General features: G+C 33.0%; 1 protein-coding gene and 1 long non-coding RNA gene across 4 annotated transcripts; both read left to right on the plus strand.

Annotated features, from left to right (window-relative positions):
* Positions 1-4,193: 4,193 nt before the first annotated feature.
* On the plus strand, positions 4,194-118,250 carry LOC123531959 (calcitonin gene-related peptide type 1 receptor-like). Of its 3 annotated transcripts, none has more exons than XM_045313279.2 (12): positions 4,194-4,364; positions 93,033-93,471; positions 93,667-93,758; positions 97,398-97,489; positions 99,074-99,227; positions 104,344-104,494; positions 105,556-105,616; positions 114,005-114,071; positions 114,565-114,647; positions 115,881-116,016; positions 116,455-116,496; positions 117,460-118,250. In XM_045313279.2, the coding sequence occupies exons 1-12, from the start codon at positions 4,317-4,319 to the stop codon at positions 117,652-117,654; spliced, it is 1,560 nt and encodes a 519-aa protein (XP_045169214.2). In that variant the 5' UTR covers positions 4,194-4,316; the 3' UTR covers positions 117,655-118,250. The 3 variants fall into 3 exon arrangements, with proteins under 3 accessions (XP_045169214.2, XP_045169213.2, XP_045169211.2); XM_045313278.2 differs by lacking the exon at positions 4,194-4,364 and adding an exon at positions 38,099-38,296; XM_045313276.2 differs by lacking the exon at positions 4,194-4,364 and adding an exon at positions 44,338-44,689.
* LOC123538905 (uncharacterized) lies at positions 77,411-82,607 on the plus strand. Its single transcript, XR_006683861.2, has 3 exons — positions 77,411-77,596; positions 80,757-80,825; positions 82,532-82,607. It is a non-coding gene; the product is annotated as an uncharacterized LOC123538905 (long non-coding RNA).
* Positions 118,251-144,179: the final 25,929 nt, after the last annotated feature.

Genomic DNA, 144,179 nt, shown 5'->3' on the forward strand with positions numbered 1-144,179 from the left:
ATAATTTTGGTTGGCACAACTGCATGTTTATCAAGCTATTTAAATATCCTACGCTGTCCTTTGACGATAATGGAAAGAATGACCATCATTTTGTGTGACATTTGTAGAAATATCGGATAAATACTGTAATGACAAAATTACATGAAAATTATTAAATATTAACTTCACCCTCTACAGTTTGGTTGATATGAGCAATTTTCAAAAAATATGTAATACGTAAATAGTTCTTATGCAAATTTGATGTGCTCCACATATAGCGGAGGTAAGTGTAACAAAGATATTGTATTAAATATTTCAAAGTTAGAAAAAACAAGACAAAAGGCACAGAAAATAATTTCTAAACTTTTTTCCTGAAAGTTGTCTTTATAACAATAAATGAAGTTAATAGATAATTGTTATACAAATTGACTTGTATTCGTAAGGACTGACCACTCTTGCTGACCTCAGGTAGGTATTTAACAGATCTTTGTCAGGTTTCTATAAAGTATCATTCCATTGGTTACGATCGGGTCAAACCATCACTGACAGGAAGTGCATATTTCTTAAAAATTGTATTAGTTTAAACTCAATATCAAGACAAAAAAGGATTTATATGCTGCTGAGTATAAATCACTTTTGCATCACTTATGCAAATGTGTATGTGAACTCAAACACTGTAAAGTTTGAAAACTACAGCAATAAGGTCAGTTATCATTATCATGTTTATGAACAATTTCACTCGCAGCTGACTTTGAAAATGAAATTTTATCTGTTATTTATATCTAAATTGCAAGTTTAAATTAAATGTTAAGTTAATGATTAATACTTTCAAATGACTTTTTAGAATTGTTTTGAATTAAATCTATAAGATCTAGTTTTCAATGTAAAGCTCGACTGAAAATGGACCTATAGAAAAACGAATTTACAAAGGTGTTAATACGTCAGTGTCTAGTACTATGACAAAATACACATTAACAACTTTTGTATAGAATGTCTTATATCCAAGTTATTTTGATCATTCACATCATACATGTTATTAAAACATTTAGCCAGACTGTACTTGAATAAATACCGGAATCGTCTTTTACATTGATTGAACATATACAGTGGTGATATAACATTCAAAAGCGCAACTTATTTTCATATGTTTTTACATTTATACAGTATTTACACCAAGCAACTTTCCTTTTATTGGCTGCGTACTGTAAGATAGGTAAATCGTGGATCTAATCTTGAAAAAATACCTTAGTATACCTCTTTAATCTGGCCCTAAGAACGCAATCCACACAGTCAAATTATAAATACAATCTAATTATTTACAGTTTAGTTTTCCCAAACTATCTGATTCCTTACAATCATTTACACTTGATATCTATAATATGCTGATGTGTCGATTCAAGTCGTATCAACATTATTTTTAAGCAATGCTTTTTGCGAGGCAGAGACTTTATCTAGAAAATTTGTGTAATTGCGTTTTTTGATAGATGCTATTAATTCTTTCAAAAAGTAATAAATGAGCTAGATGAAACATGTTGAAAACTCTGGGAACGAATTCTTCTTTGTTCGTAATAAGAGTTAATAAAAACCAATGAAAGACTAAAAACGTTTTAAATTTTATATAGAAACCCTGTCTTGCGTTATCAGGAAACTAGAGAAGGGGCAGATACTTTCCAAAATTTTGCATGATGGATAGTCAGAGAAGTAGTATACATGTAAAAGTTGAAATTCTTAATGAGGAAATTACAGTAATTATAAAAAATAAAGAAAGAAATCTACTTTAATATATGATATTTTCGATGATGCTTATGACAAAATATGCTTTAAAATTTACAGAATGCTAACCACTAAATTTTCTTATTTGGCTTGATAGCTAAATTTTGTATCTTACAATGTGTTAAATTATTATTATTATACCAGATTTATATAGCGCCCTTTTCATGATCAATTTCACGTTCAAAGGCGCGTTACATAGTTCAAATGCAGCCACTCAGGGCGCATAATTCATCCTCTACTAGTAAGGACACAGAGCGATCTGACTAGAGGGACAGAGTGAGACAAAGCCCCCAGGACAGAGAGATCAGAAATCAGATACAGGCTTGTCCACCTAACTTAGCCTAGCTCGTTGCGAATAGACAGCCTGGTTCTTTAACGTGCCCAGTGTATAGCACTGATACACGCAAGGATTGCCTGGGTTCCTGACCAGTACACCTCTAGTTAGGTGGGAAACACTGAAAAGCGTTTCTGAAAATTCCCGAGTAGCTGCCGGGGATCGAGCCCCCGACCTTAGGATTGGAAGGCCAGTGTGCAAACCACTGAGCTATCCGTCCACCTGAAGTATGTACATTTTGTGTATGTCATTCTATTTTTGATGTTGGCGTTATTGCTAACTTAGGCAGAAATATGCGTTTGAGTATGAATTTATTTTGCTTTGTTGATATGTCTGCTTTGGTTTGTTTGTTTTGGGTTTGTCGCCGTTTTTTTCAATAGTATTTCAATTACATAACGACGGACCTACTGCCAACTTCTCAACATGGATCAGAGGTGGAGGACGAAATTACTTCAGACTCAATGGCTTTTATCAAATCGTCACGGGAATCTCAAGACGCTGCACTACAGAGCTAAGCGGGCGGTCTCTTGGTACAACACGCATATTTTCTAAACAACAACTGTTACAACAAAACACAATTCCACCAAACTACACTTGAATGTACAGTAATTCTTTATATTTGGCCACCATTAACAATGATGACCGTGCATTAAACACCGCAATTAACTACCATAATTTGGTTAGTCATTTGCTTTAATATATTAACACTGCTATTGCTTCAGGCAATTAACAAACGCCTGAGTAACTAATATTGACCGACAGTTCTGCTGCTAAGTTTGCAAGCAAAACCTTTTCTGCCATAATTTTAGTATCACGGTCCCGTAATAATTAACTTAATAAATAAAATTTTCATATATCTGATGCGAAAGACAAACTCCACACAGTCGGAATACAAGCGCATTAAGTACAAATTAGTACGATACGGTTTGATTCTCCAGTAAATTAAACAATTGAAATTTCATGTATCTTTTACATTTGATATGTTCAATTATTTACCTAAGTAATTAATCAATTTTATCATTATCAACATTATAAGTTATACAGTGACATTGACATGTTTGTGAGTAGAAGAATTTATCTGTGAAGTAAGTTGAATGGCTTCTTGATCGTCAATAGATTTCAAGAAATCGTGTTTGCAATTTTTAAGTCATTGATTCGTTAGTTAAACAATTTCACTAATATTATTTATATCATTTAAAAGAACTCTGATGGTGATAACAGAAGACGCAGGAACTTTTAAAATGATTTTTCAAAATATATTGATTAATTTTGAATATATTACCAAAACACGATTTTGATTGAATATATTCCATTGTAAATTTCGGCCAGCTGGACACCAATAAATAAAAAAGCGTAATTTTGACTTTATTTCTTGATGACTTAAGGACGTATACGTAAGCACTAAGACAAACTCATGTATATTAAAAATATATAAGCCGTGCCATGGGAAAACCAACATAGTGGGTGTACGACCAGCATGGATCCAGACCAGCCTGCGCATCCGCGCAGTCTGGTCAGGCTCCATGCTGTTCGCTTTTAAAGCCTATTGGAATTGGAGAAACTGTTAGCGAACAGCATGGATCCTGACCAGACTGCGCGGATGCGCAGGCTGGTCTGGATCCATGCTGGTCGAACACCCACTATGTTGGTTTTCCCATGGCACGGCTCAAATATTGTTTGATATCGTAATTTGCCCGAATTTTACTATTGGCAGATACATTTTAGCAATGATTTTGACATTCTTAAAAATATTTTTAAAATGCGAAAGGATCCTACTTCCGCCATTGGAGATGTTTAGAATGCTGAATGGTTTAATATATCTTGAACTTGAAAACTAAAGCCGCAATTCGCAAAAGACCCAGTTACGGATAAAGTGGATTACACAGTAGAAAAATGTTGAAAATACTTGGAAATAATTCTTCAGGTAACTTATTGTTTTTATAGTACGTGTTTATTAAAGAAGGTGAATGCATAAAATACTACATATTATAAACATTAATGCGCTGTACATAATTAATCTTTTTCGACATGAGTATGATATAGACCAATAAGAAACATTTCTGTACTGTTATTGGAAACTGGTGAGCGCCGTTGGTATAACAAGGAAGCTAACGGAAGGAGTAAAATATTCTTCAACTGTTGCGGGAAAAGTAGCATGTAGAGATAAATGATAACAAAGTTTTAAATTCTGTAAATGAGGAAATAACATATTTTTGACTGGATATTTGAAATGAAGTACATTCTGTATGAATGTGTGTGGATTATTGTTATCTCAAAGGTGAATAGCTTAGTTTACTGTTAACTTAGTTTCTAAAATACGCATGAGTCCCTTCTTTAATACAACGCGATAAGGTAAATGTATTTTCTTTTTGACCAGACATTTTATTCATTTTCGCACAATGAGATAGTAATGAAAGAAATTATTTGTTTTTAACCAGATTAAAAGAATTTTAGTTGTTTTACTATGATTTTAATAGCATAGATGATTGTTTATACTGATGCAGAAAATGTAACGCAAACCATTACTGTAAAAAATAACTTTTAAAAGAAATCAGCAACCAAGATCAGACATAAGGAATATACATGTCAGGAGATAAAAAAATCATTTGGAAAGCAATATGTTTAATTGTTTTAGGAAGCACGTAAAGCCAAAATTGAAAGACTTTTCAGGTTTTCTTGCTGTTTATGAACATTGACTTTTGATTTGATATAGTCATAGGAAACAATTCACCCCTTTGTGTAAGAAATCATTTCCAAATAGCTTTTGCATTAATTCATGACATGTTTACTTTCAGTTATATTGTTTTGCTATTACAAATGAAATACTGTATAATTATTATTCTAATTGGTGTATTATTTTATACAGTAGTCTCAGAATGGATTTCATGACTGTTATAAGAGTCTGTGCTATGTAAATAATTTGTGTCATGAAAAGTGAGACTTAAATAAAAGATAAAATGTAAGGGTAGATTTCCCGGAAGCACAGAGCACCCCAAACACAGCCATAGAGCTATGCATCGCAAAGTAGGCCCACAACAAAAAGAACTTGTAACGAAAAATATTGTAGACGGGTTGCTTCAAAAATCCAACAATAAGTACATTGTAAATATATGTAAAATGCAGAGAAATGGGTGGGGGGGGTGGTAAGGGGTAGATAAAAGGGTCGGATGTAGGGAAAGATGGAGCAAGGATGAATATTCAACAGGGAAAGCCACGTTCAAAACATTGTATTGTCTAGTTTTGTAAAGTTAACGAAAACTTCGCCGACAAAGCAGTCGGAGCTTTGTTGCATAAATTATGCAGATTGTAAACATGCACACTGGTAAGGTTCGGACTGCTAAAGGAAGGAGTAAAATATGTTCAACAGTTTACAGAAAGATAAAATCGTGCTTCAAAGACTGATTTCAGATCACGAAATCGCGCTTTACGGGAGAGAGACGTTTGATCACAATATGTAGCGAAACATTTGGTCTTTTTACTTTATTATTTTTGAATGCAGCAAAACAGTTACGTGTAACGATATGACTGGCAAAGTGAATACTCAAAGAATTGTTAGAGAACAAGAATTTAATTTAAAACGATAAGGAAGTGAATTCTTGCATAAATAGAAACACGATATTTTTCATTAGACGTTAGGTGATTCCCCGGACAATAGTAGTTTTCATAACGTGCATATCGCTAGACTTTCTAATTTGTTTTAATGGTGTATGTTTTGTTGTTATTATGCGATCAATAGCTTCATCTTACATATAAAATTCTGTCTTTGGTGCTTGCGTTATTGCTGTTAATAATTTATGAAAAGATTTATGTAAGAAGAAAAGTATAATATTTCACATAGATACGAGAAAATGAGTAGAGCAAATACGGACGTATTTCTCATTTTTCATGATATTAGGAAATTTTAACAGGTTTAAATAGTATGAAAATTATATCTTATATGTAGGGCGAACGAAGAAGAAGAAGAAGATATCTGATATATTGCGGAAACAATTTCCCGTCAATTCCAAATATTTCATTTCTCTCTCAGAATAATGCATAATTACACTGGATGATTTTCTCCCGTTTTTATCTAGAGAAGTTATAATCCAATGAACATGCAAAATGTTTTGAAACAGATATTGAAAGTCGGCGATGTACCATTTGTATGCTGCCCCGTCTTATTGTCCGGGATATTCAGCGAACCTTTACAGGAAGTTTCCCTCCCAAGATGAAATGCGCATATAATCTACATGTTCCGATCCGTTGATTATTCACTGAGTAACTGCCCACAGGTTATTCAATATAGGTATACCATAACACCAGTTCTTGTCAGGAGTAATTTTTGCAAACACATCTAGTATTTGGAGTTCAGTGAAACTTCCTCGATAGGACATGTGCCTATTATCTTTTCTGTCCGATGACTTTCGCTGAGGTATTGCCGTTTGGTTGTTTAACATAAGTAAACTATAGCTCATTCTCCGGTGTTTTTGGCTTGTAATTCAACGAAAAGTCATAGGAAGCTTCTCTCTCAAGAGGAGATGCACACATCGTTCAGTCCGATGATTTTTCTGAGTTATTGCCCTTTGATGAACTCAGCTAGTGTGCTTTAAAGTAACAGTAATACTAATGCAAGGAACATGTATCTAATTTAGCGGTATTTTCTTGTTAAAACTAGAAAAGTAGCTTGAAATTATCAATGAAGACAAGATTATGTATTCTTTACTAGAAAATACCTTGACTTTTGTTAGATTTTTGAAACGAAGAGTATTCTGTATAAATGTGCTTTGATGATTCTGATGTCTAATGTAAAAATGCTCATTAGTCTAAATTTCTAACAATCTATTTCTGAACATTCGGTAAGATAATTGCATTTCAAAAGACATTTTCTCAGCTAGACGTTTTCCCATTGTAATGTGGCTAAATAAAAGCTTTAAAATAATAGGTGATTTACGTGAATTATTGAGGGAAATAGGGGAACTATTATCGTTAAATGACGAAGCATGCTAAGCTTAAAATGCCTGAAAACTGTTAACGTATACACCTAGCATTGCTTAATTGGTCAAAATAAAGAAAGCACAGACAACCGTATGTTTGAAACTAAAACCATTTCTGCCTCAGCGTTCATTGTTTAGAACAGACAAATCATTATGATGATATCGGAGCATTTACCGACAGCTTTTTTGTATACACATATAAAAGCAATATTCGTACTACTCTTATGTACACCATAACATAATACTGATTACAAAACTGTGTTTCAGCAAGATTCAAAGATGAAAACACACAATTCTAATACATTTTTGCTGTATTATTGTTCTCTTACAGTACCGTTAACTCATTGGTTTTATATTCCTAAAACATACTATATTCTTTCGTAACTATTAATAAAATGTGCGATTGCTTGTTACTTTTGCTATTCTTGCTATTCTTATATACGAGGTAATAAATATGCTTAGCTGTCAATGTTATTTCAGTACAGTCCAGTCGAAGACCACAAATTGAAGACAGCAATGATGTTTTTGAAACTTATTTAGAAAAAAAAGAAAATGGATGGTTCTACAAATTAATAACCTGTAATTCAAAAATAGTTTTTTTTTTCAGAAGATACAAAATTAAACTGGTAGTTCTAGTACTGTGATAACACGGTTACTGTTATTCATGTATGACAAACAAAGTTTAAATTCATAGCGAAATTGAAAGAAGCGGCGAATCGATCCGATCTTAAAATTTAAAGTAAATATTAAATTAAGTGTTCGATGGCAGAGCCTTTTAAGAATTTATTTCTGAGATATGTCGGGAAATATCTTTAATGGCTTTGCATAATTCTTTTATAGGAAAGACTTAAAACATTTCTAATCATAGTGATATGACAATACTGCCAATGAGACTAAAACTCTCAAGGTGATAAACATAAACATCATTATTCTATTTCAGACGATTAACAAAGGGAAGTGGAAATGCATGCTAAAAGTTTTTTTTCCTGAATAAATCTAAATGGCATTAAAGCAGATTGCAGCTTCAAGGTGCTACATTCCTTTCGGCCTTGATTAGTGTTAACATCATATATTTGGGACTTACGCTTTCAGAAAATTTATAATGAAATGAAATAGATGTTCAAATTCAAGTTTGACAAGATTGGTTATCAAATCATGTATTAATAAACACTTTTACTTATTTTGCGTTATGATAATATTTGTTAGATGCAACATAGTTTATGTATTGCTGAAGGAAAAGCTTTTGAGAATGGCCAGTACAAGTATAACTATGTCATATCAATCTATTTCACCTAACTGGTGACTGTCTGCTGATACATTAGTCCATTAAATATGTATTTTAAGCATTTACTTTGAGGTGACAGGTATTCCCCACTTCATGAACAGACTTATTTAGGATATTGTTATAGATTGCGCCAAATTTAAAAGCAACAGTCTGTAAAAGCCATACGGCGGTTTCATACTTAACACTCAGAGTTATTTTATATTTATATTTCGGGATCATGAAGTCCCACATAAGACATCGCTTTGTGCATGAAGTGTTCTACCCAAATTTTTTTACCTTTCATTTTGTTCATGAAAACACTAAATTAAACTAGTCTGCTAATAATTTGCGTGGTAACATTCTGTGAATCCAGATCTTCTTACAGCTTTTGTTTCGCGGAACACCGTTATGAAAAAGACATAAAATGTTGCAGCTAATATCCGTTACATTCGTAGTTGCACTTATAATCTAAACATATTGCCGAACCAAAATGTATAAGACCACGATTATTTGTATCAAATTTAGTAAAGAAACATTCATCACAACTAAATGTTCATCTTGTATGTACAGGTGTAAAATTTAAAAATCCTTTAGCTTACTCCGATGGTAATTGGGTTTGTAAGAAATTAAAGAATACAAAAGTCGATAAGAAATACAAATCCAGTTTTATTTATAATTTGATGTCGTCCTCATTAAACCCAAACATTGATTTAATATAACTCATTAAGAAATAGGAGATAAAATAATAAGAAAAGGAGCACATGTTTTGTACATCTTCAAATTTTGTAATAGTCTAGTATTAGGAAAGCAGTACTATTTCTTATCGGGAGATCAACTGACAACTCTTACTAGGTTTGTTCGACATAGTTGTCACAATGGTTTGGTGTATATGCGTGCATGCGTCCGTCCGTTCGAGTTTGTCCGGGCTGTAACTTATCAATGGATCAAGATATACATTTAGGCCAAATGTCAAAACTCGGAGCTGTTTTCCTTGACCGGACTGCAACTCAGCCACGGATTGAGAGATTCTTAAATACTATTGCACCAATGTTTGCCTCGATTAGATGATTTGTCATTTGCACCAAACATTTTTGTAGCTTAAAGGTCAAGGTAATACTTAGAGGTCAAAGGTCAAACCTTGGTGCGGTTTTCCTTGTCCGGGCTGTAACTCGGCCATGGATTGAGGGGTTCTTAAATAGCTTGGCACAATTGTTTGCCTCAATGAGACAGTCCGTCAGGCGTAAGTAGTTGAAAGGGCAAGGTCAAACATAGGGATCAAAGGTCAAAAGTTTATGCAGTTTCTCTTTTCTGGGCTGTAACTTAGCCATGGATTGGGTTGTTCTTAAATACCTTGGCAGAAATGTTTGCCGCAATCTGTTCTGTCGCCGCCAAATAGTATCATAAATGTTGGTCCTTATGACAACTGGCGGGCTCTACATGTTGCCCTTGGGCATCTAGTTATCTCAGAGGTACAAACGTATACAGCTAAAATTAGTGTTTACTTAGTTTCCAAAATATGCATTAATCATTCCATTAGTGCAATGCAAAAAGGTAATTGTATTTTTCTTGGCTAGATATTTTATTAATTATGAAATGTGTTTGTCTAGATTGAAACATTTTTCGTTGTTTTACTATTTTCGAATATTATAAATGATTGTTAACATGGATGCAGAAAACAAAAGCAGATATATTTTTTCAAATATGTAAAACAAGCACTCATTGTGAAAAAACACACAGGGTAGGAGATAATTACAAGAAATATCTTTAAAAATGATGGTCGGCGAATTGTAATAAGGAAAGAAGATTATGAATTTTTCATCTGACATTCATCTTTCATCTAACATTTTTCAAATCGCAAAACTAAACACCGCACTTTAACAATTTAAATGGTTCTCTTTTAATTTTTCGCAACGGTTTCGTAGGATTGCAATTTTGTTTCGTTTATCCTTAGACAAATAATTACAGCAGTAGTTTCATGAAGCGGTTCATGAGAAGAGGTCATTAAACGTGTTTATATTTTTAGCTAAATTGGTCCCTATCCCCATTTGTAACAAAATAGCAGGAGACGATATTGTTACACATCGAGTTTGATAAAAATCCATTACATTTTAGTGGATAATGCGAAGGAAGGCATATCTACTTTTAGCTATAGTGGTCCCTAATAGGGCCCAAGTTCCTATATAAAATTTGGAAGAGGACCTTATAATGATGCTCCAGAACAAGTATGACAAAGATCCACCAAGCTGTTCATGAGACGCTGTATAAAGGCATTTCTAGTTTTAGCTCTAGCAGCCCCTAAAAGGGGTCAAATGTCCCAGCTGAACAAAGTTGGTTGCGGGCCTAACAAAGATGCTACAAATCAAGTTTGATTAGAATACATGAGAAAAAAATCAATTAAAGGATTTTTTTTATTTATTATAATTATTTATTTCTAAAATAGGCCAACTGATCCCGCTTTAACAAATGCATATTCGCTATTCATGAATCTTTGGACAATGACGTCACACCTTTAAAAAAGTGAAGGTCAAGCAAAACATACAATTGTTATTATTTCAATATTTCTGTTTCATAAACAAAGTTTGACTGTAGTCATATCACATAGATAAACTGTATGCAGCGTACCTTCATTTCAGTGTAATGAGATTCCGTCATTATATAGCATATATATAATGAAACAGATTTCAACTGAGTTCAATATTTGCATACAGTACTAATGAAAAATATTCATATATAATAAATCAGTTAAATAATTTATAACAAATATATTGGCAAAGCAAACAAGTACTCATTTTAATATGCAATCTGAATAAGTCACAAAAGCAAGAAACCTTTTCATATACAGACGACAATTGTAACAAGGAAAATCTTTTAAAAAGCACTTCTCTACATAAAAGACTCTTATCACACCCTTATTCATGTGATACGCAGACCGTATTCAGCTCTTTCTTTAATTTGATATATGTTGGTATTTGAACAGGTTTTTATCATATTTATTAAACTTACTTATCATTTTGAGATATATCAATATTCTTGCTAAATATACTGAGCCAAAGTTAGCTTTAAAACTGTGAACAGCGTCGTTTAGGATAAACGCTTTGTCTACATTTCACTCAGCGTAGCACAATCAACAGAGTGAAAGAAATTGACACTCTCGTCCAATCAGGAAGAGTGTTGCATAAATCTTCCATTTTGATAAATTATCTATAATGCGTTATCAAGTAGTTTGATTTGCAAACTGAAGTCACGTGGCATAGGTAACGAAAACGAATTTAGACGGCGTCGCCGAAAAAACCATACTCAAACAATATGTTTAGTTGTATTAGTAGGTACGTTAAACCAAAATTGAAAGATTAGACAATTTTACAACTGCTTTTCGCACTATATCTTCAGTTAGGTATAACTTGTGATAAAGATAGCTAGAATTGATACATACTTAGTTGACTTAGTATATTTGCACTTAAAGCTGCTGAGGTCAAGGTCCAATTTACTTAAGGTATTAGGCCCATAACAGAGTACCTCCTTTTTGAAGAGTATTCAATTCCTACCATAAACCTACTTTGACTGCAATTTTCAGGGTGGGGGGGATGTAGGTTCAAGTCCCACTGGGACCAATTATTTTCCCCTTATTTTCCTTTTTTTCTAGTAAGTTTTTACTTCTTTCAAGACTTGTTATTGGTTTATTGTACAGAAGTAGAAAACAATCATTTGATATGTGATTTCTTGCTGTTCGAAGTGAATTTACCTCTGAAACAGAAGGGGTAGAATTAGACATCTTTAAAAATACTGAGTTACATGCGGTAAAAGTTCTCTATTTTGCCTTCATTCTTTAGATTACATATTGTGAAAGAAATGTAGGTAGGTTTTACTTCTGCCCCAAGGTTATTTTTGAATGAAGTGAGCAAAATTCAAAACAGACCCGCCTGATTCGACCTTAATTTTTCAATGTTGGACTTAGAATTCTGTCTCATTAAATCCGTTTACTTGAGGCACCCTAGAAAAAATGATATTAACAGTTTTATTTTAAGTTTTATTATTGTTTACCAATAGTTTGATGTTTCTTTCGTAAAAATAATAGTATAATGAATTCTCTGCAAACGTTTTGTATAAAGGCCGCCACTTTGAAATTTGTATCTACTTGAGCTTGAGGAAATACCATAAATTACACAAAATTTATAAAAAAAACGGCACGATAAAGTTTTTAAAAATTTGCAACAAAGTGCAAAGTACTGTCAACTGTAAGAATATACCAAGCAAATGCCATGTTTAAACGTTACTATTAGGGGCCTAATACCTTAAAGAATGAAATAACATTTATCAAAATTGGTATAGACAGACACCAAGGTGCGCTTGTGTTTTGGGTTATTTTGGTCGGGTTCAGATAAAGATGAGACACATACAAAGCTGATTAATTGTTACTGTTAGAAATAAATGTATGATTATACTGTCTGCCAGCATCTCTTCATTGATTACAGTTAATCATAATTGAGTCCGGTGTTTTTTCTTTCCTTCTTTAGCTTTTTATGACATTGACATTTGGTAGAGTAAGTCAAAGACCATGTTTACAGAGTGCAAGAAGTCAGTTCTAAATAGCTTTTACATCGATTTATGAAATTTGTACTTTTTACTTACATTGCTCTGTTATTTTAAATGAAATATTTTAGAATATAGTCTGAAAAGTAACCATGTGAATAAAATGTACATTTTGTAAATTGTATTATGAAAAGTGAGATTTAATTATAGTATGGTATAGTTTTGAAATTTAAGTTAGATTTCTCTGACGAAGCAGTCGAAGTTTTGTCACATAAATATGAGCCGCGCCATGAGAAAACCAACATAATGCGTTTGCGACCAGCATGGATCCAGACCAGCCTGCGCATCCGCGCAGTCTGGTCAGGATCCATGCTGTTCGCTAACAGTTTCTCTAATTGCAATTGGCTTTGAAATCGAACAGCATGGATCCTTACCAGACTGCGCGGATGCGCAGGCTGGTCTGGATCCATACTGGTCGCAAAGCCACTATGTTGGTTTTCTCATGGCGTGGATCATATGTAGTTTCTTATCGATGACATGCAGACTGAAATTGAATGCAAACGTAAAGTAAAATATCTACAATAGTTTACAGGAGGATGAAATGGTTTGCTTGCAGTCGTGCTTTCAGATAACGAGATACCACCACATGGAAATAAACCTCAAATACGGAATGTCACTATATTGGAGCAAGACGTTTGCTTGTTTCATTAATTCGTAAAGATATGACTTGCAAAGTGATTACTCAAAGAATTGTTAGAGAACTAGAATTTAATTCATAAAAAAGAAGTAATTTCATGCACAAACGGAAACGTGATATTTTTCCATTAAACGTTATGTGATTGACCGGACAAAAGATGCTTTTATAACGTGCATTTCGAAAGAATTTCTCATTAAGTTTAATGGTTTATATTTCGCTTGCTATTATGCAGTTAATATCTTCATTTTGCATACAAAATGCTGCGTTTGGAGTAAAGTATTATATTTCATTTACATGGGACATTACATTTTGTATGAATAGAGTGAATTCAACATATTTCTCTTATTTCATTGTCACAGTAAATGCAGGGACACTTAAGGTTGAAATAGTATATTAATATGACTATTAAATCTAATCAAACGAGGAAATCATTTCCCGTCAGTTTCTCTAAAACATCATAATATACCAGTTCTACTTCTATCATTTTTCTTAGAGACCAATGCAACAATCGAAATGTTTAAAATCCGGCTGTGCACCGTTGTTATAACTAGGAAGCTGAAAAGTAGATTGTAGTGATCAAGGAAGATTATAAATTCTTAGGGAGAAAACTCTTTGTCTTTAGACTTCTGAAATGAAGAATATTCTGTATAAATATGTTTTGATATTCTAATTTTAGGTTACAACGCTCATCAGTTGTTTTCTAAATTTCTTATCATCTTTAAAATTTGCTGAACAGTACGATAAGGTAATTGCATTTCCCGAAGTAAATTTGAAAGAGGTTTTCCCAACTACACATTTTCCCATTGTGATCTGTCAAGATAAAAGCTTTTAAATATAAAGTGATTGATGTGAAACATTCAGAGATACAGTGGAATGATACAAAGCTTAAAAATGTCTAGAAAACTGTCAACTTAAACTCTGTCAACCAAAACAGTATGACTTTTTCGGCAAAATAAGCAAAGTGTAGACGGCTCTTTATATGAAATTACACCCCTTGTCTTCCATATCTAAAAATGTAAAAAATATGAAACTATTTCTGGTGCATTCGCAAATTTTTCAACTTTAATGTTTTCTTTTTTAAAATTGAATCCTGTGGTAACGATCAGCCTTACAAGGGATAATTCAAATACATTTTTCAGTGCAACTCAAACATCAAAAGACTAAATTTTTATAATTAAGAATGTAGGTTGAAATCCCGTAAATTTGTGTGGCCTTTTTTCTAAGTTTACAAATAATTGGTATAAATTTGTACTAAACGCAAACTCGTTTCGTTCCTACATAACAATAAATAGCAACTGTGATTACACGCTGTTATTGCTTTAATAATTATAATTATTGGATAATTTTTTACAAGTCCATAATAGAGTACCTCCTTTTTGAAGAGTATACAATTCCTATCATAAATCTACTTTGATTGCAGTTTTCATGGGGGGGGGGGGGGGGCGTAGGTTCAAGCCCCACTTATACCAACTTTTTCCCAAAATTTCTATTTTTCTAGTAAGCTTTTACTTCTTTCAAGACTTATTATTGATTTATTATACAAAAGTTTGCATATTCCTTCTACAGGGAAGGCTTCAGAAACGTTTACTGAAAGTGATAAGAAAAAATGTCAACTTATTATAAGCAAACTCTTGAATTCAATTTGATTGTTAATTCAGCAAATAGAAGCCTGAAAACTTAAGTTTATAAAAAATCAATTTACTTCTGATTCAGACATTCATCAAAGTGAAGTAGCAGTCACTGCTAAAAGCTATTTTCTGGCTAAAGTAACATGATTGTATCAAAACACATTATATCTTCAAGGTGATATTCTCCTTTAGGCGTTGATAAGTCTTGTTTTAAATACAAAGGGTTCGAAATAGCAACGAAACCGAGCCTACGAAAAACTGACACATGATTCCCTAAACATAAATTAGTGATAATACTCAGAATGCACGTTGTCAGAATTAAAGTAATGTTTCAGCGTTTTTCAATGGTAGATGCCAAGTAAATATATATCCTAGACGACATCATAAAAAAGTGAGTATTTTCAGATAAAGTGCTGCTCTATACCAGGACTTACATAAATGTATTGTTTGTAAATGTTCAATAACGATAAATCTTGTTTATATGTCTTGAACATAACATTTGTTCTTTTTATGAAAAAAAACTCATGTACAGTTGAATTAATTGAAGTAATTAAAGTTGAAACGTTCGTCTTTTATAAACAGATGTGTCTGATTATCTAAATTAATGAATGAATGCATTAGCTGATAGAAGCTCACAGGTAGTTAAATTGATAATTACGTGCACATACTATGATTATCAATCATTTAGGAGTAATAGGTAACATTACAAGATAAGGAGACCGCTTAGGTTCCGAGAAAATTGTCTTTTTTTGTAACTCATTTAGTCATGCGGGTGTTATTAATTTAGGAAACATTTTCACAGGTTAATAGTTAATATACTTTAAGCATGAAACCAACATAAGCACTAAATGAAATACTTATTCCTAATTGAATATTTGAACGAATTATTGACATTGCTAAAATAAACAAAAACGAGAGGTTGCTACTTCAAACGTGTACGCGTAGAAAGGTACAGCGTGTTCTATATCATCAGTGCATGTATATTTATATATTTACGGACGACTATGATTTATAAATGATAACAAGAAAGCGTACCTGTATATTTTTGCACAAACTAAAATTGCATTTATTGTAAAGACCGCTTGTTGAAAGATTGATGTAGTATCTGATGAATTTCCCAATTATTTGCCCAAATTCCATATCATCATTATAACTTATTCCTTTATAGTGACGAGATCTACGTTTATCTGAGTTTGTTATTTCAGGATATAGATACTAGCTTTCTTTCTTTCACTTGAAGACATTATGATGAAGTTACTAACAGGAAACAGCTGATACTGCTGGTAGAAGTACGGTATATTGTCATGGCCACACGTTGATCATTATATTATCAGTACCTTCCTGTACGGTTATACTTCCATTTAATTGATGTTTGATTCACCTAATAGTATCTCAAAAAAGCTGTTTGTGTAAGTTAAACCCACATCAGAATCATTGTCGTTTGCATTTTTAGAAAGTCCGTCTTCCATCAACCAAATACAGTAGTTTTGTTTCTTATCATATTGTCACCATTGTCTGTAATTTTCACGGGGATCATTCATTTAGTGCCTTAATGTTCAGTAAAACATACAGTTTCAAGTCAGTCATTGTACCAGTCTTTCTGTTTGTCTGTCACTGAAAATCAGTCGGTCATACAGACAATTTACAGTCAGTCTGTACCCGTACACATTTGAAATCTCAGCCTTTTAACATTTCTGAGATGTCCTATCAATCTATGAAGATCATATATAGCCTCAACTATATTTTTCCACTTCTCTCTTTTAAATACTTATATTCGATTGTCTAGTTGTGGTGGCTGTACTTATATTTTGTTGCTTGGTTCTGGTAGTTGCGGACAGAAGTTGTGCTCCGTCACTAGCGGATATACTTTACTCTGCATGTTGCACATTTGTTTTTATATGCAGTTGAGTGATATACTTGTTAGAGAACTTCTGCAACGATCCTTGACATTTTTTCATGAAAAGTCTCGGCCATTTGACCCTTTTAAAGCAAAATACATGTTGGAAAATACCAGTAAATCCGTTTTAACCATTGAAAATTCAATTTCAAATTTGCATTTACACATTAAACACTAAATTAAAACTGATGTTCAGCTCAATCTTTTTTAAACAGAACTTGCAATTACCCACCTAATTTCTTAATGCCGTTGCGCACGCTTGAACAACAAACATCGACTGCGTAACGTTATTTATACGGAGAATAGTAACCGTTAAGCTGGAAGCGTAGATGTTGCCAGGAATCTGTTATTTCCTGTTATGTCCTAAACAGTCAGCGTTACTGTCTTTCTTACCTTAAATCATGACATTATATATGTTTTGATGTTCAATAATTCTTAATAATTACATACAATTAGCAGTAAAGTTAAGACTCAGATCAGGTTATTACACGTAAATAAGGTGGCTTGTTGTGAAAACTGATCCCACGATCTACTCTAACAAAAAAAAGAAAGACAAACAAGCCCACGATCGTTCACGATCGCACGATCTTTGATATTGGCTTAATTATTTCACACATGCATATCTACATTAGTAGCAACATATTTACATATTCAAATCGCATCTGACCAGACAGAAATGGGTCAGTAATCACTGGTGATTGAGTATTTTTAATACTTATACACACACATACACTCTTAAGACATACAAGTACTAAATTTACAATCATTACAGTGCAATTTAATGTATAACAATAATGTAAAGGACACAATTTAACAATTACGTCGGTTAATAAAAGAGCATACAAACTTTAATTACAACCAAAGCAGGATTAAAGTAAGAAAAATACCGTTAGGTTTCACCAGTTCTATACAAATTGACAGATGCAATTATTTCATGATAAATGTACATTTTTCATTCGAATAATAGCTCTACTCATTAGATGCCAAAGCAATTAATTAATTTTATGAGCACTAAACGTTACACAAGTGAGTTTGACTTAATGTATCAGGTAGGAAAGGTGGTTGATAATGCTATTAATTATTGACAAATGATATAAGCTAGGCCAACGAACCACACAACATGTCTATTGAACTTCTTTTCAAAAGCTGATGAAAGGATTTGATACAATAACATTGTTTACCGGTTGTAGAGCGGGGGAAGAGCAGTGTCCGTTATTGTTTAAGTGAAGTCATTAGTACTGTATACTAATTATGTATACAATACAAAAGAGCGATATGAAATGGCATTAATGTTGATATCTTAAGGTGAAGAGATGAACAAATAGATAAATCTTTAATTTCGGAACGGAGAGACTGCTGTGTAGATGTATGTCGATTATTTTGTTGACAAACTTAGTTTTCATTTCTTTTTAATTGTAAAACATTCTTAATATTTATTTTTGTGCAGTTTTATATCTAATAAAGCAAAAGTATTTCCAAACTCTAATTCATTGACAGTGTGTTTGACATTTTCTAACATATACATGTGTAATTGGTGTGTAACGATATAAATAAATTAAAAGCGAATTTGGGTTTCAAATTTGATAAATTCTAAATCCAAAATGGACAAATAATTAGTTCTCGTTTAATATGTCAACGGTTAGAAAAGAAGAGCGACCTATAGTGTTATTTCATAGACAAATGTAAAGAACAATTTTATTATGTTAGACAAGTTCCAAGTTCGTGACACTAAAATGAAACATTTTAAAATAAGATATAGTAGAAAACTTGTTAAATATAGTTGCCGTTGCGTTTGTCATGTTTGTTAGTAAGGTGTCAAAAATGTTTCCAATATGTAGCAGTGGAAAGCGAACTGGTTTGATCGTGACTGTGATGTCTAATTGCAACTTCAGAAATAGCAAAACGCTACTTTATTATTTCATTGTTGTATTTTAGAAACATATTAAATCAAAGCCCATTGTACATAAGGAAGTAATTTGATTATATACATTATATTTTGAACTTTGTCTGATCGCACTTTTCGATGAAGGTGTAAATACAATGCCTCATAGGGGAAAATATTTAACTTCAAATGGTAATACAATACATGTAGTAGGTTTCGTAAAGGTAAATGTCACACTTCTCTCGCATGTAAGGTAACACATATAACAATAACTGATATACATAATTCTCAGTAGTGGAAATGAAAACCATAACCCACCTTTTAACCAAAGTGTTACGTCTTGACGTCATTTTTACCTTTATAGTCTATCTACGAACTGTTACCAGGGTTACCTTCATTATTGCAAAATGCAATTTCCGGTGTTCTCATTAAATGTTCAGACGTTATATGATTTCCATTCTTCATAGAGCATGATAACGCGCTTTTGACTAGATACGAATTTCATTAAAACGACTCAAAAATGCTCTTAAAATAATTTATTTTATTAGCTCTGCAATGTATGCAAGTGAATCTAGCTTAAATTATTTTAAAAGTCCCTACCGTAATAGAGAGAAAATAAACATGTATACACAAATAATTTCTATGGAACGCGTGACCAAGTGATGGCCTCTGCCTAAATTACCATAATAGCATTAACATACAGAGGATACATTTCTCTTTGTCTTTCATCGTGAGATTTAAATCCATAGCGGAGATCAATGAAACACGCAAACCATATATAAACTGTTATTGGAAACCGGTGATGTGCCATTAGTATATGCAGGAAGTTAAAGAAAAGAGTAAATAAGTTCAATTGTCTACAGGATGTAGCGCGGGGAATGGAAGCATTGTTCGTTTTCTTTGCTTTTAACAACATTAGATGATTTTTTTCTTTTTTACTACTTAGGGTTGTATGTATATACATGAGGGAAGCTTGACACAAAATGGTATTTTAGCTAACATCTGAGGGAAGCTTGACACGAAATGATATATAAAATAACATATTGCGATGTAGAGATTAATACTAACTCATCAGTTCTTTATAAGACAAATATTTACTGGATTATCAGATAGAGAGAATTATACAACAAATTGAACGGATTGTTTTTATGTTCAAAGTATCAGTCATCTTATTTTTTACTTTAAGTTTCTAAAATATTATAGTTTCCAGATATGTACACTCTGATAAAGCAAGGGGCAGTCAAATTTTAATTTACCTTTATAATTGCGAAAAACTAATTCCAGTCTTCTTTTTAATTTTCATCAGAAGGTGCGTTATAGGAATAAAAATGACATTTTAAGCTGTTTCCGCCTTGGTTTTGTTTGATTAATGATGATAACAATTTATAATCATTTAATTGCATTAACAGACATCTGTGCGTTTTGCGCACATAGATTTCTACTTTTGGCTTATCTTGTTTGTACTGACATTAATATTTATTAATAGAGAAGAATTAGCAAATAAAAGCATTGTTACTGTGTTATATGCCATTCACTGACGAATAAGTTGATCTTTTGCCATTTGCTGAGCAACTGCAGCGAAACGGTAATTTGTTAGTTTATGAGAATACAATTTCTCGCAGACACGATCGCACAATAATTAGAAATCATAAAAAGTGACATTTAAGAACGCTTTCATTGAATTTGCTACAGAAAGCAATTGCAAGTTAACAAAACCTTGTGAATTAATCTCATAAATGTCACCTATCTCTTTCGCAGAATGATTGTCAGTGAAAATGGAATAAAAATGTCGACACATCACAGTTAACGACTCTTCCGCAAAGTTCGTTACGCAAAAAACGACTAATCCGAAGATGACTATAACTTATATAAAAAAAATGATAATTGAGCCGCGCCATGAGAAATACAACATAGTGGCTTTGCGACCAGCATGGATCCAGACCAGCCTGCGCATCCGCGCAGTCTGGTAAGGATCCATGCTGTTCGCTAACGGTTACTCTTATTGCAGTAGGTTTTGAAAGCGAACAGCATGGATCCTGACCAGACTGCGGGGATGCGCAGGCTTGTCTGGATCCATGCTGGTCGCAAAGGCACAATGTTGGTTTTCTCATGGCGCGGCTCATATAATAAGATGGTGATCGGCAATTTCCGTTCGCTTTATTATTCTCCGTACGTAATTTCGGCATTTAGTCTAGAACAAACCAAATACATAACGGAACACAGTGTGGCTTCGACTTCGAAGGTTCAGCGGCACCCGCCAGGTCAGTCCCATACATATGAAAGTATAGCTTGGTAAATTTTCGACACAACAAAGTCAAAACTATTAGCGGATTTATAGTTCTAGTCGATCCTTCACACAAAGCCTCTAATACGTTACCACCACGGCTTTATGTGTTTAAAATGACTATCTGAATTTAATTTATTTGATTAGTAATGAAACTATAACGTAGAATTAGCCTGTGGACACACTTGACACACTAGTTTGAAGTTAAAAAACAGGTGAACACTATTCCTTATGGGGTTTGTACTCGCACTTGGAAAATTAACATTATTCAGAATTCCGAAGGCCTATCAACTTTACCACGGATACTAGATGACTGCACAAGAATAAAATAATGACTATTCATATGGAGGTTCATTATATAGGTTTGAGCAAATCGTCCGTGTGAAACTCCAAATGATTTTTGACGATTTTTCTTTCTGAATAGCAAACTATAATAATGGTAGAGTCCAAAATAATCTTAAATAATGCTTAATAATCTAGATTTAGAAATCTTACTGGTATTTGATTTCCTATGTGATCCTTAGTGAAGTATTAAGATATGACGAGTGTCCTTATACCAAGTTTTCGATTTAAAAATGTTAAAAACGCCAGCAATTACGTATAAAACATAACCACAAATGTTATTTACAGTCAATACACAATTACTTTACAGTTTTAAGCTGCTTTAATCTAATACATATATTACGTACTTGTCAAGCTAGCTTAAAACATATTCATACTTTCTCATGTTTGTAAAAGCTACCAGTAAGTAGCTTGTTTTTTATCAGTACTTCGGCTATTTATTCCTGCCTGGTAGGTAGGTTATGAAAAAGACGCCAAACATAAATTCTATTCAGTTTTGATAGGACTAACAGTATCATTTACATAAGTTGGCAGACCGTAATCTAGGAAAAGTATGCTTTGTTTAAAAGCCATTTCCTGCATTATTGTCCAGGAAAATATCGTCAGGTTTTATATAATAATTTGATGCAATGATTTTTTAAACTTATATCTATGTCAGTTTATAAATTTTACATATATTGTATTCAGGAAAACTTAGCTCAATGATCTAGAGTTTTAGTCAAGAAAAAAATTTCTTAAAATAATGTTGATGCAGATTTTAATTTATCTATGTCTTATAATTTACATATATTGATCAGAAACTTAGCTTCTAATGATCTAGAGTTTAGTCAAAGATAAAATTCTTTAAAATAACTTTAATACAAGAATGAGCATTTTTCACACTAAGATGGATTAAAAATTATTTTGGTTCATCATTTTTTACCGTCAGACATTTTCATTCAAGTCAATTTTTATTCAGTATTGAAAGCGTTTCAATTGGCAGTTAAGATAAAGTAAAGGTATTGCTTTTAAAGGAGACCTACAAGAATAGTATAGAGAAACTTTTGCGTACTTTCGCAGTTCTGCATTTTAAAAAGAAGTTTCCGAACATATCCGATGTCACTGTATTTAACATAATTTCATCGAAATCTTAATGTTTAAAATCTTACAAACATTCATAAAATGATTCTTTATTATGATTTCACGTACTGCAATTTGAGACCTTTTCACGTGTCACTGTCTTTCATGTAAATGCTTTACTAAACTTTTCTAACATTATGTGAATTGTAAGCCAGACATGTAGAGGTATATGAAAAGTTTATTTGAGAGCCTTCTTTCAACTTTGTTACTGAACATGCACGCAAGACCTTAAAAAATGGCTAATGTTTAATAGGGACACAACTTAAAAAGTATGTTAGAACCAAAGTTTCTAAATTAAAGCGGGGTACAATTTTGATCAAATATAAGCTAGTGTTATGTATCTTGTTCTAAATCCAAAGACATGTGTCAAGACTTAAAGCATTTGTAGTAGTAATTTCTGTGACATCTACATGCATGTACAAAATTACCGAAATTTTTAAGTTAAACAGGGGCAAATTTAAAAAGATTAAAAACTGGTTACCGAAATATTTAAGTTGACCAGGGGCAAATTTAAAAAGATTAAACACTGGTTACCGAAATTTTTAAGTTAAAGAGGGGCAAATTTAAAAAGATTAAAAACTAGTTTTGTAACTTCTAACGTGAGGTTACTTTTTGAAATCTGGCTTAGTATCATTTGAGAAACCTTGCTTCCAAAGCATTTGCTAACAATGTTGGCAAAATGGTGACAACTAAAACTCTCACTTTCGGAAAAACACTTCAAATACTCGAGCTTCTATGTAAAAAGAAAACTGTAGAAGTCGCCTTCAAGAACAGCATTTGCTACTGAAGTGTGTACAGTTATACGTAATTAACAGAATCATATCTAAAAATAAGTAATCCCATATATTCTTTGAGAGCTAAATGCTATTTGTAACTTCATTGTTGTTATCATTCATTTAACTTTGGAATCATTGATGCTGTTTAAATTGAACATAGGCACCCTCATGCACATCTTATTATTACATAATTCCAGTTAAGCCGTCCGTTGCAAAATGGTATGAGGGTTGTTGCACAGTTTAGTACCTCTTATAAACGGACTCAGTCAAACCGAGTCTGCTTCGTGTATTTGATAAATGCTTTCCTAAATTCTGATCTGAAACTAACGGTAATTTTACTGGTTTTTGGTAACAGACAACAAATTACATAACATTTGGGTAGATGTTATATTGCTATTTCTGTTTACATTCCTTTTGATCATAACTGGCAATAATCTAATCACACGGATGATTGAAGCTTGTCTAGATTGCGGTAGACCGTAATGTCAATTAAAAGATAAGACATTTGATATAATCTACTCCCCTACACGAATGAACATATATTTATAGTGCCATTCTGTGCCAGGACGTTTGCAAATAGAAATTGTATTATCTGGTGTTTTTAATTATCCTTTAACCACGCAAACACATTGTAGCTGAAACGCCATTGGCGAAACACGGAAGCTAATGTATGTTTAGGATCTATACAGCTGTATATACCATGTAAATCGTCAAAGTTTTGTATAAATGGAACAAGAAAGATACGAAATTTTTTACTGTAGCGGTAATGAAGTAGAGAATATTTTAATATTGGTTGAAATTATGGATTGGAATATAAACTAATAAAGGTTTAGGGTTATACATGAGTTTTAATGGTCTTAAATGGACGATACCGTTATAAATACAAAGGTTGTGAATGCTACTGAAAACTGAGATTTAAATCTTTTAGTAGATAAAATTGGGCTAAGTCTAGCCAATTGTTTAGATAATATCTATAATGTGAAACTGCTAGTATTTTATCATCCAAAGTATCTGAGACGAATGAAATACTAAAAACTTCTTCCAACGGCTATTGGAAAGTTGTGATACGCCAGAAATCTAACAAAAGGATAGTAAACACGGGAGTATAAAGATATAAAACACCAGGGGCAATTGTATAGACAAAATTTAATTAGAAACGATCCCCTTTCCTATCATCAGACGTTTTGTAAAGCTGAGATGATATGAAAGAAAAAATATCTCATTTGCTGTTGGAAATAATGACGGAGTTAGAGGTTACTTTAGGATAGAAAAAAAATAAACCTATCATACATTAATGAATTAGATCCGATTCATGGCTCCGGTATACCCACTTTATCAGCATTTGTGCAGTTTGGTGTCAATCAAACGTCAATTGCTATAAGTGCCTCTTTTAGCACTTGCTGGTCACAGGCATGATTAAAGATAATTTAACAAATATTACTTTGATGAAGTAAAAGTGCTTTCGTTGTCGCAGAAAACAATCTCTATATGAGAATGGTGGAATCCCAACAAGGTTAAACTGTCAGGAAATTCAAAAAGTAACAATGCAAATACTGTATTTGGAAGTATCTGTAAACAACTATTTATGATAAGGATATGATCCAGAGTTTTCTAATATTGTACGAAAAGGACAGACTTACTTACTTGGCTGTTCCCAGCCCGGTGACATAGTCAATTTAAATATTCAGTTACATGTATAAGACACTGGATCTATAGTTAGGAAAATGAAGTGACTATTTTTTCTGATACTGTGTTAAAATACTCTTGAATGTTTGCCGGTCAATAATCAGAAAACAGAATTACTTGTCGATAAATAGTCGAATTTACTGGCTCTTGGTCCCTCGGACGTCTGGTTTTGACTTTGACTGGTAATTTAAAAATATTAAATGAATGAAAATAAAATGGCAACAATAAACACTGTGAATAAATCCTACTGATAATTGAAAGTTTTACTTAACAAAGCCGGGACGTGTCTAGCCATGTCTAGCCATGAACCTTAAATGGCTACCAGGTCCCACCAGCAATGTATTCACACTTATATTGAGCATGCTGGACCAGAAGTATAACGAGAGAACAATGGTCTTTAAGAATGTTTTGAGTGAGAGAGCTTAAGACATCTGCTTCTCTTCGTTGCAGCTATCGAACTTTGAGCCTCTCTTTAATAGAAAGTGTAATGACATGAAAATGACGTCAAGAGACACACAGAGAAGAGTTATCGTTTACTTCTAGAGACATAAAAATGAGTGCGAACGTATTACATACTTTCTTTGTTTGTGACGATCACCTACATATTCAAAATAAAGACAGTTCTTAATACATGTGGATAAGCTACTTTGATCTTAAATGTAAACTACTTTTCGTTAACTTATAATAGAAATATACATGCCACCTGAAATGCTATGAAATAAGCTACGTTGAATTTAAGTCTTTTATGTTATTTTCTTGAACGTATTAAGTATATAATTTGTGATGGTCTGGAAAAAAGTATTATCCCTTTGTTGGCATCATTGTTTACCTCTGATAAAGTCCCAACCATAAAAGAAAACAATCATTATTTAGTTTGCCCTCTATTCTGTTGTATAATATTGATTCTTAAATGTCTTTTTTATCCTTGAAATAGAAGGTCTAATATTTTAGTACACTTTCCAGGCGCCTGCATGGCGCAAAACATCACGCATGCACTACCGCCACCAACGACGAACGGGCTCAATCAAACCGAGCCTGCATCATTTTCGTTTATGTCGTGATAACATAACAAGAGAAGCACAATTTATTTTTGCAAGTCTTAGAGTAGAAACGTTTTAGTAATGAGTTGTATAAATTTAATATATCAGTCTAGTTACTGTTTAGATAGCCTATCAGATACTTAAAACATAAGAAAATAAATAGAAACTTAAACAATACTTAGTTCTGAATTACTTATCTTATAGTATAATCACTATGCTTAACAGAAAATGACAACCGCTAATGACTTCATTTTAGTCGACTTAGCTTTTCCGAGGTAAAGACTGTTAGAATTATTTTCTTTACCCTTTGTGTTTTAATAAAAGAGTTGTTTTTAATTAAAATAAAAGGGATGACTGTCTGTAAGCATCTAGCGCTTTTTATTAGATACCTTTCGTACTGCGTTTTTACAGAGTTATCATAAAATAATAAATTAGATAATTATCTCTGCAATGGATTGTTTTTTTATGTGATCCATACCAAACATTCCAATTTCTGCCAATAGCCTGATTAAAATCTTTAATCACATAATGGCATAAACAGACAACTCATTGTTGTATATATAGCATTTTCTGTTATTGTATGCTACAAAAATTAATATCTATTGCAAAATTACATTAACTAGATATTGTAACTAAAAACACAAACTTCAAGTAGGCACTATCTGTTTTAGATATATATGTTTAGCTAACTGCATCAAAGTAGGCAGTCTGAAAAAAAAATTTCAGATATCATTTTCTGAATAAGACTTATTAGATCTGAAAACAATGATCCTGGGTAAAATATTGGGTACAATGGAGACAACTCCGCTGAAACTGTATTGTAGGCTAAAGTGGCTATGTACATAGTATCTCATGCAAAGCATGCACTTTTTACCTCTATACACAAAACAAATCATAATTAGAAGCAATTACGGCAGAGGTCAGCATTTTGAAAAGAAAATTTTGTAAGGATCAAATCATTAAATGTCCTAGGAGAAAGTGTGACATTTTTTGGTGGTGAAATTTATCAATGAACAGATGATTTTTTTTAAGTTAAAACCCACAGAATTTCACAAGGTAAAATATGTTGATAAAGCTATTACTGGAAAGAGAAGGATCTCTGCTACCCGTATATATGCGTCAAAGTATGGGAAAATTATCTTAAACATGAGAAAATCAAATAAAACAATTCTAGGACTGTTAGATGCATGATTGTGTTATCATGTACAGGAGGTATCATGGATAACTTACTTTTCTATTACACTGGTATAACATGGACATGATCATGATTGACAAACGGTGTTCACTCAAAAATTTCACTCTATAAAAAATTGTTTCCCTTGTGCTTAGTAGGCTTTCTGTACGTTTAGCATGTGTAAATGTTGAGTTCTGCTCAACCCAGAGCTAGAGGGCGTGGACGGTAGCATGTATTTCCACTACCGTCAATGAACAGGCTCAATCAAACCGAGCCTGCAACATTTTCGCTTTTGTCGTGTTGAGCGACCTGTGAAGTTTCCACTTTTTGTATTTTAGGGTAAGTCTCTACATTAACAGTAAAGTGTATAATCATTGCTTTGTATCATATTACACTTACCGACGAAGAAACAAATATGCCAAGAAAACAAATAGAACACTACACTAATTCTCATCGCAAGCAACATTTTACAAGTAAAATATATACGTTGAAGATTGTTCTACTCATAAGTTATAATAAAGAGGAGTTTAATTATCACAATTATCAACATTTCTCGGAAGGAAGAAAATTCTTAGTATGTGTATGGATTGTAGTGATAAAATTTACATTAAATGGAATACATACCATTCCATCAAAATGTATAATGTTCATAAGCAATCAGAAGTTGATATCAGATATACAAGAATGAGGGAATAAAAGAACTATCTCAGAATTATGTAATTGGATAAATTCTTACTCATTAAAGGCAGCTTATACATCACTTGAAAGTTGAAGAATACATTATGAGATAAGGCAAGAACATGCTTTTGTAAATCGTGTGATTAAAATGTTTTATGAATGAGTTTTGTTAATTTGGTGTATCAGTCAGGGAACATCCAGATTAAGTATGACTTGGTTTTCTAGTGCTAACACGCTCGACTATCAGTCCAGTTGTCTGGTAAAGGCACTGGAAATTTCTGAGATGCTCTTGTCTCCCATCTAACTAAAAAGAAAGTTCTGGTTATTCCCAAGAGTGCTACACACCGGGAATGTTAAATCAGCCAGACTGTTTTATCGCAAAACGCTAGACTACGTAAACCGGACAGGCTTGTATGTAATTGATCTCTCTCCCTTTCTGTTGTAGGGACTTTCTTTAATTGTATCCCTCTGATCAGACAGCTCTGTGTCTGTACTAGGAGAGGATGGATATATTGCCGCCCCCCCCCCCCCCCCCTCTACACCCCACCCCCTCACCCCTCCGAACGACTGCCTTAGTGCAAAGCGTTACCAAAGATAGGTAAAACTGCAAGCTCGATTACCTTGTTATTCAAAAATTGTAATTTATATTAATCTACTGTGGATTGTGAATTTGTTACTAATACATATAACTAGATGTAGTAAGTAAAATATGAAAAGTGGTCTCATACATCACGTACGAAAATAAAGTGGATCTAAATACTACGAAAAAATACAACCTGACATGAATCTATGAAATGTGTATAAGTTCTGTAGTTTGAAATAAACGACCGTGAAATAACTGATCACATATTTTCTCTAGTGCGGTCCAATATCGTAAGTTAAGAAGTAAATGAAAGTTTTGAAACAACTCATTACGATCTTATTATTATTGGGATAGATAGATTTGAGGTATCAGATATGAGCCGCGCCATGAGAAAACCAACATAGTGGCTTTGCGACCAGCATGGATCCAGACCAGCCTGCGCATCCGCGCAGTCTGGTCAGGATCCATGCTGTTCGCTAACAGTTTCTCTAAATTCCAATAAGCTTTGAAAGCGAACAGTATGGATCCTGACCAGACTGCGCGGATGCGCATGCTGGTCTGGATCCATGCTGGTCGCAAAGCCACTATGTTGGTTTTCTCATGGCGCGGCTAATATATCTTTTAAATAATAAAAGGAAAGAAACTTCAGAAAACCAATAAGGCAGAACTGTACACGGCAAACCCAGACATACACCATGGATTATCAAAAATATTCTGTTATGTCCCTCCAACCATACTACATTAAACACGTCTCATAGAAGCTAAGAACAAGGTGCCAATTAGTTAAGATGAAGAATGCTTGGGAATTGAAACTTTTGAAGGTAATTTGATTAACTAGGGATAAGGGATTTTAGGAAGAGTGTATTCGCATTCAAATTTCTACGAAACAAACCATTTGGCAAAATCATTAACAGCAGGGTAGTGACCATGACTTTATCGTATCTTTGTATTCATTGTTTGATTTGAAATTCGTAGTATCATGGAAATGAAAAGGACACTAAACTGTTATCAGTAAGCATGCTAGTTATCTACTCTTATGTAACATCTTTTAATTTGAATTGCTTAGCAATGTTCTGACAATATCTCAAAAACTTACTGCTGATCAGAAGTATTTGAAATCTTTTTTCAAAGTTAGTTGTGATCAGACCCCATTCTTCTGTTGTGAAAAATGGAAGAAACCAGCACTTCCCTTGAAAGCAACATTAGGGTTTATACGGTGTGGCATCTACGATTTCCCAGGGTACTGTTATGTTGCCATTATATGAGTAGTTTAGAGGTTTGTTGTCCTTTCGTATGACAGAACATGTGCAACATAATTATTGTGTCAATGCTGCCATAATGAAGCTGTTATCACATAAGGGACAGCGGATTTGTCCACATTGGCCGTCTTAATGCTACATACATAGAGAGGGGTACTAAGCATTGTTATTTGTCCGTCTCCTCAAGTAAACTTTTGTAAATGTTTCGTTTATTGCTTGAATGAAACATGTTTTGAAAACTGAAAGGGCAGGTTAAATCTAGGGTCAGTCAATGACAGAAGAACAACATACACCAACATAAGCAATCAGGCCTGTAAATGGATAATTAATTCAATGGCAATCACTATGACCTGTTGTAGATATATGAAGTCAGGTGTGCATTTCCGAAGTAAGTCCATACTTTCTGATTGTTTTCGCGGCCATCTTGGATTTCATTGGTCATATTCAAAGACTCTTTTACCAAATGTAAGTGTTAAATATTTTATGAGCATATTTTACGAATCTATATACAATGTACCATCATCGAACGTTTCACAATATTTACACAATATGCCCAACTGAAGATTTCATGGAAAAATTATATCATGGCGGCAATCTTGAATTTTATTAGCCATATTAATTTTTTTTATTTAATATCAGTTTTACAATTGTTTGAAGAGCGTATTACATAAATATGTATACTACCATGCAACGTTTCAAAATTTTCTCAAGGTATGACTAAATGACGAACAATTTTCATGGAAAAAAATATTTTGTGGCAGCAATCTTGAATTTTGTTGGCTTTTTAAATTTGTTTATTCATTGTTAGTGTAAAACAGTTTGATGAGGGTACTTCACAAATATGTTCTACATGTATTGTGAAACATGTCATAATTTTCGAACAATTCGTCCATTTGAAGAGTAATTTTCATGGAAAAAATATTTTATGGCGGCCATCTTGGATTAAGCGCTATATCAGACTTTTTTCTTTATGCATATAGAACATATCTGTAGCCAAATATTACTTTCTGCTACATTTTTTTTCGCCATGCATACAATGCTACAGCATCTTTTACAAGAAAAAGTTAATTATGGCGGCCATCTTGAATTTTGGTGGCCATTTTGAATATCTACAACCTGCTTCCCAGTCAAAAATGATGGAAAATATATCCGTCTACAATCATGCCGAATTTCATACTTTTAACAGGAAGTGCACAATTGTTTAACAAACTTCTTGAACTAGACGGTGTATTCGTTATTTGTAGCTCAACATTAAAGAATAAAATTATTTTATCAGTGCAAGTGATTTTACTAAATGTAATTTCAACGTTCATTTGGTAAATACAATCGAATATTTCAAAAGACAGTAAATATTAAAGGACAATTAGTTTCTGTGAAACGTAAACATGACTCGGTGCTGGTCGGTTTCTAGAATACCATAAAAGAATTGAAATACTGTGTAGACATTTCTCCTTTACTTTCATCATGAAGATTTAAAGCTACAACCGGGATTGTACCGATGAAAAACGAAGAACGTCTATAAAATGCCAGTTGAAACCGATGATGTGCAATTAGAATTACCAGGAAGTTAAGGAAATCTACTGTCTACAGGAAGGAAACCTTGTTCATTTTCATTGGTTAAGATGAATTTGTTCTTATTGATGCTCTGAAATGAATACCAGAGGGAAGCTTTAAACGAAACAACATTTAAATTTACATTTTGAGCTGTAGCGATTAATATAATCTTATCCATTCTCCATGAGAGGGCAATTTACTCTTGATTTTCGGATGGAGAGAATCATACGTCATTTTATATGAATAATTGTTATCTAAAATGTAACCATGCTCTTTTTTTATTTCTAAAATATAATAGTTTCTAGTTTAGTACACACTGATAAAAGTGAACGATTTTCCAATGTTAGTTCTTTCTTTAGATATGATGTTTTTAAAACACGACTTACGCGTCTAAACTTTTTCTGACAAATTATGATACATGTTTTTTAAAATGCTGTCGTCACGGAATTAGTTTAAATGTAATTGCAGATGAATGCGTATGTTAGATAAAATCGGAAAAGTAAACATCAAAAATTCCAAATTAACAGTATAATTCAATCTGGTAATATTTCACTGTATTTAATCTGTCGATAAAACGCAGTCAATGACTAAAACGTATTCCGTTGCGTATCCTTTACATCACATAAGCTACATTAATCACATAAATGCAGTTAGTGTAATGCAGGTGTTTTTGCGAGTCGTAGAAATTTTCTGATCTCGTTCGTTTTTTAAAAAGAAGTGACGATAAAAGGTCTAGATAAAACATCTATAAAAGAGCTTGAAATAAATTATCTCATAAGTGATCGAATGGATGATAGACCTGAACCAAACCTCACACACGTAATAAATATAAAACTATTAATTGCATTATTTACCACATCCAAATCCGACGTCATACTTACATCCAACTTCCGCTGACGCAATTTAAATCAAAACGTGAAAATATGAAGAATAGAAAATGTTGAATAAATGTCATGAAGATATAAAAACTTTCAACAACACTGAATGTGAGAGTGTGCAAACTGATCCAGCGGTAACACTGACTGACTACAAAACATGATGACATAAGTCCCCTCTCCTCCTGCTAACATTACTAACATTGGGGTAAGAATTCCGTGTATTGTTTTATAAGAATGCTAAAGAACCAGCAATGTTCTGAAATTGGTGCGTTTTCTGTATCTTGCACTATTCTCCGACTATAGTTGCTAAATTAAATATGGTTGATTCGCCAGTATGGGTTTCCAATGGCGACTGTAAATAAGCTTGAACACAAACAATGATAAAGGTAACACTTATCAGTTATGACACTAAAGTTAACCTTTCTCATTAAAAGTATGACTTGTGATTTTGTGTGACATGTCCTGCTGTATCTCTGTCGTTTTGTTACCTTTATGATTGTGACAAACTTATTCCAGTAGCTTTTCATCAGACTTTGCATCATTTCTCGTCAAATGATGACATTACTAGTATATTAACGTGCTTTCGGCTAGACCTTCTACTTTCATTTGATGATGCTGATATGGTTTGCATAATGGCGAAAAAAGTATATAATGAAATGGTACTATTATAATTGTACTAACAGACAAAGCGTTTCAGTCATACAGGTTTCTAATGTTATTGCTGCTGTTATTAATGATTATTAATAGAACAATACAAGCAATTAAGCACGTTATTGATGTGCAATGTTTAATTCACTGACAAATCTATTGCTCGTTTGTCATTTGCTAAGTAACTGCAGAAAACTTTAACAGATGGAAACAGTACGTGTATAAGTTTATACTCGTAGAGAAGATTGCACAATAATCAGAAATTATAAGGAATGACATTTAAGAATGTTTTTATTGGATTTGCTGCAGAAAGTACTTGCATGTTTACAAAACCTGGAAATCTCCTAAATGTTACGTATCTCTTTCGCAGAATAATTATCGGTGTAATGGAGTAAAAATGTCGATACATCAGACTTTTCTGCAAAGTTCTCTACACAAAAACCGACCGGTAAGATGGGGCATTATCATAGATATATAAACGTAGAGAATTTGTAGTGACAATTGACAATTTCCGTTTTGCGTTTACTTCGTACGCTATTTCGGCACGCTCCGGTTGTTATGAAAATGGTTTTCTGTTATGGCCGAAGGACGACGAAATCACATACGAAGAAGATTATCACATGGAATTTACAAGTTGTCACTACGGCTCCATAAACCTTAAGATTGTAACATAATTATTGCAAGCGTCCTCTCTCTCTCTTCCCATCATGTGTCAAAGAAATGGATGCAAGAAAACTGAACTTTCTTTGAAATTAACATGAAATGAAAGAAAGCGGAATATCATTAGAATTTGTATTAGCAGACGTGTACTTGATTAATCTTCACAGTTCTAAATGCTTTGATTAACAAACTTCAGCCAAAATCATCATAAACAGCAAAAAAGCACGCTTACACTCGTGAACATTTCACTTAAATACTAGGTTGACGCGATCAACATATGGAAGGATGGAAGTATGCACTTGACTGCCAATAATAATTCATTCATTAGTAACTTCACCGATATATAGCCGATAACAATACAGGGCAAGCAATATTATGATATATATTTAAATTCACGCTGTAATTAATATATATATTGTTTCAAGAAGCATTGTTTATTAGCGATTATTTTCATGCCTCGTATAAATATTTTGAATTTACGAAGTGAAATAATACTTCCTTTGAAACGTGCCCTGACTATTATATTGTACTATTATATTGTACTTTAATATAAGACCCCTTCAGTATGTAAAGACCTACAATAGTATAATTATACTTGTTTTACTTGTTTTAACGATATACATCTTCACAAAATACATAGAAGAAGTAATCCAGATAGACAAGGAAACACCAAGAACATCAAGGAACATAAAGCGCGGTCCCATCTTGGAAGATTCAGTGGCAAACGCTATGTAAATCCCACACGTATAATGTTACAGTTAGGTTTTTTGACACATCACACACAATTATAAATAATTTTCATCTAGCGAAATTGTAGTTCTTGTCAATCAACATTCATACAGCACCCAGTAAAGAGGACAATATACACGCTTCAGTCTGTTTATGACCAGCTCCATTTTCATATATATCATTTTTTTGTTGTTGCACCGACACAATTATAGGGCATATGGCGATTGTCCGGCTTTGATGATAGAGGAAGATCTCAAGTGCCCCTCTGTACATTATTTTATCACAAGCGGATGCCTGATAGAACAACCGACCTTCCGTAAACCAGCTGGATAGCTTCCTTACAAGAATAATTCAAAACCCCGAGTGGGGGTCGAACACTGCATATTATTTAATAAGAGATAGAAAGTATGTACAATGTCCGTAACGTACTACTATATTGTTCTCTTTTTGAAATAAAAAAAAAACACACACGAAAACTATTTCTGCTGGAGTGTGAACTCGCACCAAGAAATCATCGCTATTCGAAATTCCGGACTCCCAACGATGAGTTTAAATGCGAAGAGTATAATTTTGATCAAAATATGTATATGATAAAAGGAGTAAAGCTGTTGAGTAAACTGTTACTTTAAGCTAATAAGATTTTGCTACTCAATGTAGGTGTACCGATTTATAGAACTTTTTAACAGACACCACTACACTACAATTGAAAAATCAATACCCAATATAAACTTTACACATGACCATTATTTGTTAAATACTCTTGTAATTCTATCATTTGTTTTCAATCTTTATTATTAAAGAATTCCATTTAAGCCGTCCGTTGTAAGAGGGTATGAAGGGTTGTTGCACAGTTTAGTACCTCTCATAAACTGACTCATTCAAACCAAGTCTGCTTCATGTATTTGATAAATACTTTCCTAAATTCTGATCTCTGCAAGATCCTTAGAAATTAACGGTAATTATTCTGCTTGTAGGTAGCTGAAAACGGTTTTTGATAACATTTAGACAGACATTATATTGCTATTTCTATTTGAATTCCTTTTAATAATAAAAAATAACAATATTCTTATCAATGTAATACGGATGATTGATGCTCGCCGAATTCGCGGTAGAACGCAATGTCAATTAGGAGATAAGACAGTTGATATAATCCTGTTACCTACACGAATGTACAAAAATTCATAGTACCTTTTTATGCCAGGGCGGTTTTACTATGTGGTGTTTATTGTATTCCTTGCGCCTGATGTAAATGCCCATTTTATCACATTGAATGCACATTCCATTTGGAATATCAAAATTAAACACTTTAAAACACAGTTTAACAATATATTATCTTTTATAAACAGTTCCTCAAAGGAAAAATGGAAAGCCGCCATATGGCGTTAAATCCATCAAAAGAACTTGTTTGACGTTCATTAGCATCTGTCCTAAGTTTGATAATCAGATATGCAGGACATAGGAAGTGAAATAATTACTAAAAAAACGTAGAGCTCAGAAGACTATAAATGGATAATTTACATGTATACTATTTAAAAACCAGCTTGTAAATGATTTTAGAGTGGTAAATAAAGTTACCAAATAGAAATAAAGTCTTATGAAATCCTTGTAAAATCGGTCTTTGTAAAATATGCAATAGTTGTGTGTATCAACAAAGAAAACATTCCGACAATGTATGGCATAAATTGATGAAAAAGTAACTATAATGATTGAAGGAAGAAAAATGCTATTTTTCAAATTGTAATAAATGTTATTAACTATATTTTCATCAAAACAGATGCGCACAGGAAATAAATTCCTCTGAAAACTATTGTTTGGATTATACGAATGGCTCATAGCTATTGCGATCTAGAGTTATACAAAACTACTTGAGACATAGATACATTATATACATTTCTCTTCCTTCCGTAATTCGAATTAAACCTCCAATGGCACACGTAAACATTTTAGCTGAAATAGGAACGAGTGAAACTTGGAAGTTAATGAGTGTATAGGCTCTATACAGCTGTATTTAGAATATAGAGATTCTTTGGATTGTATAAATGATAAAGAAAGGACACGAAAACACATTTTAGAAATATGTAACTGTAGGAGAATTGAGTAAAACATTACAACTTCTTAGGAGAGAATTCCGAAAAGAATAAATTTTATATAAATTTGCATTAATTATTTTGATCTCAAAGGTAACAGTGTTCATAAATTGAGTACAATCCGTTGAATTACGCGACTTCAATAAATATGAGGCCCAGCAAGCTTTTTCAGAAATAGTTGTTTCAGATTTCTCTCTGCAGTGGAAGTCCATAGGATCAATTAATTGAACACTTTGTTTCATTTACATGCAGAACTATTTCAAAAACAAAATAACGGTAATTAATGCTAAATCCAGACACCATTCCTGTTAAATTACAACTACGTAAGTTTAAATAAATGATAGCGCCTGTGGTAGCCGTGTGGTTAAATTCGACGGCTTTAATCACTTTGATTTACCCTGTAATAGCCAGAAATGATTTACGAAGTTGAATCTGGGGTCGTTCTCTACTGTGAAAAGTTCAAAAGACGCTATATGACCTTTAATTTTGTCGATGTGACATTAAGCCCCCCAAAAAACATTAAAAATTGAAAGAAATACTTTCTCTCCCTTTGATTATTTACATATGACACTTACGTAGAAAAAAATCTATTCTTACGATTACCTCACCTCAACTTGGAAATCTCTACATCTCTAATGTTACGGACACTGGTATGACAGTAACGGTATAGAAAAATGATCGAAATGGCAACATACACACTAGAATGATCACATTTAATTATGTTTACCTAGAGTTGCAATATGCAGAAGGTGGTATGCTAACCTTGTTCTTTTGCCTCCAGCATTAATCTCAACATCTCCTATGTTACTGACACAGATATGACAGTAACTGTATAGAAAAATGAACGTAATGGCAGCGTACACACTAAAATGATAAGATATGATATTTTATCAGATTTACATTGAGCTGCTTAATTCACAATGGGGTATGGTAACCTTGTTCTTTTGCCTCCAGCATTACTTATTCACTCGCTAAATGTCAAGTGTATAGTTTATTTCAGTCTGGCAAAATATATACAGACGGTTTGTAATTTTCAAATATTAAATATTATTTGTTGATTGTGTATTTTTCTAAAGGCTGTTTTTGTGAACATTCCTGAAGTTAAAAATCGTTTTGTTTTACCACAAATTACAAATTAAACGTACATCTTAATACAGAAAGACCAGTTGTCGGGAATCCTTAGGTTAATTCTATTTTAATATGATCAACGGTTTAATAGCAAATTTAAAAAAGCGCATATATTGCCAATACGCTAAAGACAAGCTGTTTTACACTGAATGATCTGTTGATCTTATGTAAGATTCAAATAATCAACAACTTTTGATGAGGATTCCCCATGGATGGGAAAATAAAGATATTAATGTTAGAGTAATAAATGATTTGAAACGGTAATAAATTGACGAAACCATTATGAAAATTCGGACCATGACTCCTACAGGAACTGACCTTAGATCTGGTAGATAAAATTGAGCAAAGAGTAGCCAATGTCTAAGAAATAAACTGCTAGTTTCTCACCATCTGAAGTATTTGAGACGAATGAAACACTAAGAACTGCTAAAACTAGTATTGGAAACTGGCATACCAAGAAATCTAGCAAGAGGATTTAACGCTTGCTTTTTATCTAGCGTGGCAGCGAGGAGAAGAAATACTGTTTGTTTCCTTTACGTTTAAACGAAGCTAACTTGTTGCTTTTGTTTGTATTTAATAGATAAGTGGCAAGAAAATTTACCTGCCAAGAAAAAATGAATAACATCTTATAAATTTTTATTATCTATTGTTGCCTGGATATTCGGAATGAAGGGTATTACTTTTATAAGTATATGGATTATTTTGATCTCAAAGGTAAAATGTAAACTCATTTGTTTTTGTTCAAATATTTCTTTAATTATTTTTCCGATTTTAATGCATATATATGTATTTTATTTAGAGAATTTGTAAATAGATATTTGTCCCTTTTCGACAGCCTTGTGACAATGTGTAACAATTTGATTTATCTACTTTCCGGAACGGGTATATAAATTTCGTCAGTATCAAATTTTTCAAAGCAGAAAAAATTGCTTTATTTTGGAGCGAAAATGAAACCAAAATGGAATAAAGATAAAAAAAAAACCGCTATCGAGTTATTATAGTTAATACGGGAGGATACAAATATAAAACACCCAGGTTAATAGTATAAACAGATTAGAAACGACTCACTTTTCCTATTATTAGGCATTATGTAAAGCTAAGACAAGAAAATAATATCACACTTTCTATGGAGACTAAAGAACTAGAGTCAAAGGTAACTTAACATTGTGACAGATAAAAATAAGCATGTCATATGCAGATCCGATTCATGGCTCCTGTAAAGCCACATAATCTGCATTTCTGTGGTGTATTGCGAGTGTCCTTTTTAGCACTATCTGGTCACAGGCGGAATTCAAGATAAAGGTATTACTCTAACGAAAGCAAAAGTGCAATATCTAAGAGCTTTTTCAAAGGGAAAATATCTACATATGCGAACGCCGGACTGAACTTATAGCTGATTTATGATTTACTTCAAGACATTAAATGAACAAATGATATACATTATTTTTGTCTATATCTTACAACGGCTGCAAGAGGAATATTCTTAATACGCGGGCAAAGATTACTGCGATGTAAAACAAACACTCGTATATATTGATTTTGTTCAAACATTTATTACAAAATGGCTCTGTGTAATATAGCCAAATTAGGTATTTGTAGTAATATCATTTTATATATAAAGTCAAAACTGGAGAAACGTTGCATTCTCTAGAAATGCAACAAAATAAATAACTCATGTTGAATTCAAATCATATTTTGTTATTACCTTGAACATACCTTTTATCATTCAATGTCTTTATGTACATGTACGTAAATTGAAGACCTAACATACTAGCACTCTGTCTCGGCGCCATACAATCTGAAATGTGACGTCAATATTATCGTGTTAAATAAAAATTAAACGTGATTTTTTCCAGATTCATTTTATTTTCTGTACATAAGGCTCAGAAAACACATGTTAAACATAACATAACTAATATAATCTTTTATCAACATCCATTAGCATTAACGACTGATAATCAGATATGCAAAAATGTGAGAACGAAAGAATGATACCACAACATAGAACTTAGAGGCAAATAATTGGATAATTTGTTACTAATCAAAACTACTTTAGAAGCGTTAGATAACATTAAAAGAGAAACTTCTATTTCCATAAGTCTCAGAATAGATAAGGTTTATTAATGAGTTGTGTCAATTTGGTGTATCAGTCATAGACTAATTAATATTTGGTTGGCCTATCAGGAACTTATACGCAAGAAAATGAATAAAAACTTTAACAATTCATAGTTCTAAATAAAGATTGTTATTTATTTATTTATGCCTACCAAGCTCTTAAAGAAATAATTACTTCGCCTTTAGTTAGAGGTTTTAGTTAGTTAGTTAGTTAGAGGGTTGACTGTAATCATTTTTTCTTAATAGATACTATTTATAGTGTAGTCACGAAATAAAATACTTACTACATAATAATATCCGTAAATATGTCCAGTTCTATAGCTCTTTGTCAGGTCTTTTCACTTAGATATTTACGTCATCATCATACAGTAATTGTTAAGCATTATAATGTTTGATATTTAAAAATGCATTATCTCTTTCTTTTTTTTTCTTTTTTTTTTATTCAACGTCGCACCGACACAATTGTTATAATCTCAAATTGATACCAAAAAAATAATTTGAGGGGAAATAATTCTTCTTTATCGTCTGGATGTAACCCATGGCTCAAAACTGTTTGTCTGAATATATATACATTACGTACATTTCTCGTGCTTTCATCGAGAGTATCAAAAATTATAACTAACGCTAAGAAAACACGCACACATTAAGAAGAGCTGAATTCTCATACCATAGTAGAAAATCCTTATTTCATTGTTTACAGAATTTAGCGCTGGTGAAACTAACTACTTTTTCATTTTATTTTCTGTGGTCAAAGTGTTTGTTATGATTCTGTCTTACCTACGTTTTCATATGATAAAAATGGGGTGGCATGAAATGTCATTAAAATAGATACTTGTTCTGTAACAGTACATGAATTCATGTAAAACATGCGTATGTCATCAAACTTTGTTTTAATAAACAAACTAAACTTTTACTTCTTATAATGCATTAGATGCTGATACAACATTAGATAAGGTCAAGCTTAGGATTTTGGATGTCAACGAAACGGTAATGTGTAAACAAGAATGAAGTGCAGCTGAAACTAACATAGGGAGGAACACAAAATGGGAAAAAACATAAACGGTGAATAAAAACCATTTAACGATCCGCCAAATCTCACATTGTGTCCAAACATGCAGGACAGTGAAAATAAAAATATCTCCCCGAAATTAGAATCAATTACACACGTTATGATAACTAATGGGACGATAAAGATGTAAACAAAACAAATGTTAGAATAAGTGTAAAGATATATAAAAAGCAAACTTAAGACACCATGTTCGAATGTATTGTTTTTACCCTCGGTAGCCTAGTGGTAGAGCGCCCTCTTCGAGTACGGGAGGTCCTGGGTTCGTTCACTGGCCGAGTTGGGTATCCTGTCACGTGCATTTGGCATTATATTCTGTTGAGGCAGCACTACTGAGTTTGGCATTGTGTTACATGTAACTGCAACAAGGAGATTCCGTTGCTTATATTATATGACTGAAAAAAAAATTTGAAAAAAATGATAAGCCTGAACAGAATGGGTCACGTTTCATGCCTTTACAGAGTAACAAGAACATTACCAAATTTTCCTTCAGACCTTGAAATATCATACCACTGAAGCAATGATATATTTTTGTTAGACGTTAGATAATTATCTCAACAATGGATGGTTTTAGAACATGTTCAATTCTAGAAATTCCAATTTGTCTTAATAGTCTTGTGTTTGTTTTGCGATTAATATCTTTATATAATTGCATAGAGAATGCATTGTTGTATACACAACACTTTCGTTTTTGCATGTTACAAAACTTAATATCTGTTAATAAAATATCTTTAGCAGTAAAGTGCAAAATCTTTGTTTTGTATTTACTGACGACGGGAACACAACTGGAACACTGTTTTAGATTGCAGGCTGAAATATTTTAATTTAGATATATACGATTTAGATTGTTAGGCAAAATGTTATCTGAAAGAGGATATGAACTATTGGCGGCATGTTTTGGAATGGAGGCATTTCGTAATCTATTTGTACGGTTTATTGTAATACCAAATGTAAACATTTTTTTTTTCATTTTAACTACGGTAACCTAGTGTAAATCAGAACAAAGTAATACTTTATTGTCACTTGAAGTCACACCCATGCTAATTCAGACATAATTTAGAACTAAACTTAAACATATTTGTTACAATAATTGTAAGGTTTAGGTAGGAGTATTTCCCGTTTGAACACTTTTCAGACAGCCAACCAGGAGAATTTTATCTTTTTTAACCACCATTTTATGTAATAACACATTCCCTTATATGAGACGGGTTGGATCCTGGTCTTAAATATTGTTTTTGCCCCGAGCGCTTATTTTTGAATTCGACGAAGGACAAAATATACATTAGGAATTTCGGAATAGTATGTGAAAATTTAATAGTTTCTAAATAGCCAGTTGCAACCATATAATGGGCTAAGCATTCAGAGATAGTGCCATTTCATGTCAAGTCTTTCTTAAATATCTAAATCATAGTTGTATTTTTTTAAACCTTTTGTTCATACATATTTTCTTGCATCTAAAGCTTACCTTATTCAAATAGAGAACTCGTGTAAACCAAACATTTACTGTGTTGGTTTGACCTTAAAACAAAAAAGCAAGGAAATAAATATTTACCCTGACAGCAATTTCTGTCATTTAACAGCTGTATAATATTCATTAGTATCAGCAGTTGATTATCAGATATGCGAGAATGAGGGAATGAAAGAACTATATCAAACATAGAGATCAGAAATATTCAATTGGACAATTCCTTACTCATTAAAGGCAGCTTATACATCACTTGGAAGATGTAGATTACATTACAAGATAAGACAAAAACTGTTTTTATAAATCTTATGATAAAAACGTTTTAGTAATTAGTTTTGTTTATTTGGTGTATCATTGAGGGAACAACCAGATTAATGGTGACCTGATGTTCCAGTGCTAACACGCTTGACTGTCAGTCCAGTGGTCCGGAGTACATATGCCGGTCCAGGCACTGAAAATTTCTGAGATACTCTTGAGTGTCTCCCACCTAACTAACATGAACTAAGAGGACAGTGTTTGTAATTCCCAAGTAAAACAGCTTTGCTTCTATCGGTGCTATACACCGGACATGTTAAATGAACCATCGGGTCTAGTCTAAGTTAGCCTTATCTCCCTCTTTGTTGTTTTTAATCGCTCTGTCCCTCTGACCAGACAGCTCTGTGTCTGTTCTGGGAAAGAATTAGTTTTTGTATTTTTAGCCTTTGTATTAGGTAAATCTGGTATTGTAATAATAATAATGATGATGAAAATAATAATTTCAATAACGCATCAAACAGTTATTAATAACTAATAAATAGACACTTAAGACATACATAGATGAAAAAGATAGGTGACTGACTATCAGTTGATCTTTTCCTGTACTCAGTTAAAATGTTTTCCCTTGAATTTATTTGTTAATTGTATGTAATTAGATGTTAGATTGTAATGTTTAACTGAAGAGTTACGCATCAAATATGAAAAAAGGTTTGTGTATACACAGTTATGAGTGTTTTAAATATGTAGGAATTCTGTAGTTTGAAATTAGCGACTGTAAAATAAGTTATCAAATAGTTTATCATGTGCGGTCCAATGTCGTAAGTTAACTGTGATATTAAGGAAATTTAGAAGTGAATGAAAGTGTCAAACAGAGAAATGTTGAAACAATTTATTACAATCATATTATGATTGGGTTACATACATTTAAGGCATCACATACCTTTAGACAAACAAAAGGAAAAGAATATCAGAATAATAAACACTGTACTCGGAAAAAAAATGGAATTAATCTGCAACAAATTTATTTATTTATTTATTTATTTATTTATTATTTTGTGTGTGGTGTAGAAAAGAAAGCGTTTAGTATAAGCAAATCTAATATCAAATTGCATGCGCGATCTTACGTCAGTCATTCCTATGTAAAACGGCTTTGCTTCCATCGGAGCTATACACCGAACATGTTAAATGAATCGGTCTAGTTGCAAAAAGCCGGCTAAGTTAGCCTGGTAGGCCTGTATCTAATTGATTTACTTGGGAAAGAATGGAATTATTCAGCAACAAATATATGTATATATATTAATTAATTAATTAATTTATTTATTTATTTATTTGTGTGGTGAAGAAAAGAAAGCGTTTATTATAAGCAAAACTAATATCAAATTGCAAGCGCGATATGACATAATTCACCAAAAAAATCATAACACCAAAATGGTAATGATGAGCGCGATTTGTAAAAAATCCTTAAGGAAACATATACCCGTCCAAATGAACAAACATAACACGTTATCATTTAAAGTACGTTTTTCTTCTATAAATCATTCAGTTACTCATATGTGTGTGTGTGTGTGTGTGTGTGTGTGTGTGTGTGTGTGAATACGCAAAACGATTAGGTACTTTTACATTGAATGATCTACAGTTTAGGGATGAGAGAAACAGATGTTACTAATGTCAGAGCATGAATGATTTGAAACTGTAATAAATGATGTTGACGACACATTTATAAATACGCAAGGAATGAATACTACTGATAACTGACCTTTGGACTGATAAAATTCTACCAAGTCTAGTATACCTGGATACTAGATCTTTTTCTCCGCATTTTCGGTATCGAGGCAAATAAAACACGACAAACATCTTCAAACTGTTATTGGAAACTTGTTAAAGGCCATTGGCATCACCAAGAAACTAACGAGAGGAGAAAAGACAATTTATTTGTTTACGGGCTGTGGTGCTGGAAAGTCGTGTTGTTCATCTTTTTTCTGTTTTTAGTGTCGTTTAGCTATTTCTTCTGTAGTTTGTCTATTAACGGAAATATGACAAAAATGTTATATAACTAACATGTTACTTCTCACGTGCCAACTGTAGATGTTAAATGAATACGGCATTATAGATTCTCTTCGATTTCACTGAGTAATAAACTGTTGCCTAGGTGTTCATGATGAAGGGAATTATTTTTATTTCTGTATGGATTTGTCTTGACTCGAAGGTAAAAGTCTGCATACCTCTTTCAATTTATGTAATAATTCTTAAGACATACTTTCAAAATTAGTATTGTTTTAGAAATGCTTGTTTTAAAGTAACTAGATGCAGCCTAATTCAGAATCAGTCTTTTCAAAATTGATAAAATTTCTTAATCATGTTTGCATAATCTCATTAGTTTAACAGCAATTTTGCAGGTAGGTGGTATCATGGTTCAAATCAAAACAATCAAAGATATTTGGGAACTTAAAGGAAGAAATGATTGAAATACAGACTTGAAAGCTAGTAACGATTACATGGTAGAATAAATACAAAATATGAAGGATGATCTTAGACTGCACTCTTGTTTTAGTTGATGCTAGTCAAAAAATTAGGAAAAGTAAATCAGATATTCTCCGTATGCTCTGAGATTTTTAATCCTTAGCGAATATAAAGATGATCTGTTGATGTCAAAATGGTTTAACAATAAGTATTAGAATGTTATTTAACTTTATGTCCTATGTTCGATACACTTTCTCTGCTGTCTTATCTGTCCTAGAAACTCAACTTAGTCTGACACTGAACAAAGAAAGAGGTATTAACATTTTTTAAACTTGTTTATAGAAGATGTTTTTGTAGAAAAGCGCTTGTCTCCTCCAATGCATAGTTGTATAATTGTAATAGGCAAGAAGTCAATAGGGGACAGGAGTGAAAGTCAAAGAGACAATGATGTTTGGCTGCAATAGGGTCATCTACTTGGCATGTCAAATCATCCTATGATGGGTTTACATATTCAGGACCCTGTGACCTTGACCTTTGATCTAGTACAAAATATTAGGGGTCATCTCTGTAAGCACTATCACCCTATGAAGATTGGATGTTCTAGGTCATATGGTTCTCCAGTTATCGATCAAAAATGAAGTGTGAAGGACTGATGGCCCCTGTGACCTTGACCTTCCATTGAGTGACCACAAAAACAATAAAGGTCACCTACTCTGTAAGTCCTATCACCATATGAAGTTTGAAGGTTCTAGATTAAATGGTTCTCAAATTACTGACCGGTAATGAATCTGGGCCCCCGTGACTTTGACCTTTAATAGATTTACCCAAATCAATAGGGGTCATCTACACGGCATGTCCAATCATCCTGTGAAGTTTCAATATTCTGGATTAAGTGGTTCTCAAGTTATTGATCAGGGGCCGTATTCATAAAGCATCTTAAGTATAAGTTTTGACTTAAGTTTAAGATTTTACGTTTGTGGTGATTTCAACTTAAGTCTAAGTAAAAACTTAAGTTCTAGTCATAAAACAGCTAAAACTTAAGATACGTAAGAAATGACTTAAGTCAGAAAATAAAATAGCGTGGTGAGTACGATTAAAGTGTTGTTTTCAGATAAAACACTTTAAACATAATTGTGCGTGTTGTAACCGTCTAAAATTAATGTGTTTTTTCTTTAATGTTTTCGTTCACAATAAAATACAAGAATTACTTATTAAGTTGTTTTATGAATAACAAATATACTTAAGTAAAATAAATTTCTAACTTAAGTAATACTTTAGTAAATAATCAATTTCTTATACTTATACTTAAGATGCTTTATGAATACGGCCCCTGAAGTGGTTTTCCATGCATAAAGGACGGCTAAAAGATATGAAGACAAAATGTCTTTAACTGTTTATACTCATGTACATCACTGCAAATTTTCTCAGAATCTTAACATTAGGTTTTCAAGTATAGGGCAACAAGAACTCTCAATAAACCGTATGACTGTAGAATATTTTACGCCTAACTGTATTTTCTTATTAAGAATACGGTCAAAGCTTTCTCCTCATCCCTAGTATCTAATGTTATATTCGAGACGAATTAAACAATAAAGAAGTAATAACTGTTATTTGAAGCCTGTGAAGAGCTACAAGGAGGCTTTTAAGAGGGGAGTAAGGACTTTTAATTTGTTTATGAGTTGCAGCGTGGGGAAGGAATAATATTCCTAATTCCTTGTCTGCTTTAAGGCGACATTAATCTACTTTTTTGTTAATTATTTTTGGTTTCGCTTTAGAATTTAGAAACTTACTGTCTTTAAAGGTTTTAAGAGTGGTAAAGGAGTTTTGTTCATACATTTTCTATCGAGTGACATTTAGCTACTGTTGCTGAAGCAATGTGACAAAGAAGACGCAACAGTTGACTTGTGTCCTGTATCAATGATTATAAATGATTTCAAAGTTAAAACGTCGTAAAACGTAATGCAGCTTGAAAAGAAGAAATAATTTACTCTTATGTTTGCATTGTTTTGATTTCAGTTGTACAGTTGTCCTGTTTTTGCTCGATTATTATAATTAAATTTGTTGACACATTTTCATGAAGTTTCACTACATTGTAAAACGTAATTGGTACGAACAATAATATGAATTCACAGGACATATTTTTCTGAGAAAAGTTTTCGGAAATACTCAACTGTAACAAAAATTGCATATTTTAATCATAATTATTTTTTCAACAGTTCAACTTTTTCTGTTTTGCTGTAAAATTAGATTATATCATATACGTCAGGAAAAAAACACAGAAAGATCATGGATAACTATGCTTTTTCTGAGATGTTTAGATAAATTAATGATTTAGACTGATGTTTTACAAAAATAAGTTATTGCAAGACAAATTATGGTGACAAATATATTTTCTGTTGCGTATTTCTGATAGCCTATTTTGTTCAATACGATTTCCTACAATAAATCTAAACTTTCGTTATAATATGCACAAAGCTTGCATAAAAGTGAAAATTAACGGTCATATACTGCATTTACATTTTTTCCGTAACAGACATCTGTTTTTCAATATATTTGCCTTTCCTTTAGACATAAACCAGCCTTTTAGGATTCTACATAGTTACTTAAGCTTTTTTATCCGGTTGTCCAACACCTTCCGTACTATTCAGCTTTATATTTTACCCCGAAGACAAGTTAGTAAGTAGAGACAAGCATCTGAGCTAAAGATTGCACAGTAACAGCTGTCAGAAATGCCTTAACCCTATACCGTCAAAATTAAAGATATGATTATTAGTTTTATTCATCATAAAGCGGATTGCACATTACGTAGCATCGAAAAGCTTTTGATCAACCTGCTTCGCATCGACGTTTTTGTCTATCCCTTAATTTAGGATGGAGCTAAGAAATTCAGTGTCACAGTGCCAACTTACTTCGAGCATTAAGCTTCACATTATCTCAATTCTTACATTAATGATGAACAGACAAAAAAACGTGCCTACTTAATCTATACAGTACGTCTTTGTCTGCATAGTACGTCTTGCGATGTCTATGTTTACCAGTAAAGGAAAATCAAGTTCAAAGATTTACGTTGTATCAACAGTGAGTAACAGATAGCCAGTTAGTATATCTAGAGATTCATTAATAATTTTTTTTTGAAAACAATGCTAGGCGGGCTTGTGTCAATACAACAATGACCATAACCTAAACCAAAAAATATTCGATCAGTGAAAGGCAGTATGGTATAAAATACATCATAATTAAAGAATCCCAGCATCGAGCGTTCTACACTATACATGAAACATTTTTCGGCGACGCCGTCTAAATTCGTTTTCGTTTTCCTATGCCACGTGACTTCAGTTTGCCAATCAAACTACTTGATAACGCATTATAGATAATTTATCAAAACGGAAGATTTATGCAACACTCTGCCTGATTGGACGAGAGTGTCAATTTCTTTCACTCTGTTGACTGTGCTACGCTGAGTGAAATGTAGACAAAGCGTTTATCCTAAACGACGCTGCTCACAGTTTTAAAGTCAACTTTGGCTCAGTATATTTAGCAAGTATATTGATATATCTCAAAATAATAAGTAAGTTTGATAAATATGATAAAAACCTGTTCAAATACCAACATATATCAAATTAAAGAAAGAGCTGAATACGGTCTGCGTATCACATGAATAAGGGTGTGATAAGAGTCTTTTATGTAGAGGAGTGTTTTTTAAAAGATTTTCCTTGTTACAATTGTCGTCTGTATATGAAAAGGTTTCTTGCTTTTGTGACTTATTCAGTTTGCATATTAAAATGAGTACTTGTTTGCGTTGATATATTTGTTACAAATTATTTAACTGATTTGTTATATATGAATTTTTTTTTTAGTATTGTATGCAAGTATTGAACTCAGTTGAAATCTGTTTCATTATATATATGCTATATAATGACTGAATCTCATTTTACACTGAAATGAAGGTACGTTGCATACAGTTTATCTATGTGATATAACTACGGTCAAACTTTGCTTATGCGGTCAAAATTTGCTTATGAAACAGAAATATTGAAATAATAACAATTGTATGTTTTGCTTGAACTTCACTTATTATAGGTGTGACGTCATTGTCCAAAGATTCACGAATAGCGAATATGCATTTGTTAAAGCGGGATCAGTTGGCCTATTTTAGAAATAAATAAAAATAATAAATAAAAAAATCCTTTAATTGATTTTTTCTCATGTATTCTAATCAAACTTGATTTGTAGCATCTTTATTAGGCCCGCAGCCAACTTTGTTCAGCTGGGACATTTGACCCCTTTTAGGGGCTGCTAGAGCTAAAACTAGAAATGCCTTTATACAGCGTCTCATGAACAGCTTGGTGGATCTTTGTCATACTTGGTCTGGAGCATCATTATAAGGTCCTCTTCCAAATTTATTTATATAGGAACTTGGGCCCTATTAGGGACCACTATAGCTAAAAGTAGATATGCCTTTCTTCGCATTAACCACTAAAATGTAATGGATTTTTATCAAACTCGATGTGTAACAATATCGTAAGGTCTCCTGCTATTTTGTTACAAATGGGGATAGGTACCAATTTAGCTAAAAATATAAACATGTTTAATGACCTCTTCTCATGAACCGCTTTATGAATCTTCATCGAACTACTGCTGTAATTATTCGTCTAAGGATAAACGAAACAAAATTGCAACCCTACGAAACCTTTGCGAAAAATTAAAAGAGAACTATTTAAATTGTTAAAGAGCGGTGTTTAGTTTTGCAATTTGAAAAATGTTAGATGAAAGATGAATGTTAGATGAAAAATTTATAAACTTCTTTCCTTATTACAATTCGCCGACCATCATTTTTAAAGATGTTTCTTGTTACACTTATGATAGTCCTCGATATTGAATTTCCATAGAACCTTCGCCGGGAACCTATTTCACAGATACTAATAAGCAAAACAAAGATTAATAAGATTACATTTCACTTTTTATTAGAACGAGAATCCGTCACACATTCTTGAGTGCGTTTCTTTTCTTTCACTATTATTAGAAAAGTTATCAATATAGGCCTGTCAGAATAAAGATTTATTAAACACGTGATGCAGTTGTGAACATTTCAATTGTAAGAAATAACTTTTTTATTAGAACAATATCATATTGTAGTCTGGAATCATTTTATAACAGTTATGAGAAAATGTGTTTTTGTTTCCATAGTAATCTTAGTATTTTTGCAGCACAAATATTATTCTGCATGCTAATTTCAAAAGCATCAATTTCTTCAGAATAAAAGGGAACTCCTTGTTTTGTTAATTCTTCCCAGAAAACATTTAATTAGTAATCGACTTATTTTACTCATCCTTGTGGCATGGCAACGCCTTATAAAAATTTGGTGCGTCAGTTTCGTGTCTGCACTAACGGGTGCCTAAGTGCCTTAGTTAATCGAATTTGATATATTTGTTCAATTTTAATGAGATATTTAATATCAAAATGCCTTCATTATGTTTATCATGTGACATCCTAACTTACACTCCCACCATTTGACGTCTATCATGTTAAGAACCGTTAAGTGATAGTTAGATTTACAGAACGCAAAATATGTTATGTGGTTGCAAGACAAAAACGCTCATCCCGCGGCTCATAAAATTGTCCGCACTAGGGTCCAATTGCGGGAAAGCACGTACTTTGAAAAATCTGTGAGCCACGGACTGTACATACAAGTGGACAATGTGAATACGGAAAATTCTATGTATGTAGTTATGTTTAGGTAGAACTTCAATTGTTTTATGCCTTGATGTGAATTGATAAAACTGGGATGAACTTTTCCATTGTGCTTCACTGCAGAACGAACAGCTGAATTCACATATTTTATAGCATTGATCATTTTAATACTAACGTTTTGTCCAAAGAAATGAACGGTTTATTTTGTCGAAACGTTTCTCTTAATCAATAAATATACTATATTAGTTTTTGTAATAATGTTATTCTTAAGATATACGTTTAAGAGATGCGTTCTACTGTACAATCCCTTTTCGAAATTCAAATTAACACTTTGACAATTTCCATGTTTTTCGCTCCACACATTTAATGTATTTATTAATAACAGAATTTGAGAGAAAGAGTTTTATTAAAATGTTAATATTTACTGTTATCACTGTCCAAATTAGAAACGGAAAATCTTTTTTTCTGTTTTGGGCCAAAATGTATTTCAGCGGTCAAAATAAAAGCATTTGCATGACAAAACATGACATTTTGTGTAGTCAGTACGAATTTAATCACCAAAATGACTCATTCAGCGTAAATTCCTTATAAAATGTTCATTTAAACTATTCAAGCACCAGCATGTAGGGTTTCATCGGGAATTCCCGACAAAATATTTCGATTTCATGTGTTCCATTTTCAGACGTTATTCATACTGAAATGTTCAGTTAAAGTATTGAAGCACCAGCATGTAAGTTTTCATCGGGAATTCCCGACCAAATAATTCGATTCCATTTGTTGCATTTTCAGACGTTATTCATACGGAAATGTTCACTTAAACTATTCAAGCGCCTGCATGTAGGGTTTCATCGGGAATTCCCGACCAAATAATTCGATCCCATGTGTTCATTTTTCAGACGTTATTTATCTAAATGTATGAAATAAATAATTGTGGTGTAGTGAACAGTAGAAATTTACGCTGAAATTTAGGAGAAGAAATCAAGTTGCTTGATTTTTAAACAAACAAACAAATAAACAACGACGAAATATAATGGAATACTCAGAGCTTTATTATTCTCTTAAACTAACTACAGCTCTAACTAATATGCGCAACGCGCAAAAATACGTATATGCAAAATCATTAACAATAATGCGTAAACAGATGTATAATTATTAAACAAATAATTATAGCATAGCCAATGCATGAAGCACTACACATATGGTCATTATTTAAGTATCAGTTCATAACCAAGTATGGGAAAAGTATATGAAGCAAATAACTTCAATTTATACAACAATAATAGATAATAGAATATAATATACATGTGATCAGCAATACAAAATATCGTCTAACTCACAGAAAAAAGATGTAGAAAATATAATAGGTAAGAGTAGATTTCTCGGAAGACCAGAGCAATACAAACACAGCCTCAGAGCGTAGGCCCAAGAAAAAGAAGATGTAATGGAAAAATTAAAATATGATGTAAATTAAGGGAGAGTAGGGAGGAATGTTTTACTATTAAATTCCAAGCGCTAGTTCGTAAAACATAAACTGGGCTGAAAGGTCAAAAAATCTCTGGAACCCCAAGAAAATTCACGTGACGGCCGAAAAGGCGCTGCAAAAGGGCGACGCTGTTCGTTTAATGAACTTAATTCTATGAAAAATCAAAAAGCATAAAAAATATATATATACTAAATATACAGAACAGAACTGAAAAATATACTTTATTATGACTTTTACAAGGGACATCATCGGCAATACAAACATAACATATTTTCAAATACAAACAACCACATAATCAATTACTATGTATTTCACCAGTAATGTATGTAAAATTTTAATTCACCGGCATTGGATTATCCAATACATAAGCAAATTCATAGACACATTATAGTGTTTTAACAATAGTCATCCAGTTCTTGTAGGCTGTGTTACATGTTCCAACGACTCTTCATATACACGATTTCAGATAATACTATCTGTAATCAAAACTTTAAAACAGTACTTTTTAATGTATACATATCGGCTAATATAAAATGAGTATATGACTAATTCTAAATAAACTCCAACATAATATGTACTACTTTTAATCAAAAATGAAAAAAAAAATGTTTACAAAACATTAAATGCATCCTTTCTATTTCCTCCCACTTCGTATAGCGCAAAACTTCTTCTGAATATTTGTTGTTTTTTTTTGTTTGTTTTTTGGGTTTAACGCCGTTTTTCAACAGTATTTCAGTCATGTAACGGCGGGCAGTTAACCTAACCAGTGTTCCTGGATTCTGTACCAGTACAAACCTGTTCTCCGCAAGTAACTGCCAACTTCCCCACATGAATCAGAGGTGGAGGACTAATGATTTCAGACACAATGTCGTTGATCAAATAGTCACGGAGAAAATGCGCCCCGACGCTCTAACCTACTGAGCTAAGCGGGCGGGCTCTGAATAATTCAAAATTGAACTTATTAATGATTCAAACAATTGACATGTTTTAGGGGATACATTAATCTCCCTACAGTTTTTTAATATTTGTTTTTTTTTTTTTTTGTTTAACGTCGTTTTTACAACACTATTTCAATCATGTAACGGCGGGCAGTGTTCCTGGGTTCTGTGACAGTACAAACCGTTTCTCCGCAAGTAACTGCCAACTTCCCCACATGAATTATCAAAGGTGAAGGACGAATGATTACAGACACAATTCCTTTCATCATATCGTCACTTAGACCATACGTCCATCCCGGGGATCTAAATTGCGACCCTGTGATCCACAGACCAACGTTCTCCCTACTGAGATAAGCGGGCGGACTCCACAGAATTTTTTCACTAACACACTAATAGCTTAAAGTGGCTTTCAGTATGATATCCTTGATTTAGTCTTCGAACTGATTCTTTTTAGTCCCATCTTTTCACTGACAACTGCTGCACACTTTGTCATTGTATGGTTGACACATCTTCTTAATCTCTTTTCATACATTTTAGCTGAAAATAATAAAAGATTATTAGAAAAATAAAGGCATTAAAACATATCAACACTGTATTTTCTTAAAATATATTATTTTAATAGCAAAATAAAATCTTAATCATGCACGAAGATAGTATTGTACGGTGGCACAGAGGTTTTTGTATACTAATACATGCCACGTAATAACTAATATGTACGCAGGTATTAGAATAAAAATATCAGCTCATATAAGTAGAAAAAACACCTGCACACGAAATAACTTACTGCGTGCGCAAGAAATAGCTAATAGGTGCGCACGTATTAGTTAAAAAAAACATCACCGCACGTAATAGTATAACAACATCGGTGCACATATTAGTAGAAAAACACTTCTGAATACAAATAACTGATTACGTGCGCACGTAATAACTTATACGTGCGCACGTATTAGTTTATTAATAAAAAAATCACCGCACGTTCTGGTATAAAAAAACATCAGTGCATATATATTAAGTGGAAAAAACATTTTCTTACGTGTACTTATTATGTGTGCACATAATAGGTAATAGGTGCACACGTATTAGTTTAAAAAACAAACACATTTGTATAAATTATTTTGTGCGCATGTAATAGCTAATATTATAACATCTGGATACGCATTAGCATAAAACGCATCTGCGCACATGCAAGTTTAAAATCATCTATGGACGTATTGGTATAAAACGTCTTTAAACGTATAAAGAAATACGTACGCATGTAATAGCAATTTAGTAGAAAACTCATCTGTGCACCAAAAACTTATTTTGTGTGCACGCTATAGATAATTCGTGCGCACGTATCACTTTAAAAACATATTTTTAAAACTAATACGTGCACATGTAATAAACTATACGAGTACAAATGCTTTTTAAACTAATACGTGCGCACGTATTATCTATAAAGTTTTACGTACACAAATGTTTTTTTCGACTAATATGTGCGCTGATGTTTTTTTATACCAAAACGTTCGGTGATGTTTTTAAAACTAATACGTGTGCATGCAATAAGGTATACGTGTGCAGGTGTATGTTTTCTTTAACTTTATGTGCGGTGAATTTTTTATACTAAAACGTGCAAACATGTCATTAATTACCTGCGAAAATATTAGTATAAAAATCAGCTGTGTAACCTCTGTGCCACCGTACACAAACCCTCAGGAATATATAATGGCTTACACTTCAATTTCCGCCCAGCTACGTCCTTAACACTGATGTACTTTCTATAATGTACAATAGCTCCCCCGGGCCTACATTTCATTTTGAAAAAAAAATCAAAAAAAAAAAATCCAGATTTACACCAAAAAGCGGCATGTTCTAATCTCTAGCCTGGCCTGGCCCGCCAGGCCATAGATTTCAATTTTGTAAAAGGTGAATGTCATTTCTATAGCATCTTTAAAATCTTTAATGTAAGAATTTGGAGGGGGGTTGCAAACCTTGCAATTTTGGCCTAACTGCGCCCCTGAATTGTAAATTTGATTTAAAAAAGTATAGGTCTGGTTAAGCTCTTGTGATTCAAGTACAATTGCATTCAGCTGCGTTTTATATATTATAGTATTATAAAACATATTGCCATTTAAATTATCGACCAATATCGTACAAATGCAGTTCGTTGATTAAATATTCTGCTTTGGAAATACATAAATTGTCTTTGTCTGGATGGATATAATCTAGCCATAGCTGATGTGTAGAAAAATATCTAACTTTGGAAACCGGGTCATTGCTTTCAACCCAGCCGCACCCAAATTTAATATAAAATGGTTAGCCCCTAAGTTATTAATAAGTAAAATTTTGATATATATATTATACATATTATTGTCTACTATATACACAACGACTTACCTACAATCCCATTTTGTTGCCGCTGATGTCTGTATTTTCTCTGTTCAGGGACTGTGGCACTAAATCTTGTTATGTTATTGCTAATAATTCCATTCTCATCAAATTGTTAAAAACATTATTGTTGCGTAACAGTAAAACTTCATTTTCAGTTACACTACACAAAATTTATGTTTTATCACAAGTTACAATATAAAATGATTACATTGGTTATTCCATAATTTCATTATGAAAAACAGATTCAATAGAGATTTTTAACAAACACATTTCAAAAAAGAACAACTATTGAGTTATCACATTTATTCTTGGTGTGGTGCACAAATTTACACTACGCTCATTATACATGTTCTCAAACCACAATTAGAATACATTCCAAGCTTATCAGATGGTCAGTGCCATTAATACACATTATCTGGGTCTTAATGGGGCATCATGCTGGAAAGACAACAAGATTGAAAGTTCAAATTGAAAAATTTCACTCGCCGGCTACCTTTGCCCTAAACAAAGTAAAAATAAAATAAAAGCCCGATTCATTTCTGTGTTGATATCAATGTAAGGCTACTGTTTGATATAATGTACTTAGCCGTATGATTTGTCGTTGTAAATCATAGATTTGCATGTACGAAACAAATTGATTCCATTTTATTTTTTCGGACAGACTTTAGCAAACGCTTATAATGGACTTTAATGCATGTGCGTGTACCTATATGATTATGCAATTTTAAAATGCTTGAAATTCTACATGAAAAACGCACTTCTGAAAGCAAAATTAAGTACAATTTACGATTTGTAGTGTTTGCTTTTAGTCAGATTCGGAAGCAGTTATTTTTTACTCCTAAACGCTAACCGAATTAAAATAATTATTTTTGTGTAATCTCCTTAAAAAACTCCAGTTCATTTGAATATTACCATCCAGTGAATTTCTGCAGATAAGACTAGTTCTTATACCTTAAATATATATTTTTATTTACTTTTTTTATTTTTAAAAATGTGAATATAGCCAGTCTATACTTTAATCCAATACATTAGTTTACAGCTTTACGAAATTTTACATCGCAAATATTAGGGGTGTAATCAATGTCAAATTTAGACCACTGTCTTACTTATACATACCAGTGATGTATTTGCGCCATGTTTATCTTGTTTCACTGAAACCATCTGGAAGAAAGATGCCTAGCAATCAATGGTTTGTGGAAATTACCTTTGTAGTAGCTTGCTACATCAAACGTTTTAAGTGTATATTATCTACATACATGTATTGTTCTATTAAACATTTACTTTGCTTATTAGGAAATAATAAGTTCCCAAACGTGGTGTATCGTAGAATGCTAGTAACCCGTGTTTTGAGTTCTAATACGTAAGAATAATATTGTTTCGTATAAGAACGAAAAACTCTGGTTATTCTACGATAAGTCACACTTGGGGAATTTATTATTTCGATTCTAATACGACATACTAGTAACAACAGTTTTTACGAACTACTTTTTACGATCGTGCTACGCACCTGGATCGAATTACTGCATTGCACGCGAGTGGTTTATTGCAGAATAACCCGTGATAGATTTTGCTCTACATGTATGTAGGTTATTTGCTGGTCGTGTTAGAATTTATGACAAACAGACAATTATTACCAAGCTTAATATTTAAAGGGTATTTGTTTGTTTCAATATAAGATCGAAATATCTTTCACGAGTGAACACCAGATGCAGTATGTTTACGAATATATGAGTGAAAGAAATTTTGATCTTTCATGTTTTTTTTCTTTTTAATTCGTGTTTTCTCGACACACGTCAATTTTATAGTTTCTTACCAATTAATAAGATGTTTGATATAATTTCAGTGTGAAAGAATCTCAGATATATTTCACTTTTAAATATATCGGTAACTCACTGAAAGCATGAAATAAAATTACATTCCAAACACTTGAACTAAAACAATATTCCAATCACATGAAAAAGTTTGAGCTGTTAAATACATCAGAAATAAGTATGAGAGTTAGAAAATCACTCTTACAGTCATCAAGGTGTATGTGTACATTAATAATAGGCTGTGCAAATCTCGAAAGTGTGTCAGCTCTGCATCTTTTACATCTTTAAAGGAACTTTAATGTAACAGTATGGTATAGATATTATATATTACCAAGTATCTAGCTAGGGTCCCCTGAAATAGGCAGTTTCACATGTCCGTTCTATATCTTTTCGTCCCTTGAAAGCATTTTCAAATTAGTTTTCACTAATGTGTTTTTCCGTAATACGGCTACGTGCAGAATGCAACTTAATTCACCATTCTTTTGAAATGATACCATATTGTTAGACATTCATTTTTTCAACGTTGTTTCTAAATTATCTTATATTTTAAGGTACGGATGAATATTTATATGCTTGATGGTCCGTGGACCAGTGAAAAAAATTGAAAGCCGTAACCCAGAAATTAGACAAAGGTTGAGCTATACCATGATGTTATACTATCATTCAGGATTTCGGTCTGAGCAACATGTCAGTAAAATTTAAAGACGGTTTTAAAAACGTTGGTGTCAAATGAATACAATTTAGCGTTGCATAGGGATAACGCTGATTTGGATGGTGAAAAAGAAACTTATGTGACATTTCTTATAATAAATCCTATCTTTAAATGCCTGAAATAATCAATAATTTACTTTGGTTGTCAAATAATGCCACGCTATGTATTAAATACCGAATAAAATGTACAATGTAGGGGGTTAATGTACCCCACCCACCACATTAGTACATATACGTAGGCGGGAAATCAGATACATGTATCTTTGCACCTAAGTTGTTGTCAGTCGGCCAACCTATGGTACATGTTTCATTTCTGTGCGATTTGCTTACTAACAGACCTATTCTTTGGTAGTGCAGTAGAAATAATGAAGGTATTGCAAAAGTTGATACGACCGCAACATTTTCATGGAAATTCCCGATGGGGAACATTAAAAGGGAAGCATATCCAGCAATATAAATCTGTACGACCTGTGAAGTTTCCACATTTTTTAAAATTTTATTCGAGATGACAACTATTTCAAATTAATCCAAAATTATCATACATACGAGTTAATGCCAGTAAGGTTGTCATATTTTGATGACTTTAAATCTCTTCTATGCTATGGGACTCATTCCGAAAAGGCCGGTTCGTGAGCCGCGAACTAGTTAAATAAATGGTTACCGACTTCTACCCGCCTGGCGCCTGGCATAGTGGTAGGAGTTGGGTAAATAGCATAATAAAGGTGTCTCATAAGCAAAATTGGCTGGCCCTTTCATTAGGGGTGACACTATAATAAACAAGACCTTTACCTATGAAAAAGGTATAGCTCTTCAAAAGCTATAACAGAAATCACTGATATTGATTTAAACATGCTACAGAGGATTTGTTGCTCACAAAATGACCATCTGAAATCGGTTACATTTATGAACTACTACTGTTCAAATATTCAGTATCATAAAATCTGAAAATTTAAAGGCACCGAAAACAAGGCAAACGGTGATATTGCAAACTCAGTTTGATTGAGTCTGTTCATAAGCAGTAATGGAAAAAGCAACACTGCCTACGTCCCCTGGCACTGGCTTAAGCAGTATTCAATCTTCCAATTTTAATTAGTGAGTTGAAAGCAATGAAACAACAAATCAATTAAATTTTCAAGGGATTGAAGTTTGGGTTTTCATATAAATGTAATGGTGATACTGTCCTGCCATTTTCAAACTGGTCGCCAGAAATAAGTTTGCAAACATACATATGGATCAGATCTAAGTAATCATTGCTGTAATAGAATTCATCAAATTTTGTTAAAATAATTTCAGTTGAAATACGATACCAATATGAGCTACTTCTCTAGTTACCGTAAATGACATAACAATAATATAATTCAAATGCTGCCTTTATTTATTATAAAACTAAACCTGTTAACTCATTTTTATTCCCCCGAAGGTCTGTCAGTCTGTCGGTCCGTCCGCAATTTTCGTGTCCGGTCCATATCTTTGTCATCGATGGATGGATTTTCAAATAACTTGGCATGAATGTGTACCACAGTAAGACGACGTGCAGTGCGCAAGACCCAGGTCCGTAGCTCAAAGGTCAAGGTCACACTTAGACGTTAAAGGATAGTGCATTGATAGGCGTGTCCGGTCCATATCTTTGTCATCGATGGATGGATTTTCAAATGACTTGGCATAAATGTGTACCACAGTAAGACGACGTGTCACACGCAAGACCCAGGTAAGACGACGTGCAGTGCGCAAGACCCAGGTCCGTAGCTCTAAGGTCAAGGTCACACTTAGACGTTAAAGGATAGTGCATTGATGGGCGTGTCCGGTCAATATCTTTGTCATCGATGGATGGATTTTCAAATAACTTGGCATGAATGTGTACCACAGTAAGACGACGTGCAGTGCGCAAGACCCAGGTCCGTAGCTCAAAGGTCAAGGTCACACTTAGACGTTAAAGATCATTTTTCATGATAGTGCATTGATGGGCATGTCCGGTCCATATCTTTGTCATTCATGCATGGATTTTAAAATAACTATGCATAAATGTGTGACACAATAAGACGATGTGTCGCGTGCAAGACCTAGCTCCGTAGGTCAAAGGTCCTAAACTCTTAACATCGGCCATAACTATTCATTCAAAGTGCCATCGGGGGCATGTGTCATCCTACGGAGACAGCTCTTGTTTATTCAAAGGATTTGAATGTAGCTACAATGTAACATTGTAGTATCGTTATATAATATTGGTAGATTTTCTCTTATTATGTTAAAAAATTCCAAATTTTTCGGATTGTGTGTTGATACATAAGGTATTATATTTTCATCTTGTTTTTCTTTGGTCTTTTTCAATTCTTTTTGATCAATTGATAATGCCCTCTGTATTCCATTTTCAATTAGTTTTAGAGGATACATGTATCTTTAAGATGTATATATACTGTATCTTAGAAAAATAACGAGAAATGGAGAATTGAACATAAAATGCAATTATTGTCACTTTCTTTTAAAAGTCAAATGAAAAAGACTATTGTACAAACAGTTATGTTTTTTTGAAATTGCAAATTGCATTTTTCATAATTCATAATTCAAGTATTTACGACCTCTTTTTAAAGGACACAAGTCCTACCTGATTAGATAAACGGAAATGAGCATATACAGTTCTAAACCTATCAAAGCAATTTATGATATATACAATGTGCTTGAACGTTTAATCTGTGAAATTTTCAGATATATCACAATGCTCAATTCCTTCATCTATCAACTAAACCTTTCAATGCGTATGCCTCTGGAACAGTGCTAAACTATTGTGAATACATCTATATTCATGCATTTGCTTCATCTTATGAACAGGTAATACAGAATACAGAGCTTCACAGCTACCTGGAATCAAGTGTTCGAGTATCGTATTTGTTTGTTGTTTGATTGTACGAGTAATGCTAATTGGTATTGTTGTAATTAATATTTAAAGTAACGTATGTTTCAATCCATTTTAGTTTGTAGCTTAACGCTATTACTACGGATTAAAGCACTTAACTAAAATGAGTTGGAACAAATATGTCATAAATACATCAATGCACTACTGACACGTTCCAAACAAATGGTGCAGACTCTAAGATTCTAAGCTTGTTTTGTTTGTTTTGGGTTTAACGCCATTTTTCAACAGTACTTCAGTCATGTAACGGCGGGCAGTTAACCTAACCAGTGTTTCTGGATTATGTACTAGTACAAACCTGTTCTCCGCAAGTAACTGCCAACTTCCCCACATGAACTATCAGAGGTGGAGGACTAATGATTTCAGCCACAGTATCGTTTATCAAATAGTCACGGAGAACATACGCCCCGTCCGAGGATCGAACTCGCGACCCAGAGATCCGTTGACAACGCTCTTACCTACAGAGCTAAGCGGGCGGGCTATATTCTAAGCTTGTATAATGAACTTTCTCTTATACTGATATCAAAAACGACTTCTCGCAACTTCTCACATCAAATTTTAGAGTACATGTGTATTTCTGTTATATGGTGAATCCAGTCTGGCAATTTCTTACATTTTTTCTACCTGCAAATTGACAGCCTAGGGAAACCTGTTTCCCAACCGCAGCCCCACCTATATTACACCCGAAATATGCGGTTGTATGATAAAGAACGATAACTTCTGAAAGCAATAATCCGCGGCTAAACGTAGAAATGGAATTCTCACGGAAAAGACAGATCGGAATCGTGTATTTACGAAGGTTTCCGATCATTTCCGGCTAAAGACAAATACCAGTTTGTACCAACAAGTTGCGACAACTTTTAAATTATATGTCAGAATAAACTGAAATGTGAGTCATACTAACCAAATTGTAAGATATTATATTAATTAATGCAGACCTAGTCATCTACGAAAACTGTCGAATTTTCGACAACATTGCCTCGTTTTCGTTTAAAACACGCGCAAATATGATCACATGTTAATTAGGTTATTTATAGAAAATCGATTATCAATAGTTACATGGAAACTCCTTCAGATTTCCCCAGGCGTTGATAATACCAGAAACTCGATGAACGATAATTAACACTAATTAGCGCCAATTAAGTCGGGGTCGTTAATGCATAGATAAGATAAGATAAGATAACTTTATTACTTTCATATAGGCTACAAAAACCCATGATGACATATAATTTACCTAATACAAGATATAGCAAACAGTGGTGAACATCACACTATGCGAAAAAAAAATTCTGTTCCGGAGAAAGATATTAGGTGTGATTTCTTCTGACAAAGCATAAATATTATCAACGGCTTCCCAAGCTATGTGTCCTCTTGTGTAGTTCTGAAATATACGTTACCGAATTTAGATAAAGAGGGGTACTAGACATAATGTTTTATCAAATGTAATCTATATGTAACAGTTAAAATACATTATATTTTGAATGTACTAGTTTGTTTGTATTTGTTTATAGTTTTAAAAGTAGAATATTGAATTCTAGTAACAACAATGATACCAAAACCGCAATATGAACAGGGAATCTCATCTATGTTTTCGTTACGGAAATGAAATATAACTGCGTTATTCAGTAATACCGTCCCACAGTATAAGTGATATATGAAAATCACTATGGTCAAAGAAACAACACTATTTGAAGAAACATGTTTTACCAAAAGTGGCATTTGTTTCACTACCTAAGTTGTACTACATATGTATGATGTTCTATAAGTTCAAAATGTACAGTGTTTTTTACATCAGAACACACAATGCATATAAACCATAATTTCAATAATTTCATACAATCTTGAATTGCGTTAATACAATCTTACCTTCCATGTTTGTATTTGTTTATAGTTTTAAAAGTAGAATATTGAATTCTAGTAACAACAATGATACCAAAACCGCGATATGAACAGGGAATCTCATCTATGTTTTCGTTACGGAAATGAAATATAACCGCGTTATTCAGTAATACCGTCCCACAGTATAAGTGATATATGAAAATCACTATGGTCAAAGAAACAACACTATTTGAAGAAACATGTTTTACCAAAAGTGACATTTGTTTCACTACCTAAGTTGTACTACATATGTATGATGTTCTATAAGTTCAAAATGTACAGTGTTTTTTACATCAGAACACACAATGCATATAAACCATAATTTCAATAATTTCATACAATCTTGAATTGCGTTAATACAATCTTACCTTCCATAAATATCAAAATAACGCATTAAAAATATAAAAACCTCTATCTTGAAACCACCACAGTCCATCGAAACCCAAAAACTATTCTACATGTAACTTTAATGTTACTTAATGTACTGTATAATTATGGTAACGTATGTTTCATGATTATGTTTCCTTATATCTTAGTAATGCTGTAAAAACTGTCTGAGTAGGTGCTTTGAAATGCCAATATATTTATAAGCACGATTTATGCATTAGCCTAGAATATTGATTTACGAAACATGAAAATGGATAGGTGAGCTTTAAAACCAATATATACTTTCAAACAGAGAGAATGGGAATAATTTTTGTTTGACATATGTTACATGTAGAAAGCGACATCCGGTCTTAAACAATCCCGGAATGAATGTATTAATGGCTGAAGTGGATGGACATTTGCCTAATTTCTGGGTTTCAGTAAGGAAACGAAGACTAAAAGACTTACAGAAACTGGCCCACAGACCATTAAGGTACAAAATGTTCTTAAAGAAATTGCCATTACCGAATAATGTCTTTTATAATAAGGTTCTGTCACCCTTTTTGATCATCCTATGTGTGTAACAATAATCCTTGTAGTGTTGATCACAATCAAATTCATTCACAAAATTTAGAAGACATGCTTCAAAGACTACTGTCATCGATGTGGGTTCAAGCCTCACTCGGGGCGTTAAATTCTTCATGTGAGGAAGGCATCCAGCTAGCCTACGGAATGTTGGTGGTTCTACCCAGGTGCCCGCTCGTGATAAAATAATGCACGGAGGGGCACCAGGAGTCTTCCTCCACCATTAAAGCTGAAAAGTCGCCAAATGACCTATCATGTGTCGGTGCGACGTTAAATCCAACAACAACAAAAAAGTAATAGTACAAAAAAAAAAAACAAAAAAAAAACATCTAACGAGACCAATCTTTTGGATCCGCCCTTTCTATTTCACTTTCTTCCTGTTATACAAGTTTGATTAATAGGTGTGTTTTCACATTAACTTGATATATTTTGGTCCAAATACGGTTAAAAATACATTATGCAATCACGTGAGCTTCCATAATTCTCTAAATTCTGCAGACGAAAATGTTCGATTCGCATAGTATTTCACCAACACATGGATGCCCTCTGTTCTATCAGTCAGTTTGGAGTAAATGCATCCTGTTTCTTTCAATGATTTTTTTTATTTTAACATAATATATTTTAATTGTCTATCCGTTACAAATAAACAATGATAAGTCACTAAAAACTTATTAATAATATCATAATAACATTTACTTTTTTTTTTTGGGGGGGGGGGGGGGGGGGGGGGGGGGGGGGCGGAATTTGCTATATTCATTGTCCGTCTCCATTCTCTTACAAATGTGTCTAATTAGTGTCAAGAAATTAATGTTTGCAAAAGAACATTAACTAAGCCGTTATATGTAATTATACTGACAGTTTTGTAGATCTTAATCTGCCACAGATTGTTTGTATTGAACATTTAACCATCAGTTAATGTCCATAAAATCACGGAAAACTGACCATTGCATTGCTATGAAATACCATTTCATCGCCAACAACTTTCCGACAAAACAAAACACCAACTGACTGTTATTATATATATAAGTCTTTTTATGTTTGTTTTACATGTTACATTTATTATTTACAAACAAAAGAGAACTTGAAGTATAAAAACAGTTTTACATTTGTATAAATCGTTATTTAGCTCTATAGTTGTGAACGTGAATCTCATTGATGCATAAATCTTATAGCACTTAAGAGCAGAGTTGAACTATTTTGTAGAGCAGAGTTGAACTATTTTGTAGGCAGGGGGTCAGTTTCGCATTTTGGTCGGAGTACGTTTTCTGAATAAAATAGGGAGTATTTATATTTAAGGTGGCTCCATACCTTAGACCAAAAAAGTCAAATATTAACGTACATTAAAGAAATTTGACCTGAATGTAGATTGAAGACTATATTTTTCAAAAATGCATATATATTTTGCACAGGTCCTGTCTAATGTGTTCTGTGTAGCGCCACCTAGCGGTACCTGCTTTTATCACGGAAAAGTTAGTTTTTCCGCTATTATTTAGTGGAAAATGATCCGAATTTATTTTTTCCCGCCTGTTTACAGTTTTTTCATATTGCAAGCAGCTAAATACTCAAGAACAAATTTTCAAGCTATATCTAAGTAATTATTGAAGGAAACCGTGCATTCGTAGAGGCAAAATAAGTACTAAAACTGCACCTGAATTCGCGTATTTCGTCTTTTATCATTTGTTTGGCGCGGTGAAAGTTTTTTATTTTTTGGCATTACATTTTTTAAGGTATATTGATTAAATAAATAAAGTAAAAAAGATATGTGTTCACGGTAGATTTTTCGCAAAAATATTTTGAAAATTGCCATACGCAAATAAAAATACGGCGTTTGACGGGGCAGCGAAACGCAACGTCATGACGTGACAGTGTATTTCTATACACATTCTTAGGTGAAATGCGCCTAAGTTGAAGTTAGAGGTTTCGCTTTCAATTTTATTGGGCTCCGTTTCGACATTTTATTTAATGTAAAATTCAGCATATTCCTCATATAATGCGTATTTTACTTTTTCATATTTCTGTAACTTCTTTCCTCTGAATATTGATGGATGGATGGATGACCGTTTCCATCTCGTCCGACTCCCGTTACCTCAGGCAAGATTTTAGACCCGGCCTTCTACACGGAGTCAGGAAAATCGATTCGAGCATATATTTATTTTACACAATAATTACTCGTATGCAGGAATCCTTAGTTCTATCAACATCATAAATAAACAGCTAAATATAAATGCCTTTAAAGTACATGTACCTATTTTATTTAAAAACGTATCCGGGCCTAATGTGAATCTGATGAATGCAACTAAAGGTTGTTTGTATCATTATTCATAAGTTCGCACGCACGCAGTACGCACGCACATCCAAATGTCATACATTTTCACTATTTTGTTTCTTACTTCTCCATCCTTGAAGATTAATTGCCATTTGGCTTGCCCGGTTAATTACCCGCTCAGCGCAAATGTTCACATATTTTAACGGCATAATTTTGTTTTACATGTCAGAGTTAATTTTTCATTCTGTTGAAATTTTATACTACAAGCGCTATCAATTTGAAATAAATCATAACTTCTATGATTTCCATAGTCATCATAGTATCATTTCCATGATACAAGAGAGGTTTCGCTTTCAATATTGTTCCAAAAATTCATATACGCGTGAGCGTATCCTTGTAAACTTCCGATGAGTGTACTGCTAAATTGTTGGAAAATTGTTACATTCTGAAATGTGACACATCATACGCTTAGGGGGAAAAAAACATTACACGTATTCATACAAGTACTCATACGAAAACAGGGGTTGCAAGTTTGAGCCGCCGGTTCTTGAGTTGCCAATACAGATAATGGCAACATAGAAATACACAAATCGCTGTTAAGTTACAGCGAGTATCAGTCACAACCGCTGTTTTCTTTCATTTACACAACTGTACTATTTTTCTCTGCGGGTTAATAACCACAATGAATACCTACATACCATACCTGCGCACGTGCACAAATATTATACCATACCTACGCTCGTGCACAGGTATCATACCATACCTGTGCACGTAAAAAGAATGTTAGATGAGTTTAAACTGTGACGTTTATTTAATGCCATGTTATTGTCCCTAAGTATTGACCTGACACTCAAGAATATTCCGTATATTTTCTGTAAATTAATTCTCGGTGTCTGAAGTTAATTTGTTGGTTTTGGGTTTAACGCCGTTTTTCAACAGTATTTCAGTCATGTAACGGCGGGCAGTTAACCTAACCAGTGTTCCTGGATTCTGTACCAGTACAAACCTGTTCTCCGCAAGTAACTGCCAACTTCCCCACATGAATTATCAGAGGTGGAGGACTAATGATTTCAGACACAATGTCGTTTATCAAATAGTCACGGAGAACATACGCCCAGCCCGAGGATCGAACTCGCGACCCCGCGGTCCGTAGACCAACGCTCTAACCTACTGAGCTTAGCGGGCGGGCTTTGTCTGAAGTTAAATAGCGATATAAATATTGCGTATATATTTCTTTATAATTTTCACAATGTCACATGTGCAAATAGCTGTGCCGACAAAACGTTTAGCTGCTGAACTGCATTTTTGGTTCAACTCCAACGTACTGACCATTTTCCCCCAAATGTTATCTGTAGAAATATTGCCATATTTATCTGATCAAACCTTATGGTCTATAAACGTTATGGAAAATGTTGAATAATACATACTTAAAAGTATCCCAGATAAAAAGACAAAGTATTTCTCACCAGCGTTTCCTGAAAATGAATACTAGATATACAGGAGAAAACAATCAGATTTCGTGAAATATGTTACACAAATATTGTAACATGGGCGTAGGAGCAGGGGGGGGGGGGGGCAGCGGGGGCCAGCCCCCCCCCCCCCCCCCCCCCCCAAAGCTAGGAGAGGGGGGCCAAAGTATAGTTTGGCCCCCCGAATATTTTGGAAAAGAGATATAAATTGCAGTCTAATATAACATTTACTAAGCATCATATAATTCTTTTCAACCTGATTTCTGATTTGCATTTGGCCTTCCCTTGTATTCTGACTTGTCTCTTTCCGTAGTGTGAGTACTGAAATCTGTACGCACCACGCCAAGAATTGTTTACATTTTATAAAAATAATATATCATTGAGCGCAATCACTACAGTTCCGGTTTGAGCGTCTGCAAAATCAATGTAGGCCTAACTATTAAGCCTGTTTACGCATGTAAACGTTATGTATTTTTTTGTTTTTCATTGTCCATTCAAGGGAAATGATATTTCCACAACTTTATACCACAATTAGACAAATGCAGTGCTAACTGATTGTATGTCCAGGGCTTCAACAGAAGAATGTAAAAAAAAATGGCACACTTAATTAGAACAATACATAATATGACTGATTAAGACAGTTCAGTGCCTAGTCGTATGTGTATCATCAGAATAACTCAATGATTGCTAAAACATAAAGGTTTGAGGGGGCCTATGGCCCAATTAATCCCTGTACAAGGCTTTGAGGCTTTGTCACGAATAATGCACCGAGGATACCTTGCCGCTAACACCTCCCCCCCCCCCACACCACCTCCCACACAAACAGCCGGTCGAAAAGGTTTGCCCCCGCCCCCCCCCCCCCTCCCACCCCAAAGTTACACTCGCTCCTACGCCCATGTGTAAGAGTAAAAGTAACATCAATAACAACATTAATTTAAAAACAAATGGTCTGAGGTGATTTTGAACTCGTGGTATCGTGCTTGGCAGTCAGACAGCTACCACTATGCCACCGTGCAATTGGTTATTTATATTGGTTATTTCAAGATACAAATATTTCGTAAAATAATGGAAACCCCCGAAAATGCTGGTGAAGAAAAATGAGTGCCAGATCAATACTTTCGGAAAATAGACAATACCTGCGTCAAGTAGAATTTACACATGTATACTTCTTTTTTAAATATTGTATATTTTGACCTTTGGATTACGATCGTCATGTTTTCATCTACAAGATACATTCACGGCTCAGTACTTAACAGGGAGGAGTAGTAGTAGAGAAGATAATCATTTTAAGTATTGTTGTTAGATGATGATGATGATGATGTTGATGATGATAACGACCACGACGAAACCGTAAATGCGGAGTCATAAACTAAGTTTATCATGAAAAATGTTTTATAAACATGCAACCGAAGTGTGAAGTTGTGCATTAAAAGATAAAAAAAAAAACTCCCAACAAACAATAAATGCATTTAAATTGGCGAATTAGCAGAACTTTCATCATCTTTTTTAATATCATTTTACGTATTTCAATTTACCTGCTGAAGTTAAGGTATAGGTCCATACTTCGAAGAAAAAAGTTCGAACGTCATCAAATCATAGAAAGAATGCATTGTTTTACATGAAAAATTAACAGCGTATAAAACATTAATATTACTCTACAAAACCATTGTCAATTTACTTATATATGTATTGAATTCTGGAAAGGGGTTGCATGAAGGGGCTGCATGAAGGGGCCACACTTCTGGACAGTCCGGCGGTTTTAAAAACTCGCCATTTTATGAAAGTTGTTACATGTTTTCGTTTTGATGCATTTGCAACATCGTGCGAGTGTTTAAACTTTACACAACCAGGTAAAAATCGGTTTTGACAATTGTTTACATTTATTTCTTTACAAATGGTATTCTTATTTAAAGGGGGACAACACATTACGAATATTTTAAGTATCCAACTCTGTGGGAAAGAACAGTAAAACATGTATTGGACAGATAAGTTGTTTGTCAAGATGCTGTTCATTTACTAAAAAATCTGTTGTTTTGTGATATACTGCTAAACCTTAAAGTAATTCCCAACATAGTTTATTTTTTTGACTGGGAGATTGAAAGACTTATAAATAAATAAATAAATAAATAAATAAATAAATCAACAAATAAATAAATAACAAATTAAAATGACACTGTGTAAGACGGTTACATACCGTTTAGATCGGTGTTCATGAAATGAAAATACCCGCGCTCGTGCGGTAACACCTCGAGCGTTACGCGCTCTCGGTGTCACGATTCGCACGAGCGCGGGTATTTTCATTTCATGAACTAGTAACCTATACTTATTTTCTTTTTTCTCACCGGCTTAGCTCAATAGAAGGAGCGCAGATCTATGAATTATAAGTTTGATCCCCTGTAAGAGGATTGAAGACACGTGGCCGAAATCGTCCGTCCTCCACTTTTGATTTATGTGGTAGAGTTACTTCAGAATACAGAATTCAGAACAAACTGTAATACAGAAAATAGCGCTAATCCCAAAAACAAACAAAAAGTCGAATATTTAACTGTTTTAGCAGAGTGATTACTCGTATTTGAGATGTTTGATAGGTTTCTAATGTTAGGAAAATATTATATATGGAATATGATTCTATTATGTATCTATGAATTCAAGGATAAACTTTCTTTACACACATCCCTGGAGAGCTAAAACCACTTTGCAAAGGATAGTGTTTCTTTCTAGTCAAGTTGCTAAACAATGAACCTTTTTAGAGCAACTGCTTCCGTACAACAATTATACCCTGTTCGCCCGCGGTTATTCACAGAAGACGCACTATATTCAAAATCGGGGTGTCCGACTACTCTTCAAACACATCAGTATTTTTTTCCGAGTTATGTGTTATGTTAAAGTGGATATTTCTCATTTTCACCTCTTTTTTACTTTTTTTCGTACTGTGCTCAGGTTGGCTAGGTTTTGTATACCCAGTGTTATGTTTCTGAATATTATAGCCTGTATTTTTCTTATTTAATTTTGTTAATGTTTACGATGTAATGCGCATCAATACATGAGTTTTCATGTATTATCATTAACTTGCGAGATAAATCATTTCAGTCTTAACGGTGAATGAAATCATTGCACAGTTGTAACGGACTCTTTGATTAAATTCTACTTAAAATACTAGTAAGTTAAAATAAGTTTGTCTTGATCACTAGACATAAGAAACATTGAATTACATATATCATTTGTCTGGGTATGGGGTGTATAGTAATGTAATTTAATGCAACGGTAATAGAGTGTCGATATTGTTGCATGTGTGTTGCATATGTTGGTAGTGTGAAGCTGATACTGCTGAAAGTGTAAGAGAAGTTGTACATCCAATATGTTTTCGCTGTATGCAACTTAGCGTACTAGATCTATATCCGTATGGAAAAAAAAACATAAAAAAACCATAAAAAAATCATTACTTTTTTCTTATGACAATCAACTGCAATAAAAAAAGTTTGAGGCGAATTATCCCCGTATCGTAGACATACGTGTACAAGACATATAACTTCTTTTCTTTTTTGAAGAAGAAGAAGTAGAAAAGAAATACTACCATACTTTGGTCTTAGGATACCGTAGTTAGGATCAGTTTACGTATACTTTAAATAAACTTTCTTTGGAAGTAATCAAAAGAGAGAAAAAACGAGTTTCATCGGTCAGCATTCAAATCCTTAACTATCGCTTTCGAATCGTGTTGTCGTGCTGTCACATCGTGTAATTGCGCTCTCGCATTGTGTTTTCGTGCTGTCGGCTTGTTTTTTCGAAGTGTCGCCCTCAACACTGTTATTGTATTTCGTGTCCTTAACACCTTAAATAATTTTTACCAAAACACGGCGTGGCCGTTTGATAAGGGATCGGACTTGCAATCATAAGATTTAATGTTTGAACCCCGCTCGGAAGACATCCATGATGAATTTGGTCGGAAGCAAAGGAAACGATTCAATAACAATTATTAACATTCTTCCTATTCTTTACATTGAAAAGATTGAATTCGTATGAACAGTAAAATGAAAGGCGCGAAAGTACATAACACCGGAAAAGACCGGACCCTAATTATCTACATGTCCTAAAAACACACAAAGGGCTTTAATATATATTGATATGGTGTCGTGCCCTCGAGATAAGATGTCGTGCGCACAAGATAAAATGTCTTGCGACTGAGATCAGATATCTTACGCACGAGATTCTAATATTATGTCAAGTGCTCGAGATAAGATGTCTTACGCTTGATATAACACGTCTTGCGCACAAGATAAGACGTCGTGCGCACGAGACAAGACGTCGAGCGCTCGAGATAACATTTTGAGCGTCCGAGATAACATGTCGTGCGCACGAGATAAGATGTCGAGCACTCGAGATAAGATGTCGAGCGCTAAAGATCAGATGTCATGCTCTCGGGATAAAATGTCGTGCGCACAAAATAAAATGTCGTGCGATAAGATGTTGAGCTCGAGATAAAATATCGTGCGCACGAAATAATTTAATCTAAAAAAATAATGTATATCCTAAACATGCCACCGTAATTTTCTTTCTTTTGGAAAAATGTTAATATAACTTTTATTTTCAATTCAAAGTTAGTTATTTCAAGACCTAATGGCAAAGAGATACATCTTAAGTAAAAGTGTTTGAAAATACAAACTCGTACCTATTCTTTTCATATGTATTTTATTTCTGTTTGTGTGTGTTTAGCTATTGTATACAAAGAAGCTGTTACTACAATAACATAATTTTTGCTCTACCAGAACATTCTTGTTTAAGAATTCTGTTAAATGCATACATTACACTTACATAGTTTAAAGCCTGAGAACAAAAACCATTCTTCATTACCCGATACTAGGTATTATTAAATTTTATTCACAGTTGTTTTTATTTTGATTAACAAGTTTATTGTTTTCTCCCTGCAGCCTTATCTTATTCACTGGCACCAATTACATGGTTATTGAGTTTGTGGTCTGCTTGCCAGCATGCAGGTCAAAAAAGTAATAAATCACTTGGTATCCGCTGATAATCTTAGACCAGACATGGATCTACTGCATTCAGAGTAAGCACATAATTAAGGAGCTATAATAAGATACATGTATTAATAAAAGTGACTTCTACCAATTTATGCTGCTCTTTTTCTATTCAATTACTATAACGTGATATTTTTAAAATAGAGAAAAGCGGAAATTTCATAGGTCATTCAACATAACAAAAACGAAAATGTTGCAGGCTTGGTTTTGCTGCTCTTTTTCTATTCAATTACTATAACGTGATATTTTTAAAATAGAGAAAAGCGGAATCTCATAGGTCATTCAACACAACAAAAACGAAAATGTTGCAGGTTCGGTTTGATTGAGTCTGTTCATGGACGGTAGTGGCAATTTAGTCATTTTTTTATCCATTACTCATTTTATGTTATTAACTAATACACAAAGTCACAAAGTGATATTAAAAAAAAAACAACAACAATGCATAGCCGTATCAGTTTCCTTTTATATTTAAACCAGTTAAGATACAATAAAAGGACTTATGTATATCACATAGCAGAATATTAGATAATATGAACATCTTTAAATACGATTCTAGTCTAAATTCTAATTGGACATAATATTAAGATATCCTAAATTTATTTTCCGATATCTATATAAATTTTTATATGAATAAATTATGTAAACAGATCCAGATCTCAAAATGTGCGTTATTATAGATAATGGCATTCACATATACTTAATTAGATTTATGGATACTTATAAGGTGAACAGTAAAGTAGAATTCCATGCTGTTAGCTCAAGCAATTGATGTTACACTTAAATAGATAAATGCAAAAATATTCTTATGTGCGATATTGGTGTGTTTCTTGAAACGCACGTAAGTGCAGAGCTATTCCATTCAAACATTTACACTAGGATTCTTAATGAAAAGCGGTCCAGACACGGCAATAGTTTTTCTATATTGACGTCTGAGTTTTAAATCAGGTGCTTGACGTCATTTAAATAAATGTCGTTGTGTTGAATTATTTATATGCGCCAATATTGTAAATTTTGTATAAGCTTGTTGAACAAATTTGTCAATTTTATATAGTAATTGCATGTGTACATAGTATGTATTGAAAAGATTATAACTTTTGTATCCAGAGTTCTGCATCCGAAATAGTCGCGACTCTAGGCGAAAGATCCAATGTGTACCTTTTATTATTGTACATGTGTATGTAATAAAAGACTATTAGATTTGAATTATCGATAAATATTCGCACTTCTTCCTTAAGTCGCGCAATATATCCGCTGCAGAACACGTGCATATTTCTTCATACAAAACTTATTAATTTATAAAAAAAAACTAGTAAAATCATCTGTAGGATTTTGTGTAGTTCAATATATTTTATATCCATAAAAGGATTAAAAGATAAAAAAGTTAAAAAATCTTACTGGTTATGTGACAAGACGCAATGAACGAAATGGAACGGATACACGTGCAGGTGATCGGAAGTACTTAGCCGGATGTTGATCAGATGATAAGTGTCATCCACAAACGAATGTAAATAATTTTCGAACATGTCTCACAGATGTACTATTTCTCCAGTATCAATACTGCTGGGAAATATGTTATATAGATATGAAATGAGATGTGTCAGCAAACTGATGTCTATAATATTGTGGTAACAATTAACGGATGGCCCTTATTATTCAGATTTATCATAATCCTCTCAGTACCATGGAATCCTGATTTAATGCTGGGAAAGAGATATTTTCAGGAAAATTGTACCTTGTGCATAGAAGAACGATCAGAAAATCATTGACATCAAGACATTCAGCAAATATGATCGACTTCTGCGTGTTACCGCTTATACATGTAGATTTATTCAGAAATGTAAGGCATGCAGAGAACCTATAGTTACACGATTGCAAGGCAGTCGCATTCAACGACGAGATACAGCAGATGAAGAAAAACAAAGCTATAAACCAAATTATAAAACAGCTAACGCTATTCCTTGACGATACCGTAAATGTTCGATGTGGCAGCAGCATTCACAATGCACACGTGCATCACGTCACAAAATTCCCACATCTGCTATCTCAGAAACACTACCTTACAACGTTAATCGTCCGTGAAACCCATGAGATACAATGACATGCTGGTTTGAACTCTACAGTTACATATATTATAGACAGAAAGTTGTTTAAATACCAGCTATACAACATTACGTCAATGTCGTAATAGCACACTCCCGTATGTAAGGATCTGTGACGTCACCGATAAGGTCTGCTATCTAAAAATAGCACAGGACTCAATTTGCGGACAAACAATCAGTGATTCATTGTACAATAGCATAAGTAAACCATAGATTTTGCATTTTATTCGTTATTTTTGATCAGGTTTCTAAACTACACATCGCAAACAAATGTTTTTTTTTTTCACTTTTAATTTCTATAAACTAGCCGAGAAACTATTTTTTTATATTCATGTTAGAAATAACATACCGCTTTTTCTTCAATGTATGAAAGGACGATGTTAATGAATGGATGATGTTATTCTGTTCATTTTGTGACAGTTTCAGTTTTAAAAAAGAATATTTAGAAAAAAATAAAACAACTCGAGAAAAAATATATTAAAATGCCAAATAGAAAGCGTTAATATTTAAAACAAAAATGTATTTAGGGAACAGAAAAAATCAAAGTTGTTCTTCTTGGTTACCGTCATACATTAAAAGTTAATTTTTGTAAAAAAAATCTTCCGTATGTGTTTATAAATTTAAAAGATCCTCTTTTGAATGTAAAAGGAAATCTTATGATTGCATAATTTAAATTTATTGAAATTTCGAAATATGATGAACAACATGTATATTTTAAAGTAAACTGTCATACACATTGTTATTTTCTGCCACATATCTAGTTATTCGTTGAAACAATTAACACCTCCGTGATATTCATATGTTGTGTTTTATTACAAATGACCACTTAGTGTGACATGTAGATATCTGACTTTTGGTAGTAATATTTAGATGTTATATAATAAAACATGTTGCTAATCTAATGCAACCCCATTATTTTCTACCAAACCATGCATATATGTATTGTAATAAGGAAATGTTTGACGGACACTGACCACAGCTGACATCCGGGATCATCATCAAGTTTGTGTCTTGTGTTGTGTGAATCAATTGTTTAAAAAATGAAATACATGTAGTTATTGTAGTTATGATTTTAATTGTACTGATACATTTTTTGAACGTCATGAATCAAAATGATTTAGCATTAAAAGTTTTAACCACAAGTGCCCTTCGGTATATCGCATTCGAAAATATTGTATTTATTTATTAAGACTGTAGACCGTTCTTCTGATGCAAAATTTTAATAGTATTATTGCAGAATATGGGGTAATGTGCATGCAACATGCTTTTAAACAGTGCTCTTTTTTTTTTGCTTAGTCGGCCCGTTTTGAATCGCCTTGTTAAAATTTTGTGTCTGTATATTTGGTATATTCCTTACATTTCCAATATATTCCTTTAATTAGTTATTTTTTCATCTCTTTTATTTATTCTGTTAACACGTGCTAAAATTTTATACAGGTGGCATGTTACTTTTTTAATTCCCTTCGAAGATTACTGAGATAGTTAATGATTCGTTATATAAAGAAAACGCTCCCTTGTCCGCAATGCGCGCATTGCATTATGGTATAACTACTGTATGTTCTATTTATAGAACACGGGAGTATGCTATTCGGAAGTTGGTTGTCATAAATTATACGGGAACACTTACTGGTCGCCTCAAGTTTCGCCCTTACACAATTATACTTGACGAAGTTCCACCGTTCACAATTACCGGAGTAAATTTTACAGGCACACTATTCATCAAGTAATCTAGTGGACAATATACTAAATTTATATATATATATTAAGTAATTTGACTTTTTGCGCCCCAAGAATGTTGTAGACATAGTGAACTTATTTCCCCGCGCTGCATTGCACGTAAACGCTCGTTGTTTGGCGTTGACGTCTATGATATTAATATACTTGTTTTGGACAATATATGTAACTTGAAATATAGAGCATAAAAATACATTATGCTGTAGTCACTTATTACACCACTTATCCGATTGTATGAAAAATATATAATAATAACTTAAAGGCAAATTCAAGATATCAAATGAGCCGCGCCATGAGAAAACCAACATAGTGGCTTTGCGACCAGCATCGATCCAGACCAGTCTGCGCGTCCGCGCAGTCTAGTCAGGATTCATGCTGTTCGCTCTCAAAGCCTATAGCAATAAGAGAAACCGTTAGCGAACAGAATGGATCCTGACCAGACTGCACGGATGCGCGGGCTGGTCTGGATCCATGCTGGTCGCATGGCTACTATTTTGGTTTTCCCACTGCTCGGCTCAAATATTGATTTATTCATTTCATAAAATCGACTAAGAGATATGATATAACCAATCGATTGATTAAAGTGGTATATAACACAATCAGTACTTTTTTATAATTTAAATATATCTTAAATTTAGTTCGTGATATAAAAATATTTACAAAATTTCATTGAATAGATTTTTGATATTATTTATTGCATATTTTGATATTAAAATCAGTTATCTAAACCTAGACAGTTTGTTTAATACTCAAGTAGCAGCACACTCGAATGATCTGAACGAAAATGGGGACGTCTAGATTAAGCATGAAACGCGCTCATTTGTATTCAGAAGCTAGGTAATTAGGATGGGTTGTAGTAATATCATCATTTTTTTTGTAGTGGCATTATTTGCCTTTCTTTCTGAAGTCAAATGCAATTTCGAATGAGGTGAGTCAGTAACATTGGTCAAGATTATTTAGAAACCTGCTGTCTGTAATGGACATTATATTGGTGTGCTGTCAATAAATAACATGCATGAAAAGTTACACTAATTTGTCCAGTAATACGGCCCCAGTATTACATAATTGTTGTAGCATGAATACGTGATGGATAATGTGCGTAAAATTGCCAAGCTAGAGCGTCTGGGCATCATTATCTGATTAATGCGGATACTTTTCACTGTCCGAAGGTTCAAAGGTCATCTTTTGTACAACGGTATTCATATTTTTGGAACAAAACAACGCTTTACAGAAAACATTTGCAAGGATATTAGCATCAATTCTTAAAAGGACGTATGCACCATTTTTAAGAAAGGAAACGTAAAATATATCAAGGTAAGATTTTGTATTTATATTTTCATAGAGTTATCGGAAGGATGTAAAATGCATTGTTTTATAGATTGTTACTGCATTTGATTTGACAAATTGACAAATTATACACGTTTCCCTGGTAACGCTCTGCCCTCTCCATTTTTGAATGAACGTAGACATGAACAAATGTTTCGTAAAATGGTATTATTACTAAGCTTTAACAATATTTACTATTTTTGAACATTGTACGTTTTGCATTTACTATACAATTATTTACTCATGTTTGGGTCAGATTATATGTGTTTTTACAGGTCCGTAAAATTACAAAAAAAATTGACCGAAAGATATGTGTATAATTGCCCTTCACAAATGCACTCATTTTAAAGACCTATATGTTAAAGGTATTGTTTGTGCCTTCCAGAAAACAATAGTGTAGAATAAATAGTACAAACTATCCCATGGCAATTTACATAATTCGACTGGAGTCATAAAATAATTTAAGATAAGCGGATTTGGTAATTGTTGCGATTAGATAAGAAGACATTTAAGAGCTAAAATGAACATGAAACTAAGAATTCTGACAACCCCTGATATTACACTAATGTAATTATTTATATTAGTAATATTGACATGATATCACATTTTGACCAGCGATTATGAAAAACAAGTATCTTTAAACATAATAAGTCATTGTAAAAGATCCACATGTTTCAGATATTCCGATTTTAAATTAGTGTTTTATTTTTCAACAAATGAATTGTATGCAATGAAAGTTAGACTACCAGCTAGACTAATGGTAAAGAATTTGTCATAGAATTAGATAAATACGATTTTTATCTATATTATAGTGACAAATGCCAGTCTGATTTACATACTTTCCCTGAGAACTGATTCTAGTATTATGAAATTGGGCCTAGGATATATAATTGCTATATTTACAATCTTAAAAATAAAAAAATCTAAAATATAACAACCAGCAAATAACCTATATACATAACACATACATAGGAGAAAAACGGTTATTTGGCGATAACCAATGCGCGTGCAAAGTAGTGTCGACATTCTTTTTGCATAGAATGATCCAGGTGCGTAGCACGAAGTGTAGCTCTTGTCGTGCAAAAGAAGTGCAGAGACTGTACTGAAATATCAAACCAAATTTTGTTCTTTTTAAGTTAAACAAGTTATGACAGGATGACATGATAAAGAAATTCTATTTTTGCCGACTTTTTCTTGTCTTATAACGAAAATTGTTCGTATATAAATGGCTAATTGTATGTTTCAAATGTCTTTTTTCTAATATCCTAATATATGAGCAATTTTAAAAACATACTAGTACATGTATTAATGAAAAATACATTTAAGAAGATAGTAAGGGACTTATGAAGTTTCGTAAAGTGTCCGAGTATTAAACATTCATAAAATTATTTCTTGACCTTTATCAAAAGTACACATTGTATAATTATATAATATATATATCACAGTTAAATTTTGGTTTGTCATGTTTATGTGCAGTCAAACTTGTCTGTAACTTGCATGCGGCCAAGCTATGCAGAACAAATCTATTTGACTCGGATAATTGTTTATTAATTTTGATGAAATCCAGAACCGCTATAAACTGGTACTAAAAGGCCTCCGAACTCTCAACCAATATCGTGCCAATAGTTAGTGAACACAAACCTAGATTAGACATAATCAAACTTTATTTGTTTCAATATATTGAAGGATCGTTATATTTCTAAGCCATTGACAATAAACATTGAAAACTGATGCCGGGATCACATGTACATGCAATACCGCCATATTTAATATATTACAAGTATTGATATATAAATGTATTTTTAGCACACCTATTTAACACTTTTGAACATAATTGTGATAACGTTTGGTATGTATATATCACATGGCAGGCTTTTCTGTTGTTTTTAAAGAAATATGTTTAATAGTGCATGTAGTAACTATGTTTACAGATGTGAAAATAAGACGTGATTTGCTATAATATATAATATGTGAGGTTAATCTTTTCGAGTTCATCAGTCCTTACATTTTTATTTACACAATTTGTGACTATGTAACTGTGACGAATCTGACACCTGTTTAATGGTTTTTATGACAGAAAATAAATATAATTACAAGATTCCTACCATTAAATTTGCACGCGTATGCTGAGTATTACCTTATCTATCAATAACTTTAAATTAAAAAAGTAACGAAAAACTTTTGTATCTTGCAGTCAACAAGTAACCTAAATTGTACAAGCCAAGCTATGATGAATAGAAATCCGATTATATAAGATACATTAATCTTTACAATAACAGCAGTAAATAATTGACCTTAGAAAAGTTCGACTTCGTACATAATATTGAAGATGCCCAGACTCCGAGGAAGAAAATAATTTGGCTAATCCCTACTTGTTAAATACTAGAGCTTCGAAATTCCTGACCCCTGTAGCGTTATAGAGCCAAATACTATCATTCTATTCCTTTGCACAACAACCACTGCCTTGCTTAACATAGCAAGTGTAACTGATGTGCATAATAACTCAGGATAAGGGATTGATAATTGACAAGCAATAAAACAATCGCATATCAATGATCTCTCACTTTGCGGCAGTCGAAAGTTTTGATACTTTTTACTCTTCTGGTCCTAATAATTTCCTCATTTATATTAAATTATCTTGTCAGGTCTTAGAGTGAAAATATCAGGTATTTAAGAGTGGATTTCTTTTCCGATATTTAACTATAGATATTTTATTATAAGGATGAAAATTAAAGAAGCTTTGTTTTACAAAGCTTTGTATGATCAAATAACATTCACTAGTGTTGCATTTGGTGAAACAGAACAGAACAAATAAACACTTTATTTATTTATTAAAACTTTGCGCTGAAAGAAAGTTTACAAGTTATTTTAGTTTTTAGTTTTATAAGATATACTGTGTTTACTATCTTTGTTTTCTTTTTTTGATAATGATTAAAATCCTAATCTAAAACGAGCGATTTTGCAAAAGATGACACGTTTTTAAGACGTTTGATTTATTACAACAATTTAGGTGGTTGCGCTTATAATCTTGGCCAAAGTAGTCGTAAGCCTGTTGATAATCTGTATAAAATATTATGAACTATACATATTAGTATCATCACGCAATGGCATAGGTATGACTGATATTAAAACTATGATGGTTTTACAGGTTACTGGTGGTGAAAATGAGCTGAAAAGAAAGAAACAGACCAGTAGTAATAAAGAAATCACAGCTGAGGTAAACACGATACTTATGATAAGCTGGTTTTTTTGTAGAGATAATATACGTTTTTTGTGTATTAACGCTTGCAGAAGCCCGTGGGATATGTTTGTAACCTTGAGCAAACGTTTGCAGAAGCCCGTGGGATTGTTTGTGACCGAGACCGAAGGTCGAGGTCACAAACATATCCCACGGTCTTCTGCAGGCGTTAATACTCAAAACAAACGTGCATTGTCGCCATTCTTTCATAAAAAAACATTACACGACGACTAAATGGATTGTATTCATATGTGATGACTTTACGATTCCGGTACAATTTTAGTTACCATTCGACTGTACTTGGAAATGGAAAGCATGTTTTAAATATCCATAACCGGGGCACACATAAAAACAACACTACCAAAAGCGTGATTTGAAGGTTTTTGAGCATCTTCTTTTATTTTTAGTTATTACAAACGTTACATTATACATAATTTTGCATATAAGTTAAACCTTTGTTTAACAGGAACATAATTTTAAAAATAACAAGTTTACATTCGAATTATTTTTTATTACAAATACACTTAGAGTATGGACGAGTACGAAGCTAGTGACTAGCTTTTAAGGTTTATTATATGAATTATGTGAAAAATCAGGTAAAAACAAACCGACTATTACTAACAAAAATCATTAATATAATGCCTAAAAACGGGCAATAGCACAAGTTACACGCGATACTTATTTATTCAAAGTTATTTACAATAATTTATAAAGGAAGTAAACTCTAAGAGAAGCTAGTGCGTAAATTGATGGGGGCAGTACGTTTGGGGTTGGAAACTGATACAGCTAAACATACTATGGATTACATTGCATCTATAATGCTACAAGAAGAGGTTATAATGGAAGAAACAAGATACAGATGCCAAATATCAGTCTGCGCAGATATACATACATACGTTCCTGGCAAAGCATTTCAAAAAAAAAAATCAGGTATTAACAGCACGTAAATTGCCTTGTTTGCACACGATTTTTCTCCCGTTAATGCATGTGCGGATCCAGTGACAAAAAAGTAGTTTTATGCAAGAATATCAAATAAAATGTGTAATGTTTTTTAATATAACATCAGTAGCAGATTTGCAATGATTAAAACTATAAAGTTATGTTGGTTGTCTCATAGCGAGGCTCATATGTTTTGCAGAAAGTGGCATATATGTATAGGTTACTAGCTTTTTATCGAGAAATAAAGACGACTTCTGCAGCGGAAATATTTAGACAAGTGCAATATTATTTAACTAAATAACAAGTGCATATGCCTCAGTGCAAAGCTAATAATTAGCTTATATTACATATGTATCTATATATATTAATATTGTAAGATAGTTATGTATTTGTTCAAAGTCTGGAATAAAATTGACAGAACTGACGTAAATAAAAAAACGTAATGTTATACATTCAAATGACGTTACCAACCCGATATTCAGTGAACGAAATGCAGTCGCCGGTATGTAAAATATATAATGAGTAATACTTACCTGTGTAACAAAGCGGTGATATAAAAATAAAAATGTAGTATGACAGATAGTCCTATATTTCACATATTTTACAATGAAGAAAAAAAATATGTTTTAGTAATAGCAGAAATTAATTTTGACTGTATCCTGTATAAGAAGCTATATGTATATTAAATTCTATATATGAATCATTTAATGAGAGCGCACATGATGTTTTTGATAAATGTTTTCCAGGTTGCTGTGATTGAATGGACAAAGAAAAGGGTGTTTATTTGAATTCTTGCTGATAATGGTAAATGGAGTTTTCAAAAGGCCAAATTGGATGCGGTTTCAATATAAATTTTGCATTGCGAAAGCTTAACAAGAAAGATGAACTTGAAATTGACTTCAGTTATATGATACCTAATTTTTGTGAGAAAATCAACAGAGACACAAATTTATTGGCGGAGACGGAAAGGGACTATACCATCAAACGTGTAACAGCTTACTTTACTCTAAGTAAAACACTGTTTGTTTTAATTTATGGACCACAATGAACATATGTTATGATCCGTAATTGTGGCATGTATGCAATTTTGCGTTTTGTTCATATCTGATTCATTTGATTGATATTATTGTGTTGTTTTAGATGCTGTATTGTAAACTTCTATATAACAAAAACTGAATACAAAATCTCTTGCACCATTTATATAGTAATTTGCCTTATTAATTATAAATGTCTACATCTGAAAGGAACGAAGGTAAATCATTCTGCAAATGTTGTAGCTACTTCTAAAACTAAATGTATTCAAAATACCGTTTCCACGTAATATTTCTGTTTCAGAACTCATTTAAATAGAACATTAGAAATCTAATATATGATTTACCTTTAAATTGTTCTATTTGTATTATAAAACATATAACAGGATATTGATCAGCTAACGCGCGTATTAGTATCGTTATGTAATACAGTTTAAAGCACGAACCGTTTTTCTTACTAATTAAATTAACTATTTCTGTTGTATATATTTTACTTGTTTCAGCATACTTCTGGTTGGTGCAGATTTAACGGCCCGCTTTGGCTTCGAAAGTAAATGGCTATTTATTATACTTGGCACATGACCTTTTCATTCATCATTTCTATAATGATCCTGGTCTGTTCAGCGATAGCCAGTCGTAGATTTCGTAGAGGTGGAGCGAGCTTTTGTTTCACCAGTAGTCCGTCTCTAAATTTTATTCAGTTATCAGGTGACCCGCCTCCTATTATCAAAATTGTTAACTGTATGCAACACGCCTTGCAATTAAGATTGTTAAATACTCTAGTGATTGAACGATACTTTTATATTGTTGATTACATGTATATTATTATTTTTGGAGGGACATATGTATTTTATATCGATGTGTAATTTTTACATTTTTGCATGTTTTCTTACAAAAAATGTTATATTCTTACTTAATGAACATATGTCAATGTATTTTGTCCTTTTAGATATTTGAGAATTATTTGTTTAGTAATTTTACATATGTTGAATTAACATGAATGTTTTGGCGCGCTGCACTTATTAGTTAAAGCTTTTCTAGTATTCGTGGTACCCCATAGTTTTTGTCTTACATTAAATCTCCGACATTCCTACTGAAAAGATCAAACCCAATTAAATAAATATTATAACACTATTCCGTACGCGTAAAGCACTTTGTTTTTACACTTTTGACACGGACGCGCTTAAATAGCATAGTGATCCTGCATTACATGTAACCTATCATAAAACAATACTAGGTTGTCTGGCAGCTAAAACCAACTCACTTAAAAACAAATATATTTTTTTCGTGTGTCCATCGAACTATAAAAAACGGTTTAAATCATATCATTAACGAAGGCCAAATGTGTCATAATTTACTGAACTAGTGGTACATGTAGACAGGTTATTATTAGAAAATTATCAGAAATTATTTATAATGCATTCATACTGAGAACACTGTTATTGTAAATAGTGTTAAACCTTTAGATCTACGCATCTAAGTAACAGTTCTGTGTGTCCCCCGTTATATGACTGAAATACTGTTGAAAAGCGGCGTTTAAACCCAAACGAACAAACAAACTACCGTGTATAATTGTAAAATGTACAAAACTCGTCTTGATAACAATTTATGTTTCATGAAAAATAATATTGTATTCAAACATGCTTAATTTTTACGTATTTGTATTAAATCAAATAACAAAATCTTAATGTATATGTTTCAATGGTATGACAAAAAAACTAGTGTTTACCTCAACAAAATATTAAATATCTTTCTGTCGGTCTGCTTTTAATGAAAAGCAGTTGGCAATAAGTAAACTTTTGATACAAGATACAGAGCATCAAATATCGACAAAATTTATCACGAAACAGGAAAACAGAGGTTTCCAGCCAGTGTGTTTATATAAGTCAAACCTGTCTATAAAAAACACCTTTAGGACAGCTTAAACGTGTTCTTAGAGCCAGGTGGTCTCTATTCAAAGCCGGTCTTTAACAAAGGCTTGACCGTACACACCACATGTACACATTGCAAAGATTTATACTAGTTATATCTTGAACACACACAAATTTAATTAAGTTTAAATTGTTTAAATAAAAGTACACATTTTCATTTAATATATCCAGCGTTAAAGCTGCATTGTCCGTCGAAAATGTAAACTCTATTCAGTTTATTGAATTACTATCCTGGCAAATAATAGGCTTTAATGTCTTCTATTCTTGAAACCGTCTGGTTATGAGGTTCATTCTTTATTCCAGTTTTTGTGATCTGACTAGCTTTTCCCGGCAAATTAATTTCTTTGGTAGTTTGGAAACTATGATTTACAAAGTTTAGCTTTAAAAACTAATTACACAAACCTAATGATAAATAATGTTTGTGAATTTATTATTCGGTAGTTGATTCGAATGTGAAGCGTGCATGTTTCATATTAAAAACCTGCATTAGCGCCTCGTTCGGGATTTTATATGACAGTTGCGAGTTAATATGTAGTACCCCGTTGATCTATTTACTATTTGTTTCTTTTGATACCTTACACTGACACAGAAGACAGTGTTTCGTGTGCTTGGTTTTGTATTTGCTGAGTTTTAGAGTTGTAATCCTTAGTCAATGCATCAGTTTGGGAAAGACCGAAACCGTTTATTATTTAATGGATTTGTGATACTATTTAGAAGTAAATAGTCATACACTTTACTACTTTACTATACCAAGTTTGTTTAAATTCTTGGATTTAATACTATTTTAAAAAAAGATGGAACTTGATAGATTAGCATTAAACTGTAAAATACACTAGCTGTGTAAGATAAACTCTATTCTGAATTCTGTTACTTAATAGTTTTATACTGTTCAACCTCAACTGTTTACTGTTATTGAGTTACCTATTGAAATGCATAGTCATTGATTATGTGATAGCTGGCACTTGTAAATATGCTATGTATGCATTGCAGGTGATGCCACAATAAGCTATATCCTTAGGATGGCCGGTACATATTTATGCAATCTCGCCAGGCATATGTGTGTTTTTGACAACACAGAAAATGACATCACTCGACCTTCAGCTATTTCCGGAAGTAAATAAAATGAAAGTAGAAATGCTAAACTTGAAATTTCGATTCGTAGATAGTCAGGGGTCATGCGCATGGGTCACCCCGTCTAAATGTATGCGCGTGGATTTCTCTTTGTGAATTGTTTTTTTTTGCTATTGGGAAGTCAATTTTCAGCACGTTATTACGAATTAACATTATCTGGGCTTTAGTGCAGCATGTCAGCTTTTAATCTATGAAAAAATATTTGAGCTCTGGATAAACAGAAATCCCACAGGGGTCCGTGCATTGATAATTTTGGAACTTCATTAAATCGCTCAAAATGTCATATTTGATGTTGTCTGAGAGTGTCAGTATATGCCTCAGATGTAAAATATAACTGTATATGAGAGCTGCAGACCTAGACATTTCAAAAATATTTTCAAAAAAGTTTCGTGTAATAAATGTTGTTTCTACGGAAGCGTGAAGGGGACATCACACGCTAATACGTTTTAGTATGTTAAGGCTGCGGAAAGGATATTTCTGTTTTGTATATTTATCGTATATTCTTAATCATTATTTTACAATACATGCGCGATTATGCAAGGCCGCCATGCCGGCTTCTATATTCAAGCTGTTAGGCCGCCAAATTCAGCAAAATACCTTTTCTGTTTCTTTGTTATACATGGTGCATTCAGGATCACGTGCATAGAATTTTTCATAGAATTAAGTTCCTTAATTTCGTTTAGACAATCAGACAGCGGCACCCCTTTGCAGCGCCTTCTGGCTGTCATATGACTTTTCTAGGGGGCCTTGAGATTTTCTGACCTTTTAGCCCAGTTTATGTTTTACGAGTTAGCGCTTGGAATTTGATCGTAAAAAAATCCTCCTTATCCTCCCTTAATTGGCATTATCTGTTAGATTTAATTTTTCGTTATAGCTTCTCTTTGTGGGCCTACGCCCGAGGCTGTGATTTGGTTTCTGGGTTTCCGAGAAATCTACCCTTACCTGTTTATCTTTTGTACATCTTTTCTGTGAATTAAACGATAATTTGTATTGATCATCACATGTATATTATATTCTATTATCGGAGGGTCACGTGTATTTTATAATGTTGTGTAAATTGAAGTAATTTTGTTCATATACTTTCCCCATGCTTTGTTATGAATTATTACTTAAATAAATACCATATGTTTAGTGTTTCATGGGTTTGGTTATGCTATAATTATTTGGTTAATAATTATATAGTTAATGAATTCACATTATATGTATATTGGTGCGCTACGCATATTAGTTATATTAGTAATACTAGTTTAAGCTGTAGTTAGTTTAAGGCAATAATAAAGCTCACAGTTACACCCTACTTGGTCGTTCTTTGTTTGTTTAAAAACCAAGCAATTTAATTTCTTCTTCTTGATTTCAGAGTAAATTGCTGCTGTTCACTACACCACAATTATGCATAACGTTTAAAAATGGAAAACATGGAATCGAAATATTTGGTCGGGAATTCCCGATGAAATCCTACATGCTGGTACTTGAATAGTTTAAGTGAACATTTCCGTATGAATAACGTTTGAAAAATGCAAAACATCGAATCGAAATATTTGGTCGGGAATTCCCGATGAAATCCTACATGCTGGTGCTTGAATAGTTTTAAGTGAACATATCCGTATAAAAAACGTCTGAAAATGGAACACATGGAATCGAAATATTGGTCGGGAATTCCCGATGAAACCCTACGTCATTTTGGGGATCAAATTCGTACAGACTACACAAAATGTCATGTTTTGTTATAAAAATGCCTTTATTTTGACCGCTGAAATACATTTTGGACCAAAACAGAAAAAAAGATTTTCCGTTTCTATTTTGGACAGTGATTGTTATACCACGGTAAGTTTTGCTTCCGTCGGATCCGTCCCTTTGAATATTTAATATCTTATTAAAAAATATTTTATTAAAAAGAAAAACAAGACATGGTGAAATAAAGTCGTATGATGCTTAAATATTTCTGCTTGGATTTTGTCTAGTTCTGTAGATCTAAAAATGTTTTGTCTAAAAACCGTATTATGTACGTTCCGATAGTAAATGAATCCTTCGTCTGCGATATTTTCCATGTTCATGTCATCATCATTGACATTTACATTAAACGTAATATAAATGTATTTATGCTATATGTAGGAAAACAAGGATAATAGTATTTTTTAACAAATAACATGTTAATATACTCCGCAGTTCAAATCTTCCCCCTCTGTCTTTATCTAGATTGGAGTCATACATGTATGATATTGTTTCGTCATGATACCATCTTCTATTGATCTTGACATTTAACTTATTTATCACGTGACAAAAAGACTTTAATGGACTATTTATACTCGCATTGCCTTGTCGTGAGTAGTAACATTATTTAGTCCAGATTGTTAGCACTTACGTGCCGACAGCATATTGCGTGACGAACAGCAATTGAAAATCATACCGTGAGTTACAGTGATTTTTTTCTGTTTTATAAACACTGTCTATTCTCTTTATCAAAAATATTATCTGTGATAGAATAAGCTGCTTCCCGGTTTGTATTTATCTTCTCTTGGGAACTATGTCGTTTGTAAAAATGATATGTGGTCAGTCTTGTACGACCTTATTGTTGACATTTGTCAACAAAAGTAATTTTGTCTGTCATTAGGGGTTGTTTTGCGTTCATAAAATATTCCCTTGCACTCTCCAGAATTGATTAGAAAAATGTATGAGATGTATTTGACCTGTGAAAGTATTAAGAACACAACGTTGAATCACGTTTTACCTACAATAGACACAGAATAAACGTTTTGATTTAATATAATAATATCTTCTTTCTAACATATCTGTAAAGCTTGTTATTTTGTCCTTCTATCGCCAGATATTCTTTTTTCCAGTGAAATTCTATGTCTTAATAGTGTCATTACATAGTATATTACTAACCGTATGCTTACACCTTATATTAACGCTTTGCACAACAAGCGTGGCCCATAAGCTAAAATTTTGCATCAAAGTTATGATTTAATCGTAATAGTTTTATTACAACTTACAAGTTACAAAGCTTTTTTCAAATCGGCATACACGCTTTTTAAAAATAACGTAAGGTGATGTGTTGATGTGTTGAATATGAGAATCGCAAAAAAAATATCTGTTCAAAGACATTATTTCACTTCTCATCTGAATTATTACGTAAAAGTTTAAAAACAAGAAAGTTGTCATGTTGTTTGTTTTTTTTTTTTGTATCAAAATAATTGAATATATCGCTCTCATATAAATACCCTGTACATGTATACAAGTATACAATTTAATAATTGTTAGCTGTAGCAAAATCATATATTAAGATAATGACATACATAATGTACCTGAATAAGTCAATATCTCTGTCGCAGAATGTCTGACGTTAAGATCTTAGCAAATACCAAGACAGCATTAAGAGAAAATGTACCTGATAATAATGAAATAAACATTGCTCAAAAAGGAATTTTAAGATTTATAGTGACAACGCAGTCACGATTATAACAAACGAGGCCATTTAGAAAAGACTGAATATTTCTGAAACACAATATCTACATCCCTGGCTGATATGTTTGAGGTAGTGCCTGTAGAAGTTTCATTAATATAATTTCGCCGTTTACTGAAAACGCTGTGAACATGACAAGTTAAAAACAACGTTTAATTCCGTTTACTTTTCTTAGAGTTTTCAAAATATAACAATTTCAGTATGAATTTACTTCTTCGGAAACGGTGTAGACCAAACAAGTAGCGAGATATATGTCATACATTCTAGATACATTTTGTTGCACTAATTGTTTTCTATTATGATAAATTTTGAAAACATTAATAATTATTCTTCTTTCAAAATCATGGAACGATTGTTTTTCGAAACATTACAAATGTTACACAATTATTGGTAATTTTAAAGGTATCTATATTTATTACATCAAACAAAGAAATAAATATGTACATTTTCACCGTTAGTTTTCTTTTAAAAAGAAAAACCTGTTTTTAGTAGAAGTCTTATGGGAAAGAAAGCTGGCTGTAAAATCTAAAATCATACACAATTGTTTTGAAAAAACTATTAGATTCGTTTTAGCCAAAATTATTTTTTATTAAATTTTGATTATTAGAATAAAATGAAATTGATATCAATGATGTGACATTTGCAGATAGAATTCAGAAGTATTATTAATAGAAATTTCATATGAAGATATTTCAGACTTTGAAAGGCAAATAAGTGGGCAAAGGTGGTCATATGGATAAAGATGTATCTACTTATTCGAACATTTCTTATCATCTGAATTAAAACAAGGAGTATCAAATAGTTTAACTGGCTGAGAAGTGCTGTATTTATAAAATTAATTGTTTTGAGGTAATCTCCAAAATTAGATATCATAAAATTTAACACTTTTTGTCATTCACTGTGTGTTCCTAGAGGAGTCTTTCGTAACGTAAAATAAAACGATTTTAAATTTAAATGTTGAGAAATATAACTACAAGGACTTTGTCTCTAATTCATTTCATTTAGGATTAAGTCTTGTTATCACATCAGTAAGATAATTTGTGTTACTCTTTTCACTTTCATCCTAATAGACCAAGTACTCAATCTGTGCAGCCTATGAAATTAAAAGGTATATAACTACATTTAAAGCGAAGTAACAAAAATGAGTTCGTAGTCACAGTTTGCATATTGTTTTCTTTTCTTTTTGAGTTGATTCGCCGTAAAATTCAACTCACTCATTGAATGTAATGGGTTGCTGTATTTATTTAATAAGAAAAAGACATGAGCAAAAAGCAGAAAGATTATAATTATATAATTGTACAACAGACGAGGCATCAGCACTGCGTTTGTAATTAGTTACAATGACGTAAAAGTAAATAACCACGTGACTGTGATGACCTACTTTTATTTCACTAATTATAGATATACCAATACCCCCCCCCCTCCCCCCCCCGACCAAAGCTTGCAGCCGTCCAGACCGCACGGTGACGGGCTACCCGGGCGCGTGCTCAAGCCCTAAAATAATTAATAGCCGTGTTCTTTACTAAGGGCCTTTTTGGGTAATATTTTATTTACGTTTAAAATAATAACAAAATTTACATGTTAGTAAGTTATAAAATTGTATACCTTTTAGTACTTCCCAAACATCTTCCTGTTCAGTTGTAAATATATGTCCATTTGTCCGTTTTTAGAATTTAAAGCGTCTAGACTCACATGATCCGTGACCTGTGACACATCCCATAAAAATCTGGTCCGAGTGCTATTTTTAGTAACAACAAAAGTATGTAACAAGCAAAACAACTTTACCTGCGTGACTGCGTACATGCATAGGTTTTGAATTGTTTAACCGATCTTATAAGTACATTATTTCAATTATTGTATTATTATGTATTTACTTACCAATTTTCATATATGTTTGCATGCAAATACGACTACGGTTAGAATTAGTTTTAATATCCCAAATGTAATATTTTAACTTAGCATGCTAATAGTTTCTTAAACAGAAATGATTATAAGAGCTGCGAAAATAAACATCTTTTTAGTTAATATTTATAAGTATCCCCGCTCCCCCCCCCTCCCCATTGGAGATCTGATGCTTAAAAATTGTTTTATTTAAATGCTAAAATTATTTAGTGATTTGACCGGAATGCCTTTTTTCTCTTCTTACATTTGTATATATGTTAAAACCCCATGCTGTATTTCTTATACCTGGGTGAAATAAAAGTTTTGTTCTGTTCTGTTCTGTTCTGTTCAAATAAAGCAGTTACATTGCTTGTCTTAGATAAAGAATCCAGAAGTTAAAGCTCGGTTTGCATGCATCATATTATAAACAGTCAAGAAAGCATTAACATCACTAAAATTTCTGTTTTTTATAACAAGCGAAACCATGAAACAAGTTCATCTTGTTTGTTCGAAATTAATACATTTGTTCTGTGCATGAATGACTTTTTCGCCAAAAACGCCATACCAGATGCCTCATTAATATCGATTTGTTCACTAATATAATGATAATATAATGATATTATACACGGAATGCTGTCGAAGAAACGGTAACATTTTTTCTTCAAAAGACATTGTCAAGTTAGAATTAAAGCTTTGAAAAGCATGCAAATGTCCATATATTTCTCAAACATAGAACATATATTTATAATATTTTATCAAAATCTGCATATTTATGCATTTAGTACTTTTTATAAATGAAAACTTTGTGTTAAAAGAAAAATAATATACAGAGCAGAAACATCAAATAAGATATGATATATCGGATAATTTCTGGGTATATTTCATTTAAAGCCTGCTAAAACCTCACTTCTTTGTACAACATTTCGTTAACTGACCGATACATTGCTTTTTCTTTTCATAAAGCAGCGTAGAAAAGTATTTTATCCTAGGGTCAAAATACTTTTAAGTATGTATGTATGTTTGTCTTGTTTTATCTATTATGTTTTGTTAACGTGGAATGCATTTTTTTTTGTATGCGTATTTGTTTGTATTGTTTGCAATTTATTCTGTAAAGCACTTGTGCAGGAACAGAGTGCTATATAAATGTGGTATAATAATATTTAACATTCAGTAGTGTTCTGGATCACTAAAATGTGTCTAGTATATTGCTCGCTTAAAACAGAAAACATCTGGAACACTGGAACAGTCCGGCACCCTTTAAATATATGCTGTAACAGAACGCAAGTACTGAAGCCCTAGTCGGGAATCCAACCCTTTATGTTATGATATGGTTAGAGTTTTCTAGATTAAAGGTGTACAGACTTTGTTAGCTAACGGCTTTTATCGTGTAAGCAAAATATATAATGTTGTTTTCCCATCATTTCTAATATGTCAAGACAACATTTTTTTACCCAAATTTCAGTAATATTCGAGAGTATTTTTGTCTAAGGTTTTAAGCACTATGGAATGTCTTGGTCTGTCAGAAAGAATGGCTTTAATTTAATCAGCAATTGATGTTGTAGTCTTTCTTGAATTATATATGAATATGAAAAAATGTTAGCCGATCGATGTATAATGCTGTTACATATGCATTCTCAAATTCCGTTTTATATTTTGGGAATCCGTTCTGAAACAATAGCTTAAAGCATTCATACTTCCATATTCAAATCAAATAACCTGTGCATATCGTATGAACCCAAATGGATGTTGCATAACGTTGAATTAACAATTTTTTATAAGTCAGCAAATACTGTTTTGGTATTGTTTTCAGTTTCTATGTCTCGCTCAACAATGCAGAAGCAAGTTTGGAATATTTACACCGGAAGACTTTGACCTCCACGCATGCGTATGGTGCTACTACTTCCTGTATCCGGAATATGTGTTTAAGCCACACCCATATCAGCATTATCTCGTACTTTTTACAAATAGCTCACAATATCCTATATACTCTAAAGTAAGAGCGGATATTCATAACACAACGTCAGTTAATATAATTTGCTCAAGTTTAACCTCGGACGAATGTGACAGATGGAAACTTTGTTGTGAAACATCACATGACTGTTGCCGACGTCAACAAAATACACACAGTGTCAATTTAAACGAAACATGCTCACCAACATGGGATGGATATGGTTGCTGGGATCAAGGAACGCCGGGACAAACGAGTCATATATCGTGTCCTGTCTTTCTGCAGTTTGCAGTACCTACCAGTAAATAGATATTTTTCTCTTTTTATGTAACATCAGTTCATTGCTTCATATTTTATCAATGCTACAGTTTTCTGTATTGGACAATTTAAGTCAAGTTTTTCTACGTAAATTTTAAATAGCAGTTTTGAAACGCAGTTTTTTCTTCAGATTGTTTGTAAATTCGCCATTTAGTTGATATATATATTTTCATATCAGAATCAGCATTAAAGGAGTGCCAACCTGATGGAACTTGGTTAAAGAGGGATAAACTGGAATGGACTGACTACACACCATGTCTGAACTACAAGGTAATTGTACTAATTTCAAAAAAAAAATATTATCCTCAATTTTCTATAAAAGTTTTAATAAAAAACTGATACTAATACTAACATAATTATGAAATTAAGATAAAACTTGTAAAGTTTGTACAGACGAGAATAACATAACTTTTTTAAATGAGTGTTAAAATTATCAATCAGTCTTACATCACCAAATTCCTCTCGTGCTAAGCAACAAGACTGGCGTATATATGCCATACAATCACTGACGTCACAATATTTACGACATAGCGTCAAACGCCAGATTTGCTTGCTGAAAATAAAAACGACACAAAGCATGTGGTATACGTAAATGTGGTGAAGGATATTAGACGTAAAGCCAAACGTACACGCGCATTAAATACCTAAACGACATCAACATTAATCAAGGGTATGAAATTATTTTAAAACGGATGATGAAATGTAAAAAAAAAAATATGTTTAGCATATGAGAGACGACTTTCATTTGTTTTATATAAGTAACTTATTTCACATGAATTTATTTCACATGTGGTGCGCAAAAATTTAACAATCTAGAAGTACTTCGTTTGTTAACTGTAACGTATTTGTATGAAAGCAAAACACTCGCAACCCCGCGATAGTCGTATTTTCTCCGTGACGATTTGATTAATTAAAACGTTGTGTCTCTTATCATTTGTTCTCGACTGCTGATTCATGTGGAGAAGTTGGCAGTCACTTGCGGAGAATAGGTTTTTACTGATACAGAATCAAGGAACACTGGGTAGGTTAACTGCCCGCCGTTCATAACTGAAATACTGTTGAAAAACGGCGTTGAACCCAAAACAAACAAAAAAAAATTTAAAATCACTCCTTGTGATATATAATTATTTCTTGAATATAACATATTATAAAACAATTTCTGTATCAACACTTTCATATTGAAATGGAGACATTTTAGACGCTGACTTTGCTCTTAAAAATGACAATGACTGTCACCCGACCATATACAACGGAAGATGTTATTAGCATTTTAAATAAGCAGACGATAACTTACTTCAAAAGATATACTTGAACGTATAGCTTGAGTTTAAGTGTATAATCTTATAACACTAACTGTCCTTCATTTTTGCGTGTTTACATGCATTGTTTAAAACTTTTTGACTGCAGTTATAACCTCTTTTATAAATAGGGTAAATGCGGTCTTTTAGAAATTATATAAATATCTGAAGTCTTCGAAAGACTATTCATTTGTAAACTTAACACTTTTTCTATTCACTATGTATTAAGTGTATATATAGCTTCAGCATTGCCTTTCAGATGGCAAATTATAAACATATTTGAAAGTGTGAAAAATTGCTTTGTGTCTATATATTCATAAAATTTACAAATTGCAAAAAATGCTGATTCTGGTATAAATAGTATACGCTTACACGTACATGTATAACTAAGCACAGTATAAATGCCGCGAAATCAAGAACATATTTAACAAATGAGCCACACCATGAGAAAACCAACATAGTGGCTTTGCGACCAGGATGGATTCAAACCAGCCTACGCATCCGCGCAGTCTGGTCAGGATCCATGCTGTTCGCTCACAGTTTCTCTAATTGCAACAGGCTTTGAAAGCGAACAACATGAATTCTGACCAGACAGCGCGGATGCGCAGGCTGGTCTGGATCCATGCTGGTCGCAAAGCCACCATGTTGGTTTTCTCATGGTGCGGCTCAAATAACTGTTTTACATGACATTTAACTATGCATGTAATTTCAGTTAGTCAAGTTTAATTCATTTTAGGAGGAGCCGCTACGTTCAATGTTTGTTTATACAAATGATAAATTATTATTTTTAGAGTAGTGTGCAATGGATATCTTTAAAGATAAACACAGAGTACATAGTTAAAAGGAAATAGAATCACCATGCGACCGCGAAACCGATCAATGATTTTCTCTGATAGTAAACTATAATGTTTTATGGACACTGTTAAAGCTTTACTGACAGTTAGTTCCTTAGAATAGTGATTATTACAGACAGTTAGTTCCATAGAATAGTGATTACTACAGACAGTAAGTTCCATAGAATAGTGATTATTACAGACAGTTAGTTCCATAGAATAGTGATTATTACAGATAGTTAGTTCCATAGAATAGTGATTGCAACATACAGTTAGTTCCATAGAATAGTGATTATTACAGACAGTTAATTCCATAGAATAGTGATTATTACAGACAGTTACTTAAATAGAATAGTGATTATTACAGACAGTTAGTTCCACAGAATAGTGATTATCCTATCAGCTGAATACGCGGAAAGATCGTTCATTCCTTAGCAGAATTACACTTCTTTGTTTTATTCACTTTTTGTCGGATTGAGTTTATGAATATTTCAGACTAGAGTAAAAGCTATTCGCCATGTGTTTTAGATATGGTATTTACGACATGCAGTGAAAAACAACACTTGTTTTGAAATAAACAGCATAGCAAGTATTTTATTCATATTTGTATTATTTTGTGCACAACAAGGAAAAAAATCAAATAGTACTAAGATAGTATTAAAAGGAAATTGTTTTGACCGAATTAGTACTGACAAAAGTAGCCTGAAACTCCGATATGGAAACCATGTGAACAAAATGGTAGTAAAATGATTATAGCATAACAAATGAGATTCTATCAATGAATTAAAGTGAGTATATCAAATATTAATGAATTAGTGTACGTATGTAAGGTCTTGAAAAAAATACGGCAAATCATTTTAAGTAAATATTTACCATTGTCAACGAAACTAGAACAGTAGAAACAATCTGTCAAAGACAAAAAGACAGACAATATTCACAAAAAACGGGCAATAATTTTAGTTGTTTCCCATGGGCTTTCCGACAATGTTCAGCCAAGTAATGTACAGCTATATTGCTTTTTCACATGGAGTGGGTTTAGTTTTCTTAACACTGTCCAGACGTTCTGGGCTTAACATAGATATCCCCAAATATTTGCATTTCCGATACATTACATATGACAGCTGTCCATGCTAGTTTATAATTTTAGAGAATCCCACATTTACCTGTCAGTGTAGATATTAATGGACTTTGTAAAACCTTTTTCGTCTGTCTAGACGGAGACAGTGATCTATACGTCTTAAAATTTCCTTTGTTGCCAACTATTATAGAAGCTTTGAATTATATAATCAATAACTTTAGGGGATATTACATATTTGAACCTAAAAGATTTGTTTGTATTATTTGAAAAATTGGTACGCTTATTTTGTTATAAATTACGTTTTGTAAAATAACCCTTCATTTAACTTTATTGAGGTATATAGTGCTTTAAAAAAAAGTTTCAAAATCAGTTGGGCTTAGATGTAATGAATAAAATCGATATTGCACATTAGGTTTTAGCAATATATATTAACTGGGCTGACTTCGGTATTTCTTCCTAGATATACATGCAATATTTACTACTAATTAAAAGTATATTTAAACACTATATATTTAAAAGGTGTTTGGCGATATGTTCCAAGTTAGCGTTGTTTCATTAATAAATGATTTTTCATGTCGATTCACCAAACATCCAACTATTTTATTGATTAATTTCTACATTCATAGATACACATGTCATAATGCAGAAAAAGAAAAATAAACATTGCACATTGCACTTGCTGTATTATTTATGATTTCAGGAACTAAAGACTACGATATACATCAGCCTAGGATGCCAAATAGCAAGTCTTATTTGTCTGATTCCATCAGTCATCATCTTCTTTCAGTTCAGGTAAACTGTTACTGTTCTTATGGTATGCTTTTTAAATAGTGAGAGTGTTATATATTTGGCCTTTAAGTCACACATAAACAATTTAAGTCATATGGCGACAGACCAGCTTCTTATTTTGAGGGCCGTTTTGGCATGGTTCTAGACACACAGGACGGGTATCTAGGTTGAAATAAGTTAGCAAGGAATTCTTTGCATGCTCGAACTATTACGCCAAATGTATGATTTTATATGTACTTTATCTAGCAAAAGTAGTGTCAGTATTCAAATAAATACGATTGTTTCGAAGTCTAGACGAGATCGGTGGGACAAAAAATCATAAAAAAAACCAGTGTTGGGCAATGATTGGACTTCAAATCCTTCGCCGGTGACTGCATTGTTTAGTTACTATCTTTGTCAAGACAGTTAGAAATTAGAATGCCAAATGATCTGTAACGAGATAGGCTTTGAGTTCGTGATCTCCACTTACATGTCTAATAACCTGCCATCAGCACGAATTCTGCCTTTAGCATACCATTTGAACTTGTAAGACTGTTCCAATTTTCCATTTATGAGTAACACTAAAACCTCTTCCTTTAAACGGAAAATCTGAACTGACCTATTAGTTGGATTAGCTGAAACGTTCCAGAGCATCTCAGAATTCATTAGTCCCTAGCCTGGCATTCAAAACCCGGACCTCTGAATAAAAAGTCAGACATATTACGACTAGACCATCGAGCAACCAAGGTTAACACAGTGGACGAAATTAATTTAATTAAAATCAAAGAAAACAAACACAATAATTTATGCTTTTAATAATTCAAACATGTAAAGTTTCTTTCAAATTAGCATGATCTATGATCTACCAGTAGTATCAGGCGTGATTTGTGCTGAAGGCGTTTTTTGTGCTGATGACAGAAATAAGACATACGAGTTTACATTACCTACAAGCAGATCATGAAAAAGGACAAATTCTCCAGTAAATTCAGACGTCAGGATATAGTCTTATTTTGCATTTAACAGACGCTGGTGACTGCGAATTTTTGATACACTTACTATTTATGCAGTTTCTTTCTTGCATAAGCTACTACGTCATATGCTACTGTTTAAACGGTCATTTGTCCAGAAAAGAAATGCGAAATAAGAACTTTTATCACAAGTTTTCTTATATAAATCGCCGTTCTGGTTTTGGCCATCAACTGGTCTATAGCTCAACAGTACATTTTGCTAGGATAAAGACAAACCTTCCAAAACAAAGGAACATTGATTTGAAAATTATCCTGTAAATTTTGACATCGGGCAATAGTTTTGACTATTGATCGACACGTCATTTTTATAAGTGTATAATATTAACGTATCAATAATCACTAGATGTCTTGCACATATACCTAACAAATCTTAATATCATCTGAGAATAAAAGAATATAGAATATACCTAACAAACTGTAATCCCATCGGAGAATAAAAGAATAGTACCAGCGGAGAATAAAAGAATATGGACTATTCGTAACAAATTAAAGTACACTCTCAATTTTCAAATCAAATTCATATTATCAACAACATCCTCACATATAAAATCATTTTGAAGATATCTTTTTCTTCTTTTAGGTCTTTAATTCATCAGCACCGCATTCGACTTCACATCAATTTCTTCATCAGTTTTATACTCAGTGGAACATTTATCATCGTCTGGAACACTACAGTGACTTATGACAGAATTACCAACACCAACGTGTCTGATACACTGCTGTATAAAAACTCCGTAAGTTGTTTTCTCAAAATAGACGGTATTGGTCTCGTTTAGGTTCTTTAGGCATGGTGTAATGTGAAGTACATGATTTAAAATTGTGTGTTTATCTATTTTACAAACGTTTGACACTTTGTTCGTTGAGGATGAGAAAGGTGTGTTCGTAGTAAAAATTCATCGAAAGCAAATAAGAATAATAGGCGTGACATATTGGTACAATTATTTCATAGTTCATTTGTAAATAGCAGCAAATCAAAGGGTTCAGTAAGCGCAAAATGAAAATTTTAGATATTTAAAGTTTAATTCATCAAAGCTAAATATCTAAAGATCAAAAGGATAAGAAAATCATTTTAAAGAATACAAAACTATCATGCACAGTAACAGCAGTCGCGGTCCGAGTGAGTCTGTTTATGACAGGTAATGAAATGAGCAACACCACTCACGTACCTAGCACCGGCTTCGAAATAACTTATATAGGCTACTTTTTCTTTTCTATCCTTTCCCGAAGTTACCTGAAAATTTGCACATTTGTAGACTTCAAACAACTTACCGATAAAAATATAGGTCATCGGTTTTGTTTCAAGTGTATTGCATTTTCTAGACCCCCCCCCCCCCCCCCCCCCCCCCCCACACACACACCACATTAGTATGTTAAATTATTCGAAAAACATAAAACGTCTTGAGGTCTTTTACAATGTTTTGAAATTCAGCTTTTGAATATCATTACAATTGCTAACAGAAATGGGTTTCAGGACAAAGACAATTTGACCCGAATTGGTTGAAAAGACGACATTGTCTCTTTATTTTTGTGAAAAATGTCCATATTTATACACAGAAGTTTTGGTTTATACACAGATATTTTGGTTTGTTAACTAGTCCATCAATCTAAATAATATCTAGCTATCTTGTCTAAGATATAACACTATTAAAAAGACATAGCTATTATTCTGGAATTAAGTTTCCTAATATTTACATTTTGCGCAAAAATGACCAAAACATAAAAAAAGTCTTTTCCGGACTTTGACAAAACTACTTCTTACACTGCCTTCTTGATATGACTTTTAAAAGATGATCTACTCCAACTCCGATCTGATGACATTAGAAGAAAGTGTTTGCTTCCGTTTAACTGTAAAATGTAAAAATCGTCATTTAGCATTAACATTGATCCAAAATCCGCCTCGGTAGCCTGGTTGTTGATCCATCCGCTACCAGAACGAGGGATCGTTTGTTCGCTTACTGTCCACGTCAGGCTAAAGACGCAAAAAAGTGCTAGTAGCTTCTTCTTTTTGCACTTAGCATTTATTTATTTATAAGGACTGTTCTTGGACTGATCAGCCCGGTCTCTGTATACTGCGAATAAATGAGGTATCATATCACGTGGAATGATATACAAGTATGTTCACTGCTACAAGTAGACACTCTTTTATGACTGGAAAGCTATTGAAAAAAGTGCTTAACACGGACATACATATACCAATGATCCTATAGAACCAGAAATGATATCAAGACTGAGACCATTGAAGTCCTGTCCATTGCACAATGACCTTACAAAGTTATAACGTTTTGCGCCAATTTTTACTTCCTTAAAGCTTGTCGAGAAATTCGAACTGTTTTATATCTTGCAATACAAAGTAATTATAAATGATTGCTTTACATGATACTAGAACGGTAATGGGTATTCATCAAGTATAGGAAACATAGAAATAAGTTTTGCTGATATTACAAATAGCTTTTTATATTTCAGCACCTTATTGTCATTGTGAACTAATGATTGATATTGACAAAGACTATCGTGCGGAAGAAATGAATTTCGGTAGAAGCATGTTATTACAATTTTTATTTCTCAGGACATCTTGTTATTTCCTATCAGAAATAAAATCCACGTCGCAATAAGGAAATGTTATATTATTTTCAGCATTTCCTAAGATAATTAAATGTCCTACTTTAATACAAAAATTTATAATACAACAAAACGTTGTATACGTTTATATGATAAGAATATGAAGTACAGTAAGTACTAAAGGCATTACATGATGCAGCTTGCTCCCCTATATGGGTCGTGATAGAATGTGGTCCCATTTTCTCCAAACATACAATGGCATATTCTTCAAGATGAAGAGTGCGCCGATACTTTATCGAAAATCGTTCACTGGTCATTTGAATTATATCTTCTCATAAACTGTCGTACAGAAGGTGACAACATGCTATTATTTAATTTCACAGGGCCTTTTCGTATTGAGAATAAAGAGCTTATATGTATGTCATTTCTGAAATACCATTTTATTCGATATAGATTATTTGATCAATTATTAACAGATCGGTCATAAACTATATTTATGTATCTTATCTTTTAAAAATTGACTTTATACGTCAGAATATTTTTTTAATGGCGCTGGTCGTATGTCCGTTTTTTTTTTTTTTATCAATTCAATTTCAATAGCTAAACATGCTATTAAAACTTAATAGGCATACAGGCAGTGAAAAACTCCTACTCTGATCTACGATTCTTTTGGTAGTGTCTGATCCTATTGATTTTAATGTTGCTGTATCAACGGGCAATATTACAGAAAGTATTCTTGACGTTCAGGTTATAAGTGAAAGGTCATGGTCATATATATGCTAAAAGGTCGGAGAGACAACCATTCAGTCCGTATTCTGCTTAATCCCTAAAAGGTTTTATCCAGCATAATCAGCTCTAATGCGTACATGTCAATTGCTCCGCTTTTTGTCCAAAATAGTGACAATAGTTACTGTGTTTGTCTCCGCGTGCCTTCTGTAGTTGTTGGTTTCTGCCTTTGAATAGAACGAAGTATTTTTTTATCTTTTGTTGGACATTTAGGACCTTTGAATTTTGAAAAAAAAGAGACGTTTTTCATCTTTCGTTGAACCAAGACCACAATGATTTTAAAATACTTGCCTAAAGAAGAATTAAGTCGCGCATGCGTATTTAGCTGTAGCGCACTTATCAATGAGGTCAGTAACTAACTGGACGCCTACGAAGAAGCTCAGAAATAAAAAAAAAGTAATTATATTTTCTCTCTGATAGAGAATTTTCTATCTTAAATACGTTTTTATGGTTTATATACTATCTAAATACATTTATTCATTCGAACATAAATTAAGGTTGTTTTTTTTTTCAATTTATCCGAAATAGGTATTTAACAAGTTAATGTAAATTAAATCCTAGTTATATATTTGATATGTTGTTTAACTGATTGCCCGTAATATTTCTTTCATGTTAACTCCCCGTCTAAAACACGGACCTTGTCCTCAATGTCCGTGATCGAGCCGTAGATTGAGTATATGAGGCTGCTCTATATTCTTCTGGGAGTTATGATTTCATTTTCTATCAGTATACATAAAGTCGTTAGAAAATTAATGTGTGAAATAATCCTCCTTAATCAATTTAAAAAGACGTCTTAAAATAGATCTAATTAATATGGCTACCGCATACTCGTACTGACTACTTTTTACATGCAAATGGGTTAGTTTCTATAGAATTAAAAATGGCACCCGTTTATTATTTCACAAAAAAATCTCTCTCCTACTGCAGACACTGGTCTGTCTTTTTCACTCAATGATGTGAAGATAAAAAGTTTTATTTTTTCCTCGTATAATGAGGCATTGATTATATCATACTGTATTACTTGGTCCGGCGAATCATATGCAAAGTATGTAATTTCTTTTTGTAACCTATGTAGTATTATTTCAAGCAATACTGTTTCACCAGATGATTTTTTCAATGCTATCAATCTTATTTTGTCAGACTGGAATGGCATTTTCATTATGCCTTTCAGAGAGATAAACTGACATATGGTTATTTGTCTGCTGAAAACCTATGTCATTAATCCCTTTTGGTTTTGATCAGCCACGTTTGAATTTAAGATATGGAAAAGTTCCAAAATTGAAGAATGGACTGTATTCAACCAAAATATGTTGTTAAAATCTTCTCAGAAAAACTTTCAACTGATAAATTCATTTTCTAAATGTTTCTATTATTTTGATATTTTACTACATTATATCTCGTCTGCCAGTACAGTGAAAAATATGCAAAATCTGTTTTAGTTTAGTACAACTATTAATTTTAAAAATCAAAGTTTAAACAAGAAGAACAGTCTACTAGAAGAAACTTGCTCATGCATCTACAAGGATGTGTGCAAGAAAGCAACAGTTGTCCAGCACTGTTTTAATAAACAGATATACGTATTTTAGTAAATAAATCCACTCTTTAAATAGGAATTTAACACATGCACTATACTTGCTTATGGGAATTTATGCCTAAAGAAATCAATACATGATTTTGCAGTCTGGGGTTTTAACTTGATATACTATATTTATATTCTTTAAAGAAACAAATAGCATCTTAAGATGTCTGTTAGAAGCAGTTTCTGTCAGCTTGAATTGAGACATTTTCAGGGTTTTTTCTGAGTATTTAAGTACATCGCAAATTTATCGATGCTTCCAGTCCACCCTTAATTTCTTCATCATTTAAGATCATTTACTTGTACGGATTACTGGTATACAATGAATGGTCCATTAAAATTGCCTAATGGATCCCACGATTTGTTAATTACTTTTATGGTGGGCAGAATTTACTTCTTTGCGCATCTCAGTGATGCGTTATCTATAAGCTTCTGATACGTTAGGTTAGCAATTTCTTAAAAGATAATTCCCGGAACTATGAAAGATGAATTCATATTTAAACAAAAGATGTCAGCCACTAATAACCAAATAAGATTGAGTGTAAGCTTTAACGTCATTTGTCAATGACATATAATTTATCTATACTATAACAACTGCCTGATAAAGCCTGTCTGAGAAAAGCAGTCTTTCTCGGGTCAGTCATCTGAGAAAATTTTACACTGTGTAAACCTAGATAAAGTCCAAGGACATAATATTGTAATAGACCCGTCTACTTTTTGTGATGTACGAATCGGTAAGGTAATTCGCGCTCCTATTTAACAAAAAGTTAGAAGTTGTTAATTATGGCATGATAAATAGAATAACAGGTTACTATCTTTTGAGACTAGATATGGTCCTGGAAGGAGCGAGGCTTGCCCTTTCTCAAAAGACAGTAACCTGTTATCCTCTATATGTGAAATAAAATTGAAGACTCATTCTATTCTTTCAGGCTCAGTGTAAGCTGCTATCATTTCTAAAATTGTATTTTACAAGTACAAACTTTGCTTGGATGTTCTGCGAAGGCCTCTACCTGTACAGATTAATTGTCAATGCATTTTCTCCTCCAAAAAGATTGTTGCCATTTTATATCCTTGGATGGGGTGAGTATTTTTTAACACAAAAATGTAGTTAAAGAAAATCTTATCATAAAGTTCTTGATGCATAATGAAATACTATAACATGTATATATACAATATGTATAGCCATCTTAGCGATTTTCATTTTTTCAACATTACCGTCTGAGACATTACCGTAATGGACGCTGCAAGAAGTTCTGTTCGAACCTCCATGTTAAGCTGATGACCGATAAAAGTATCCGCATGAAATTCAGCGTTAATATTCCAATGTTGACACTATATTTTTGTATGCGTCGTGTTCATCTCTATTAAATTGTGTCCTTTCAACTACGAAAAATAAGCATAAACTAAAATATCATTTAATATTGTTCTGTATAATTCGTCCAACACCATTTTACGAATATTTACTTGTCTAAATATGCCGTATTGTACAGAGCAATGTTAAACTGACTTATAATATTGATTCATTAGAACAATCAAGCGCGCGTAAGACTTTCAAGCAAATGATGCTTGGTGTCTGTTCGTTTTCTATGACAAATATACTACACTGTTATATCTCGTCTATTAAGTCTACTTGAAAGGGATAATTTTACGCAAGAAGAAAATAATTGAATATAATGGGTAAAACGAGACAATTGCGTTATTTCAGAGATAAGTTTAAATTAATGACAGGAGAAATGATAGAAAAATCTATCTGTACATGCGATCAATCACATCTTTAGGTTGAAATGTCACTGTTGTTTTCTCTTTGTATAGTTTCTAGTCAATGAAATGAAAATGCAACTTTTCTTTATTATAAGGAATCATCACGTTTATTTTTTCCAGATAAAGGTGCATGAATTTTGACATTTCTTTTAAATTTCAATTTAAGAAATCTATAAAGTCATTCTCAGGTCAAAGCTTGCGAATTACAAAGCACGATCAAAACACATTCTATGATATCATGATTAATCACAAACATGTCTTACAACAGACATACTGGCATTGCTTAAGTTTGTACCTATATTTTTGTGCTTTGTGTCATTATCAACATAATCCTGATTTTAACACGAAATGAAACCAATTGGTGCAAATTTCATTTTCAGGTATTCCTCTGTTTTTTACAAGCGTGTATGCCACAGTGAGATTAATTCAAGCAAACGAAAGGTAAAACAAGTTTATGTGACATAATAAATATTATTGTTTATTGCGAATTGTTTCCTTTCCACCGACTGACGTATGTGGTAGGTAAATGTTGTGAAATAAAACACAGACCATAGCATAATAAATTCATTTTTATTATAATACAGATAAGCACATATCAGATAATTGTATAATGTAGTCCACACCAACATTATATCTCTTACCTTTCAAAGAAAATGAAATGTGAAGCATTTAGTGCAACGTTTTAACAAACACTGTTAGAAATTATGCAAACTCACGCAGAGGAGGAGGGTAATGTCATTTGTGTATTTTATCTGTGTTGTTTTCAGACTTTCACAACATAAAAACACCTGTCCGCAGCTAATTTACTTGTGATCAAGAGATACTGCTTTTGTTCGAGTTCTTTTGCATTTTTGTCAAATATCTTGTGTCTTGTGAATGATGTTGTATATAATATAATAATAATTATTATCATTTTAATTTTTTTATATTCAGAAAGTAACATGTACAGGTATGCAAGTAAACATTTACAACATCTTAGTACAAACATGGCTTTTTATAATAAAAAAAAGTACAAACATTAAATTACACGACAATCATTCAGAAAACATAATCTAAAACTTAAACATTATACAGTCATAAAACAGAGTATGTTTTACAGTCAAAGACTTCCTATAATCTTCAGACTTAGTTGGTACATTCATGTAACAAATAAGATTTCAGTGACTTTTTAAATGAGTTTAGAGATGTTAAAGAACGAATATTTGTAGAAGTGGTATTCAAGTAAATGCAGAGATGTATGAAAAAGAAGCTTTAATGCTTCTCGTGAAAAAAAGTATACAGAAGAAATACATGAATTTTATCATAAGAAGAATATGATCATGTAGCGTCCGTGAGTTAACGAGTAAGTTTCAGCTCCATTATAAACGAAGTGTTAATATGCTTATTAAATGGGCTTATATTCACATGCCGAGTTCATTCGGTAGTAATCTTCGTTATGGTTTAAGGTCAGTTAAACATATAATAATATGAAAAATAAAACAAATTGTGAAAAACTTTGTTCATCAAAAAGAAAAACCTGACAGGAAATAAAACCTCTTGTTACGCTACTAACAATCTAAAATTGTCATTTTATTGGCATATGTCACGGGCTACCAACTCTCGTAAAACTTGGTACACCGTAGTAAAGGCTAAACTGATTGAATGTCATTTGCAAAATGTATTTGATATTAGGAATCCTTCCCTAAGCAATATATTACTGAGACCGTCTGTAAATCACTCATGGACAAGTTTGTAAATGATTGGAAGGAAAGTTTAAACAGTCAAGTTGGTAAATCGAGAAAAGGTAGAAATAAGCTTAGAACATATTGTACTTTCAAAAGAGAACTTAGTGTAGAAAAATATTGTCAAATGATATTACCACCTTCACACAGGTCGGCATACTGTAAATTTAGGTGTGGGGTAGCACCAATCAGACTGGAAACTGGTCGGTATGAGAATTTAGCCATTGAAGAAAGAAAATGCCCATTTTGTGATACCGTTGAGACAGAGTCACATGTACTGTTTAACTGCTACTTGTATGATGACTTACGAAAAAGTGTGTTTGAAAAAGCTTTGTCTGTAAATCCTCTGTTTGAAAATATGCCAGAATCCGAAAAGCTAGCATTTATTTTTACAAATAAGGAGACAATTAGATCATGTGCCAGAACCTGTTTTCTTATTCTTAATAGAAGAAAGTCTTATCTTTGTAAATAATGTCATTATAATTCTTAACTTAGTCATATTCGTTTAGCTCATCTAAGTAACAGTTGCTAATCAGTTCATCTTAGATCTGATCTGGGTGATATATGATTTTTTAAAAAGTTTTTTTATATAAGCGCATTAGTGCCTGTATTTCTTCTCAAAATTGTCATCTTGAACTTCGTCTTAACTGTGTTTTAATGAAAGATTAGCAGCTACTACTTAGTTTTACCATGTACTGTAGATTATATAATCAATTTTATTATGTACCTTTCAAAGTGCATCATTTTGTATTGTAAGAGGCAAAATGGCCCCTTCTTGCTGTGGTGCATTTGGAATGCACGACTCTGAAACAATTTCATGAATTTATTAGCTCGTCTTTTCGAAGGATATGTAGAGCTATTGCATTCGCCTATGCGGATAAAGTCAAGTGTCTGTGTTACTGGCTATTGACTTAGAATCTAAATAGGTGTTGATTATCAAAGTGTACGCCAGGAGTGACAATCACCATAACTATATTTGAATTTGACAGAATTATGCCCCTTTAATTGTAATGTAGTGGTTTTGGATAAAGTTTCTGAAAAGTTACTTATTATTGTCACTATTACAGATTTTGACTTGAAGCTTAAAGTAGTAATTATTATAGTAGTCTACACCAGGAGAAACAACCTCCATAACTCTTATTTGAATTTTGGTAGAATTATGCCTGTCTTTTAACTCTTAATTAAGAGTCAGGCACTGAGAAAGGTCAAGCGTGCTGTATTACGGACAGCTCTTGGTTGCATTTATGGTTTCTGAGTGGTGGGTCCCAGGTGCATTGGAGCAAGTGGTGTCACAGCTGATACAGTCTCTTATAGTCCTACTTTTAGAGCGGCTAGGTACTTAGTTTTATTTATGTATAATTGAATTGTAAACTTACATGTTTGCATAAAGATGAGACTAAAATAAAAATAAAACAATACATGCATGCACAACACAACACAACACAACCACAACATAGTATACACATACACACAACTTCAGTACACACACGCACACACACAAGCACACACACACAAACATGCACCACTTGAAATGAACACAACACAAAATGCAACACAATACACTCGCAATAGTTTTACTGTGATTTTAATAGTGTAATGTACTATTTTTTTAAAAAAAAAAAAAAAGTCTCTTGTAATTCTATATAGAATGGCCATTTACTTGTATGATATGTGATTTTTATTGTTTGTATATGTGTATAAAATGTAAATGGATGAGACTATAATAATAAAATAAATATATGTCTTAGAATACAGAGAGAGAGGCAGACCTTTGGATGAGTTAAAGTCTTCATATGAAACTGTTGTCTTAGAGCGGTATAACGTGTATAGTTTTAGGTAACAAATAATGTCCGAGCCTAAATAATACAAAAGTGATTATTTTAATACGTTTGTTGTTTGCTACGAATCCGATAATTGCAGATTTTGACAGATTAAATCGAATGTAAACAACTTCTGCAAAAAACTGAATATAATGTTTTGTTGTTTTGTTTTGTTTTTACAAAATTGACGTCATACATCTATCAAACCTATCCAATACATGTTAACCTTTCTGTCCCGTACTAGTCCGTACTACTCGATACTAGAATATCAAAAAGTTGTCCTTATCCTCTAAAAGTAACATTTATAAAAGAAAAAAAAATAACAATTTTCAAAATTGATGAAAACAATGTTAAACCTTAAAAAGTGGACTTTAAGCACTGTGACATTAACTCCATGCATCTGAACGATGATATGTAACAGTTCCGTTAAATGTTTAAAGGTGTTGCATTGTGCGGAAGTATAGCCCCTTTACGCAGTCTTTTTCTGCATTTTGAAGCAAATATCAGTAAACTGCAGCTGACTAACGTTTTGTAGAATGACATATCCAGATGCTGTTTACTATTCATGTAAAACAAATTCTTTTTTGCTTTGGTATTGGTTCCAATTTCTTGTGAAAAAAAATCAAACTTAACTTAAAATTTCTAAACCGATGGACATGGAAACAATTATTTATGGTGTCATTACGATGTATATTCATCACATCATATTTCGCCCTAAAGCACCTAAACATTTATGGTCAATAAGATTTTCTATTTAAGAAAAGTCTTATTTGTGGTTACCATTTGCATAATTTTGTTCATTTTGTCAAAATGTAAGATTTCTCCCGGTCGACAAAGCTAAAAAAGCTAGAACGTGGTCATGGTATAACGACTTTTGATCGTTTGCATATATCTAACGTTAAATTCCTAGGTTTATTTCAATCCATAAAGATTTCTATAATGTTCATGTTTATTTAAAGAAATGAACAATAATTCATGCATCATCATAACTTATTTTGTTAGCAGAAGCATCTATTACTTTGAATGATAATATTATTCAAATTATGTTAGTATTACAAAAAATTTTTTCACATGAATTGATTGATTACTTGCATCAAACAAACTTATTTTCATACAGTGTGTTCTGTGTCAGGTTGACATAGCTTATCTTACTCACACATTTTTATATCTTTGATCCATCAACCTAAACGATGTCGGATAAACATATCAAATAAATGTGCTGATGATATCCTGTTTATACCTTCTTAACATATACATGTTTTTTTTTTAATATATGAAAGATAAAAACTACCGACGGCATCATTGCCATGTATTTCCCTTACGTGTAGGTCAGAGGTTTCAGACTTCCGATGCAAGTTTTGATAACATATGGTCTCTGTATAAATTACTTTTTGATCTTAAACGTAAGCATCTGTATATTTATCATAACACACGGACCCTAGTGAAGGACACATCACATATTATAATGTATTTCAAATAATGTTCCACTTTTCAGATAACTGATTTTGAGTTGACGTGATAAATGATGCATGCAGGCAAGGACTTCAAAATATGTAGTGCCTATGCATTTTAATTTAACTGAGATTTATGGGAGTCTCAGACTTTTAAAATTATTGTTCAATTATTTAAAATATCTACAAGAAGGTCGTTCGGTTTCGTAATGTTCCTTTGATGCTAAAAGCATCCAGTGAAATTACTGAATTACTTTTGCTAACAGTGCTTTTATAATTTTGAAAGTATTAGATTCAAAATCCTGTCATAAGGTTTTGGAGTACATGTTACTTTCATAATGTTTAACGACTTCGTCGAATCTTCGGAATTGCCTTTTAAGATAGTGGAAGAAATGAATTATCTTACCACAGATATCCTGTTTCAGTCAGAAACAAAACAATACATCGGGTCATAATAAAAGTAATCGTGATGTAATTTTGAAGTTTCCTTGTTATAATAATTTTCAGTTTTCACAAACGTTTCATTCTTACCGGTGATTTCTTCCTCATTGCAGTTTCAGTGCGGCATTCTGTGATTGGTTTGCGTTTGTTAATCAAGTTAATATGCAATCTGACTAAAGTACATATCCTATTACGCTACGCATAGGATCTGAAAACGACCTATTCATTGCCTCGTTCTGACGACCCTTTCGCTAGCCAATCAGAGCCTAACTTACAACATCTTGCAAATCTACCTGTAGCCTTGACTTTTGATATTTACAATTCTTATGTCGTAAATGTATCAGATAGCCCCTAGCTCAGTCGGTAGGCCACCTGCTTTGTAAGCGAGGGGTCCGGGTTCGAGCCCTGGAATGACTGCACATTTTTCTTACCTCTTTGACATTCAACAAGTCGTCTGATTGGATAAATAAAATAGCAATACTGGAAATCAAAATCTACAGAAGACGATGTGAATGGGTCGTTCTCAGATCTTCGTTTAGAAGATCAAGTACTTCAGTCAGATTGGTTAATATGCGTTTGATTTGATTAATTTGTAGACTGCTGTAGTTGGAAAAAGTAACATTTCTTTATAATTCAGTTATTTGATATAATATCGACAACATGATTAGAATAATTGCCTGTCTAGTTTCACCTTCGATAACAAACTATCCAAACAACAAACAAATGGTATTGATTGTTCTCTGAATATCTGAAATCAACTCAAAATGTCTAAGATGATTTGGTACTAGTTTTAAGTTCTGCTTCCTCGTAAATGCACATAGATTATTCAATTATCCTCATTAAAATTACATAGCTGTCTTTCATATTATCGAATTTGCACGTGACGTAATTTAACTGAGCTTAGTCTGATGAATCAGATAATTATAATCCTTAATAGTTACAAAAGTGTGAATCTTAGTCCAATTATATAGAACATGCGCAATAACATGTTGCGTTCAAAAAACACAGAAAATTACGTTCAGGTTCATGATAAAAAAGCCCACTTTAGCAATTTTGGCGTTCATCGTTAATGAGGTTCATCAGGGTAGTAGATGTACGTTTATCATGACATATCCAGAAATTTATTTATTTACCTGGCTGACAGTTTCGGTCGATATCACCGACCGTCCTCAGAACTATGACGGCTTCCGGTTACGGACTGGTTCACTGCAGGACAGGTCAGAGTGAACTAATTGTCCGTAAATGGTGCTGAGGGAGTAGGCCCCCTGGTTCCTGTTCATCACTGGTTTGCTGTCCGTAACCGGAAGTCGTCACATTTCTGAGAAAGGTCAGTGATATCGACCGAAACTGTCAGCCAGGTAAATAAATAAATTTCTGGATATGTCATGATAAGCGTTTGCATAAACTATGGCGTTCCTTGAGATGTTATTTGGCAAGCCTGAACCTACATTGATACTCAGATAGGTTTAGTGGTGCCAAAACCGGAAGATACGTTCAGGTGTATGATAAAAAGGTATCCATTAAGCAAGGTGGAACACTTTTTGATCATTTTAAGCAATTCTTAATTCTAAATTGAAAATTGAATAGGTTTATTCATTCAAATAACCATCATCGAAGACTCGTCATTGTAATTCAAGAAGCGTATGCACAATAAGAGATTGCTTTATACACTAAATTTAAAAGCGTAGTATGGTTTTCCAGTATTACTATAAACCCATATTTGACAAATCGAAAGTTTTTACAATGTACATTTGTATATTCCTTCCTTGTTACCCCAGCAACTCAGTAGAGCGATGCAAAAAAAGTAAGTTAAACATTAATTAATTTTCTACTTAAAGGTATAACGCATAAATCGTTGAATGCAACACATTCTGTTTCATATTTTTGTAGTTGTAGTTGATGGAAATGAAAATAACAGCACAATTTCATTTAACATGCGTAAGGATTAGTATTTGTTCTCACAATAATCTATTAAAGAATGTAATTGCATTTCATTCCTGTTTTCGGTTTCTTTTTCATGAAAATGTAAGAGACATATTTATTAGAAAATAATTGATAGGCAAATAATGAACCATAAGTTTTATATTAACTCTTTTTTGAATTTGTAGTGGGTACATTTGAATATATTACATCAACGATACTATTCTCAAGGAATGTGTCATGTATCATGCTTTATCATCATGCATATTAATCAGGTTATATGTAAACATAATCTGCATATTACATGTATTAAGAGGCGAAATAAGCAATTTCTGTACAAAATGTGTGTTTAATGGTATACTAAAAGTAAAGCATGGTTATTCCCCTGAATCGATTTCTAATATCTACGTGCTGAGACATGCATGAATAGGTAAAAAATACAGCGTCTTAATATGCTCTGTTGAATAAATCAAACAAAGAATATATTCCGTACAGAATCTCGACATTGTCGATAACTATCTGTGCATGTAAATTTAATAGTTATATAATTAACCAAAGTTTTGAAATTAATATTTATTAAAAACTCCAAACCTATTTTGTTATAAGCAAACGTTTGACACATTTTATAATTTTTATGATGTAAATTCTGTTTATTTAACAGCTTCATCAATATGACATTCAAATATTTACTCTATCTAAAGTACATTTGTAATACATGTCAACAAATTTAATCTTAAGTTATTCCATAACATTCTCAGTTCACTTCTTTGAACATACATGAAGGGATCATGGATTTGTCATTCATCAATCAACATTATCATGCATTTTTATCAGATAAATTAGATATATAAACATAAAGTACACATTCTCGCAATATGTATCTTGTTAAGCTTGCATAACATCAACAATCTTTGACCCATCATCCAGAACGATGCCAGATAAACATATCAGGATACGGTTAATAAGTTATCTTTTGTAGGCCAAATGGTTTTCAGAATTTCAGATTTTATTTTTCGTTTGAGTAGAAATAAATCAATTTTAAGGAAAGTACCCTTAAATTTCTACCAGTCACAATTAACGTAACGTGTATGATATTATTCAAGAAATGTATGAAAATCAAGCAATGTTTCCTGACAATTAACATTTCAAATTTTCACATTCAATTTTTATGTTTTAAGAAACACTTGTATGACAATTATACAATTATTATTTTGCGGAAACGAATGTAATACGAGAAAATTCTGATGTTATTTTAACTGTTATTGAGAGGTTGTTGGAAAAATTAACATGTATCTGAAGCTCCTCTTGTTTTCCGCAAATATTTAACATTACAATACCGATATGTTATTCTCATTGCAAAAGTCATATATTGTTATCCGCATTATATCTAATATTTCAATACTGATACGTTGTTCTCAGCAGAATTTTTAATACTACAATAGTCTTGATTTGTATATCTGAGATATTATATTTCAGCTGTTGGGCCGAAAGTATAGGTAATAAGGAATGGATAATTTACACGCCCAATCTGTTTTGTCTAGCGGTATGTATGTTACTGTCTATAAAATTTACTAGACGTTGCTTAATGTAAATAACTTGCGGTGGGGCGGCTATTGTCTTTCTTCGATTTACCATATTTATTTCTTGTTATTCTCAAATTGATAGTTATCACACTAAAATGTAATTAAAATCACTAAAACAAAATCACCCTTTTATGAGCAAAACGCACACATGCGTTTATTCAGTTTTGCAATGTAACACTACATTTATTATGACTCACACATTTTGTCAATTCTGCTTGAGGAGTGAACACGACTTTAATTTTTGCAAATGCAGTGAACTGTTTCATGCGACCAGTAATTTTACATGTAAAAACTAAATTTCGGTCACTGTTAGGTTTTCAGGAAATTTGTTAGGATAATTGTAACTTTATTGTGTTTATTTTTAACACCTTTCATCGAGAAAAAAAAAAACAATCCCTAAACGCACATAAAATAAATGCTTACAAAACCTTTCAACATTATTTTTTTTTTCAGGCGAACGTATTTTTCTTGTGTAGTATACTACGAATTCTGCTCACGCAACTTCAGGTGCACCCTAATGAACCAAGTAACTTCAGGTGAGTATTTGTAGCTAATGCAGGGGACACACTTCTCATTTATTCATATCGGTTGGTTACTCAAGAGCTGACTACTAACTCACTCGGTTGTTTGTGGAAAATGTTTCACAGTATTGCCAAAATGTATATGCAAGTTAGTTCAATACCACTGGCAATAAGACCTAAGATTTTAGAATTATTTCAATTAAACGCATATGGTTAGTGTGTAATTAGTGCAAGGCACTGCTGATTTATGAAACACAGAGATTATGAAAGTACCAGTCGTTAGTATTAAAGCTCAAGATCCCTGCTACAGTCAAACATTAACAACCGGAAATATGGTATGCACGCACGACAACGAACTTTTAAGGAACCTTTGACCAGTGATGTAACACAGTAATGTAAATGCATACGTTGTAGAATTACTTGTAGTTTAACAGGGGCTTTAAAAGGAATGGTTGATTATTTTCGAAGATAACTATACATACGGAATGTGCTAAAAATAGCATATGTAAAATCGAATGACTTTTATATTTTTTGATCTCGTACCAGTCGCTGCTTTTAAAATACGAATAAATTCTTTCCACCAACCAAACTCTGAGATGTAGGAATTATAGTAATAATATTAATTATACAGTAATAATAACTAATATTATTACTACATTTTTTTTTTTTTGTATTTCTATAATGATGGTAATTGATAAATACATGTACTACAAAATATATTCAACTGTCGCGGTATTACAAATTAAGAAGTTTTTCTGTGTTTTGTGTGTGATTTGATCATTTTTGTACGATTTATGACAATAAAAGTGGTATCATTATATCTTAATGAGTCGTGACTACGTACATACACTGTTCTACATACATTAATTTCAAATTTCAGATAATTCTGCACATTCGATAGACTAACCGGATATTATAGAATATAGCCTGGATTATTTTGAAATATTTACAAGATTTGGAAAAGAGATTACTGTTCAAATTCGACATTGTAGAAGATTATTGTTTGATCCAATCGTCAAGCAGTACCTTAAAACTAGATATTAATGGGCATAATAGCAAGATATCAAAGGAATTACTTCTTTATGAAACATAAAAACCGAAAGAAATCAATATACTAGTAACATACATCATTTTAATGATAGAAACAGTGAACTTTGTCTTGTCGGATACAGTACCATTATAACTTTATAGGTTGTTCTTACATTAATTCTAAAACAGGCTACTCCACTTGCTTTTATGTTATTTCAGAAAAGCTTTAAAAGCTACTTTTGTACTGATACCATTGTTTGGAGTTCAACTTGTTGTCACAATATACAGAATGCCCCCAGAGTCTTCAGGGTCTTTGCATTATGAAAGGTTTAATGAGTTTGTCACAAACTCGCAAGTAAGTATTAATTTAGTTTAGCGAGTAAGAATTTTATAACATTCTTAAACATTGTGCTTTTTTGTTCATAAATGCGATGACTAATTTCTGCCAGTTTGTCATCCATGTCACAACGATATTTTACTTGGTATTTCATGGTCCGGCGACAATTTCAGGACACCTTCATTGACTTATGTGTCGTTTCTCCATCGTTTCGCGTTGCATCTCCCGTTCAGTTGTTGTTTTTACTATATTATTGACATACACTATATTCTACCTGTTTATCAATGGAGTATTGTGGGGATTTTAAGCTTCTTTACTATTCCTTTAAGTGAGTTCCTATTTTATTATGCCCACTTATAAAAATAAATGATTTCTTTTATTAAGGGTTTTAACCTTTGATTTCTTTCTGGACTGGCTTCTATGTGTAGTAATGATAAAACAATATTTATATTTCAGGGAATGTGCGTAGCTTTAATTTTTTGCCTTTGTAATGGTGAGGTAAGAACACGTCTTTTTATGTTTTCAAATTATCCACCCGGTTATTATACTCCATCGTTCAAAGTTATTCTTTGTTTTGGTCATCAATTGCTGCCGAAATATGTTAAACAGGGCTACAGAAATGTTTATAATGTCTACTCCTAAACACTAATTAACCATAAATTCCTTATGACATATTTTAAACAATTTCTTGGGCAAATGATGTTACGTGATACTGGATAATAACAGCTCTACGATGTTCTGAGATATCTAGGAGGAAGCATAGTTCTATTCTGTGCAAATTATTTCGTAATTTAGAGTTGTCTATTAAGATACAAAGTTGTGTTATATTACGAGAATAGAGTTAGCATACGTGCACTCCTGTATGTAGTATTTTTTGTTGGTTTCATTTAACTCTAGGCTTCTGCACACTTTGAATCAGAACGTATATATGCTTCAGTAAAATAGGAAATAACAAGGACTGCTTTGTTAAAAGGGGTATTGTACATTTTGACCCTTCCAAAAGGACAATCGCTTTACAAAATAAAACTCATTTTTGGTTTTCCTGCATCAATGATAACATACTTATATTTGATAAAAAATGTTTCAAACGTGATTTATGTTTGCTGATGCATTTTAGTTCCATTTAGAATAAAGTCTTTTTATCGCAAACGCCGTGCAATGTATCTAATATATTTAGACATGTTATGCTACGCTGCAGACAGTCTTGAAATTAAGAATAAATGGTTTTTCGCTTGCCGTCATAAATTTTACTAAGAAAGGTCCTCTACATGATCATTTTAATGTTACTGAACGTTTAGAATATGTCATAATGATGATACTAATTTAAAGGGCCGTGGTGATGATAAACTTTTTAATCAAGTCTTTAAAGTAATGAAGACAAGTTTGAAATTTCCCATCACGAAGTTTGGGTTTATACCTAATTTAAGACTGACCTTACGAGGAAGTCATTTCCTTTTCTAGGTTACATCCCTAATGATGCATTCCTTTAGAAGACGACGAGATACGATGTATATTGGTTCTAAAAAAGAACACACTGCCATAAGTATGAACAATACTGTTACTTCACGATACCATTCTACCACAGACAAGGGATCCCCAAGCAAAACTCTCATTTTATGTTATAAGAAAGGAAACGGCGAGACAACCTCTTTTTGATGAAGTATCATGTATAAGAAATATTAGGGCACTTGAAGAAGACAACGGATGTTCGGAGAACGACATATGTTCAAAGAAGACAACGCATATTAGAGGAAGACAAAGTATCTGTGCTACATATGTACGCGATGCTGTTTATAATTGAAAGTATGCTGAAGCAGTAAAATAGTCTTTTGAATGCGATTTGTTTAAGTTTTATTCGAAAAGGAAATAATCAAAAACGACAACGTATCTACCTGCAGTGTATGCCTGAGAGGCTGTACATATACATTTCTATATATTAAGAAAAAGAATAAATCGTGCGTAAATGTGTCATTAAAACATATTTTGAAATGTTTGTCTTTAAGAGTTTCTAAAAGTTATGTACATGTTTTATGTTCATAGTTTGCTTGTTGATATAAACTACTGCTGACAAACATTTAAATCAATTTTGGAGTTACTAGACTGTTAGAATACAAGGCGGTAAAATTGATATTTATCGTAAGCTTCATATATATATAAATTGTTCTTGCAGAATGATTTACACATAGGCATCGTAAGTTGTTATGATAACATCATGTATTCAGTACAGACTTCTGTATTAAAAATATATACTGTATAAACCATCTTTGTTTATATTTTACCACTTCGTTTCAAAAATAAAACATTCTTGACCGCCAAACTACGAAATGTGGTCAGTAAAATGAACAGCGGCTTTACATTAGTTTTTAAAGCAGTGATGTTATTTTGATCTGATATATACAGCTGGATATAACCGCCGTAATATTTCGAACTTGACCATTTCTGAAGAGAATACACTCGATACTAAGATATGATTAACAAGAGTGCCAGAATGTCACAATATACGCCCGTCACAGCAAATTAGCAAATAGCACCTGTATTTGCAAATGGAATTTTAATTTTGTGGTTGTTTAGTAATTACTGTAAATTTTTGTTTTTCTAAGTCCACAAAAAAACTCCTTACCAGGTAGAGATACCTTAAAAAATACCTAAAGTTTGAAAGTAAGATCTATGTTGTACCACAGAAAAGTGGTCTTGGTTTTTCCCTACTGTCAATTATAAAAAAAGTTACAATATAAGTTATTTATACTAACAACTAAGGGAAGTTAATCTTAAAAAAAATCAAATTTTTTTTTAAATCCACACAAAAATCCTTACCGGGTAGAAATAGGTCAAAATACACCTCAAAATTGAATGTAACACGGATTTTGTACTACAGAAAAGTGGTCTCGATTTTTCCCTACGACTAGTAATGAAAACGTTACAATATAAGTCAGTTATAGTAACCACAAAGGGAAGTAATTTTAAATAAGGGACCTGCGCATGACACTCCATCTCATGATGATGTACAATTGTGTCAAGTTACATCAAAACCCTTCCATGCCTAAAGAAGATATGCTCCGAACAAAGCATTATTGTATCTGATTCATGACCTCTAAGTGTGACCTTGACTTTAGACCTAGGGACCTTGTTCTTGTGCATGACACTCCGTCTCATGATGTTGAACAGTTGTGCCAAGTTTCATCAAAATCCCTCCATGCATGAAGAAGAAATGCTCCGGACAAAGTCATTCTTGTATCTGACCTTTGGCCTCTAAGTGTGACCTTGACCTTAGACCTAGGGACCACCTGGTTCCTGTGCAGGTACAGGACACTCCGTCTCATGATGGTGTACAATTGTGCCAAGTTTCATCAAAATCCCTCCATGCATGAAGAAGAAATGCTCCGGAAAAAGTCATTCTTGTATCTGACCTTTGGTCTCTAAGTGTAACCTTGACCTTAGACCTAGGGACCTGGTTCTTGCGCATAGCACTCCGTCTCGTAGTGGTGAACAATTGTGCCAAGTTATATAAAATTCCATCCAGGTATGAAGAAGAAATGCTCCGGACAAAGTTTTCATTCTTATATCCTCTGACCTCTGAGTGTGACCTTGACCTAGGGACCTGAATTTTGCACATGACACTCCGTCTCATGATGGTAAATAATTGTGCAAAGTTGCATCAAAATCCCTCCATGCATGAAGAAGAAATGCTCCGGACAAAGTCATTCTTGAAATTTAACTTTGACCTCTAAGTGTGACCTTGAGCTTAGACCTAGGGACCTGGTTCTTGCGCGTGACACTCTGTCTCATAATGGTGAATGATTGTGCCAAGTTTCATCAAAATCCCTCGATGCATGAAGAAGATATGCTCCGGACAAAGTCTATGGACGCCGCCCGCCCTCCCAACCGCCAGCCCGCCAGGGGCGTTCATATATAAACCGTCGGCGATAAAATTATACAAGTTACATATCCGTTTAGACAATGTTTGAATTTCATTTATAAAAGTTATTTCATTAAAATATCTTGTGTTTGGAACATTCTACAATTATTTGAAGTTAATGAAAAACATGGACATTTTACGTAAGGAAAAGTACGGAAAAGTACGGAAATACAGCTTTTTATCTTACCCTTTCACCGGTAGATGGGCGACATGCGATACGACATTATGAAAATGTCGCTTCGTGTTGTCGAGTGTCACTTCGCGCGTCGTGTATCGTTTGGAATTGTCGCGCGTCGACCCTCACCCAAACCCGCGACACGCGACATACGATACGACATTTGGAAAATGTCGCTTCGCGTTGTCGAGCGTCGTTTGTGATTATCGCATGTCGCCGTCGCGTTTGCGAAGTGACATCGCGACATAACGAAGTGACATAGCGACAATGCGATACGACGCTCGACAACGCGAAGTGACATCGCGATATATCGTGCTTTTGAAAGGCGACATTTCAAAGTGGATATCGCGACATTGTCGTTTGGGATTGTCGCCGTCGTTTGCGATTGTCGGGTATCACTTCGTAATGTCGCTATGTCACTTCGCGTTGTCATGTGTCGACCCCTCAAACGCGACGGCGACATTATAAATGGCCCCAACAGGATTCCGTTTATCTTACCTTAAATTGTGGTAACAAATACTGGAAATATGTCCATATTCGATGCTGAAACATTTTTGTACAAATATTACCCTATGAGAAAAATCAAAGATTACATTACCTGATGCAACCTGATACGGATGATGAATGGAATTTTTCGATCACAATGAAATTACAATAATTTACTAACGTTTTGAGATATGGCTAAATGAGAAACAGCAATCCCATTACTGTTTTGACATCTTAATTATGATTGACATGATAAAAGCAAAACTACTCTGTTATATCTAAATTGTTTTTTGTACATGCTATATATCTATCATCGGGTTATTGTCCTTTTGTACGAAATGAAGAAATAAATCATGTCCAACCTTCTGAAAAGTACTGATTATACAACTGTAAATAACATAAAAATATGCTGAATGAAATTTTTTTTTCAATATATTTGTTTGTAATAATGACTTTATATTACTATGATCACAGTGCCCATTTTGAATTAAAAGAAAATTCTGCAATTACAATTGAATTTAAGTATATACAATGTATTTGTATCAAATTGCGTTCTTTTACTAGGACAATATTTCAAACAGTTTTCTTGACACTGCATCTAACACGATCTGTTATATCCTATGTGTCCTGTGTGTATTTATCCATTAGCTAATAATACCTTATTTGCATTCCTGATAAGTTTCATATGACAGTAGTCCAGAACAGTTTAATTTTCCTGGGTCTTTCACATTTACTTGTCACATAAGATTAGTGTTTTCCCATTTTGATGTAAATTCAATTACACTCCACCGTCTGACTACTAGTAGAGAGAATTTATTATCAACATAGTGCAAACAGTACGTCATATTTAAGGTATATTGCTGAAATGGATACATGCATAATTATCTTGTTTGTAGTAATATGAATAATACCTATATTTACATAAAGGCAAATATTTGTTCTATTCGTAGTATATATGATTTAAATCTATCTATGATGCCAAATAACGAGTCTTATGTCTGATTCCATACGCTATTATCTTCTTTAAGTCTAGTAAGCCTGTTATTCTCATTACGTTATATCATTATATTAATATCCAAGGTTATATAATGTCTGATTCCATCCGCCATCATCTATTCTAGTCTAGGTAAACTGTCACTTATTCCATTATGTCATTTAAATAGCCCAGAATATCTAATAGCAATTCTTACATGTCTGTTTCCATCCGCTATCATCTTCCTCATTTATGTAAACTATTACAGTAAGAATGGTCTGTTAACTAATTCCTGAGTAAATTGGGCAGTATTTATATTACTGTGCCGAACAGTTTGTCAAAACAGACAGATAACATGAGGACCGAAGTCTTTATCTTAATGTTAATTGGAAGATCCGTTTGAAGCATAGGAAACAACAAAGCAAAATGAAATTAGTTTAGTACACTAATACAATACAACATGCTACAAAATGGGAAAAATTGCAATCAGATCCCCGCACGGTTAATGCTAGTTTCTTCCATATGTTTCTTCAATACAAAAAATATATCTTCTAAAACAATAAAGGCTCAAAGGATTTAATAAGTGTGAATACTGTGTCTAGATATAGTTAGCTTGCGGCCAGAGAGTCACAGTCTGAGGGGCCAAATTAATATTCGTAGTGTGATACATAAATTATTTATGGGACATAAAATACATAACTAAATCACTATTTATTTTCCTGTGTTAATAATGCGAAAAGAAAGTATAGTGAAAGCTTTATATGTGGCTTTATTGTCAAAGGATGAACTAACAGCGAAAGTTTAATTTATATACTATACAATACTTACAAGAGATCTGTGCTCTCCCTATTGAGCTATAAGCGGGCGGGTGCACGGGATCTGAAGTCTGACATCTGAATTCTGAAAGGTTGAGTACATTAATTTGCCCGAACACGCACTTACGAGTGGTTTTCCTGAACAGTTTTTGAAATTTTGTGTTCTTTTTGAAACAAATACAAATATAGCTTTAATTAGATAAAAGTTTAATGTAAAGCATTCATACAAAATGTCTAGCGAATTTGACAACGGGAAATGCCACTCCGTATCAGTTTAGTAATTAAGTGTAGTTTTAAACGAAATTTTTACGTGTAAACATTCATATTATATAAAGCTTGATATTTAAGTAAGTTTATCAGCATTGGGCTATTAACGTGTCTATTTGGGATGTTGTCTGAGTGCAGCGACTACCACATGGTAACAGGTTCGTTTTTTTTTTTTTTGCATTTTTGTTTTGTTTTGTTTTTTTTTTTTGTTGTTTTTTTTTTTCTTGTTTTTTTTTTTTTTTCGTTTTTTCTTAAATATATCACTACAACTCATGTATATTCACTTGACTGATACATTTATCCTATGGTTCGGTATGTCCGACAGACTTCTCTGAGACAGAAGTCGAAAAAAAGTGCTATGTGATGAAAGTTATGTTCAGTCGAAACGTCTACATCTACAATGTTTCTCAAGCGTGATATACTAAATTAAATCACTTTAGAACCTTTTCTAATGCCGTACTTTTTGCTAATGGCATAATTTTTGCTGATGACAGGCAATTAGACATTCGAGAAGCGATCACGAATTTCAAGCCTACTTTCAAACAGATCATTTGGCTCCTTGCTCCTTGAAAGAGGTGGTAATTCTCCAGGACATTTTGAAGCCGGGCAATTAACTAATTGTGGCTTTCACAGTTGATGTTACAGCTAAGATGTTGCCGAGATACGGATATAGCTATTAAACATTTTCCTCTTTTTGCATTTATAAATATAATCCATGGAAAGTATCATTTAAACGATATAATGTATTAAGTTATGAATATATAGTTGCTATAAATTAAGAAATAATAAATATGTCCATATATATAATCAGTTAACAATAGATGGACAGGAGTTCGGGTACGTAATTATAAAATAACGAGTGTCTAGCACGAGCGATTTAATTATTCGCATCCGAACAAATGCCCATATTTTATCAATTGATATAATTATTGGAACATATTTATAATTTTGATTCTAACCACGTAAGTTTCATAACACTACATTTTAGCTCAATATGCCACTCGGCGGACTGTATGCTGTTATAAAAACTTCCCCACGATGGGGAAAAGAAGCGTTGCGTAACGGAATTTTCTGAAATACAGTAGTTTTTAATATAAAGTAGTAACAACTGTGAAAATGTTATTTTTTGGTATCTGATGTCTGATATAGTAGAAATCAGAAGTAAATACTTTATTAAAATTTTATGAAGTATTTGCAGTTTCTAAATTTTAAAGTAGTTCATGTCACTAATGAAGACACTCCATTACACAAATAGTAAAACACACACTAGGGCATTGCGGCATATAAACTACGTAAACACTGGAGTCTGGACGATTGGAAAATGGATTATAAGTTATTTACTGTTATAGTAGTAAGCATATGTGATCCTGTATGCACAGGCGGAATAGTAAAATACACGGCCAGATACAGGAAACTGATTTTGAACTGGCGACTTACCGGTACGATAGACGGCAAGCATTTTCCCACGATGAAAATTGCTTCTAACTAATAAATAAATAACTATATCTATCAGGCAGTAATTGTTTATGTCAGAAAAAAAATATGCATTTTATATTTCTACCAACATGGTTAAGCACTGGAAAATATTGAGTATACGAACAGCATATAGTGGAAGCATTAGAGTAGAATACCGCTTATGTTACAATTGTAGGTTGAAATGGAACAGCTATATTGTATCGGAGATTCATGTATAGGCTGCTTAATATATGTATATACAGTGATTGTTTCAGATCGTATTAGAATTGTAAATAAAACATTATGAGACTAATCGCTTACTTGTCCAGTACATAACATAAAATATGATAAGATAAATTGACATGAAATAAACGTATTTTAATGGGGCAAATAAATAATACGTATAATAAGGTTAAAGATACTTAAGAGTACTACAGAAAGATATTGGGCATTAGGTTATAAAAAGTGAAAAGTTCGCTAAAATGCGTTGATATTACTGAGGAAAAAATCATGAAATAAAAAATTTTGGAAGATTTGAAAATTATTAATAATAATTAAAAATACAAAGCACTTCATCACTTGGCATTTTCAGATGTTTTTATACAATAAAAGACGTGAAATCTCGGCTACATGTCATTTTAAGGCGAAAATGGCACAGACTGCGCACCTAATAAGACCTGTCTCGTATTATGGGCAAGTAACTGAGCTAAAACGTATGCATAACTTGACAGCCTGAGACTTTAATGTAAGCAGTGGTGTTTGCAAAAGTGCCACGTAAAATTTTACGTTTTCTCGCAATTTGAGTTAAATGTAAATGAATGGTATACAATTATAGATCAAATGGTGTTAGTAGTGGACGAACACCCCAGATGTTCTTCCCTGCATTGTTTTATAACGAGCGGGCATCTGAGTAGAACCACCGACCTTCCGTAAGACAGCTGGATGGCTTCCCCACATGAAGAATTCAGCCCGATTATGACAGCGGTTTCAGGACACTGCATTTTAAGGCGGAAATGGCTCAAACTGCGCGCCTAGTAAGACCTGCCTCGTATTAGAGGATCGTGATTGCATCATTTGACAGCATGAGACTTCGACGTAAGCAATGGTCTTTAAAGAAGTGTCCCGTAAATGTTTAAGTTTTCCTCAAATTTGAGCTTAATGTAGATGGATGGACGACCGATTCCGTCTTAGCTTGCTTCCAATACATCAGGATATATCTTAGACATGTCCAGCTCTAAGGAGCTAGCGAAATGGATTAAAATGTTTATTTATTTCACACAAAATTAGGCATTTCTGGGAATTCTTAGTTCTATATTCATATCAATTTGCCAGTTTAATATAAATGCCTATAAAACACACCCGCCTGTTTTATTCATGCTATATCTAACGTGACGCCGCACATGATTGCAGAGCTCGATTTAACTGCAAAAGGTGTCAATGGAAAGCGCATAGAGTCGTCTAGACGTGGATACCTTTGAATTTGCGCTACTTAAATAGAACAGACAAGACAGCCTTATGAGTATAAGGTTCTCATAATCATGGCTGTAAATTGACGATTGTTAACTGCTTGTCAATGATGAAATTTAGCCTTGTTGAAAATAAAATATCATAAGGCCTCATTTCACAGAGGTAGTAAACAGACAGTTCAATATAACTAAATGAATGTTAGAATGTAGTATAAAGAGATAACCTTTACGAAAAAGACAGGAAAATTAAAATAGATGTGACTGACCTATAACGAATGCATAATTTAACAGCCTGAGACTTCGACGTAAGCAATGGTATTTAGAAAAGTGTCACGTAGATTCTTAAGTTTTTTTTCCGCAAATTTAAGCTTAATGCAGATATGTGGACGACCGATTCCGTCTTGACTTGCTTCCTATAAAACAGGATATGTTTTAGAGATATCCTAGTCTAAGGAGCTAGAAAATTAGAATTTAAAGTACTCAATTACATTTTCGTTACGCAAAATTAGTTATTCTTGGAAATTCTTAGTTCTATATTCAAATCAATTTGCAAGTTTAATATAAATGCCTATAAAACACACCCACATGTTTTATGTATAAACTGTACCGGGCCAAAATATGCTATATTTAACGTGACGCCGCACATGATTGCAGCGCACGATTTAACTGCAAAACTTGAAAGCGATATGTGGATACCTTCGGCAGCAATGTCACAGATAACAATAAGGTTAAATGTATTTATTCGTAATGGAATTTGTTTGTTTGTTTATTTGTTTGTTTGTTTGTTTAGGGTTTAACGCCGTTTTTCAACAGTATTTCAGTCATGTTACGGCGGGCAATTAACCTAACCAGTGTTCCTGGATTCTGTACCAGTACAAACCTGTTCTACGCAAGTAACTGCCAACTTCCCCACATGAATTATCAGAGGAATAGGACGAATGATTCTAGACACAATGTCTTTTATCAAATCGTCACGGAGAACATACATCCCGCCCGCGATCCGTAGACCAACGCTCTCCCTACTGTGCTAAGCGGGCGGGCCTCGTAATGGAATTACAAATGTACATGTATATTGTTGTTATAATGATTTCATGTTCTATAAGCTTTTAGACTTTAGAATTCCTTCCTGTAGAGTCTTTGTACTATTTCTTTGAAATAGTTCAATCTATAGATGGAGATGCCAGCAAATTTGTCAGAAAGAAAATGCAGAAACGAGTGTTCCTACTATTTGGAAAAAACAATACCTTAAATTTAATACAAAACTTTCTCAAAATTCTGTTAACCAAACTTCTCTTTTTTACCTCCAAAACCAAAGTTAGTTCTCGCTTCGAAAATTAAAGGAAGGTAGTTCAATACTAATTTTGTACAGCTCCTGTAGAACAATGCATCAAACAATTTAAAGTTACAATTGATGACGGTCAATAAAAGTTATTTATACCTTATTGGATCCCGAAATCACACAAACACCATATAAAGCCTGACACTGCTAATTCAATGTAATGAGCTACAAACAAAATAATTCTCTTCTTTTGACGTCTGTCTAACGGCAATAAAATCCCACATTCAGAGGTATTTCTCTAAGGTATTAGTATATGAAAACCCCGGTGTTCTTCTGTTTTTGCCCATCAAGAATTCCGAAAATGTTACCAAAGCCATTTAAAGGATACTACAAGAGTCCGATAACAAGTAATAACGTTTTATTTTTCTGTTAATTGTACTTATTTACACATAACCTCACAAAATCAGCCTGGTGTCAGTATAATGTGACTGGGTGGGGTATCATGTCACGTGTCTACGGCGTGATATTCCAGTGAGGCAGCACTATAAAGTTGGGCATTGTGCTCACTGCTACAAGTAGACGCCGTCGTTTATATGACTGAAAAATTGTTGAAAAAGACGTTAAACCCGAACACACACACACACACAATTGAACATACATTTGGAAGAGAAATGGTAATGAGGCCTATAATGAAAGAAGAGCATTTTCATAACAGTCCATTAACAAGTACACATTGCAAACCAGTCATTCGATATTCTAATAGTTTGTTTTACAATACGCTTATCTTAATGGTGATTTATTTTTTTACAGTTATAAACTAGATTTTTGCTTAGTTTTTCATTGAAGCTCTAAATCAAAAATCAAGGTACCTTGATGACAAACATTTTTCAGAAATGGTGAAACACATTAACTTAAGAAGACTTATTCCTCAGATTTTGAAGCGCATTTTGGACATACGTTTAGCAATTGCTAATAGCAGCTAAGAAGCAAAGAGAGGACTTAATTCTTTGCACTTGTCAATTTCCTCACCTGCATGGATTCGAGCAAGATCATACAGTGTCTTTTTATAGAGCACAATTTATTCTTTTCGTAAATATATGAGGATTTTTATTATGGAAATCTTTGTATTGCCAAAAGTCGTTACAACAGGGTTTGCGCTATTACAAAATACGGTAGGCTTTCACTAAATTTGACCATAGACCGATTAAAGCACTTCTAAAACGTGGTTTTTCACACTTTGCATAAACAATGCTTTTTGTCAAATATGTTAGAACATTTATCAAAAGATACAGTGCACATTCATAAAGCGAGGTACATGTTTTGGTGATTGACTAAGTTAGTCACTGCATTTTCCTATCTAATAGTGCGATGTCTACTCAAGTGTGAGACTGTGTGATGCGTTTTCTCCTAAATCCTACAGAAAATGGTAGAAGGATTAGATTTTTGTCCTGCAGCCTCCCTAGGCATGCCTTAATAAGTAATTATTTGGTGCTCTGGCTTCATGTATTCGACTACATGTACGTTTGTGTACTGATACCTTGGACTGACCTTTTTACTTTTACTTTATACAGTCTGGTACTTTGTCACATGTTAGAGCTTATCTCGGCAAGGATTTATCTTATTAACGCAGTCTTGTCTAACTAGTTGAAAAAATGTAAGTGCGAGATGGTATGCCACGGACGCGTACATTATATCTAGTTCATTGACCATTAGAAGGCGGTGCCTTCATTTTCAGCTTACTTTTTTCCGTTGTGATCAAAATTGATACAAATATATATATTGTTATATATGTCGATCGTATTTCTCCCCTTAACCCTACCTTTCTTGCTGCCCTTTTGTCCCCTACCTTTATACTTTCTCTTTTCTTTTCTTACCCTCCCTCTGTTTACACCATCCCTTCTATTTATATATTTCACGGCATACACTGTAGATCGAGGTACCTGTTCGTAGTATAAACAGGGTATGCATAGCAGGTCTTTTCCTGGTAGATACGATGTATGAATTGCATCCCTTTTCGTAGTTTAAGTAGGGTATGCATTGCATACTTTTCGTAGTAAATACATGGTATGCAATGCATACCTTTTCGTAGTGTAAGTAGAGTATGCATGGCATACCTTTTCGTAGCAGATACATGGTATGCATTACATACCTTTTCCTAGTATAAGATGGGTATGCATTGCATACCTTTTCCTAGTATAAGCAGGGTATGCATTGCATACCTTTTCCACTATAGTATAACTATGGTATGCATAGCATACCTTTTCGTAGCAGATAATTGGTATGCATTGCATACCTTTTCCTAATATAATCAGTAGTATAAACAGGGTATGCCTTGCATACTTTTTCGTAGTATTTTCTATAACCATAGCATACCTTTTCATAGCAGATAAATAGTATGCATTGCATACCTTTTCCTAGTAAGCAGAGTACCTAATTGAAGAAGGATCAGGGTATGCATAGCATACCTTTTCGTAGTAGATACAGGGTATGCATGGCATACACTGCGGTTAATATAAAACTATGATGAATACATGGTAATGCAGCTTATATGCAGACCTGTATCCAAACAAGACAAGTTTTTCATACGCATCCCATTATTGCGGGTTTCGTGTATTGTTACATGAAGACAGTTTAATAAAAGGTAAGGCCTCTGCAACATCTTACTTCAGCAATATGACTATTTAAATCAGATTATGGTTATTATCCGGTAACCTTACTTCCAGTCCGTCCCGTTATTCTGGACCACATCATTTAACAAGGACGAGTGAAAAATCCATAAGTAATTTGTTTTAATGAGACACATGTTCCAGCTGCGAAATTGTGTCCACAGTTAAGGGTTTACATATGTGAGGCTGGACATTTTTTCTCAAATTGATAATAATTCTCAATCTATAAAATAGCTCGTTATAATTAAGATTTACTTGAAGCAACCCGCTTTCTGTTCCTTTCCATCACACTTTCTGTTTGTGGTTTGGCTACTTTGCGATATGTGGCTCTGGCTGTGCTGGAATCGCTGAGAGCTTCCGTGGAGTTAACACTTCCCTTTAATATTTTCATATTTATAGGATGACTGAATCGAAAGAAGAATTTAATGCTTTCTATGAATATGTTTTGAAAGATTCTGAAATCACTTCATACACAATAGTTGCTTAGGTATTACAAATATCAAACTTGTCTACGATTGACAATAAATTACACGTATATTAAGTAACTCTTACATCCCATAAAATTGCTGATCTACTTATTTGCACATAAATTGTCACAGACATCCTGGTTTGAACGTCACAAAAATGATTTGCTTCTTTTGTAATTTCCTTACTAAGTTATGAAAGGCTATCGCATTTTATGGTATTATGATCTAAACTGGTATCTATAAATGGAATAAATATAGAAGTAATTTCGTCTTGCTAAATAACTTCTTCCGTTATTCGAGTGTGGCATAGTTTATCTAATATCTTTATAATATTGGCAAATTCCAGGAACTAGCGTGACAGAAGCTTGAAATTACGTTTTTATTGTTCAGGACATCTTGTCATATCCTATCTGTAATAAAATCTACACTTTTTTGTATTGCCTAACGACCTGCTTGGAACATTGTTGCATTTAAGGAAAATGATATGACCGCGCATGAGAAACCACATAGTGGTATGCGACCAGCATGACCAGACACCTGCGCATCGCGCAGTCTGTCAGCCCATGTGTTCGCTTTTAAAGCCTATTGGAATGAGAACTGTAACGAACACATGGACCTGACCACTGCGCGATGCGCAGCTGGTCTGGATCCATGCTGTCGCACACCCATATGTGGTTTTCCCATGGCACGGCTCATATGTCTAACAGTTTACTATCGGTACCATGGCGTTACACTGTCGTCTGATCCTAAAGCTGTGACCAGCTTTAAGGACCGCTTAATTCGTAGTTCCGCTGTGTTTTATTGCCGTAACAATCAATGTAATAAAAAGAAGGAGCTTGTACTAGGTGCACTTACATATATAATAATGTACTGTCAATTAGAGCTAGATAAGTATTGTCTAATTATGCGGACAAGAGTAACGACATGCGTTTTGTCAGTTTAATTGCCCTTCACGACTGATATCACGACTAAAGCAGTACCTTGATCTACAATGGTGCAATTTGGCTCTCTTGGATTATTTCCGGCCGGATTACAAGTGTCTCGTAGGATCCAGACCTGGCAAAATCCTCTTGTACCAAACACACCATTGCAGATCAATGTACCGTTATAATAAGCCTATTACATATTGTTTAGAACAAGTTTTCGATGCGATGTGCGGAATTTAAGCTGTATATCAAATGTCAAAAAATGGAGTATTTTGCTCAATACATCTACATTTACGATGCGATTTGTGACAGTTTGGCAAAATCGTGTATTTTAAAGTCTTTTTCAAGCCAGTAATTACTGACAAACCATTCTACTATATGCATATTTTACACAACGCATAAAATCCAGACACATATTTCATCCTTAAGCTGATAAATCATTCGTTAATGTAGTTGTCTTGTTCAAGGTACGATTTTTCTTTAAGCGCATGCTTTTTCCGTCTATACGACGTGCCATAATTGCGAATATTTTGTTACTTTCAGAAATGGTATTACTTGATTTTGTCCGAAAAAGAAAATTAGAATCAACGTTTTCCATTTCTTTTTCAAGAGGATAATAACCATGTCTTTATTGTAAGTTTTATATGTCTAGAGTATAAGCGTTCGTGTTTCAAAAGATTTTTATCAGTATATATATATATGGATTTCTGGTATTACAAGTTATGAAAAGAAAACACAACACAACAAAAACACTCTTGTATGATTTTCTAGGAAGAATATTAGAACAATGCCAGCACGGATAGCGGAGTTAAAGACCACTCTTACTGGAGGTTAATGCATATTATGTACAAGAAAAATTAATAAATATAATCTATTTCATATTAGGTGAAAGAAGCCTGAAACAGTGTTATGTAAAAGGTAATAAAGGTATTTTCTATAAGCAAAGTTCGTTTTTCTTTTCTAAATAATTGCCATGAAGTATAAGTTATATAATTACTCTAAAGAAAGTATGTTTAGGTTTCATTCTGTTATCACATTTAAACCAGCTTAAAGCCTTTCCCTGATACACTTTGCTTGTTGTAGTTTTACTTGAATAATCGGGCCATGATTGTCCATCTGAGAGTCCATTATCTTTATTCTCACTAGTCTTTTCTTAATTTGTTCGAATGACAAGTCTATACATTTTTGAAGACAAGCAATATGAAAATATATTATACATTTGGAAAAAACAAATTGTGTTTATATCATTCGTTATTTATAAGCACTGTAAATTCAATTTGTAAGAAGTTACATTAAATATTGAATATGTTTATATATACAAGTCAATAAAATGCGCAACAGTATTTCAGCAGGTACTTGAACGGACCTCTTCTAAGAAATAACACTTGAATGATAACAAATAACAATTTCTATGAACATTCAGCATACTCTCCCAATCAAACCATATAGAAAATTGGACGATTTTTTTGTATTTTTGTTGTTGTTGTTGTTTGTTTGTATTTATTTATTTATTTTTATTTAATTATTTATTTGTTTGTTTGTTTATTTATTTATTTATTTATTTATTTATTTATTTATTTGAGCTCTCACATAACTTCCAAACATAAACTGTTTTAGAATATTTAGAATATAACTAAATAGAATACAGGAGTCTGCATTTAAAATATAGTATAGCCATATGGAAAAATGTTCGGCAGAGATAACAATGCATGATCATGTCTATGCTAAATTGCAAAAAAAAAACTATCACTTTTAGAAGCAGAAAAAATAACCCTTGTTATGAATGACCAATTGAAATTCCTATATATTACTCAGTTAAGCACCGCTTAAATGTTGTAATAACATATATATATGTTTGCATCAAACCTTTGCTTTTTTTTATTTTGGGCATGCAGAAACAGGGGGAAACGTCTACAAAACAGAGATTATCGTGAGCGCGCGCACGCTTATTGTGATTTTTTTTTGATAATTCTTATTATGCTCTTCCGGGTCCGACGCAATCAAAAAATCATAATCAGTGCCGATGGAAGCCGGAAGGGCCGTGACTTATGTATTTTTATAATAGTCCTTTATATTAGAATATAATGTTTCAACCTACTTTAAACACCTTCTTTATGCTGAAAAGGAGATTTACATGTCACGATCAAGACGTTCCTGAAATAAAGATACAGACAATATTAAGAACAACATAATTTAGCTATTGACTTGAAATGTAAATATTACACCAAAATGTTTAAAAATATGTTTCTGTCTACTTTTCACATCTATGCAGCCTTCTGATGTGTAATGTTAAACATAAACATGACCCTGAAAAAGTAGGTTATTTGTAAACTTTGCGTTAGAGGAAAAGTTCAATAGCTGTTGAAAATTTGATTTGATGAAAAGAGCTATATTTCATATTTTGCAATTTATTTGTGGATCTCACCAATCATGTTTTGAATTGTTAAATAGCACTCTAAGTTGATTATACTGATGTTACAAGGTTCAAACTTTTGTGTTCGAGATAGAGGCGGAGTGCATACCAAAATGTTCTAAAATATGTTACAAAATAAATACAACAGATATTTCATTTATAAGAATGTGAAGAATGTGTGAATTGATTTCACGCGAACACATTTTTTTTCGCGCCAAAGTCACACCAGTGACCGCGCAATACATTTTTATTATTTAAACCAGTATTGCACTTCAGCGATATTTTTCTAATTAATAAATAAATTGAAAAGTTCACTTAGTACTCTTAACCTTCATCTACGTCTTACAAAGCTGCAAATATAATTCTAGGACATAAAAACAATTTTGTTTCCTTTGTTATTTACCTCTTCCTCATGATTGACTAGGAAAAATAGATATTCAATTATATAAATTCTTTACTATAGTATTCGGATTAACTCCTTTATTTCGTCTTTTCTTGTACATCCAAATATCATAATGTATTAAATAATGACCTTTAAGTAACAAAATAGTGATCGTTCGATTTTTATTCTGAGAGCATGTCTCCGAAACGTCAATAAATAAACTGCTTAAAAGATGTTGAAATCGTGTTAGTGTTGATCTTTTTAGTATCTTATCAAATATTTAGAAGTTCTTAGAAATACAAATTGCACTTAAAGTGATTCTATCCCTGGAAGGATATAAGATTGAAGGTAAAAAGCCTTCCACTTTTTACAATAGCATTAGGAACAAGGCAACACGGATCACTGTACTCACAACAGTTCCGTAATATAATTCTGGCACTCAGACAGATTTCAATGTAATGGGGATTATCCAGACACTCCTAGAACAAAATATGATTTAAATATTTGCATAAATCTTTGCCAATAACAACACTTATCTAAGGAATCAGCTGAATAAAAACTTCTATGATGTACACGTTTTGAAATTAAGATAATATATATATTTTAAATCAATTTATATATGGTAGGCAACGATTTAACCTGGATCGTATCAGTTACGTTTACTTATGACAGCACACTTTGTAAGACACGTACTATGTCTCATCACTGTGTGTTGAGCTAGGGATGTACGTTAAATTATTGGCAATTCCCTGTTGTTTGGTTTGTTAATATAATACATACCAGTAATAATAATATAATCGCTAAATCTGCATTACTTAACGGAGCGTTGATAATTTTAACGATAATTAAGCAGGTAAAATGATAAAACATGTAAAAGTGTGTCCATGATTCTCGCATTCTGAATTTTGGCTGATTTTTTTATTTTTTTTTTACTGAGGCCCCCTAGGGTCTTCCATTATCAAGAACCCGTTACCATCTGCATAAAACAGACTCTGGCGTTGACAATGAAAATGAGTCAGAGACAGATAATGCAAGCGAAAGCAAACCGATCCGTATCATGGAGAATTACCTGTTGTAGTATGAAATCGAACCATTTGAAATAAACGAAATAAAAATAAATAAAAATCGTCGTAAGTTAAGATAAATTGAAAAAAGTAAGTTTATATTTGTAAACTAAAATTGTGAAAAATAAAAATGTTAAGGGACATACTTCTGTACGGGATTTGAAAATTATTGAGTTTACATCCGAAACCTGCTTACTGCGAATATATTAGTTTTCCAAATATTATCTGTTAATTTTGTACATGTATTATTTTGACTTTAGTTACGAAATTATGAGAAAGTCAGTCCGAATATCTGACTACACGTCAGTGGCGCTCTATGAAACTGAGACTGTGATTAAACACATGTTTCCAATGCGAAGTTGGGACTTAGCAAAGAGCCCAGAAAAGGATGAACCTTTCTTACATTTCCCTCTTTTCGTACCTAAGAAGGAGGTGGTAAAACGATCTTAGTTGTTTCAAACTTAAACACAACTAAGCAAGACAACAGTATCAATACCTAATGGATTCAATGGAATAGAATTTTATGTATGAACTTATATTTGAAATTGAGAATTCGCAGTACAAATAATCAGTTTGAAAGCAAAATATTTTATATGAGAAAGTCTGTGTCACATCACATTTTGTACTGGCAAATTTACAACGAATGATTTTAGTTTAATAGATAAACAGACAGAAGATAAATATACTGATATCAACACGAGACAGCTGTCAGACAGCTGCAAGACAGCCAAAGTAAATTATGGTTCGTACTGTCATGCTGTAATTTCCAAATGTATTGAACAATATCGGTTTGTTGTGTTTGTTATTCACGTCAAGATTGCTACAGTGTATTTTTTAAAATATCAGATACAAGATAAATCGATTTCGTCAGATAAAGGTTGAAACCATGGTTATAGGAGATATGCTTAAACAATTCATATATTCATTATATATTTAGCATACAGATTAGGAATGTTCTTACACTTTTCATCAGCAACAGAATTATTCCAATTAGTTACATTTACCGAAAGGTTTGTTCTGACATAAAAGAAACATCTAGCGCATCAAAATATAAACAAATTGTAGACTGGGTTTGATTAAATCAAGGGGCCTCCGTGGCCGAGTGGTTAAGGTCGCTGACTTCAAATCACTTGCCCCTCATCGATGTGGGTTCGAGCCTCACTCGGGGCGTTGAATTCTTCATGTGAGGAAGCCATTCAGCAGGCTTACGGAAGGTCGGTGGTTCTACCCACGTGCCCGCTCGTGATGAAATAATGCACGGAGGGGCACCTGGGGTCTTTCTCCACCATCAAAGCTGGAAAGTCGCCATATGACCTATCATGTGTCGGTGCGACGTTAAATCCAAAAAAAAATCAAAGCCTTGAGATGTCTGGTGGTTGCGGGTTTTGCTTGAGTTATTTTCATTTTAAATGTCAATCTATAAATATACATGTATAAGAAACAAATACTAATGTGCCTCATATCTAAGATAATCTCTTCCTGACCTTACATGAACAGCTGGAAGCCAGTGATGTAACCATGGGCTGGAATACCTAATCACTGACAGATCTTATATAATCTAAATGGCCAGTGTAAATTGATAGAGGATGAATAAGAACTGCTTGACCATTGATAATTCATCCGCATCAATAATATTTTTCATGAATGGGACTACTTTGTGTAGCACAAGAACATCCTTTGAATGTGTGATTTGGAATCAAATAAAGATGCTACATGATTGTCAGAAATACACTTAACTTTGGTCGCGGGATAAACCCGCAACCAAAAATTGAATCAGTTCACGAGAGGTGGTGTTATGTATAACACTCTCATGCTTAAGCGAAACTCATTTTTGATAAACTGATTGGCTTTTATCAAAGGAAAAATAACAAAGCTGACACATTTATTCAAAGTACAGGGCATCAATGTCTGGTTTCTTCTTTGTCTGTCGAATCTGTCGAATACGGGCATTTAGCACTCAATTTTGCTACTTTTTTCAAACTATCAGCAGGAATGATATCATCTGAAATTTGGATGACTATGCACACTCACATCATTATTTTATTACCTAATGGAGAAGCAATCGCCATCATTGTTAGTGTGAAGAGAATTTCGCACTTATTTTGCTTCATATTATGTGAAAGTCTATCTTAGTGATAATAATTTTTTTCTGTAAAATAGTTATTCGGTAAGCAATTACAAAGACTAACACGCTCGAGTGTTACATTCAATATGTAGCTGGCAAAAATAAAAGAAAAATGGTGTTATTTTATGTAAATTCTTGCAATCTTCATTATTTTTATGCAAACCCTGCATTCTTCATTATCTGCCTTCTCTATGCTATTTCCATAAAATAATAGTCTGATGCCGGTTAAATTGCAGAATATAAAAGTTGCTTTAACTAACAGCAGACGAACAATATTAGATTTCCCGCGCTACATCCTATAAATAATCTAACTTATAACAACACCAATTTCCAATATCAGTTTCGTTTTGTGTGTTTTGTTGCCTTTATTACCCCTGATCGTTCAATAAGTGTAGTAATGGTACTTAATTTTATTGTGGGAATGTCCTGGGACGTTTTATTACACTAACATCGTTCATGTGCAGAATTCTTTATATATACATATATTTGGAACGGCGACTGCGAGCTCATTTGGTTTCATTTTACACATCGTAACTTGCAAAACAGAGACAACAATGATTAACAGCTTTGTTTGGTGTAGACTGCATATACCTGATTACGTTAAAGGGAATCAAGTACTATAATAGCTTAACAGGATATAACCAGACAAACCGCCGAGTTTGATCCTAATGCAACTAAGTGGCATGAAGATATTGCAACACCCATTGTGATGTTGCAATGGAACATATTTACTACCAATTCCTTTTAATATTTTCAGTAAACGTGTTATCATGTAATCTAATGTGTATATAAAAGCAATCGTTCATCACTCCAACGGATTTTTTTTTCATTTAGCATTTGATATAGCCATTGTACTACCGCTTGCACATTGCTACATTCTGTTGTCAAGGACGTGACTTTAGCTTTTCAATGGCACCAAAATTGCGAAGCTTCCTTGTTATTGTAAAGCGTAGTGACCTGTGGTCATGACACTGTTTGGGAGCCCAGGACACAGTTTTCACAGGCTTACCTATATGAAAGTAAAGTTACATACACTGATATTTGATCAAGAAGAGCGATTTCGCCTTTTAGTAAAACTTAGTCAACTTTAATCCTAAAGTGACATGTTACACACTTTTCTCCACTTAGGCGTAAAAAAAAAGTTGTTTGTTTCCGGTGGCCCGACCTACCCTATTTTTTTACCGCCGACCCTAAACTTTTTTAGCGGTAAAATCGGGCCGCATATTTTTGCAAATAAGTATATTATTATTTTTATAGCTCTTTGCACGAATGGACTACTCCACCGATCGGGCAAGTGGTTTTGTACGTGGTAACTTTACCAAATTGAGAAATTAATACATCAGGCAAAATTACCTGGATTGACTGGAGTTTACCCGCGAATCGTAAAAATATCTAAACGTCATGCTGGTAATTTTCCATTCCACAAACACGTGCGCCCTATCGTAATATCTTATTTACATCGCGGTTACTTTTGACACAATAAACGCGCGTGGTGCATTCATTTTTCAATGTAATCGCTTCAAATTTTCAACACCGTTTGAGAACTAATGCAGTTTGAGTTCTATAACAATTTTAATAAGATATCGGCAGGAATGTAGGCAAAATTCTTTAAAAACGATCAGATTTTCATATAATGTTTTGTAAAATTTCAAACAGCGCGATCTTGATTATTTACTTCTTTCTTAAAGTAAATAAACGGTACATACTATGGTAATAAAATTCAGACTCTTTACCAGAATGTACAAAAAACACAATTAAAAAATCTTAAATAATGAAAAAGCGGCAGCAATTCAAATACATGGCGTAAAACGATTTTTGGCAAACAGATTTCTGTTAGCACGGCAGAATAGGTTGCGTGACCTCGTGAACGTAAATAGAAATGTGGTTTTAAAATAAAGCAGTATGGTGTTGTTGCGGATTTTAATAAGTTTTAAATTATTCATAGTACATGTATTTTTTGACACAACACTTTGTTAGATATTCTTTTCAAACAATAATGTAAATTCCTTGAGGGCAAATAGGTCACAGAGGTAGGCTATCCACTATCATCGTTCGCGACACATTTACATGTCAGTTTATTCGGGATATTGCACATTCGCTTTTAAAAAAAGATAAAGAAAAAACTTTTTTATTGATTTTTTCTCAACAATTTAAGGAATCGAGAAAGTACGATCAGACAGTGATGTGTCACATGGCGCGAAAACATGACGTAATGCCATGACAATCTCGGGCAACTATACCGCTTTGATCTCCACTCCAGATGCCATAATAACCGACACACTTCCTTTAGCTCTTTGAGTGGGTGTTAATTGATGATGAAAACAAGGCTAATTACTTAGTTTATCATCAGAATAATTACCGATAATTGTTAATTTTTTTTTCACTTTCAACACGGGTCGACGTGGGGTGGATGATGATTATTGTGTCCATATTTTGGGACACTTTTCAAAATAATTATTTTTCGGGATAACAGATTGCTACAGTCTTCATTTTTAATTATTTTAGAAATAAGTCCTGTTTCTTTGAGTCATATGAAGTTATGACGTCTACAACATCACAATTTATGTGATAGAATTGGAGGTCCACTAAAGTCTGAGCAAGTCTACTAGATTTCAGCAGTTGGTGGACCTGCTGAAAAAAGTTAAGGTCGAGGCCTGCAAAGTCTTGAAAAGTCAGGTTTTAGATGGGATTTACAGGGTTTTCCCTAGCCCCAAAAAAGGTGGTAAATTTACCACTTTTCGAGGTCCATGTCCCCCTTTTCTTAGCAAAGGGGGGCATGAGTTTTCCCAAAAAAACAATTTTTCAAATTAATTAAAAGTTAATCAATTTAAACTATTAAAAGCCCAAAAGAGTATCAAAGTATTCAAGCAAATCCAAACATGTCCCCCAAAATAGTCTTTTTTTTCCAGAAAAATAAATTTAGGGGGACATAAATTTCCTAGGGAAAACCCTGGATTTATAGTAGTAAGACGTTGAACAACCACTTGCAGCTTTATTAATTCACAATTTGGGCATACCAGTCAAAACTCCATTGTCTAGCATTTCCAGTTAATCCAGAATTTTAGACTGGGGTAGGGGGTGATGGTATTAATCTCAATGCAGATCAAAGATGCAAATCATATTCCTGGCCAGTGTGCTTTTACTTGGTTTTAGTTTGAAATATAAATGTTGGTTGTTGAATAATATTCAATATTAAAATTATTATTTAAAGAGAGAATCCACGGCAAGATTTCATTCAAGTTTCATGTTTAATCAAATATAAACCATGTTCTCCGCATGTAATTGCCAACTTCTCCACATGAATTAGCGGCGGAGAATGAATGATATAGGACACAACGATCCTATGACCACTTGATCCGTAGATCGACTGCTCTACCTATTGAGCTAATCGGATTGGCTACTCTGGAAATGAAAAAACAACAACAACAAAACACAAACATAAAGCAAATATTTATTTCATAATATTTAAATACACAATCAAATGGCATTTTATATTGCTAAAACATCATCAAAATCATTGTACATTCAGGTGTAAATCAAACATAACAATAGGATGCATGTTTATAAGGTTTATAATCTCCCTGTTTGAAACTACGATGGTGTTAGGTTTAAAAAAAAAAAAAATGCCTACCTACCTACCTACCCTATTTTTTTTGCCATGTCACTGGAAACAAACAACTTTCTTTTTTAGGCCTTAGGTAATGTGAGACTTTTTTTATTTCGTTCGTTTTAAAGAAATAAGTTTAAACGAAATCATTTCGTTTGAACGAAATAACTATTTCGTTTAAACGAAATAACATTTCACATTTCGTTTAAACTCAGCAGTTTGTTGTATGATCATTTAATCTACGTGCAAGATAAAGGCAGGACACGGGATGAGAGCCGAAGTTTCATGACATTTCTGACATCGTGAAATCTGATGATTTTCGAAAGGATGGAACAGAAAGTTTTTTTGTGTTTCTGATCAAAACCAGTTCATAACCTATATAAATAACTTTTGTGTTTTGTGTCAAAATACAGTTCATTGTGTATTTTATTGCTGGTGTTGTTCACAAATGATTGCAGGATTTCAGTCTGTACTGTAAGTAGCTTTGTTAATTTACAAAATGTGTACATTATAGCAAGAAAGTAAAGGCTAGTCGGCAAGATAAAATCGTTACACAGCTTGCTGGTGACAGGATACGGATATACGCTGTCTCGAAAATATGGATTTTCGAGACAGCGCACATCCCGTATCCTGTCACCAACAAGAAGTGCAACTAATAATATTCAAAGACAAAAACGCCAAGTTAGCCAATGCAAGGCCGGGTTGAATATGAATTTCCGCCATTAAATATCAAGTTATCAGACCCACTAGTCGAAAAGTATTTTATTATATGACACTATAAATTATTTAATGCCATACTAGTCAATAGCTGATTAAATGTCGGATTTAAAGGTAAATAATTATGATGATGATGATGATGAAAGATGTGTTGGTATAAATGTTGATGATTTTAATTGATGTTTAGGAAGATGAAAATAAATTAGTAAATGGATGATGATGATAATGGTATCAATTAATGAATGACTTTGAATGCTGATGGTATTGCTGAATAATGATGAAAAAAATGAAAAATGACGATATTGTTGAAAGATGACGAATAACAATTATGATGAATAATGATGATAAATTGTAAAGCTGGTACTGATGAATGGCGTGGAATTTGCTATGAAATGATGATGATAAAAGCGATAGCCATGCATAATGACAATAAAGATACGTGATTATCATTCTTGATAATGATAAATAATAATGAAAGTGATGAATGACGATGATAATATATAGTGGTGGTAGTAAGTGATAATTATGCCATTGATGAATGATGGCGATGACCTATCATTCATTTTGCAATAGAATACTTTTAATTTATAGGTCATACATGTTTATCTATGTTCAATAATAACATCTGTAAGAAGATCCTTTGCGAGCATAGAATGCAACCAAGCAAAATAATAGCAGACTCGGTTTGATTGAGTCTGTTTATGAGAGGAAGTGGAAAGTGCAACACCCTCCCCCCACCCCCACGCCCCAGTACCGACTTAAGCGGAACTCTGTTACCCATGAACATCAGGTGGACGTCATGATCCAAAAAGACCAGCAAATATAACAACTGTGTTACAGTGAATCCAAGAACGGGAAGACGTTCTGCGGCCGCCACATGGCACATAAAGGCTGATGTACCTCGTTGAATCTCAACAAGATCTGAATATCACAATACGCGTAAGATGTAGACATTATATATAGATCTAATAGCAAAGGAACAGACAAGTGTTACATGAGCTTTGTTTCTGTTTATTATTACTAAGGCAATCTAATCAGTGGAAATACAGTTACTCTTCACAAATAAATTCTGCAGCTAATAATAAAGAATACCAACTAGATTTATTTTATTATTTAGTTGCATTTTATGTTTCCAAAGGATCGTTTAGACTTTATTTCCATTGCAATAAAATGATGATTCTTTATACACTAATAAAAAAGGAATCCGTGAACATGCTGTGCATCACAGTTGATTAGACGCAAGGTAACTATACAATTCGAGGTATGACATAATAATGTTTGAACAAATTATTGTATTTTTATTATGTTTTATGTTAAGGAATATTTCTGGTATACCCTAAACAATCTCCAGGAAATTTCGTCTGTGATAATACGGAACGATGCACTTTAATAATCCTGAAAAAAATGGTTTACAATAAATAGTATTTTCTTGTGTAAATGGGTTTGAGTTTTTTTTATGATATATGGAAAATAAAAGAAAACAATATTAAAATATTTACAACGAAAGGTTCTTGCAAATCTATTATTTGTGCTAGAGATTTTTAGATGACTTGCAAGAAATCGGAATGTGTTTTTGATACCCATCTAAACACATAAAGGCTCACCCGCTTAGCTCAGTAGGGAGAGCGAAGATCTACGGATCGCGGGGTTGTATATTCGATTCTCGGGCGAGGCGTGTGAACTCTCCGTGATGATTTTAGAAAAGATATTGAGTCTGAAATCATTCGTCCTTCACCTCTCATTCATGATGGGATGTTGGCAGTTACTTGCGGGGAAAAAGGTTTGTACTGGTAAAGAATCCAGGAGCACTGGTTAGGATAACCCCCAATAAAATAGGTTTCAGTCATTATATTTACATTTATAAAGCAGAAGGTTGCTACAGTTTAAGTGGTCTGCTATCCGTGAATATCAGAAATCAGGTTATCGGTCTTTTCAACAACTAAATAGAAGAGCCAAAAGACCTACCCAATTAAATTATATTTCGCGTTCCGAAAAAAAATACATCTCTTGATTATTTATTCCTCTTAAATTAAGGGGAAAACCATTAGTCGATTATCTTAACCGCCCCCAAAATAGTTATATCTGCTATAATTTGATGTTCTTTTTTTTAAAGTTTTAGTGTCCAGTTTTGAAGGATTTTAACGAAGCACGCCACTTTGTTCATGTTTTTTGTGAATAAAATAAGATCGTGCAAGCAGTCACGGAAAGAGACAACCTTGATAGTATTCAACTTAATTAATGTTGTTCCTACATGAGACATATAGTGAATGAAAATATTGTACAACTGTACATAAATATTTAATAAGTTTGTTAATTGAGTGAATGGTTCTTGTGAATTTAGTTTATGTCATTAGCTTATAGATTATCTTACTGAAAAGCTAAAATAGGTCTTATACAAGAAAACACGAAGACTGTCTAAATCTTAAAATAGCTTTGCAACATGTTCTTGATTGCAATTGCAGTAATGTAATATCTGCATGACTTTTTCTTTCAAATTACGTCGAGTCGACTGATTATGAACCGTTAAAATCAATTTATTATTCTAGCATGGTAATGAACATGGGAGTGATTCGTGATTTCAAATGACTTTGGTATTAATAGTCCAACATTACTCCTAAATTGGCACAGGGCCCAGTTGTTCGAAACTTTAACAGGCGATTAAAATAACGGTCTATTAACTTTTAGAGTTATATTTCGACTGTTTAGAAAACTTATAAAAACAAATGTATAGGTTAACTATCAAGAACACTAAAACGTATTTGCAGTAAAATTAAAACATCGTACTAGTGTTTCCCACCAAGACAAGTATTTCGAATCAAAATTTAACAGGCAGTTAGTTTAACTGCCTGTTAAAGTTTCGAACAACTGGACCCTGGTGTCAATAGTGGCATATTTCTGGGACTATATGGAAGACAGTGGTCATATGTTACTATCATTTATCAATGAACAATTCTTTTATACAGGCTTGTTCTGTTTTAAATT

Source organism: Mercenaria mercenaria, chromosome 11 (assembly GCF_021730395.1).
Source record: "Mercenaria mercenaria strain notata chromosome 11, MADL_Memer_1, whole genome shotgun sequence".
NCBI lineage: Eukaryota > Metazoa > Mollusca > Bivalvia > Venerida > Veneridae > Mercenaria > Mercenaria mercenaria.

What these genes read in the sequence shown, in the direction of transcription:
- LOC123531959 (XM_045313276.2), top strand. Translation starts at nt 44,639, where the DNA reads ATGATGAAGGGAATTATTTTTATTTCTGTATGGATTTGTCTTGACTCG. An exon ending in CCAATCTGTTTTGTCTAGCG is followed by an intron (nt 114,072 to 114,564) that starts GTATGTATGTTA and finishes TTTTTTTTTCAG; the next exon opens with GCGAACGTATTTTTCTTGTG. An exon ending in TTTGCCTTTGTAATGGTGAG is followed by an intron (nt 116,497 to 117,459) that starts GTAAGAACACGT and finishes TTCCTTTTCTAG; the next exon opens with GTTACATCCCTAATGATGCA.